The sequence below is a fragment of the Neophocaena asiaeorientalis genome, unplaced genomic scaffold, assembly GCF_003031525.2.
Source record: "Neophocaena asiaeorientalis asiaeorientalis breed wild unplaced genomic scaffold, Neophocaena_asiaeorientalis_V1.1 scaffold155, whole genome shotgun sequence".
NCBI lineage: Eukaryota > Metazoa > Chordata > Mammalia > Artiodactyla > Phocoenidae > Neophocaena > Neophocaena asiaeorientalis.
The window spans coordinates 565,999-710,177 of NW_020173040.1; positions in this window are offsets into that span (position 1 = coordinate 565,999).

The following is a 144,179-nucleotide window of genomic DNA, read 5'->3' on the forward strand; positions in this document are numbered from 1 at the left end:
GTGAACTTATTATGATTTTAGGCAGCCTCTCTGATAATGGGTGGTGTTGTGTTCCCGTCTTGCTAGTTTTTTGGCATGGGGTGTCCAGCACTGGCACTTGCTGGTTGTTGAGTGGAGCTGGGTCTTAGCATTGAGACAGAGATCTCTGGGAGAGCTCTCACCGATTGATATTACTTGGGGCCGGGAGGTCTCTGGTGGTCCAATGTCCTGAACTCAACTCTCCCACCTCAGAGGCTTAGGCCTGACACTCGGCCAGAGTACCAAGACCCTGTCAGCCAGATGGCCAGGTACTTGGGGAGTTTCTTGCCTTTTGGGAAGTCTGAGGTCTTCTGCCAGCATTCAGTAGGTGTTCTGTAGGAGTTGTTCCACATGTAGGTGTATTTTTGATGTATTTGTGGGGAGGAAGGTGATCTTCATGTCTTACTCCTCCTTCATCTTGAAGGTCCTCCTATTAATTTTAATTTAAAGAATTTTGAGAAATCATACAGTGGATAGATATGCAGGCTCTATACGACAATGTTTATTCTACTTCCAATAGTTAGTCACTGAAAAAAAATCCTCCAAAGAGGTTGTAATTTCTAGCCATGGATAGAAATAAAGGGGACTTGACTAATTTTTTTACTCACTTTGGTGACTTTTCAAGAGAAAATATTCAGTGTATTCAGTTGCCACTGGATGCCATATTCAAAATAAAGAGACTCTCTTCTATTATCTGTACTCTAAAATTATAAGTGTGGTAAATAAAAAAGCATATAAAAATTATCAAAGTAAAAGCAAACGAAAAAACGAAACCAGAACAAAAACAAAGCCACATACCAACAATGAGCAGATGTTTACCAGGTTATGAACACCACCAAATAATGCCACTAGAAATATGGACCAAGATATGCATGGTTAGTGAACACAGTATGAGAAAGAACTTCATTTTTTCTACTGGAAATCAACTGCCTCAGATTCCAGACTGCAGTCATCAAATTGTATAATTTTCCCAACAGCACCTGGCCCTGGACCGGCTGATGCAGCCAAAGCGGTGACTCTACAACAGAAACGATTCATAAAAGGATAAAGCAAGCCTCCAAGGGGGGGTGGGCAGAGACTGGCTGTTTTAAAAGATTTTAATAATACTTCTACAGCTCTTAACATAATTGTAGCATTACCATTCATGCTCTATAGTTAAGTAAATGTCACATTTGTACTGGGCTCCTTTTTAAAGCCCAATGGGGCGTTTTATCTTTCCCTAATGTAGCACCACTATAATGCCTATTCTTCATTACTGTTAATACACACAGAAAATGTATGTTGTACCAAATCTGAAGGTGTTATTACCAAGTGAATTATATTAATAATTCCCAGATAAAGTTTTCCCAAATAGCAGGGAACTGCATATTTTATAAATGACACCTCCTAAAATTGAATCATAGACCATGTGTATTCAGACAAATGAAATGTGATAGATAATGTATCCAGAGGAATGGTCAAACCTTTAACACAGGCTTGTTCAGACATGTAGTAAAAGACTATATTTGATGAAGTTGGCATACATTACATAAGAACAGTAACTGAATTTTTAATAATGGAATAATTTCATACAAATCATTGCAAATCTGTCTTGCACCCCTTCTTTCCCTTCAATTCCCTCAGACTGCTGTTAACAGTATTTTAAAATTACAGTATGCATAAGAATACCATGAAAACCATCAAAGAGAATATGGTAGCAACATGGGGAGGAAATGGAGATGCTGAACACAAGTCCAGTGTTGAAACAGGAAGTCATATGCCCCGTCTGAACTGGTCCTGAAAACACAGAATGAAAGCATTCCCAATTTGAGGATTCAGCAGCGCACTAGTACATGGTAAGAAAAGAGTCACCAAAAGTAAAGAATACAGAATAGAGGCACTTTGTGAGACCTCTACCTTCTCCTGTCCTAACACATTTGTGCATTTCACCATTTCATAATGGAAGAAAAATGTCTTCTGGGCACAGTTAATATTTTTTTCAAAAATTGAGAAAGCCTGTCAAGATGGTGTTATGTACTGGGTAAGACTGGAATTCATGAAACAGGAAGGGTGCATTTGATGAGTTGAAATTTCAGCCTCCTTTTACCATACTTAGTTTAGAGCAACCACTTGCGGCAGAACAATCAGAAGAACATTAGGTTTGGAACACAATCATGAAAGAAAGGAAACATCTGTTCTTTAGGGAACTAACATGATGTATCAGTCAAGATGTGTACAGTTAGCTGCATTAAGAAAAATCCCCAAATCTCAATGAATTTTTACAACACAAGTGTATATATGCTCAATGCATGCTTTCCATTGTCAAGCAAGAAAAAGGAATATAGAAAATGCTTCCTAGCTATAACGTGACGCCTAGAAAGTGACATCCTTTGTATTTGTTCACATTTAATTGGTCAAGCAATTCACATGGCTGCACCCAACCTAAAGGGTGACAGGTATCATTGTAAATTTGTGAACAGCCCAGATATGCTTCACACAAGGAACGTCAATACTGCTTCTCAGTGGACTGCAGAGATGCTCCCTCCTCTCCGCTCCTCTCCTTTCTCCCCTCCCCTCTCCTTTCCTCCTCCTTTCCATCACTTACAAAATATGGTAGCTTAACGGTGGAAGGCAGAAGAGTAAATAGAAAAGACAAATCATTTGTAACAAATTCACAGTTTTTCCTGTGACACGAATTCCCCCTGGTTATCTGAGCATCATGAAAATGGTGGCTGACCAGCAGCATTCATTTATTGCTTAACAAACTGTCATTGTAAGACCTGAATTTAAAAAGAAAGAACAATATAGGCATACTTAGCCATCAAAGGTCTCCAAATTGATCTGAGCATGTCTATAAATATCTAGTGCCATTCACTGGACTCTGTAACTCACTTGGTGGGTTGATTTTGTAACCACCGTTCACTTTTGGTAATTCTCCCCCAGGCAATTTCTTGTGGCCACGACTGTCCTGGTGTAGTCATTCTTGCAATGTACAGTGGCCACCTACTGTCCTTTGGGGTTCCCACCTCTGCCCGCCGTGCAGATTCCCAATGAGTCGGGTCCCTCTGAGACTCTAAGCATCCTGGTTAGTCCCACACAGTGCCCTGCCCAGGTCTCCTCAGAACTGGGCTCCCGCTCTTCCTCAAAGCATCCACTTACCATCTAGTAACGGTATAAAACACGTGCTTATGTTTGAATCTGTGATGGCTGCACTAAATGTTTTAACTATATTTAACATATGTGGTTATGGTTCAAAACAATCTAACCTCTGTTAAAGTTCAAGATCATGGGTCATGCTAACCCTTTTATACAGACTCAGACTATTGGAGGTTCATTAGAAATCAACTCACAGCATCCCATGCCTTCACCAGAAAAGCTAGAAAAGTCTCAGAGATTAAGAGCTTGTCTTCTTCTTTTTCAAAATGTTAGAGGAAAGAAATAAAAATAAAATAAAAAACCCTACTCCTGGAAAAGAGAAGACTGCTCAGCAGAAAATAATTTCTGTAAGAGTTAAGAACTGAACCATATGAAATCAAGAGTTGTGTTTCTTAGTAACAGCGACTAGAAATGTTGTGCTGTTGCTGTGTCAACACTGGGACTCTTTTTTCAAAAACAACCAAGAATAAACTGAGCTAGAAACAAGTTAAATTAAATTGAAGAAAATTAAAGGTTACAATAAATTTTTTATTAGTAAAGAATTTGGAGAAGAGAATGGAGAAGAATCTAAGCTAGGAGAAGCATGTGTCCCATCCTTATAAATACTGACTGGAGTTAGTGGTGTGGAGATACCTAAACTCTTCAAACCCTGGAGCCAGGAGTTAGGTAAGATGGAAGGTAAAAAGAAGTAATGGGGTGATGTTAAAAAAATAACATGTAATAAGTAAATGTAGGTAATAGAAAAATAAACCGCATATAGATGGCAAGCTAGGAGGAAATGTTGCCATAGAAACAGAAGTTAAGGAAAGAACGTGTTGATAACTCATCTTGAAAACTCTAGAATGATCAGTGTGAAAAGTGTGGAGGTCACTAACACAGCCATCTTCATCTCACGAATGATATTTCTTACATCTGATATCACCATAGATCTCCTACACAGATGTAACAGGAGTAAGAAGAGACAACAAACTATAAGGAGAGAAGGAAAAGAAAGACTCTGTGACACACTGATAAGTACAAAGAGAGGGAAAAAGAATTTGTTCTGAAATAACTCACTTTACACTTGTACACTTACTTAATAATTGCTGTTTAATTTTAATAGACTAGTAATCTTATTATTTTTGAAAAAAGGACATAAACTCTTTGTAGAGATTCAAGCAAGGCATAATATATAAGAAAGAAATAACAAATTACCCCAAATTCCAGTTTTACAATTTTTATCAAGTAATTATTATTATTTATTTATTTATTTATTTATTTATTTTTACGGTACTCGGGCCTCTCACATGTGTGTGTGTGTGTGTGTGTGTGTGTAAACAGAATCTGGAGGATTGCTGGGTAGTGTTAGAGACACAGGGAGAACAATCCTCCACTAATACATGGAATTGGAGTCTGCATGGTATTTAATACTGTTATTTAATTTTACTTGAAGTCCACATTAGTATAAAAATTAAGTTAAACCGAAAGCATAATTGAACTTCAGGGAAGTGTTTCTTCATAACGAGATATGTCCTAAGTGGCCATTCTAAGGATAAAAAGAAATATAAAGAAAAACATCTTATTTATTTTCTAAGCCATGAATTTTTCAAATACAAAGCACTATATGCTTTTATCATATCCTTGTTTTTCACTATTCTTAATTTCATTAGTGTTTTGTGGAGAAAATGCCTGTTTTGTGCTTTTATTTCAACTCCTTTCTGGGAAATTACTTACTGTATTTTTTCCTGTTTATATATAGTAGTTATTCCTCAATGTTTCTTTTATATAGCCATTATTATTAATATTATTCTCAATGTTTCTTTTATATAGCCATTATCATTATTATATCATTTTGATTTTTTCAAATAAAAATAAGGGTTATGGATTTTAAGTAATTTACTCAAAGACAATAATGAGCTAAGTGAAGGAAAAAAATTCTGGGTTCTATTTTATCATAAAACTTGTGATACTAACCATGACACTAACATTCCCTTTGAAAAAAAATGTTAATGTAGTCATGTGGTGCTTTACATTCAATACAGAAACAACTTATAGTGGATGTGATAACATTATTTACTCCCCTAGGTAATGATGTACAGTGTTAACAAAACATGAATGTTAATAATTATTAATACTATTTATAATAGTAATAATAATATCTCATTTATTTAAAAAATGATTTCTTGTGGCAGAACTTGAATTGAACTTTTTAATATGAATAGTCCTTCGTTTCATGAGTCAAATTTACAAATAAAGACAATGCTTCTTATAGTCATAATGAAGTCCACTGAATACACATTTTAGAATATAAAATTTCACATTGGGACAAGAAATAGATTAAATCTGAGATAAAAATCTGAGATAAAAATTCCATAATAAAGTGAATTTTTCTTACATATTTTTAAATTTCCCTGAAGTTATTTTGAAATCATTAATTTCTGCACTAGCAAAGACAAAGTCTTCCTATTCCATAACTGTGTCTTCACTCTCCATAGCATGTCCAAGTCATAATTTGTATAAATATGAATTTTTCTTTGTTATTTTTCTTTGTTATTGTTTGCTACAAAAAGAATAGATAAGTTTGAGGTTTAATTTACTAGTTAATTGATAATGAAGATGCACAAATTATTAAAAACTAATCCTTTTTAACATTGTGTTTCTGTCTGATAACACTTAAACCTAATAATTACAGAATTCCAAAACATTCAAATGGGGTTCATAATACTCTCCTTTTTCCTGCAAATCATATGAGTGAGACTCTATGAATTCACAAAAAGATGATGATTTTACACAAAATGAGTGAAATTAGTAATCGACATTAAAAATACACTAACTGGGGATCTAATTCTGAAAAGTGCCCTGTTAACTAGACAACAAAACACCCAGATCATGGACTGAGTGCTTGAGATAACTGTGTTGCTGGTGGTTGTAGCTTTTTTTTAGTTTTACTTTTTGAAAAGACTCCATCCTAAGTTAATGTTCAATACACTATAACAGTTTAACTAAAATTTAAGCTAATGGTATTTATGTATGAATAATTTGCATGGAAATATCATTTTCCAGTTAGAATGAAAGATATAAAGATGGGTGAACAATTGGATCTATAATTGCAGAAAGACCAAAGTGAGACACAGCTCTTAGAGAAGATTGCTCAGTTCTGCCTCAAACATTTTGTTCAGGTAAATTGAAAAATCCTTCAGGGTGAAATATTTTCATTGCTTCTTTTAAAATATGTAGAATGATGACCAACATATTATATAGTGATTAATAAGTTGGTCTCCTCTTAAATAAAAAGAAATATACAGATAATGGCTTACAAAATCACTTATAAGTCCCTACAAATCTTGTGTTTCAAGATAGAAAAATTATAACTCACTTGCAATTTTCCACTTATGTATAGACTAACTCAAGAATCAAAGAATGTTCACATTATTATCTATAAATACTTAGAATTCAATGGGTCAGTTTATTTTGGTCTTCTGGGCCAGGCTTGGCTGACCCTGTCTGGGCTCAGTGGTACATCTCTGTCCAGCTGTCTGGTCACTGGGAAGAGTCACCTAGGAGGCCCCAACTGAGATGATCATACCCCATATGGACACTCATTCTCCAGCAGACCATCTGGTTTCCAGATGAAATCAAGAGAACCCTGCAAGTCAGCCAACAGAAGAAAACAAGGCCTGCAGGGACACCCATGCACCATTTTGTCCTCCACACCTGATTCACAGGGTGAGAAAACAGAACCTGCTATGGAATGGAGCAACTACTCATATTGAGAAGGGCATGGAGACCAGAGGCCATTAGTTATGGCCATCAATGCAATCAATCTACCATCACCGGCCCTCTGGCTTCAATTATTCACTTTCTCTCGTGTAAAAATACACTCCTAAGTCCTTCAAAAGTCTCATTCAATCACTGCGTTTGGCTTGAAGTTGAAGACCTTATCATCTTTGTCAGGTTCAGAAGTGGCTCTTCTTCATCCAGGCATGGTAGTGTGCTCATAAATATTTAACAACTAATTCTCTGGGGGAAAACAACCCTGATTTGTAGCATCAGTTGAACTCTTTGATGTAAATACTCCCGCCAAGGCCAATTTCAAGGCACCTATATGAAGTCCCTGCACTGCCAATTTCAAGGCACCCATATGAAGTCCCTGAAGACGAAGTTGAAAAAAAAAATGTGTACCCTGCTGTCTGGAGACAGTACATGGTCTAGAGACCTGGGAACTGAAAAGACAACTTATTTCCCCCACATCCCAAACATACAATGATGAGACAGAACAACCACAGAAACAGGCCCAACTGAAGATTGCTTGAAAGGGGGAAGAAAAAAAAAGAGAAAAAAACACAAAGCAGTCTCTGGTCCTTAGAAATTCTGTAATCCTGCAGGGCAAATGCTGACACTATTCCCTTTCTAGGAGGGTATGTGCCTTGATTGGGTCCTGTTTGCCCTGGAAATGGCCCCCATGGTTCTTAGATTCGGTCTTTGAGAAATCTGTCCTTCTTAGCCATCACCTTAAATGGCTAATTCTGCAGAAACGGTTCATGTTGGCAGCTGAGCAGACTCCTTAGTCCGCTTCCTGCTCAAGGAAAGCTGGGAGCTCAGAGCTCCTTTTGTGTTTCGACAATTTCAGTACCTTTCAGTCCATGTCTGTGGCCCTTGAGCCTGTGAAACTCCCATGAAAAACCTGCAGACTTCTTTGTATCTGATTCAATTTCAATCCATTTGAAAAAAAAGACAAACTCACAATTCTTTTCCAAACAAACTCTTTAGTCTTGATCTGTGCTCTTCTGGACATGTCAGTCTGCTGGGGGTCAGCCCTTTGAAGTCCTTTGTTTAGTTCAAAGTGTCTATTAGGCACTGCCTCAAATCTTCCAGAGATCCTAACAAAGGTTCTTACTGCCACACCATTGATTTGATCTGTGCCCCAGGCTATATATTATTTTGAGAGCCCTTTGCTGGCTGGAGAGAGATGAAAGATGAGAAACAGCTTTATTTTCCAAACCCAAAAGACCAGACCTCTATACACTGCCTCTAAATTTGAATTAAAAATTGGCCAGCTCTTTATTTCACTCATCTTGTGGTTTTCAAACCTTCTAGTATTCATCTGAAATCAAGCTCTTTCAATATTCTGGCTGGAGGTCCTGTTAGCCAACTCTTAACAGTTCATTAGGTATATTTTCCATCTTCCCAGTTACTGCAAATGACAGAATTGCAATTATTTCTCAAACACATAAGATGGCTCACCATTCTGGAGCCTCCAATGACAATTCCGTCAGTACTTTTTCCTCAAAAATTTCCAGTAACTTGCTCACAGTTTTTCTTACATCCCCACCTCCTGTCTAAATGCCAGGTCTGTACATGAAAAATTTTTGTTATGTCAGCACCTTACTCCTCAGAACCAATTTATGTATCAGTTAGTTATCTAAGGCCATGATGATGCTACATAAGCAACCACAAACTCCACAGTGCTACACAACAATCAACATTGACATTTTCTCCCAAATCGAGGAGCTGGCTATATGAGTTTGCTCTTCTGGGCTGGGCACAACTTATATTAAAGCTCAAATTTTTTAAAATTCATTTTTATTGGAGTATGGCTGCTTTACAATGTTGTGTTAGCCTCCACTGCACAACAAAATTCATCAGCCACACACATACAGATATCCCCTCCCTTTTGGACTTCCCTCCCATTTAGGTTGCCACAGTGCATTAGGTAGAGTTCCCTGTGCTATACAGTATGTTCCCATCAGTTGTCTATTTTATACATAGTATCCATAATGTGTATGTGTCAATCCCAGTCTCCCAATTCCTCCTTTCCCCCTTGGTATTCATACATTTGTTCTCTAAGTCTGTGTTTCTATCTCTGCTTTGCAAATAAGATCATCTATACCATTTTTCTAGATAACACATATATGTGTTATTATATGATATTTGGTTTTCTCTTTCTGAGTTACTTCTCTCTGTATGACACTCTCTAGGTCCATCCACGTCTCTACAAATGACCCAGTTTCATTCTTTTTTATGGCTGAGTAATGTTCCATTGTGTGTATATATATATATATATATATATATATATATATATATATATATATATATATATATATATATATATATATATATATATATATCACATCTTCTTTATCCGTTCCTCTGTTGATGGACATTTAGGTTGCTTCCATGTCCTGGCTATTGTAAATAGTGCTGCTATGAACACTGGGGTGCATGTGTCTCTCTGGGTATATGCCTAGTAGTGGGATTGTCGGGTAATATGGTAGTTCTACTTTTAGTTTTTTAAGGAACCTCCATACTGTTTTCCATAGTGGCCGTATCAATTTACATTCCCACAGGGTTCCCTTTTCTCCACACCCTCTCCAGCATTTACTGTTTGTAGATTTTTTGATGATAGCCCTTCTGACCAGTGTGAGGTGATACCTCATTGTAGTTTTGATTTGCATTTCAATTGTAACTTGTGAGACTCAAAGAGCTTGAGAATTTTGCCCTGACTTTCAAGTATTAAATCACCAAGAAATTTCTCAGTATTTAGGGTGTGAGGTCCTCATCTCCTTCCTCTCTCCCCACTGCGAAAGGGGATCTGACTTCAGGGTCAGGTTCTGCAGCTTCCAAGTATAAATCCCTCTCTACTCAGCTTCCATCACCCCACAAACACCCAGCCACCTTGGGTTAAACAGAACAGTTTCAGAAGCACTAAATGCATGGTATGAATAAGTGAGTGATTCGGCATTATCATTAGTTATTTGTTGGTGAATGAGCTGAGACGGATGACTGGTGGGAAGAAAATGACCACCAGATGGATTTGGGATTCTGGGAATCTCCACTGTTATGGGTTTAATTGTGTCCCATCAAAAGTCCTATGTGAAATTCTAACTCCCCAGAGCTTAGAATGTGACTGCATTTGAAGGCAGTCTTTAAAGAGACGATTGAGTTAATAGGAGGTCATTAGGGTGGGGCCCTAATCCCATATCACTGTTGTCCTTATTAGAGGAGATCAGGACACAAACACGCACAGAAGGATGGGCATGGGAGGACACAGAGAGAACACGACGGTCTACACACCAAGGAGAGAGACCTCAGGAGAGATCGACCCTGCTAATGGTTTGGTCTCAGTTTCCAGCTGAGGACGGTGAGACAATAATTTCTGATGTTTAAGGCACCCAGTATGAGGTATGTGTTACAGCAGCCCTAGGAAATGAATCTACCTAATATACTTAAGAAGGATAAAGACTGACGAAGGATACATCCTGTTAGGGAAAATTTATGGTTGAAGTCACCATGGTTTACACATTGAAATAAAATAGATTGCGTTATCTTGATTTTGGTTTTACAGATGAATACAAAACTGATCAAACTGTACAGCTTAAATATGTGCAGTTAAGTGTACTTTAAAATTGCATACAAATTAAAATAAAATAAACTTTATTTCGCACCCAAAACCAGTGAAGTAAAACATAGTAGTAATAATAGTTTGTACTTCTGTCTTTGATACATAAATTAAAAGACAATTACATCCTTGCATGGAATACTCTATTACATTATAAATTTTCCTATTCCTTTATTAAAAAAAATCCTTTTGTAAATTTTTTTGTACTAGGACTTATTCATTATATTTTCTTTTTATCATTTCTTCTGTGTTTTCATTTTTCTTTCTCTTGCTTTGGCTGAGTTGTTAAATATCTCAATAAACAGTTTTTATTTCACTATTGGACTGTTTTGATTTATGAAACATAAGTAAACAAAAATATAATTATCAAAATCAAGAAATATATAATATCCCATCGTGAGACTTTTAGCAAAGTGTTATGCTATGATTCTCTTATACCCATATCCCTATTTTATTAAACCTATCCAGACTTTTAGTGCCAGGTGATTACTCATTTTAATAATATATTTATTATGAAAATGTAATAGCATATTACTAACAATTTCATTATACTTAAAATTACTGTTATCAACTTTTCTAAATTTAACATCAGAAATGTATTCATTTCATTGCTCTTATTCTGTCATGTCAGCCCTTGCCTTTGGCTTTTTTTCCTGATTCAATTTTAATTTGACAGATTTCAGATGCTTATTTCACAAGTGTCTACTGTTCTAAAAGTGTGTCTATTCCATGTTTGTCTGAAATGTCTTTTTCTTCCCCTCTGAAGCCATGAAGAACATTTTTAACCTGTTCTAAAATGCTCAGATCACAATTCTATAATCTCCTGGTAGTACCAAAACTATTTTACTCTGCTATGGCAGTTACCATTTTTTAATAACAATAATAAATACATAACTTACATAGGTTTTGTTTTTGCCAATGAAATAGGATAGTTATATAAATTGAACTTTCACGGTTTCCTGTGAGGTGTTACCATTATCAGAGTTGATAAGACTGATGCTAATTTGATCTTCCCTTTCTACATAATTTATTTTCTCTATTTGGAAGTTTGTTGATTCTTTCTTCATCCTTAAAATTATGCATTTTACTAGAATATGTTTATCTTATTTTCAAATCTCCCTTTTACCTCAGAAAGTGTTTTTTTTTTTTTGCGGTACGCGGGCCTCTCACTGTTGTGGCCCTTCCCATTGCAGAGCACAGGCTCCGGACGCGCAGGCTCAGCGGCCATGGCTCACAGGCCCAGCCGCTCTGCGGCATGTGGGATCTTCCCAGACTGGGGCACGAACCCGTGTCCCCTGCATCGGCAGGCGGATTCTCAACCACTGCGCCACCAGGGAAGCCCCTTACTTTTTTTTTTTTTTTTTCAGAAAAGTGTTTTTTCACTGTGTCTTTGATTACTCCATTTTCATCTGGACTTCTTACAGAGATTTACATTTATTCTTTTCCATGGCTCTCAGGTTTTCTCTCATAACATTCATTTTTCTTAATAATTTTACTCCATGTCATAGAGCAATCTCCCAATATGGTCTCCTAACTCGGCATTTAAAATGTTATCAGGGTCCTTATGTTAATAACTCTCTTGGATGCATTTTTGAATTTATAATTATTTTCACTTCCAATTATTCATTTTTTTTTACAGTTTTCCTTTTTTTTCATAGCTTTCTACAGTAAGATCTTTTTTATCGAATAGAAAATATGTATGACAGGGTTCCCTTCATGGATTTATGGCAGTGGCAGGAGATGGAGTAGTTTGGCCTCACTCCTTCCAGCTGTTTATTCACTTAAATGTCCACTGATTTTTCATCGCGTGCTCAGTATTAACAGCAAAGTTATAGAATGGATGTGTCTGCATGGTGTTAGCAGACAATAGGACAGTCAGACAATAGGACAATAGGACTGTCCTATTGTCTGCTAACACAGACAGATGTTGGCCTGAAGATAACAAGGAGGAAGAAATGCCTATCTTTTGAGTTGCACCAGTAGTAAATGGGCTTGCGAGTCTGCTCTTTTGGTGAAATGAAAAGCCACTAGGTTTACCATCTTCTCCCAGACATGGCAAATGGCTGAAGCCAGGCTCTTCTGAGGGACTTGGTGGGGGTTCTCCTTGCTACTCGGTCTGGTTGCCTGTCAAGGGCTGTGGCTAAGAGAACAAAGCCCTGGCTGCAGAACCAGCCAAGCAGAGGGGACATTCACAGCACTGTTGCTGATTCCTGGGTGCTGGTGGCAGGACTAGATGCATATGCCTCACAGAGCCCTTGGTAATACCATCTCCATGGAGAAGCAAAGCTTCCTGCATACACAGGGGGCCTTGGTAAAGCTGCTTTGTTGCATGAGGTGCCCCAAGGGGCAGAAGGACGGAGTGATGGCCACATGTATGCATCGCCATCCTAGAAGTTCCTGAAGTAGACACTGGAATGTTTTCTCAGTGGCTGCTCTAGGACAGAGAGAATTGCATAAAGGCATCTAGAGGGGATTTGGTGTAGGATGAAAGAGATAAAGAAGTGTATAAGTAGCAATTAATTCTAAAGCAAAAACTCACAATTTTCTGGATGATTCACCTTCTCAATTTGAGTATCCGTGAAAAGGACATAAGCGTGGATTGTGAAGATCTCACAACATTTTTTCGGTGATATTTGTTTCTTCAGTCTGGGTCATAGAAACTTAACCAACATCTGAAATAACCTTTAGCTACTATGACTTTCCAAATCCCAAATTTGAACACCTGGGGTTGCTATCAAGGCCTGAGACCAGGTTTATTCTTCAGTCATTCAGACACTTGGGTCTTTGACATACTAAAATTTTGGCAGGACATAGAGTGAAAAGGTACCCACACTACAGAACCTTAAAGGAGTTTCATGGAAAAGGTTCAGTGGCAGAAATTGGGCATACAGGGAGGGCTCTGGGGAACAAGGGTGAGTTTCTGCTTCTGCTCTTTATGTGCCTTCTCTGAACTTCAGCTACTGCTTGGAAGCTGTTTAGTAATGAAGGAGGGCATTGATTTCAAATCTGTTTGCTGTTGGTTGACATGAATATGTATAATTTTTGGCTTGCATTACTTTGAGTCATTCTTAGATTTTAGCACTAAACAAAGTGCTTTCATCAAGTTATTTCTGTGAGAATTGAAATAGATATCTAAATGTGGCAACTCATTTTCCATACTGTATGAATATATTTCTTATTTAATTTGGCAATTTGATGATATCATAGTTCCTATTTAACTGGTAAGCTCAAAGCCTAGAATTTCCTATGCTTAAAGCATAATGGCAAGAATGGTAAGGGTATGTGTTAGCTCTTACAGCAGGATTCTGTATGTTTTAACCTAATCATGTTTAATTCTTTCTATGCAAAATTATATAGTGCAGGGCATTTGGAGATATCAGAAACCTAGGAGTAAATGTGCTTTAAATATAGATAGTAACATAATTGAGCTAAAAATGAAGAGTTTGGGTCTGTTCTATGTCCAAAAAGAGAAGCACTGAAGCTGGCAGAAACAGCATGATTTCAAAATGTATGCTAAATACTAATTTGTGTCATGGATATTTCATCTCTTCCTCTTCCGCCTCCCCTTAATCTTTTCTCATAGCATGCTCAAGCAGAAGAAGATAATAATTAAGCTCATCTGCATTGTCTTTCACTGTCTTTGGGAATTAATGAAATGAGACAGAAGAATAGGCCCCCTAAACACTTTTGAAAATGTGATATGATACTTATGCCCTGTGAATTTAAATAAAACTGCTGACAGCCCTGCCCCAGTGTGGAACTTTTCATTTGCAATATCAAACTTGTATTTTGATCTTTCCAGGTGGGCAGGATAGAGTTGGGAGGTGATGATGCTCAGTTGTAAGAATTTCACTTACCTGGTTGGTGATGCACACTTTCACACAAGAGAAAAGCATCCCATTTCCGTCTCTGGGTATTTCTAGAAAGAAGGTTAGAAACTTAGAAGTTTTGAATCTCCACAGTATCGCTTGAATAATGCAAATGCTCTAAATTTAAAGTCACCTAATTCTCAGTCTATTTATTTGACTCTGATTGATAGAAATCTGGGCAAAAGAGAATGAAGATCTTTGTCCACATATGGATCAACTCTTTCCCTTCCCCTGGCTAGAAAATACATTCCTAAACCAGAAAAGAGGTCTACATGACCACATGCCTTTGTAAAGACAGCTTCTTTAAGTTTTATGTGTTAGGATTGATTATAAAACCTTGCTTCTGTAATAAACTCATTACCATGGAAGCCCACATGCCTATGCCCTAATTGATAGATTTTTCTTTCTCTATAACAATTCATGGTCTGTTATTGCTTAAATACATAAGGTCTTACTAAGTTCTAATTTATCACTTTATTAATACAATGAAAAGAAAATTCATTAGGCAACTGACATATTAACCTATCATCAGTTTAGTTTCAAATGTCAACAAAAAACCCACAAATATAAAAAAATTAAAATTCATTTTCAATCCTTAGAAAAAGTTAAATCTTTATAATTATATGGAGAAGTGTTTTGTTTAAATTTGAAAAATATAAAAACAAATTAGAATAACATTTAAATACTTATATTTCTATTACTACAATTACTTGTTTCTAGCTTTGAAAAAACAAGAAATATAAGCAAGTAAGTGAAAGATCCGTACACTGAAAATTACAAGACACTGATGAAAGAAGTTGAAAACAACACAAATAAATGGAAAGATATCTCCTGTTCATGGAATGGAAAAATTAATATTGTTAAAATGTCCATACTACCCAAGGCTTTTGATAGATTCAATGCAATCCCTATCAAAATTCCAATAACATTTTTTGCAGAAATAGAAAAAAAATCTGAAATTCCTATGGAACCGTGATAGAGCTAGAATAGCCAAAGCAATCCTTAGAAAGAAGAGCAAAGATGGAGTCAACACAATTCCTGATTTCAATTCTTTTTACAAAGCTATAATAATCAAAACAGTCTGGAACTGGCAAAAAATTAGACACATAGACCAATGGAAGAGAAAGAGAGCCCAGAAATATACCCAAGCATGTAAGATCAACTAATAGTTGACAAGGGAGCCAAGAAGACTCAAAGGGGAAAGGATAGTCTCTTCAATAAGTGGTGTTGGGAAAACTGGACACCACATGCAGAATAATAAAGATGGACAACTATCTCATACACCTCACAAAAATAACTTGAAATTGATTAAAGACTTAAATTTAAGATCCCAAACTGTAAAACTACTAAAAGAAATATAGGGAAAAATCTCTTTGACAGTCTTGGCAAAATATTTTTGAAAAAGACACCAAATGCACACACAGACACACAAAAAAAAAACAAAACAAAAATAAACAAGTGAGACTACATCAAACTTAAAAGCTACTGCACAAGAAAAGAAACAATCAGCAAAATAAAAAGGTAACCTATGGAGTGGGTAAAAATATGTGCAAACCATTTATCTGCTAAGGGGTTAATATCCAAAATACATAAAGAACAGATACAGTGCAATAGAAAAACAAATAGTATGGTTAAAAAATGGGCAAAGAACTTCAATAGACATTTTTCCAAAGACATAAAAACAGCCAACAGGTAAATGAAAAAGTGTTCAACATCACTAATAATCAAGGAAATGCAAATCAAAATTACATTGAGAGATCACCTCACACCTCTCAGAATTGTTATCATTAAAATTATAAGAGATAAATGCTGATGAAGAGGTGGAGAAACAGGAACACTAATACACTGTCGATGGGAATGTAAATTGGTGCAGCCACTAACAGTATAGAGGTTACCCCCCAAATTAAAAATATATCTACTATATGGTCCAGCACCCCGACTTCTGGGTATATATATGAAAGAAATGAAAATATTATTTCAAAGGGATATCTGCGCTCCCATATTCATTACAGAGTTATTCATCATAGCCAAAATATGGAAATAACCCAAATGTCCACTACTGAATGAATGGATAAAGAAATTTTGGTATATATACAATAAAAATATTATTCAGCCCTAAAAAAGAGGAAATCCTGCTATTTGTAACAACATGGATGGATCTTTAGGGCGTTATGCTGAGTGAAGTAAGTCAGACAAAGACAAATGATATATGATGTCATTTATATGTGGAATCAAAAAAAAAATGTAGATACAGAAAGTAGACTGGTGATTGACAGGGGCTGGGGAGATGTTGGTCCAAGGGCACAACTTTCAGTTATAAGAAGAATAAGTTCTGGGGAACTAATGTACAACATGGTGACTATAGTTCATTTAAAACTATATTACATACTTGAAACTTGTTAAGAAAGTAAATCTTAAATGTACTCACTGCAAAAATAAAAGTAATTATGTGATGTGAGGGAGGTGTTAACTAACCTTATTGTGGTAATCATTTCCCAATGTATTGTTGCATCAAGTCATCACACTGCATACCCTAAACTTACATATATTTTATATCAATATCTCAATAAAGCTAAAAAACTTGAGATAAAATTTAAATCTATTTTAACAAATACCCTAATCCCTTTCTCTTCTCATAACATGTGAATCCCAAGAGGCAACAGCACTCATATGTCATTGTGTATTTTTCTGGCCCATTAGAAAACACACACACATGCACACACATGCACACACACCATACATACACACATGTACACATATAGGATCACATTTACAATTTGTAGATATAATTGTTTGGATCATGCTTTAAACATGCACATAAATGTTTTCATGATGTATAATTATTTTGCAACCTGATGTTGTCATACAACTATGTACTTCTGAGGTTTATACTAATATGTTGGGATGTATCTTAATGCTGTTGCCTGGTCTATATTATTTAAAAATCTTATTGGATAAATTACACAGACTCTGTATTTCCTTATTGATAAACATTCAGATTACTTGTTTCCCACTATAAGAAGTGTTCCATGAACATGTTTGTTTACATCTTTTCAGGCACATGTATGAGAATTTCTCCGGTATGTAAATATACATGAATGTGGGTATATGAAACCATGCAACCTGTAGGTAGGCTTGATGCCAAATGTTAGGGGCTAAGCATAGCACTGAATATTTAATAAATCATCTCTCATAAAATGAAGGTTAGAAAGAACTGCTGGTAATTCTGGTAAAAATATGTAATTAATGTTGAGAGTAAGTTGATAGAAAAAATACAGAATATAATCATTGTTGCCATGATAAGCCATAACATTTTTCATCTAATTCTCACTGGCATAAGGCAGTAAACAGACAATGGTGCAAAATAACAATTTATCATACATGTCCAATTCTGATTTTTACCAAATCCAAGTGGAATAAAAATAAAATGTATGAATGGGAATGCATCCACTATAGCTCTAAGAATAGGGGTATGAGCATGGGCAGACTAGATATTTTAGCAAATTTGTGTGAGATAGAAAAAACATGGGACCACGTTAATGGATTAACCAGAGAAAAGAGAATAAGTCTCAAATATGCACAAATACATGAAAATTCAAAGTAAACAGAGATATTTTTAGAGAAGTTCCTAACTTATTGTTTGGTGCACAGAGAGGGTAGAGATGTAATCAGGATGGTTATTAAATATGTAGATTATTTGCAGAAGGGCTGTACAGGTTCTATTTTACACTCATGACTTTCAGTCCTCAAATTCAAGCAGCTCTTGCACACACAAAGAAGGAAGTGTTTAAAATGCTTCAGCTAATCTGCTGTGGAGGGCTCTGTTCCCAGTAGAGATGCTGGCATGCCAGGGCAGATCACACCTTAGTTTGGCACAAGAGAACGGTCTCAGCCAATTTACCAACTGCCAATGCAGCCAACTTGAACAGAAGCTTAGCAATTCACATGGCAACCCCTCTACAGAGAGCTTTCCTACAGCTTCCCTGTTTATTATAAACAACTGATTTACCAGACTGTGGGGAGAAAAGGAAAAAATGTCAGCACTGTATATTAATCAAAACTTTTTTCATGTTAAGGTATGAGCACACATCTATTACCAGAAATTTTAGGGTAATAAGCACCACAAAGATAAATATGAAAACATACAACAACAAAGTACTGAAGTCAGAAAAACTGTCACTAAGGCACCAAGAGAATTCTTAAAAATTTAATATTTCATGGAAAACTTGAGGAAGGTAAACATAAAATAAATAAAAACAGGTTGCTCTAAGAAAGGAACTATGCAGAGATATTAGTAATTAGTGAGAAAGCAAACTGTACACTGTTACATAAAATATTATTAAAATTTAAAAATCAATAGAATGCCTACACAATAAACTTAAAAACAATCATAGAATTAGAACAAATTAAGTGTAGAAAACAGGTGAGAAAAATCTTAGAAAGCAAAACAATTGAAGAATGGCAATATGCATTTTATAGGGGATGCAGAGAGAGAATGGAGAAAATATAAGAGAGAACAAACTATTATAGCTAAACTATTTTTTTAAATAAAAATTACATTTTTAAGTGCTGAAGAAACATGAGATTTCAGTATGCTGAAGGGCATACTCAGCAACAAGCATTATGAATTAATGAGCCACACTCAGAATGTCAATGACAAAGTGATGCTCTTAAGAGCTTCTCAGCTCAGCTTCTTCAGAAAGAAAAAAAGAAAAACTCACCTTCAAAAGAGTAAAAAATAGACTGACAACATTGGCAATATTCATTCTTTAAGGCAAAGGAACATTATCTCAATTTCAGAGGGAGGGTAATTTTCAAGACAGAATTCCATATCAAACCAAATTATCACCCATAAGAAACACAATTTCAGACATAAAAGGCTTCAGAAAATGTATTCATTATGGAAAGTGGGGTATTGAAGTTTCCTACTATTATTGTATTGCTTTCTATTTCTCCTTTCAGTTCTGTCAATGTTTGCTTGATATATTTAGGTGCTCTGATGTTGGATGCATATATTTTTAGAATTATATTTTTCTAGTGGATTGATCCTTTTATCATTATATAATACCCTTCCTTGTCTCTTAATGGATAGAACATCAAAACAGAAGATCAATAAAGAAACAGAAGACAACACTATAACCAAATGGGCCCAACAGACATACACAGAACATTCCACTTAACAGCAGCAGAATATACATTTTTCTCAAATGCACAGGGAAATTTTCCACTATAGATCACGTTAGATCAAAAAACAAATGTTTACAAATTTAAGAAAATTAAAATCGTACCAAGAGTCTCCTCTAACCACAATGGGATGAAAGTAGAAATCAATAGCAAAAGGCAAACTGGAAAATTTACAAATGTGGGAATTAAATAGCAAACTCTTGAAGAGCCAGAAGGTCAAAGGAGAAATCAAAAAGGAAATTAGAAAAAAACCTTAACAAATTGAAAATAATAACACAACATACCAAAATTAATGGGATTCAACAAAAGCAATATTCAGAGGAAAAGTTTCCTGTGATAAAAGCCTACATTAAAAAAGGAAATATATCCAATAAGCAACCTAACTTCACACCTCAAGGAAATAGGAAAAGATGATGAAACGAAGACCAAAGAAACAGAAGGAAGGAAACAGCATAGATCAGAGCAGAAATAAAAGACATAGAAAATAGAAAAGCAGAAGAAAAAAATCAACAAAACTGACTTGTTTTTGGAAAATTAAGCTGGTTTTCAACCCCTTAACTGGACTAAGGAAAAAAGAGAGAAGACTCAAATAAATAAAATTGTAAATGAAAGAAATGACATTACACCTGATGCCAAAGAAAAAGAAAAAAATCCATGAGTCAACTATAAACAACTGTGCAAATCAATAAAGATGATACACTACATTAACAGAATAGAGGATAAAAATCATATGATCATGTCAACAGATGCAGAAAAGGCATTTGACAAAATTCAACATTGTTTCTTGATAAAAACGCTCAACAAATTGGTTAAAGAAGGCAAATATCTCAACATAATAAACACCATATATGACAAGCCCAGAGCTAACATCTTACTCAACAGTGAAAAAAATAAAATCTTTTCTCCAAGTTCAGGAGAAATGAAAGGAAGTACCACTGCATTCAATATATTCACCATTCACCATTTCTATTCAATATAATATGTGGAACTCTATGCAGAGAAATTAGGCAAGAAGAAGAAATAACAATCATCTAAATCAGAAAGGAAGAAATAAAACTGTCCCTGTTTAGAAACAGCATGATATTTTAAGTAGAAAATCCCAAAAACTCCACCAAAAAACTGTTACAATATAAAAATCAGTAAAGTTGCACAATATGAAATTAACTTACAAAACTCAGTTGCATTTCTATATACCTATAAAAATTATCTGAAAAGAAAATTAGGAAAACAAATCCATTTATGACAGCATTAAAAAGAATTAAATACTTAGAAATAAACTTAACTCAGGAGGTAAAAATCTGTATAATAAAAGTTACAAAATATTGATGATCGAAATTAAAGAAGATACAAAATGAAAAGACATCCAGTGTTTATGGATTAGAAGATTTAATAATGTTAAAATGCCCATAGTACCCAAAGCCATCTATAGATTCAAAGCAATCCCTATCAAAGTATCACTGGCAATTTTTATAGAAATAGAAAAAAATTCTAAAATTCATATGGAACCACAAAAGACCTTGGACAGTCAAATGAATCTTGAGAAGAAGAACAAAGCTAGAGGCATCACACTTCATGATTTCAAAATATATTACAAATCCATGGTAAACAAAACAGTAGGCTGGGATAAAGGCAAATATATAGACTAGTGGAACAGAATATAGAGCCCAGAAATAAAACCAGATTATACAGTCAACCAATCTTTGACAAGGGTGTCAGGAATAGACAATGGAGAAAGGACAGTGTCTTCAGTAAATAAATGGTAATGGGAAAAATAAGTATCCACATGCAAGAGAATGAAATTGAGCCTTATATTACAGCATACACAAAAACCAACTCAAAATGGATTAAAGACTTAAACATAAGACCTGAAATTTTAAAATTCCTAGAAGATAACATAGGCGGAAAAACTTCATGACATTGATCCTGAGAATAATTTCATGGACGTGACATCAGAACCACAGGCAATTAAACAAAAAATAGACAAGTGGGATTACATCATAATTTTAAAAGCTCTGCACAGCAAAGGGAGCATTCGATAGAGTGAAAAGGCAACCTATGGAATGAGAGAAAACATCTGCAATAAAACCATATATCTGATAGGGTATTAATCTTCAAAATACATAAGGTACTCCTACAACTCAAGAGAAAAAAAAAAAAACAATTGAAAAAATGCCTAAGGACTTGAATAGGTATTTCTTCAAATAAGACAAAGATATGGTCAATAGGTACATGAAAAAAAATTCACATTCACCAATCATCAGGAAAATGTAAATCGAAATCATGAGATATCACTTTACATCTGTTAGAATGGCTATCATCATAAACACAAGAAATAATAAGTACTGGCAAGTATGTAGAGAAAAGGGGACCATCAGAAACTGTTGGTGGGAATGCAAAATGTTGCAGTCACCATGGAAAGCAGTAGGACGATTCTTCAAAAATTTAAAAATACAATTAACACATGATCCAGCCATCCCATCTCTGGGTATGCATCCAAAAGAACTGCAATCAAGATCTCAGAGATATGCACTCTCGTCCTCATTGCAGCAACATTTACAATAGTCAAGATGTGAAAACTAAAATGTTATTTTTTTTAATCTACAAAAGGAGTGATATGATGAAGTTAAATATAAAGAATAAAGATGTAGATTAACAAGTTAATTATGCAAGTGTTTTATGGATAAAGTGATAACAAAGATAAAACTAAAAATAACAAAAACATTTTAGAAAGGGAACGTGGATCAGAGAAGACATGTGTTGATATAACCCAGATATATTAAAACAATCACAGTTAAGATGCTTATGACTGGGACTTTCCTGGTGGTGCAATGGTTAAGAATCCACCTGCCGATGCAGGGGACACAGGTTTGAGCCCTGGTCTGGGAAGATCCCACATGCTGCAGAGCAACTAAGCCCGGGTGCCACAAATACTGAGCCCATGTGCCACAACTACTGAAGCCCATGCGCCTCGAGCCCATGCTCCGCAACAAGAGAAACCACCGCAATGAGAAGCCTGTGTACCACAACGAAGAGTAGGCCCTGCTTGCCACAACTAGAGAAAGCCTGCATGCAGCAATGAAGACCCAACACAGCCAAAAATAAATAAATTAAAAAAATAAGATTCAATTAAAAAGTAATAAAAGAGAAGTAAATCTAACACATGGCACATATTCTTTAAAAAAAAAATGCTTATGACTGAGGAGTGCCTAAACCAGTGTAAGAACAGGAGTGGAGGGTAACTGTAGGTGTGAAAGGGAGACATTAGCTTATGGGTTCTATTTTTCACTTAGATTCCATTTTTTTATTAATGAAGTTCTATACTCACGTTTGTTTATATTTTACAATTCAAAGAAGCAATTATCACAATGAGAAACAAACCCATGAAGCCCCCCCGGGTCCTTACTATCAGACTCACTGATTTCTAACATCCTCTAATACCTTCTGTCTCTGGAAGTTTTCCAAGATGTAAGTGGGGAAGGAGAGGAGAAAGAGGTGTTTAGAATGGTCTCAAGGGACTTTTCTGAAAGATGATAATACAGAAACACTGCCAACCACTTTTCATAAAAATCAATGGAGATCCATTTTTGCAATGCAGGTTTGGGAACCATGGACCCACTCCCTCAATGAAACAAGTATAACTAGTAAAAACTATTTTTAAAAATGATATAAAGTCTTGGGAAATGTCCTAAGGGAGCCACTGTCTCCACCCCAGCTGAGATCAATGGCTCAGAGGTTTTGCCCAGGAAGAGGCAGACAGTCAGCCTGAAGAACCCACAAAGAAACTGACTTTACTGAGAACAGAGAGTGGAAAACTATCCAGAAATAAAGTTAATTCTCACTGCTTTTCAAACCATATCCTGTGCTAAATGAGTAAACTTATTCCTGTGGGCTACATGTTATTGTCACTCCCACTCCCACTCCCACAAATGCCTTATGGTTAAGCCCTAACACCCTTAGTGATGGTGGTAGGAGATGAGGTCCTTGGGAGGTAAGTAGGATTGGATGAGGTCATGATGGTGGGGCTCTAATGATGAGGTCAGTGATCTTATGAGAAAAGACACCAGAGAGCGCACTTGCTCTCTCTCCTCCCTGGGGGGACAGAGCGAGAAGGGAAGCCAGGAGGGGAGCTCTCACCAGAAGCTGACCATGCTAACACCTTGATATTGGACATCCAGCCTCTAGAGCTGTGAGAAATAAATGTCTGTTATTTAGGGCAACCAATCTGTGGTATTCTGTTGTGGCTGCCCAAGCTGACTATTATGCTTATACAAATCAGGATAAAGCTTAAAATCTAAGAAGAAAATTTTTATAGCATTAGGGAAGTATGGAAAATAAGAGTCCATGATCATTTTGAAATAAACATTAATTTTGTTAACCTTTTTTCCGTTCAAATATGGCAAAACAGAAATATAATGAAGGGAGTCCCCCCAAAAAAGGCTGGGGTATTAAGAGATAATCTATCATAAAAAGCATGATGAAATATATCATTGCGTTGTTCAATATTTACATTAAAAATTTTAGATAGCACTTCTTTTCACTCTTAGGAAGGAAGAACAGTGGGCTCAATGAAACAGGAAAAGACAGGTTAGCTACAATAGCAACAGGCTGAGATGAAGAAAGAGATGATGGTCTTAAAAGAATGAGAGGAAAGGATGCAGCAAAGATCAAAATGGCATCAAAGACGAAAAGAGATTAATCCATGTTGTAGATGCTCAAATCAGTGACAGGAATACCACCATTCATAACTTTTTTTAGACTAGATGAATCAAAAGGAAGAATTTTTAAGAATAAAAAAAATCCATAAAGAAAACTTTCTTGGACTGGAAAACAACCTGAATCTATAAAACAAGACATCTGAAAAAACATACCTCCTTGAACTTTGGAGCATCACTGAATGGGAAAATTGCCCTCTTTCCAAAGCAAATAAACTAGGAAGTAAGTACCTGCATACATACAAATCATAAATTATTTTAAATTATGCAGGTTATACTTTTATAAAGATATTTTAATAAAAAAATGCTTTATAAAAGCTATTGCTTCAATTGTAAAACTGGGGTTAATCCTAGCAAATTTTAGACCCACAAATTCACTTTGTGAAGCAGGAATTTCAATTAAAAACAATTTATAGCTAATGACCTTAAAATACCTATAAACCCTGTCTTTATGTACATCTAGGTTTTGCTCATGTTCAATGTCTTCTATTCTTCTCACTACCAGATCACCAGCACTGTATGTTTTATATTTTCTTAGAAAATTTGAGCCCTTTGTCAGGATAAAGTACAAATCCACTCAAATGTAGCAGCTGTGTTCCATGTACAGAAGCTTTTGTTTCATGGTAATTGGGGCTGGTTCCAGATGGTAGTATTAATTACTGATTTCAATTGCATTTTGACTAATAGCTGTTCACATTATACAAATCTCATTCCCTAATGAATCGACAAATATATTCAGTTCATGTTGTGAAATCGTACTCTCTAAGTAAAGCTGTATTACAAAACCAAGAGAGAAATCCTCTTTTTTCTCTGCTATTTTAAGACTGGATAGTTATCAACACCCTAGAGCCAAAAAAAAACCACAAACAGTTTAGGCTCAGTTTCTTTGTACATTTTTAGATGACAGGATACCATGGAATAAGAGCTATAGAATTATGAGAGAAATAATTGTGACCCCTGAATTATATAAGCAATTTAGTAGCTCATTATATCAATTATAATAATATATACTATGTAAAACTGTATAAAACTATAAACATTTTAATATTTTCATTTTAATTAACTTTTATCTTTATAGTATAAAATATAGTATAAACCATATTTTTAAAACTATGTAAAAACTATTTAAACTATCTTAAATAATACAGACTAGACCAGGCTTCACTCATATGCTATGTCTAAACTCATTCTGGAAAACTTATCTGAAGTTATACTCCAGTTAGCTGAGGGATAAATCAGGAGTTTGTTGTTGTTCTTACTGTTTGTTAATTGATTGGTTGATTTTTAGTGGCATTATGATACTAAGTTACTGAGGGTGAAAAGTGTAAACAAATTCCATATACGCTTAGTAATAATTGTTGTCAATATCTATTGAGTTTCTGCCCCAGGTAAGCTCTAGTTAAAAGTATTTAATGAAGATTAACTCATTTGCTCTTGAAATCAGCTCTATATAACAACATAAATGTTTAAAAATAAGTATATAATGGCACTGTGAACAATTTCACAAATAAAATAGTTGAGGAAAAGTACATTATATATTAGCAGGCAGTAGGCGGGCTACAAGCATTAGTGTGACAGTGTCTCCATATTTTACAGGAATCTAATAATTGCAATTTTATTTCCTATATTGAACTTAGAGTAAAATAAATGTTAATATATATTTATAGTATTTGAATGCCCAAATATTACCCTTTGAAAATTACTGGAGGAAAAAAATACAAAGAATATGTCAGACAAAAAAAGAAGATATTAAAATACAAAATATGAAATAAGTTTTCAAATTACAACCAAATATTTCTTGCATTGCAATAGATGTTAATGGGTTCAACACACTGAAGGAAAATCTCTCTATGATTATTTTTAAAAATCCCCTAAAATGGAATATTGTGTTTCTATGTACTAGCAATGAACAAGTGGGAATCAAATTTAAAAACACGACACAACTACACTCACTCAAAAGAGAATAAAATATTTAAGTGTAAATCTAACAAAACATGTAAAGGATTAATATGAAGAAAAATACAAAATGGTAAGGCAAGAAATCGAAGAATATCTCCATAGAGAGGCTTACTACATTCATGGGTTAGAAGACTCAAAATAGTAAAGACGCTCGTTCTCCCCAAATTGAGGTATAGTTTCAATATATGTAGCTCCTACTAAATTCCAAGCACAATTACTGCAGATATAGATAAAGCTTATTCTGAAGTTCATATGAAAAGACAGAGGGACTAGAATAAACAATTTTGCAAAAGAAGAATAAAATAGGAGATTTCACACCACCCAATTTTAGGACTTACTACCCAGATACACAATCAAGATATTTTTGCATCAGCAGAGGAACTGCAGCATAGACCATAAGAGTATAACAGAGAAATCAAAGACTAACAAACAGTTATGGCCAACAGAGTTTTTAACCAATTGATTGTTGGCAAATATGCAAAAGCATTTCAATGTAGAAAAATATCTTTTTACAAATGGTGCTGGAGCAATTGGACATCCATGAGCAAAAAATGAGCATGAACCCTAAACCTTACACCTTTAAAAAAAAATCTCAAAGTAGATCATAGATTTAAAATAAAACTTTAAGTATAAAACTTTGGGAAGAAAACATAGGGGAAAATCTTAAGGATTTAGAAACAAGTGAAGAGTTCTTAAACGTGGCACCAATAACATAATCCATAAAAGGAAAATCAATAAATAACTTAAGCTCCCAGTCCATGGTATTTTGTTCTAGCAGCCAAAGCTAAGACACTAAGATATCCACACATAAGAATCATATAAATCTTCTTTTGAATTCATTCTGACAATGTGTAATTACTACTCTTTGGGGTTTAAATTGATCATATTACTGTTTTTTTTCTATTAACACCATATGTCTGTTGTTTCCTTTTCTCTCTTTCCTTGTACTTTTCCATTAAATATTGTATTTACTGTAATTTTATTTCCTTTCTCCATTGGCTTGTTTGGTATACTTTCACGTATTTTTTAGTGGACACCTTGGCAAGACATGCATTCTTGCCTTAGGACTAAATCTAATGAAAACTAGAATTCTTAGTACGACCAGAACAATTCAATATCCACAGAACACTCAACTGCAACTCCATTGACCTCACTCCTGAAATTTTAACTATGGTGGTCATGTATTTTACTTTATATGTATACATCCCACAAAATATTAATATTATTGTTTTAAGTTGGCCCAAATCCAATTAGATTTACCCAAATATTTCCCTTTTCAAAGTTTTTTTTAAGCTTTTCCATACGTTCATATACCATCTACCTCTTACCAGGGAAAATTTTAGTTCTCTCTTAATAATACACTTTTGTATATCTTTTTGAGTAGTTCTTCTGTTGACAATCTCTATACAGTTTCACTTGTTTGAAGATGCCGTAACTTAGACTTCATTTTTAAAAGGAATTTCTACTTAGCAAGTATTTTCAGTTAAAATAATTCTGCCTTGACTGACTGATGTTGTTTTACAGCAATATAATGTGCCTAGGGTATGGTTTTCCTTCTATTGTTCTTTCCACTACTAAGAAAGCTATATTTCCCTGACAATTTTGAGTTGGATATCTGTGGAAAGTACAAAATTTTAATTCTTTCCATATTTTCTTTGCAAAATATTCATTTAAAATATTCATATTAAATCTAATACATTTAAAATTAATTTATTTGGTTACAAGCAGAAAATTAATATATCATGTAATAATAAATTAAAAATCATTTCTTTCTCAGAAATATATGTTTATAATTTTTATTTTTAGGCATTTTGGGTGGGTAGGACAATATTGAAAAAGACTGGGTATCTTTGTCTTTTTCTGTATTCTTTCATTTCACAATAGATTGCCAGAGAAATGTGTATTTTATTGCAATAACAACCTCTTAATATGATTAATGATCTCATTCCCAAATTTCTGCTTTTTCTCTTAAATTAATTCCATTCATTTGTTTCTGCTATTGTTTTCTTAATTTCTTATACCAAATACTTTTCTTACTGTTTTGAATATTTCTGGCCCTTCATTTCTAGATTTTATTTCTTTTATTTTTTTTGAGACAGCTTCAAAGCTAATTCTAAATGTTTTATTTTTTAACATCTTTATTGGAGTATAATTTCTTTACAATGGTGTGTTAGTTTCTGCTTTATGACAAAGTGAGTCAGCTATACATATACATATATCCCCATATCTCTTCCCTCTTGCATCTTACTCCCACCCACCCTATGCCACCCCTCTAGACGGTCACAAAGCACCGAGCTGATCTCCCTGTGCTATGCGGCTGCTTCCCACTAGCTATCTATTTTATATTTGGTAGTATATATAAGTCCATGTCACTTTCTCACTTTGTCCCAGCTTACCCTTTCCCTCCCCGTGTCCTCAAGTACATTCTCTATGTCTGAGTCTTTATTCCGGTCCTGCCCCTAGGTTCTTCAGAACCATTTTTTTTTAGATTCCATATATATGTGTTAGCATATGGTATTTGTTTTTCTCTTTGACTTACTTCACTCTGTATGACAGACTCTAGGTCCATCCACTTCACTACCAATAATTCAATTTCGTTTCTTTATATGGCTGAGTAACATTCCATTGTATATATGTGCCACATCTTCTTTATTCATTCATCTGTCGATGGACCCTTAGGTTGCTTCCATGTCCTGGCTATTGTAAATAGAGCTGCAATGAATATTGTGGTACATGACTCTTTTTGAATTGTGGTTTTCTCAGGGTATATGCCCAGTAGTGGGACTGCTGGGTCGTATGGTAGCTCTATTTTTAGTTTTTTAAGGAACCTCCATACTGTTCTCCATAGTGGCTGTATCAATTTACATTCCCATCAACAGTGCAAGAGGGTTCCCTTTTCTCCACACCCTCTCCAGCATTTATTGTTTCTAGATTTTTTGATGATGGCCATTCTGACTGGTGTGAAATGATACCTCATTGAAGTTTTGATTTGCATTTCTCTAATGATTAGTGATGTTGAGCATCCTTTCATGTGTTTGTTGGCAGTCTGTATATCTTCTTTGGAGAAATGTCTATTTAGGTCTTCTGCACATTTTTGGATTGGGTTGTTTGTTTTTTTGATATTGAGCTGCATGAGCTGCTTGTATAGTTTGGAGATTAATCCATTGTCAGTTGCTTCATTTGCAAATATTTTCTCCCATTCTGAGGGTTGTCTTTTCATCTTGTTAATGGTTTCCTTTGCTGTGCAAAAGCTTTGAAGTTTCATTAGGTCCCATTTGTTTCTTTTTGTTTTTATTTCCATTTCTCTAGGAGGTGGGTCTAAAAGGATCTTGCTGCGATTTATGTCATAGAGTGTTCTGCCTATGTTTTCCTCTAAGAGTTTTATAGTGTCTGGCCTTACATTTAGGTCTTTAACCCATTTTCTAGATTTTCTTTATTTTATGTTTACTTCAAGGTTTTTAAAGTGAAATTTATTAGAATAAATTCAACATGTTTTTGGATTTATTATTACATTTTATTCTTTATATGTAGTTACTGTAATTATTATCAAAGTAACAAGTGAATTTATTTTCTACTTTGATTATTTTATATTTTCTTTGCAGCCTAGTATAAAACACCTTTTAAAAGAGTTAAAATTGCCTTTTATTACCATCTAATGTATTTTGACATAAATTCAACATTGTCATTAATCATTATGTTTTAAAACATATAACATCAATACAAAGAAAGGAACATAGGGAAATATTACAAAAATACCTTGAGTTTACAATTTAGAAAATCAATTTGTCTACATATAATGATAACTGTACTTCAACCAGCCCAGTATTTTATTTTACCTTCTATTTGCATTGTCCAGTATTTTCGAACAAAAGTAAAATCAGTGAGATAGAAAGCATTTTGTTTTTGTTTTTTTCCCCCGGATTTTAATGGTAATGCATCTAGTACAGCATTTTCCAAACAGAATTCCTTAAGTCTCTAGTCCCTAGAGATGTTACTCAAGTAAATATTCAGTGACAACCTAGTGTGGATGTTTTCGTAACATCTTGCTCATTCTTTCTTTAATGTTTCCTTCTCTTTCATGATATGTTTTATTTTCCCTAGGGATTAGATGAATATGTGGCCAGGTTTCTGTATCTCAAGTTTCATATCTCAAATCGTGATTCCTTTATCATCCACTTGGATGACTTATCCAATAGGATGGGTTTCCAATTTCTTGATCAACTGACCTCTGAGATTTTCTTTCATCCATTCAGTTAGCTGTTGTAAATTCATAAAAGCAGCTCAGAAGCTGGACAATAACATCTGTAAATGTTTGTAATCCAAGTGGAGGAGCTCAGGAGAGGAAATGGCATCCTTTCTTTGCTTTTTCTACCCTCTGTTTGAGTCCAGACTCTGCCTCTGTTCTGCAGCTTGCGGCTCAGCTGGATTTCAAGCCTGATACAGCTCTCCCCAAGCATTCCAGACAAGCTCTGCCACTTTTCCCAGAATTGCTCAGTTCCTGGTGCCACCACTGATTTACAGCCATGAAACTGAGCCTGGTAACATTCCTTACATTTTCTCCTTTTTCATTTAAATGAATCATTCTCTAGGTTTTCTGAATTCAACATTAAGTTTGAAACTATAAGATGGAAGGAACAAGAACCCTAATACTACAGTATATATTTTATTGGTTTTTATAGTTAATATTTTATAAGTAATTTTCTATGAGTTAGAGTATTTTATCTAAAATATCACAGGCATGCTTATAATATTTTCTTTTCCTTCTTTGAGAAAGTTTTAACTGGGAATTAAAGAACTGCTATTAATTGTACAGGTAGTCAAGCTTTACACTAAAATCTAAATATAAAATATAAATATGAAATACAAAAACATTCTTGTTCATTTTTTTCATTGTGGTTAAACACACATAACATAAACTTTATCATTTTAACCATTTTTAGGTGTAGAGTTTTGTGGCATTAAATACAAGCACACTGCTGTTCAACTAAAATGTTTCCTTTCTTGAACTGGGCATTGAATATAAACAATCAGGTTGAAAATATTAACTATATCACTTAATAAGTTGTTTTTTAAATAACTTGATATTAAATATAATTGACTAAAATTTTTTCCCCAGTGATGACAGTGACAACTCATCCTCACCAAATTACTCTTAATTTACCAAGACCATTAAGCTCTCACCTCGCAGGGGGGAAAAACAAGTAAAGTAAATGGATCACATATCAATCATTAAAATACCTTGATTTTCGTTTTTTATTTACAGAAAAGAACTTTAAAATGTTGAGAGCATTCTGTATGAGATCTACTAATATCAGTCCTTCAACTTACAGGTAAGACCCTTATATCTCTGTGTTTTCTCTCTTGCTGATATTTATTTTTGTCTGGAATGAAGATTTTCATTTGGTTTACTTTAGGTGAAACATAGCAATACTATTCACAAATCAATTTTATTTCAATAGGGAAAACCATCTGTGAAGAAGATAACTGCCATCTTCAGATTAATCATAATTTAATCTCATGACCCATTACCAATCTTAGACCTTCCTTTATCCCCATCACTTAGCTACTATTTTGCTGCTACTTTCCCCCATAGTTTCGGGTTATTTTATAGTTTATGCATCCTCAAAATGGGGTCTCTGGTCACCCCCATTATTATTTTGTTTTTCTTTTTTTAAAGTGCAGATGTATTAACCATACCATCCCTCCCCAAACTCACAGGGAGTAAATATTTACATATCAACAACTCCTGTGGTCATGATTATGTACTAGGTTTAATGAGAACTCATGTATCTAATTAAACATTTGAGACCAAATAAACAATTAAAAATCTTTGGAATCTTACAGTTTACAAAGCATTTTCACTTGCACTAGTTTATGTAGTTTTCAGTAGAGTCCCTTGAGCAATGTGATACCAATAGTCTCAACTAGAGAGACACACTAGGAATGGCTTCTCCAGAGGAGAAAACAAAGGGTCTTATGGATTAGTAAATCTGTCTCAGACCTGTCAGCTACAACACTGTGAAATAAAGGCTCAAATATTTTTCAAACAAGAGTGTTTCCTCTTTCCACTGTGAGACAGTAAAGGAAATTAATGACCAAATACAGTTGAGTGAAAAAAGTAGGTCAAGCCATTCATTTCTGTTGTACAGTTGCCATCAACATCATCATGACTACCATTGCTGGCTGGCAGGTGATGAGTGCTTACCTGTGCCACGCTCTTTGCTAGGGAGTCTGTGTGCATTCTCTTGGTGCAATGGATATGACTGCACTTTAAGGTAAGGAGTGAGGACTAAAGAAGAAAAGGAGATAGTCCAAGAATATATGTGTAGTAAATAAGAGAGTGGGGACTTGAATGAGGATATTTGCTTCCATAATACTTGTTCTTAACCTTTATGTTTAAACTATACAGATTCACACATCAACAGTGATTACAAAATTAAATAACAGTATAATAATTTCATAACCTTGCCTGATCATAAGCTCCAATCAATAGACTATTTGTTTAGAGGTAAAGAGATTGAACCCAAAGGCAATGGGTGGAGGAGGGGAGAGAAAAGCCAGGTGGATTACCAAAATAAATAAATGTATATAAGTCATCAATTGCTTAGGATATCTTAACAAATTCCATCATTTTAATTTTCCCAAGTTTTTTAATCATGCATGTACTTGTGTATATCCTGATTTTACAAGTGTGCAATTATCCATCACTCTTTATAGCATTCCTATTCCTTGGGCAGATATTTTACCCGTCTCATATCTGAAAATACTAAGAGACTAAATGAATTTCCATATCACTCCCTCTACACCATGCAAAAGAGATATTTGCTCCTAAAATCAAAATATGGGAAAACAGAAGGTCAGATAACCAACAGAATACAAGTGTTCCTGAAGTCATGGAAAATCTGAAACAAAGACATTTTGTTTTTTGACATTCTGAAATGGCCCAGCATGACCTAGCATACAACTGAATTTATGCAGAAATAAAATCTAGGACAGAATAAGGGGAGTAAGAGAACACTCTATGGTTATTTGATTGTCTGTAGAGACTTAAACTCTGAAAGGAACCCAGACACTTCTAAAGGTGGGATGTGGTTTGAATCTCAATTCTTCTGTGCCCATAGCAATGTTGTTATGTAATTTAATATTTTTTACTCTCTTTACAGAGAGAATTAGAAATAAAGCCCTTATATAATTCTTCATCAAAATTAATTACAAGAGAACATGTTGTGACTCTAGATGACCATAATTTTCATTATGATTTCATCATGTTGCTCAATGCTCTACTGTGAAATAGTCCTTGTACTATAGCAAATCTTCAAGGTCCAAAAACAAAGATGGAATAGCAGAATTGTGTGTGTGTATGTTTGTATACTGAATAAAGATTTCAGACAAGATCAAAGAATTAATTTTTATACATGTTCAAAGATATTTCTGAGTTCCACCATTAGCCTGTGATGATTTATTTATTGAGAATAGACACACATGCATGTACATCCATAGCTATACCCATATCCATATAATCTTAAATGCTTAAATAGAAGTGTTATGTATATGGCTATGTAATTTAAATGTTCTGGTTGTGGCATCAATAAAGAGGTCTGGGAGAATCTTCTGCAGCTAAATATTGGACAGAAGGCTTCTGAGAAATCCAGGGATTGCTGTCAGAAAGCAATTAAGCTGAAGAAATTACATTAGTGGAGAGCAGATGCCATATTCAACTCAGTCACCTATTTTTCATGCAGTTGGGGCTCACTGGTCTTTTATTTCCCAATAAACAAAAGATTGAAAAACACCTGTCCCTTCCACAGTCAGGTGAAGCTGTTTATTTGAAGAGTAAGTAGAACACCACAGACAATTTCACTCAGCTCTTCCTATTCTAAGTTTGCTTCTGATTAAGGAAGAGAAAATCAAGGAACTTGGAATGTTTATGTCCTTTTAGACTGAGCTTCACTGACATCCTCAAACAATTTTTACATGGTCTTTTTTTTTTTTGTCTGTGTTGGGTCTTCGTTGCTGCTCGTGGCCTTTCTCAAGTTGTGGCGAGTTGGGGCTACTCTTCATTGCTGTGCACAGGCTTCTCATTGCGGTGGCTTCTCTTGTTGCAGAGCACGGGCTATAGGCACACGGGCTTCAGTAGTTGTGGCACCCAGGCTTAGGTGCTCTGCAGCATATGGGATCTTCCTGGACCAGGGCTCGAACCCATGTCCCCTGTATTGGCAGGCGGATTCTTAACCACTGCACCACCAGGGAAGCCCTATATGGTCTTTTTTATCCTAAAATCATTCCAGAGTGGCACATGCTTTGGCAACTAACATTGTTCAATAGTGACAACCAATTTTTCTAGCCCACTTGTACTTCCTGTCAATGAAACAAGCTGTGTTTTCTTTTCTTTGCACTTGGAAGAAATCATAACATGAGCAAAACACTGAAGAGAATCAGACAGAATTATGCTTTAAGTTAGACAGAAATCATATTTTTCTAAAACAAAAAAAATTGGCTGAAGTAATTTTCTTATGTAATAAATCCATGGAGGCCAAATGGGAAGTACATTTTCTTAAATTTTGAATTTTACCATCATCAGTCAGGGTCCTGAATTTTAAATTTTTTTTTACCATGCCATATTTTTACTTTTCAGATTTTTCATTCTTGCACCTTATCTTTAAAAATGCCTTTCTGTTTTTCAATTTAAGGATTCATTTCACCATATGGTTTGTTTAGCCTGATAAACCCTCCTGCACATTATGAAATAAGCATGGCTATGGAAAACCATTCATGCTGCTATAGTGAAGGTTATGCTAGTGTTTTTATGAGTGCTGACCCCTTCTCCAATTCCAGGAATTTATCAATGAGCCATCAATTTGTTTTAAACCTGCAACCTGGCACAGATGAACTCTGCCATTATGCAGAGTTGCCCAAGAGATCATCTTAGGTCACAAATGTGATGGTTTTATTCAAATTCATTCTTTGGGGAAGTTAAAATAAAGCAAACATCAATGTTACTTATTTATGGTGTCACAAGTAAAAACAATGATATTCTCTCAAATTAAAATGAAATTAAGCATAAAGTATTTTCCAAGAACCTCATTAGTTGTGTATAAATTCAGGGCAACAACACAGACAACAGATTCTAAAGTCGATGGGTGGGCAGAGACAACATTGCCTACGAAGAGAAGCAATATTTTGTTTTTGTGTGTATTTAATTTCTAGTGGAATTTTGCTGCCTACTGCATTGCTAAATTTGCAACTCGTTGGATTCTGTATTTACTCATGTTCGTGTGACTTAAGTCATAAACACATACCATCTAAAAATGTAAAATGTTGTACATAGTGAGAAGAAAAGCAATAAAATGCTTTTGAATTACTCTATTCTGCCAGCTACCTCACTCTCAGTATCCAGGTCTCCCTTTGTATTTCTTCTCTTCTCTTTAATACAGAAACACATTCCTTCCAACTTCCACCAAACAATAGATTCTGCCACCTGGAATAGCTCCACCATCCTATGTACCGATTCTACCTGTTTTTTTAGAAGCCAGTATTTTATGAAGATGGATCACCCATGAATTATAATTATCCATTTGTTCTCTAGTCTATTGACCATTATATCACACCTAGCATATGTCAAACCCTATTCTAGGTGATGAGGTCCCTCAAGGATCATATGTTCTGGTGTTGAGGAAAAAGATGCAAAAGTAATAGCTTATCTGAAATATTTTCTATTTTTACTTCACTAAATACAGTGACAAATAAAACATAAGTTAGTATTTCCCAAACTGAAATAAAAATTTGGAAGACTTTTAACCAAAAGTCCTGTTCCAATTTGAGAAGCAGCATTATTCTATCCATATTACAACTATGTTCAGTCATTATTATAATTTCTCTTTATTTGATTTCTTTTTCTTCATGGCATTTTCTGCATTAAGCTGATATAAATCAACAGCTTGGATGAAATTTAACTCAGAAACGAAAAATATACATTCAAGGAAACAAGGCATATTTTGCTGAATATTTAGAATATATATGACTGTACTTTAAAGTAAACAAATGCTTAGAATTCAAAAATTATTATCTCCAATTTTGACTACTTCCAAGTGTCCCACAGGTACATGGTACATGACAGGTAGTTTTTTTGTACATTAAAATGAATATAATTTTTTTATGATTAGCTAACCCCTCTGACCATCTAGCTTTTGCATTCCAATGGGACCTCTCTCCCACTGGCCATTTACATGCGCACATGTCTTCTGGATACACCATACCTCTGTGTGTGAGTGACAAAAAATGGCACAAAGAATCCAACTGCTAGAGATGGTGAAAGAGGCAAAGACAATATCAACTGTGTTAAACAACTGGTGGCCCCTTGCCAGAATACAGAGAATTTCAATAAGTTAAGGAGTAAGATTTCAAATAATTTACTGCTGAATAGGAATTCACCATGTACTTAGTGGGATAATAAAAAATTAGTACACAAAGCTATTACTTTTTTATTACAGAACAAGTCACACGAGAAACAACATACTTATTAAAGTTGAAAAAGCAGTTAAATGTGGGGCGAAAATACATAAAAGAAACACAGAGGAACAGATGGAAATACACTGAGGGCAAATGGGTGGCACACGCAGGATTTTCCTGAAATAAATAGTTTTAAAAAGAGGCACAGGCAGCTGCCAGTTGTTTGGAAATGTTAAGAAACACTTTTCTTTGCATAATGAATGTGTTAAACAATAGAAATAATAATAATAAACAATAACAATGGTAACAGTAATAGTAAAAAGTATAACGACAGGAACACCTTGCATATAGCATTTGTTCTGTGCAAGTTACCTTTCTAGGCACCTTGCAGAGATGAACTCGTAAAATTATTCATGATTACAAAAATACTTATGATTGTTACTTTAGCTCTGAACATCCAGGAAAGTTTATATTTAATATAAGTTCCTACCATTAAAGGTATTACTAGTCACAGCTCTCATTCTGTGTGGCCACTGACACATGCTCCACCTCCAAATCCTGTGACAACAGTATAAAGTACAAACTACAGAGATAATGACGCAAGGCATTAATGAACAATTATAGTAGAGATGTGTACTGAACACCTTATAAATAATGATTACAATTAAGCTTTTAAAGAATAATGAAGGGTGTGCCCATTACAGGGACCCCAGACTAAGTCAGGGCCCCTATTATTAATTTTCAATTAATTTTCAAAGCACCCTTCCCCTCTTCACAGTTCTCATCAGAATTTTCTATAACCTCCAAAAGAAAGGGAACACGTTTGTCTTGTCATCACTGCCTCACCAATATCTAGTGAAGGACCTGACACGTTTTTTTAAACATCTTAACCATTTTTATTTGTAGAGTTCAGTAGCATTGTTAAGTATATTCACATCGTTGGGCAACAGATCTCTAGAACTTCTTCATTTTGCAAAATCTCACTACTATGGTTTTCTGTGATTTTTGACTGGTTTAGATACTTCCTATGAGGGAAGGGAATCATACAATATCTGTGCTTTTGTGACAGGCTTATTTCACTCAGCATAATGTCCTCAAGGTCCATCCATGTTGTCACATATTGCAGACTTGATTCTTTTTAAAGGCTGAATAATATTCCATTGTATGTTTACACCGCATTTTTTTATTCATTCATCCATTCATGGACAGTTGGATTGCTTTCACCTCTTGGCTATAGTAAATAACTCTTCTATGAACATGGGTGTACAAATATCTCTGACATCCCGCTCTGAATTCTTTTGAATATATATCCAGAATTGAGACTGCTGGATCATATGGTAATTTCCTTTTTGAAGAATCTTCATCCCGTTTTATCCACAATGGATGCACCATTTTACATTCTCACCAATGATGCACAAGAGTTCCAATTTCTACACATCCTCACCAGAACCTGCTGTTTCCCACTCTTTTGACAGTGGCCACCCTAATAGGTAGGTATGAGGTGATATCTCCTGTGGTTTTGCTTTACATTTCCCTAATGACTGGTGATACTGAACATCTTTTAATATACCTGTTGGCCATTTGTATATCTTCTTTGTAGAAATGTCTAATCAAGCATTTGTCAATTTTTTAATACAAACATTTATGTTTTTGTTGTTGAGGTGTAGGTGTTCCTTATATTTCATAGATATTACACATTATCAAATATATGACTTAGAAATATTTTCTCCCATTCCATTAGCTGCCTTTTTACTTTATTCATTGTTTCCCTTTATTAACAGAAGTTTTTAGTTTGACATAGTCTCATTTTTCCATTTTTTGCTTTTGCTGCCTGTGTTTTTGGTGTCATATTCAAGAAATCATTGCCAAGACCAATGTCATGAAGGTTTTCCCCTTTATTTTCTTCCAGGAGGTTCATAGTTTTAAGTCTTTAATTCATTTTGAATTATTGTTTTTTTGCATATTATGTAAGGTAAGGGTCCAACTTTTATCCTTTTCCATCTGGATATCCAGCTTTCCTAACACCCCTTTCTGAAAAGACTATCCTTTTCCCAACATGTCATCCTGGCACCTTGTAGAAGATCATCTGGCTGTATATGTGAGAGTTAATTTCTTGACTCTTTATTCTATTCCAATCATTTGTATGTCTTCTTTACGCCAGTACAGCACTGTGACACATATATTTATACATATATAACTGAAGAGATAATTATCCAGTTTTGGCCCTAGGACTATCTCATATTCTCAGTATCACTGTCTTCTTTTATGCCTTAGTTTGAAAAATAACTTTAAACTAAAAACATGAAACTGAAGACTAAAAACTAATAAAGGTGTCAAATGGAATAAACAAATATTAACATTTTGCCACATTTATGAAAGAATTTTAAGAGAAAAAATTTAAATATTAGAGATGAAGCCTCATCTGTCTCATTTCCTTGTCCCCCATTTACATATGTAATTTGGAGGTATATAATTAACCCCAATCCTTAATTTGTTACATATTTAGGCAGATGACTTTTTATATTCTTACAAACAAAATACTGTATACACATATTATTTTTAAACACTGTTAGCAGAATATATGTAATATCTTACAATGTGACTCTTTTATACTTAACATCCCAGGGCTAGTGTCACAAGCACCTATTAGGCAGTCTTATTTGGTCTTTGGCTGCATAATATTCTAATGCATGAGTGGATCAAATTACTCTATTAATGAAAGAGTATCAATGGATTTACTTCTAGATCAGATGTGAGAGAGAAGGGAGAGAAATGAAAAAGAGAAAGTAGGAGTCAGGGTTATCCTGAAGCTTTGGAACTAAGAAACTGAAAGGATGGTGCTGTGAGTAATTGTTGGGAGGCGGGGCTGGGGTATCAACAATTAGTGTAGGAGTTATTGTAGTGAAGATACCAATGAGGAAATTGAGAGACACCGGTGGATATCCAGAGATGATGTCCAGGCTGAAGATACCATTTGGGAACCCATCAGCATTACATGCTTTTTAAAGCTTTGGGGATGGATTAGACCCTGAAAGGAATGAGCATAAAGGAACGTGAGAAGCCCAAGGGTTGGATTTGGGCATACGTCAATGTTATGTGGTCCAGGAGGTGAGGAGGGGTTAACAACTGAGATGGAGAGGAGGCACCAGTGATGTGGGAGAGGAACACTAGGTGTGTGTAGTGTCCTGGAAATAGTCACTTCCCCAGCAATTTGATAAGGCAGACAAGGCTGTGGTTAATTTGCTATTTTCAACGTGTGCCAATATATAGTAAGACCATTTACTACAGTAGATTTGTTAGGTCAAAGAGCAAGTGTTCTTAAGAATGCTCGCCAAAACGCCCAGGAAGGGGCACTGTTTGCAACTCCCATCAATGTTGGATGAGAACACGTTTTCCTACCTCTGGAAAACACAATATAAAATGAAGTGCTTTGACCTGAGCGAACTGGATATTATAAACTGGTAATATGTTCTTTTTTTTTTCCTTTGAGAGACTTTTTTTTCCTCCTTTGAGATTTTAAGCCTGTTGTCCATCCTTCTGTGTTTATTTGGGTGTATGCTCATTCATGTCACTGGGTGAGAATCCTTTATGTGTTAAGAAAATTAACCCTCTTTCTCGAAAGAATATTACAAATATTTCTATGAATTGTCATTGGTTTTTTAACTCTGTTCACGTGCATACACCTATGTGTGCATTTCTATGTTGAAATTCTGATTTTGGATTTAGGTTAAAATTTACCTGTCTTAAGACTCACAGCTTTGGGTTTTTTTTGGTCATATTAATATTATGAAAACGGTTATTCCATTTCTCCATCCACAAAATTTAAAGTTTTATTTTGTGTTTACATCTTTGATCATTCTTAAATCTATTTTGGTATAAACTGTAATTCAGGGATGAAAAGCTTTAATTTCAGCTAGCTACTGAATTCTACCACATATTAACTGAAGTATCTGTCTTGTAACCACTGACATGCAATGTTACCTTTGACAGAGTTTACTAAATTCCTTCCAGTATGAATGTTCTCCTTTCTTTTATGTAATATTGGAAAACATTCTGGATTTTCACTAGGCTCGTGGCTAACAAGAGTCTACACGTCTGAGCTTCCCTGGGACTTCAGTCCTGACCAACAGGATGTGTGCAGAAGTGATACATCAATTTCTGGATAATGTCCCTATAAGAAAGTTGATGTCCTCATCTTCTGTCCAGTGTCCCCCAGAACCATTCATGATGGAGATAAAGCGCACTTTATCCAGAGGACAGAGGCAACTAGATGGCAACGAAGAAGGACAGAAAAACCAGGGCTCTGGACTGTAGGTGCTCTCTGCTCTGAACAGTGTGCTGCCAGACTGAAGAGAAATCAAAGTAAATTTATAATTCTGGGGGGCAAGGGTATTATATATATTAGCCTGTACACCAAGTAATGCAGAAATTGGTATCTGGAAGTGTTATACTGACACTATAAAAACCTAAAATAAATGGCATTGTCTTCATTTTGACAGCAGAAACAGGACAAATCTTTTACTCTAGAAAATTGATTATCCTGGTTATGCCATACAAACATTTTTTTAGAGCATTGCCTGAAATGTATTGGAAAGCTGAATTCTTCTTAAACTATAGTTCTAGGGAAGATGGTAGAAACATCTAAATATGTTTTTGGGTTTGCCCATCATTACTACCTAAGAAAGATACTAGACCAAGATGAAGTAGGGCAAGAATTAGCCTATTTGAAAACACAGATGGAAAGAACTACAGTTTTGCTAAAGGAACTTTTCTCAGCCTGTGGTTAGAAAATAAAAGAGGAGATTCCATATACTTAGGGTCTCTGACGAGACCAGGTACTTCCTGGGGTTACTTTTTACCTCTGCAACAGAAAACCTACCAAGCTTTTAAAGGAATTTATTGCAAAAGAAACTGCAGTAATCCTTTATAAAACAGCTTGTGACAGATTAATTCCTAAAGGCAGTCCGTGGACCCCAAACCTATAGCGTCAGTAAACAGGCTGCTCAAACAGCACAGCCCCAGGTGCAATTGTGATTTGCAACTTGCACTTATGAGGTGCCCATGGAGGCCACGTGGAAGGAAGATCGCTCTGGAAATTCCAGAATGATGGAGTGTGTGGAAGAAGGAGACCCTGAAAAAGGGTGTATGAAGAATTCCTTCCACTCCCCAGGCGGGTGTCTTTGCAGTTCCTGTCCAATACAACCCATCATGAAGCCACATTTCTCAGGGTTCCACTCTGAGGGTGTAGATTTTTATAGAAGTCACCTCCTCGTACTCTACCACTGATACTGGATTGGAGGACTGGCCTGGATGCATAACCAGGTGATACTCTGGATTATCTGCTTACAGGAGAGCCCATTTCTGTGTGTGGGGGGAGAGGCGTCTTCCTGCAAACTTCAGCGGCCAGAGAACAGACTGTAGAGCAGATGCAAACTGTCTACAAACACGCATTCTTTTCTCCTTCCTTTTAGTTTTTGCTGGGCACGTGGGCAAATCCAACACCAGGATGACAGAGCCACACGTGAAAGTAACCGGGGTCCCCTCATGATGTCACAGGACACAGCTGCCTACCATTACTCCACTACTGGACTCGGGACCCCAAGAACCAAGCCGTTTATCTTTATATGAGTCTTTTGAAAAGACCGGTACCTTAATAATGCATCACCTTTATCCTATAAAGAATGTCTATAGGAACTGGGTCTATTTCTGCAAATTAATATTTGTTCCATTGATATGTGTCTTTATGCCTGTACATGTGAAAAAGTTTTTAAACTTGTGATGGCTTTACTTCATATACATTTAAAACGTTTCACATGATTTCTTTCTCTTTTTTCTTCTCTTCTCATAATTCTTTTTCTTTCCCAAGTATATTTTTTTCTCATAAACCTTACTATACTTCTAAGAGAATATTTTAATATATTTTATTAGAATTATTTTATTTTTACAAAAAGATTTGGTATTCGGCTTTTTATCTATGAACGGGGTCTATTTTTCATTTATTCAAACCCCACTTGTTTTGTCTTTCTAGTGATATTAAACATTTTTTTCTTTCATTATATGTTATAATGATAGTTGCACAGATTAAATATATTCTTTTATTTCTTGTCTAAATTTTTCAATATATTGATGTAAAATGTTAATAATTTAATTTTATAATCAGTTGTAACATCTACAATGCTATCTTTTTTTTTTTTTTTTTGCGGTACGCGGGCCTCTCACTGTTGTGGCCTCTCCCGTTGCGGAGCACAGGCTCCAGACGCGCAGGCTCAGCGGCCATGGCTCACGGGCCCAGCCGCTCCGCGGCATGTGGGATCTTCCCGGATCGGGATACGAACCCGTGTCCCCTGCATCGGCAGGTGGACTCTCAATCACTGCGCCACCAGGGAAGCCCTACAATGCTATCTTTAAAAAATGTGGCATTGTTTCCTTTCACTCTTTTAAAATATTAATCCATTTTACTAACACCTCTAGGAAGCCTATAAAATTTCCATATATTTTATTATCTTTTTTGATTTGTTATCCATTCATTTTAATACACTAGTTATGCACATTTCCCGCCAAAAAAAAAAAGTCACTTCTAATCAGGACATCTGCAGATAAAATCTGTTAATATTTTTAGGTGTGAATGTGTTTATGTATATAAAAAGTTTTTATTACAAGTATATTTCCTAAATCTAATTTCAATAGCTACTTAACATTCCATCATACAAGCATAATTTATTTAGTGAATTATTTAATCCAACTTAGAGCAACTGAGTAGTCTGTAATTATTACCAACTTTAAATAATGCCACAATGAACAGGCTCAGAGAAAAATACAAATGAAATTAAAATTATTTTGCCAAATTCCGAGAAAATAAGCCCATTTAGACTTTAACTGAAATGACATGCAAACTATAGTGTAACACTGGAAGGAACTGCTACCATAGAACTAATGAATTTTCCTATCCTGGAACATGGTAACTCTCTTTTTATTAGGAACTTCTTTGATGTATAGCTCTCCAGTCCTTCATGTCAGCAAGTTTCTTTTGTTTCTTTTCTTCTTAGAATTTAGATAAGTTATTTTTTCATTTTACTGGCCAACATCATCAGTGCAATTAATTGTAGACACTGATCAATCTTCTCTCTCTCTCCCTCTCTGTCTCTCTCTCTCTGTTTCTCCCCATCTACTTCCTTCAAAAATTATTCTGAGCTCAGCAATAATTACAAACTATATAATATATAAATTTCTAAAATTTAATGGTATTACATAGTAGATATATTCAGCAACAGTGATGAAAGTGAAGCTAACAAATGTCTTTTAAAATCTATACATTTGACTATGTGTTTCCTCTTTTTAACCTATTAACATTATTAATGTTATAATATTGAACTATCTTTACATGCCTTGTATTCTTGGCCCGAGACACACCCATTCAAGTGTATTATGTTACTTGGCAGGTGCTCTATTATGTAATGATCCAACAGTGTTGCAAGAGTAGGAGAAACTTGGCATGCTGTATGAGAGAAAATTACTAATCGATTGTTCACTGTCTAGTAGAAGAGGGGTGTCTTAAATAATTATATGTATATGTAAGTAATTATATTCTGGTAAGTACTAAAATAAAGAAGTTTACTGAACTCTAGTCAGAGAACCTGATCTCGGCTAGATGCAATTTTTTCTTATTTAATTGTTGGAATTATTTAATAGTTATTTATATTAAGACTATTGTGGCTATACATAATGTCTTTCAACTTTGTTCCTGTCTTTTGTCAATCAATTGTCTAAAATTTTGATCACAATACATTATTACTTCTTTCCTTTATTACTTATTCTTTGGTATCTTTGTATAGAGATCTTTTCACCTCCATGCTATAAATGTATTTCCTGAATTTCCTTTTTTAATATTCTTAAATTTTTGTAATTCTCATTTATGTCTTTAATGTAGCTGGAAAAAATATATGTATTTTAAACTTAGAAGTAAAGATTATTACCTTTCAATATTTCAAGTATTATTTTTCAGATTAAAAGCTAATTGCACTGCATTTACATTCAGTATCCCAACTTTCTCCCACTAGCCTCCACCCTATTCCTACACATGTGAGGGTCTATGGCTGCAATCACTAGGTTGTTCCTTTGATCTATTTTTACTCCTGCAGCATTAATACCAACTTTTTTTTTTTTGCAAAGAGGCTTTATATTGGTATCTGAAGAAAAATTCTCCCTATTATTTTTTTCCTGATTGTCGTGGCTATTCTAGGAACACAATCCATTAGACTAGTGCAACATTCGTCTGTAGGTATCAATGTGATACACAGAGAAATGTCTATCATTCCTTTTCCTGACAATGCAGGTATATCTCTCAATTAATTTAGTTCCTTTTTGTGTAATCCAAGAACTAGCATTTAATTACTTATTTGCTTATTTGCAGTTTTTCTCCACCAAAATCTTCCTAATCTGTGAGACTTCTTCATACTCTATTTTGTTGCTCTATTAAATATTAAATAATTTTATTGGTGCACTTTCTAACCTGTTATTGTTTAAATTAATGCTATTCCATTTTTTGTATATTGATCTTGCATCCAGACAACATAATCTATTGTCATGTTCACCTCAGTGGCTCATCTGTGAATTGTATTTGCCTCCTTGGCTTTCTATAGCATATAAAGCCCTGAACTGATCTACAAACAAACATTACAGTTTTCAATTTATGGAGCTTTGCTACTCAAGCACTGTTGGAGGGACCCAAAAAGCAGCCTTGCAGGGCTTCCCTGGTGGTGCAGTGGTTGAGAGTCCGCCTGCCTCGGCAGGGGATACGGGTTCGTGCCCCGGTCTGGGAAGATCCCACATGCCACGGAGTGGCTAGGCCCGTGAGCCATGGCCGTTGAGCCTGCGCGTCCAGAGCCTGTGCTCCACAACGGGAGAGGCTACAACAGTGAGAGGCCCACGCACCGCAAAAAAAAAAAAAGAAAAAAAAAAACAGCCTTGCAGATCCTTCCATTTCAACTGTCATTTCAGAATTTTTCTCATAGTTATTGTATATCCAGAAAACCTACAGAATCCACTAAAATAATTTAATATCAATTAATGCAAATGTGAACTACCTTTCATGCATTCCCAGTCAGCCTACTCTCTCTGATCCATAAAGTAATCACTATCTTAACTTTGAATTCTCTGGTTTAGTTTTACATGTTTTAAAACCTTATATAAACAACATTCTATAATATTCTTTTCTGGCTGGCTTTGTTAACTCAGCATTTTGCTGTTAGATTTATCCTGTTGTTTTTTTTTTCATTAGCTGTATTTCATTTTCTTTACTATATACTAGTGCCCCTTGTATTAACACACCACAGTTCATTTATCCATTCTACTGTGGATAGACATTTTTATAAATGTCATTTAGTGCATATGTGTAAGCATTTCTATTTGGTGTATTTATACAGTAGAAACATTGGGCTCTATTATATGCCTATGTCCCACTGCATCCCAATAGCAGAGTATAAGAGTTCCCATGGTTCCATGTCCTGGCCAACACTGGGCTCTATAAGCCAGTTTTTACGTCACCTTAGCCTAACTGTGGGAGTGAGAACCATGTCACAGTATGCTGATTGCATCATCCAGCTTAGTGGTTAAGTGTATCTTCTGTCTTACACATTTGGGTGTCCTTTTATGAAGAAACCACCCAAATCTTTTGTTTTGCCCATTTTATTTCTATAGAATTACTTATCTTTACTTAGTGACTTTAGAAGTCCTATATATGTTCTGAATATGAGCCCTTCGTTGGTCAAATATCCTTTTCCACTCTATGGTCTACCTTTATTTCTCCAAATGGTATCTTTTAATAAACAGAAGTTTTTCTTTCTAAGGTGGACTGAATTTATCCATTATTTCTTGTAAGATAAGTGTTTCATGTCCTATGTAATTTTTTTTTTATTTATGTATATTTTAATTATATTTAGTGGCTTTATTGGTTTGCCTTTCACATTTAGATTTAAAATTCACCTCGACTTAATTGTCATATAAGGCATGAGGTAAAGTCAAGTTTTAATTTTTTGTAACTAACTGATCCAACACTATGTATTGAAAAGATCTTTCTTTTTACCACAGCTTCAAAATGCTCCCTTAATGTCCACGTGTGTGAGTCTGTTTCTACATCCTCAATTCTTTCTGTATATATCTCTAGCTCTACGAATACCACAGTGTCAAATTATTGTAGAATTAAGAACTGATATCAAGCGTATAACACCTTTTCCTTGGTCTTTTTCAAAACTTTTGTGGTTATTCCTGTCATTCGATTTTTAGCTTGTTAAATTACACACGTGTGCTCATGCATGTTACAAGCACACTGGGATTTCGATTGAGATTTTACTGAATCTATAGATTAGTGGATAAAATTGAATATTTTTACAAATTTGAGCCTTCCAAACTATGAGCATCATGCATCTTTCCACTTATTTAACATGTCTTTGTTTTCTCTCAGTAATGTTTAATAATCCCTTTCTGCATTACACAAATCTTGTTGGATGTTTCCTTAGTTGTTGGGTACATGTTCATGCTATTCTAAGTGATTTCTTCTCAAATTTTTTTCTTAACCGTTGGTGCTGGCATATAAAAATAAAATTGTCTACCCTGACCTTTTATAATGCAAACTTGATAAACTTTATTATAAATTTGAATACAAATATTTTCAGTTTTTTTATGTTCATATCATGCCCTCACAAATAATGACAAGTTTATTTTTCTTTCCATCTTTACACATTTTATTTCTCCACCTTGCTATATAGTTCACCACCTAGTGAATATCATGGTTTTGCTCCTGCCATCAAAGGCAAAACCTTAAACATTTCACCCATAAATATGTTTAATATTTTGAGGCATTCTTAATCAGATCAAGGAAGTTTCCTGTTCATTCTTAGTTTGCTGGGAGTTATTATTATTTTAAATATTTATTTATTTTTATTTTTCGCTGTGTCAGGTCTTAGTTGCGGCACATGGGATATTTCATTGTGGCACTTGGGCTTCTGTCTAGTTGTGGCACACGGGCTCCAGAGCATGTAGGCTCTATAGTTTGTCACATACGGGCTCCCTAGTTGAGGCGCTTGGGCTCAGTAGTTGTGGCACGTGGGATCAGCAGTTGTGGCACGCAGGCTTAGTTGTCCCGAGGCATGTGGGATCTTAGTTCCCCGACCAGGGATCGAACCCACATCCCCTGCATTGGAAGGTGGATTCTTCACCACTGGACCACCAGGGAAGTCCCATGTGGGGAGTTATTATAAACAAGTGATAAACTTGAATAAATACTCACATGATTTTCCTTACTTTACTCTGTCAATGTGGTGAATTTTATGACTGATTTTCAATTAATTAACCAATATTTCATAAATGATGCAACTTGGTCATGATGAAGTATCTTCTTTATATATGGTTTTATTAAGTTTGTTAATATAGCTTATTTTTTGCATCTTAATCCATGAGCGATCATGAGTGATACTAATTCCCTTTCTCATGCTCTTGAGAGATTTTAGTGTCAGGAAGATGATCACCTCATTAAGTGCTGTCAAGCCCCTCCCACTCTCTCTCTCTCTCTCTTTTTAAGGACATTATTTATTTTTTTTACAGCAGTCTTAGTTTCACAGAACAACTGAGAAGAAAGTAGTTTTCCAACCTAGCTCCCTGCCCCACATGCACAAGCTCTCCCACTATCGACATCCTGCCCCAAGTGGTACACTTGTTAGTCAGTGAACCTACGCTGACACAACATCATCACCCAGAGCCCATGGTTTTAGATGATTAACATTTAAAGAATTAGGAAACAGTATATATACTAGACACTCTAACCATGCTGAACATATCTGCATGATTTATTTTCTCCATATAATTCACTATGATATGAAATTCCAAATGAATAATTATGGATTTGATTAAATCCATAATTTGATTGATATAAAATTCTAATCCAATTCATGATTTCATTCACTGAAATCTCTCACTTATTGTAGAAATATATATCTGAAGAAGAGACTGGGATGTTAAAAATCATCTTTATCTCAGTCCATTTGAAGTTTAAATTTCTAAATCATTTTGATCAAAGTCCAAAAGTCACCTTCCTTAGCTCCCATTTGGGGCCATGCGAGTGGTGTTTTAATGAGAGAGAGAGAGAGAGAGAGAGAGAGAGAGAGAGAGAGAGAGAGAGGGAGTGTGTGTGTGTGTGTAAGAGAGAGAGAGAGAGAGAGAGAGAGAGAGAGAGAGAGTGTGTGTGTGTGTGTGTGTGTGTGTGTGTGTGTGTGATGGATCCAGGCAGCCACCTGCCTCGTGAGGTGGGCCCTAAGATCCTGGGTGGATGTGATGGGGTTGGAGGACACTGTCTTGGGCTCACCTGGACACTGGCCACCCAGCTCAGTTATTACAAGGCAGATGAGCAGACTTCTACGTCTCTTTGCGAGGAGGTGGGTGGCTCCCCAGTGGTCCATTAGGTCCAAAAGCCCACCACCAACAGTGACATCAAGTTCTGCCTATTGCAGGGGAGGGTGGCTGAGGATACTCAGAGGACAAACCAGTGGATGTAAGACCTACAAAGAGCAGTAGTTCTGGAACCCTGCTGGTGAAATGTGGTTGTCCTGGCACAGCTACACCAGGAGGCCAGGGCCCACCCTGAAGATGAGGAACAATGGAGGCAGAATGGAACACCCACCACCAAAGCAAGGCTTGGTCAGGGCAGCAGGCCCCTGCACACATGTCCCAGGGATTAATTATACCAGGTTGTCTGTATCTGTAGATGTAAAATCACCTAATGGCATGTAATGACCGTTTCTCTCTCTCCTCCTTTCAAATGACTATTCATCTGATGTATCTCAATCCACTGAGTGAGTAAAAGCACTGACTTCTCTGTTCGTGCTGTGCAGTGCATTCAAGGTATGCCTTCTTTCTTTCCATCTTCAATCAACTCAACATGGACTCATCCTGTTAGCAATAATTTTATGAACTAAGTCTTGTGTTTATCATTGCTTCAAAACATCACTTGGATTTTATAAATATAAAAGAATTCAATAGCCTTTCAAACACAGGAAATAATCAACTAAAATAAAACACGTACGACAACACATTTACAAAAGAAATAAAATGAATATGTCAGCTAGGAATAATCTTGGTAAGCTATGGCAAGAGCTATGCAAAAATACTACACAATTTGACATAACTGAAATGTATATAATAATACACAAATTAAGTATCATCAATGTTTAAATTCAGAAAGATCAACTATTTTGAAGAAGACAATTCCTCTCTCTCAAATTTTATATATATATATATACATATTTGAAAAAGAAGACCTTATTCTGACAAATATAAAAACAAAGTAAGAAAGTAAGAAAAAAATTAAAATCCTAAAATATTATATTGTTAAAGCAAACATAGCAGAGAGAGAAGTGGAAAAATATGTAATACATATGAAATCTTTTCATTTTTGTTTTCCAATGCCTCATTTTATATATAAACCTTACTTTCAATATGAACTCCATTTTAGATGTAAAATGAGGCAGCACAAAACAGTGCAGGGCTTGAATTATTTAATAAACATGGCTAGAATATTGGCTTTACGGAAAAATAGGTACTCACATTATTCACAGTCTAATTCTAGATGGGTTAAAGAGATAAAGGGAAAATCAAAGCATAAAAGAGAAGGAAATGCTGATTAATATTTATCTGATTTCTACATGGGGAGAGCCCGCTGAGCATAAAGGAAGGAAGCCTGATTTAGGGCAGGATCTGATCGTAGATTATTTCCAGTGAGTGTCAGCCTCTGAGAAAGAGCAGAGCCTGGATGGGGGGAGGCAGACACCTGCAGGCAGAAGGGCTGAGCACTTCACCTGGAACTTTCAGGTGCATATACAGCCCCTCTCCCCAAAGTTCTGATTACTGAACAAAGAAATGCACAATATAACTTCCCTTAGGTATCACTTTTAAGTGGCAAATTAGCAAAGAGTGGTTTTAAAGAATGTATGATGCAAATGATGTTAAGAAGAATTTAGTATAACTGATGGCAAAGGAATTTTGATAAACTTAACCCTAGAAAGCAAAATATTCAAAACTCAGTTTGTCTCTATGTATGATTTAGGGTCATTCTCTTGCACCCAACAAACTATTTGAGCTAAAATATATGTATATTGAGGCAGGCCATTCCCTTTGTATAAGTCTGTAGAGGCTTTAAATAGAATACTTTATTATTTCTGAAAGTGAAAGATTAGAGGTCAGATATCTAGCAGCTGCTTTTTCACCGATGTTGCCAAGGTAACTTTCTACCACAGAAATTTTGGGAAAATATTTTATTTTATTCATTACTGTCCCTAATAAGGAAATACCAAAACAGTGGTGTTTAGCTATTTTTGGGGGGTCAGGGTGGGAGGAGGTAACAAAGAATAAGCATTTCCTTTGTTGATTTTCAAAAAACGATGTGCCCCACACTGGACGTAGGTACAGAAATGCAAAGTCAGAAAGAAACCCACAGAACTTAAGCCATGGATCTCGAATTTGATTTGTGGTGAAAGAGACCAGAGACTAACTTTGTCACAGGATGACCAACAGAGATCTGGACAGTGTGGGTCACATGCTTAATTCAAACCTCATGACACCCAGAATCCTTCTTTTTTTTTTTTTTTTAGGAATTTCATGTAATGTCTGAAACATTTATATTAACATATTTCCATACAAATAACCCAAAGAAAGTTTAGTATTAGTTTTTTTTTAGTTTTTTCATTTAATTTTATTTTTTTATGCAGCAGGTTTTTATTAGTCATCAATTTTATACACATCAGTGTATACATGTCAATCCCAATCGCCCAATTCATCACACCACCATCCCCACCACCCCCCGTGGCTTTCCCACCTTGGTGTCCCTACGTTCATTCTCTACATCTATGTCTCAAATTCTGCCCTGCACACCAGTTCATCTGTACCATTTTTCTAGGTTCCACATACATGTGGTAATATACGATATTTGTTTTTCTCTTCCTGACTTACTTCACTCTGTATGACACTCTCTAGATCTGTCCACGTCTCAACAAATGAGCATATTTCGTTCCTTTTTATGGCTGAGTAATATTCCATTGTATATATATGTACCACATCTTCTTTATCCATTCGTCTATCAATGGGCATTTAGGTTGCTTCCATGACCTGGCTTTTGTAAATGGTGCTGAATGAACATTGGGGTGCATGTATCTTTTTGAATTATGGTTTTCTCTGGGTATATGCCCAGTAGTGGGATTGCTGGATGATATCGTAATTCTATTTTCAGTTTTTTAAGGAAACTCCATACTGTTCTCCATAGTGGCTGTATCAATTTACATTCCCACCAACAGTGCAAGAGGGTTTCCTTTTCTCCACACCCTCTCCAGCATTTGTTGTTTGTAGATTTTCTGATGATGCCCATTCTAATTGGTGTGAGGTGATACCTCATTGTAGCTTTGATTTGCATTTCTCTAATAATTAGTGATGTTGAGCAGCTTTTCATATGCTTCTTGGCCATCTGTATGTCTTCTTTGGAGAAATATCTATTTAGGTCTTCTGCCCATTTTTGGATTGGGTTGTTTCTTTAATATTGAGCTGCATGAGTTGTTTATATATTTTGAAGATTAATCCTTTGTCCATTGATTCATTTGCAAATATTTTCTCCCATTCTGAGGGGTGTCTTTTCATCTTGTTTAAGGTTTCCTTTGCTGTGCAAAAGCTTTTAAGTTTCATTAGGTCCCATTTGTTTATTTTTGTTTTTATTTCCATTACTCTAGGAGGTGGATCAAAAAAGATCTTGCTGTGATTTATGTCAGAGTGTCCTTCTTATGTTTTCCTATAGGAGTTTTATAGTGTCCAGTCTTACATTTAAGTCTCAAATCCATTTTGAGTTTATTATTGTGTTTGGTGTTAGGGAGTGTTCTAATTTCATTCTTTTACATGTAGCTGTCCAGTTTTCCCAGCACCACATATTGAAGAGACTGTCTTTTCTACATTGTATATACTTGTTTACTTTGTCATAGATTAGTTGACCATAGGTGCGTGGGTTTATCTCTGGGCTTTGTATCTTGTTCCATTGATCTATGTTTCTGTTTTTGTGCCAGTACTATATTGCCTTGATTACTGTAGCTTTGTAGTATAGTCTGAAGTCAGGGAGTCTGATTCCTCCAGCTCCATCTTTTTACCTCAAGATGGCTGTGGCTATTTGGGATATTTTGTGTCTCCATATAAATTTTAAGATTTTATGTTCTAGTTCTATAAAAAATGCCACTGGTAATTTGATAGGGACTAGATTGAATCTGTAGATTGCTTTGGGCAGTATAGTCATTTTCACAATATTGATTCTTCCAATCCAAGAGCATGGTATATCACTCCATCTGTTTCTATCATCTTTAATTTCTTTCATCAGGGTCTTATAGTTTTCTGCCTACAGGTCTTTTGTCTCCCTAGGTAGGTTTATTCCTTGGTATTTTATTCTTTTTGTTGCAGTGGTAAATGGGAGTGTTTCCTTAATTTCTCTTTCAGATTTTTCATCATTAGTGTATATGAATGCAAGAGATTTCTGTACATTAATTTTGTATCCTGCAACTTTACCAAATTCATTGATTAGCTCTAGTAGTTTTCTGGTGGCATCTTTAGGATTCTCTATGTATAGTATCATGTCATCTGCAAACAGTGACAGATTTACTTCTTCTTTTCCAATTTGTATTCCTTTTATTTCTTTTTCTTCTCTGATTGCCGTGGCTAGAACTTCCAAAACTATGTTGAATAATAGTGGTGAGAGTGGATATCCTTGTCTTGTCCCTGATCTTAGAGGAAATGCTTTCGGTTTTTCACCATTGAGAATGATGTTTGCTGTGGGTTTGTCATATATGGCCTTTATTACGTTGAGGTAGGTTCCCTCTTTGCCCACTTTCTGGAGAGTTTTTATCATAAATGGGTGTTGAATTTTGTCAAAATCTTTTTCTGCATCCATTGAGATGATCATATGGTTTTTCTTCTTCAATTTGTTAATATGGTGTATCACATTGATTGATTTGCTTATATTGAAGAATCCTTGCATCCCAGGGATAAATCCCAACTGATCATGGTGTATGATCCTTTTAATGTGTTGTTGGATTGTCTTTACTAGTATTTTGTTGAGGAATTTTGCATCTATATTCATCAGTGATATTGGTCTGTAATTTCCTTTTTTTGTAGTATCTTTGTCTGGTTTTGGTATCAGGGTGATGGTGGCCTCATAGAATGAGTTTGGGAGTGTTCCTTCATCCACAAGTTTTTGGAAGAGTTTGAGAAGGATGGGTGTTAGCTTGGGAGTGGAGCACGGAAGAGGTGCCCACCCCAATTATTCCTTATGTTTTTATATTGAGGTATAATTGACAACTAAAAATTGTATGTATTTAAGGTATAGTATTTGATGAGTTGACACACACACACACATTATGAAATAATCACTACAAAGAAGGTAACATGTTCATCATTTCACTTGGTTACTTTTGTGTGTGTGTGTGTGTGTGTGTGTGTGTGTGTGTGTGTGGTGAGAACACTTAACACCAACCTTATCAGCAAACACCTAGGATGGTAACCTCCCTGCTCAGATATGGAAGGAAGACCCGGCAATTATTTTGCTCTAGTGCACAGCTTCCCTGGGACCCAGAGCTTGCAGGTGAGCACAGGCCCCTGTAGGTCCAGAGCCCAGGTCTCCGGCCCTGGTCCTGCCTCTCACCCATGTCACCCCATCACATGCCCTCATTTTCTACTCCTCATAGTTGGGAATCAGTGTCCACCCATTCAATATTGATCCACCTATTTTCTGGCCACTGACCTTTGCTCAGCCAGGCTTGACCCGGCCCACACCACATCAGCCTTCATCTATTCACTTCTCCTGAGGTTGATCCAAGACCCCAGTGGCTTCTCCCTTTTTGTGTAATTGCTTCATCTCCATACCGAGCCTGCCCACTGCTCTAACTCAGACTGCTTTTGCACATGCTATTATTGATCGGGTGGTCTCCTATCATTCCCGAATTATTCCAGGTGCCTTACATTTGTCTCAACTTTGATAAGGAGGCCATGTTACATGCTTATCTGAATTCTTTTCTGTATCTAATAGGATGTTAAGCAAGGGCTCACAGGCTTATATTCAGAGTGGACATCATTTATCTTGTATGACTTTTACTTACATGTTTTCCCCTTCCTCTCCTACCCTGGACGTCTAGCATCCTCTGAGTTCTCAAGACACCATCCCAGCTCAGCCACATGGAGTTCATTTCTGTGAGTCTAACGGTCTTGGTTTTCCGGCTCCCTCAGCAGCTTTTGAGTCAAAACTGCCTCTTTTCTCATTCTCAGCAAAACCTCCTTGTAAATCCTTTCATTTCACTCCTTTTGTAGGTAACACCCCTTCCTTTCCCCCATTCCATGTCACTGTTCTCCAGTTTTATGGGTCTTCATCAATTGCAAGCATTTCCATTTGTGACAAGGAAAGGACTCACAGTGTGAATCAGGTAACGTTTCCCATTTATGTGCCCTTCCTCCCCAAGTTTGTCAGGGTTCAACCCATTCCTGAATTCTACCTGAATAAGCACTTAGGTTCCAAAGCAATCCATTCCCACTCTAAAGTGCTATAAAATGTTAGTGGTATGAATTTAGTAACAATGAAACAGGCAGTATGGTGAGGAATGCTGATGGGTTTTGAGTAAGATTAAATAAGAAAATAAACCTGATGGAACTTCAAAGAACTTAGCATACTGTTGAGTATCTGAATGAATCGCTCAATGAATATCTCTTTTCACTCAGTAATAATAATTAAAATAATTTTGCATGCGTCCTGAAAATACATGCAAATATTTAGCCTATGCATTTGCCTAAGTAACAAATGATTTAAATGCATGACTTTTTTGTTTTTGTGGTACATGGGCCTCTCACTGTTGTGGTCTCTCCCGTTGCGGAGCATAGGCTCTGGACACGCAGGCTCAGCGGCCATGGCTCACGGGCCCAGCCGCTCCGCGGCACGTGGGATCTTCCCAGACCGGGACACGAACCCGTGTCCCCTGCATCGGCAGGCGGAGTCTCAAGCACAAATTCATGACTTTTAAACATATAAATTATGCATATGCTAACCATACATTTGCAGAAAACATTTTTCTGTGATTTTTTTCCAAAAAATAGATTAATATTATAAGCAAATTTATGTAAGCCAAATCAAGCCTTATGATATGTATTAATTTCAAGCTTTAATTTTCCTTCCTTTAGGCAGCAGTGGACTTTTGAATCTATAAATAAAATGCTTATGATGATTTCTCTTATTTTGACTTTCAAAAATCATTGCATGGAAGATAAATCCGAAACTATTAAACGTGAGAGTTAAGACTCAGCATAGGCAGTATCTTTTTTGTTAAAGTAACATAACTCTACAATGAAAATAAATGCCTTAAGATTTACCCAACTTAGAATTTATACGAAATAATATGTTATAGGAATATTTATGCATTAGTGAATCTGCAGTTGCCTTTGGCCTTTGCCATTAATAATAATTATTACAACTTAGAGTACACCCCTAAAGATACTGTGGTAATGGATATTCTATTATATTGAATTTGCTCATTCGCAATCCTAGTGTTTTTTTCCCAAATGTCAAATTAGTGTTATAAAATCTAGGTTTAACATGTATTCTATAAGAGATATACTTGCTCTTATAAGGGTATTTTTTTCATTTTCCATTTTTTGGTATTTTCTAAATATCTTACAACTTACAAAACTATTTGTGTAATTTAAGTAGCTAAATTTTCAAAATTTCTCTAAAGGAATAAAATGTAAAGATAGCTGAATTCTCACTTCATAGACCCAAGAGGGCAGCTATGTGGGTTCCTCCTATTTTATCCTATGTGTCTTTCTTAAACTTTATTTAGGTAAAATGAACAACTAAAATTGTAAGATATTTAAAGTATACATGGTGGTGATTTGCTATGCCTACACATTGTGAAGGAATTCCCCTGATTGAGTTAATGAACACATCCGTCACCTCACACATTTACCTTTTTTTGTGTGAGAAAATTTAAGTTCTACTTTCTAAGCAAATTTTAATTATACAATACAGTGTAATCAACTATAGACAAATATAAAGATAGATATATTCATCCTGTTTTAGATTAGATCCTCAGATCTTAATCACCTTATAACTGAAACTGTGTACCCTTTTACTAATATTTCCCTATTTGCCCCATTCCCCAGCCTCTAGCAACCACTTTTCTACTCTCTGTTTCTTTCAGTTAGACTTTTTCTTTTTTTTTAGATTTCACATATAAGTGATACCATGCAGTATTTATCCTTCTCTGCCTTACTTATTTCACCTAGCATAATGCCCTCAAGGTCCACCCATGTTGTCATAAATGTCAGAATTTCCTTCTTTTTATGGTTGAATATTCCATTGTACATATATACTGCATATTTATTTGCTGATGGACACTTAGGTTGTTCCTATACCTTGACTATTGTGAATTATGCTGCAATGAACATAAGGTGCAGATATCTCTTCAAGTTCTTTGTATATTTTGGATTATAACTTCATATCAAATATGTGGTTTGCAGTTATTTTCTTCCATTTGGTAGGTTGCTTTTGCTTTTTGTTGATGGTTTCCTTTGCTGTGCAGAAATAGCCCCACTTGATTATATTTGCTTGTGTTTCTCTGCCTTTGGGGTCAATTTTTTTAATTTTTTGCCAAGACTAATTACAAGGAGCTTATACCTTGTGTTTTCTTGTAGGAATTTTGTTTTCAAGTCTTACCTTCAAGTCTTTAATCCATTTTGAGTTGATTTTTTATATGATGTAAGATAAGGGTCCAGTTTCATTAATCTGCATGTGGCTGTCTAGTTTTCCCAGTACCATTTATTGAAGACACTGTTCCCCACTGTGTAATCTTGGCCCCTTTGTCATAAAATAATTAACCACATATGTATGGGTTTATTTCTGGGCTCTTTGTTCTGTTTCATTGATCTATGTGTCTGTTTTTAAGCCAAGACTATACTGGTATTTGATTACTATAGCTTGTATATAGTTTGAAATCAGGAAGTGTAAGGCCTCCAGCTTTGTTCTTCTTTCTCAAGACTGCTTTGGCTATTTGGGATCTTTTGTGGTTCCTTAAAAATTTTAGGATTGTTTTTCTCTTCCTGTAAAAAAATGCCATTGAAATTTTAATATCTGTAAATTACTTTGGGTAGATGGACATTTTAACAATATTAATTCTAATACATGAACACGATACATCTTTCCACTTATTTGTATCTTCTTCAATTTCTTTCATGAACATATTCTAGTTTTCAGTTTACAGATCTCTCATCTCCTTGGTTAAATTTCACAGGTTTCTAGAAGGTCTGATTGCCAGATGCTCTGGCTTCTCAGATCAATGCCAAGGTCTGTTGTTTAGAGGCTCAGACCTGCTGCTGGCTGCATCTCAGTTCCTCAAGAGTCCCAATCCTCTTGGCTACTCCTTGCCCTGCAAGTCCATCTTGGTAGATCACAACAACCTGGAAGAGCAATGCCAGAAGAACGCCCCCCCCCCCATCATGATGTCCTAAAGGTATTTTCCTAACCCTTTGCCTTGTAAGACTTATAGGTTATTTTTGAAATCAGAACACTAGACAGATGGTTCTTGTATCTTGCCTGGGTCCTGATATCTTGAGAACGTTGGGTTGGGTGATTTAACTCCTTTGGACTTCACGATACTCACTTTTTCTAGTAAGAAGGACTTTGACAAGGTAACATCCCCAGCCTGTGAATCCATGGGAAAAATGTGAATGGAAGCAAATATTGCTATAAAGGACTCAGGGTGTCTCTTCTCTGATACTAATTTCAAATGATAGTTGACCCCTTTGGGGCCTACCTCTGTCTTCTTCAACTGCATTCACTCATGGAATCAAATTCACTGGACTCCTATTAGATTCTGAAGATGTTGGACAGTACTGGATAATGAGCAGATGGGTGAAGGTTATGCTGAGCATAGACTTGATTATTTCCCTGCACAATATAACATCCTCCAATAATGCTGACCTCCTCAAAATCCCTGCCATGACCACAACTCACTAGTCATAGAATGATTTTTAAGAAAAAATAAAGTTCCTGAACCATTGCTCTGATGGGACTTCTTCCAGCACACTTGGATAGGGCGGTCATCTTACAAGTGTCATGAAGTCTGAGGCTGGCCTTACCAACACTTGGAGAGCTAGCAAGGTGTCTGGCATTTACCTAAACATTTGCTGTGGTACAAAAGGGGACTTCTGTGTAGTAATGAGAGCATCAAGTAATACTGGAAACAGTTAACTGACAAGAAAAGCAAGGGAAACACATTGCTGTATGACATAATTCTATTATATAAGCATTTCAGATCCTGTTTGGAGCCTAAATAAATAATACAATTAACTCCAGTACTTCTATCATTAAGAATTTAATTTGCACTCACTTGCTATTCTAATGTTAAAATTCATCTATGGAAAGAAAAATTATAATAACAGAGTTTACTATGAAGCAATTAAAAGCGTGAATAATTTGAAGTGCTATTCTACTAGAAGAGTTCTAGAGATGGTTATTGTTTTCTCAGTCAATACAGCGGCCTCAAACTGCATGGCACTAACATATTAGCCAAAGTGCATTTATTACAGCTTTTTACCAACCCATGCGACTCTGATTTAAAGTCATGCATTCTAATGTGTTTTGACAAGTAAATTGCTTGCCGTTTTTCCATGATAGCCAACAGCATAAATAATGCATGCATGGTAATAGCTAGAGCAGTAATGTAAAAGTCAAGCATGAAGCACAGGCAGCATATTAATGATCAAGGTGTTTTAGCCTTTGAGGAAGCAAGCCACAACCCATAGAAAGCCGATGCACCTGAAGCCATATAGTTCTTCCCACAAAATGTATGCGACTAAGCTCACAGATTCACTTCATTCTCCCTCCTCTCAGAAAAGGCATACTTTTTTCTTAGGAAATATTAAAATCCACGATATCATTCTGAGTTTCATAAAATACGTGAGTTTGCTTGAAGTTAATTTCTGAATATAACAATATGGAAAAGCATCCTACAAATAATAAGTAATTGTATAGTATAGGAGATAATTTTATCCTAAACTGAGTTATTTTCCCAGCAAATCTACTACAGTGGTCAAGTCTCCTAGACACCAAACCATAAGGTGAAGCAAAAATGAAAATTGTCAAATTATCCTTCTATATCTCCTGCTGTGTAGTTTATGGTACATATTCCTTCTTCCTTATAGTCTCTACCTTTGTCTTCAGTTCTACAATCTGGATCTATTTTAAATCAAGAGAATAATGCACATACTCATGCACAAGACTATGATTTATCACCATCATTACTACCACCACCATCACCATCATCACCATCATTGTCATCAGGACCATCATCACAAAACTAGAAGATATATATTAATAAAGAAAGAGGGTTAGAGAAGGACTAAATGAAGTTAAAATAAAATATTTTTTCTTACTATTGTGTTCAAAATAATAATAATAATGTATTTGATGATTATAGCTTAAGGATAAGTGAAATGAAGGACAGCAATGGTAGAAGGGATGAGAGGGAGGAATCAGAAATACTTTGTTATAAAGTACTTGCACTACTCATGAAGCAATACATTTTTATTTGAAAGTGGACTTGGATTAGTTGTAAATGTATATGTAAATCCTAGTGCAATCATTAATAAAAATAAAAATATAATTGATCGTTATGAATGAGGAGCAAATGGAATCATATAAAATGCTGAATTAAAAGCAAAGAAGGCAGAAAACAAGTGGAAGACAATAAAAGAAAAAACAAGGGCAGCAAATAAAAACTAACAAATATGGTAGATATTACCTAAACTATGTAAATAATTACTTTAAACATCAATGGTCTAAATACACCAACTAAAACACAGAGCCTGTTGGAGAGGATCAAAAAGTATGACCCAACTGTATGTTGTTTACAAGAAACTACTTTAAATTGACACATATAGATTAAAAGTTAAGTGGATGAAGAAAAACACTCCACAATAACACTAATCTAAAGAAACTTATATTAATTTGTGACAGAGCAGACATCAAAGTAAAAAAAAAATTAGCAGGGTAAAGACAGGCATTACATAATGATGAAGAGTCAATTCTCCAAGACAACATAACAATCTTTAACATGTATGTGCCTAAAACAGAGCATTAAAATACATGAGGCAAAAACTAACAGAACTGCAAGGCTAGACAGATGCATCCATTATCACAGCTGGAGATTTTAACACCCCTCTATCAGTAATGGAAAGATCAATTCAGAGGTCAGAAGGTCAGTAAGGACACAGTTGAGCTGAACAGCATGATCAATGAACTAGATATAACTAACATCTATAGAGTATTTCATCCAATGATAGCAGAGCACACATTTTTCTCAAGCTTATATTTAACTTTTACTATGATAGATCATGTTCTGGTTCATAAAACACATTTTAACAAATTAAAAAAACAATACATTTTATGATGATGTATGCTTTCAGATACCAATGGATTAAATAGGAAATCTACTGCAGAAAGTAGTTTAAAAATCCCAATACTTGGAGCTTAAACAATACAATTCTAAATAACACATGGATAAAAGAAGAAATCTCAAGAGAAAATTAAACTAAATGAAATATTTTGAACTAAAAAATTAAAACATAACCTATGAAAATATGTGGGATGCAGCAAAAGCAGTGCTTAGAGGGAAATTAATAGCACTGACTGCATAATTAGAAAAGAGAAAAATCTATAATCAACAATCTAAAATTTTATATTAAGAAACTAAAAATGGAAAATGAAATTAAAACCAAAATAAACAGAAATTAAAAAAATCAGAGCACAAATCAATAAAACTGAAAACAGGAAATCAATTGAGAAAATTAATGAAACCAAAAGCTACCTCTTTGAGAAGTCTTATCATATGATCCAGCAACATCATATGTCAACTCCTTGATATTTACCCAAAGAGTTTAAACCTTATGTCCACACAAAAACCTGCCATTGCAGCTTTATTCATAATTGTCAAATTTGGAAGAGACCAAAATGTCCTTCAGTAGGTGAATGGTTAAATACATTGTGTTACAACCAGACAATGAAGAATTATTTGGAGCTAAAACAAATGAGCTATCAAGCCTTAAAAAGACATGGAGGAATCTTAAATGCATATTACTAAGTAAAAGAAACCAATCTGAAAAGGCTGCGTACTGTATGATTCCAACTCTATGACATCTGGAAAAGGCACAACTATAGAGACAGTAAAAATATCAGTGGTTGCCAGAGATTGGAGGAGGAAGGGATAAATAGGTGGAGCACAGAGGATTTTTAGGGCAGTGAAACTTATCTGTATGATACATGTCATTATACATTCGTCCAAACCCAGAGAATGTACAATTAGTGGATCCTAATGTAAACTATGGATTCTGAGTGATGATGATGCATCAATGTAGGTTCATCAACTATAGCAAAACATCACTCTGATGTGTAGCAGCTGCATGATATGTGAGGAATGGGTATGTGGGAACTATCTATACTTTGTGTTCAAATTTTCTGTGAACCTAAAACTTCTCTAAAAAATAAAGTCTATTATTTTTAAAAAAGGAAAGGTAATGTAGAAAGCTTCAGCAGATCTACCTATTTTTAAGCAATGAACAAAACACTTGTATTTACTCAAAATCAGAATACACTGTTCTGTTAGAAAAGCAATATATTTGATAACAGTTGTGTTTTTCAGAATCTAAAATGCACTTTTCATTAGTAACTTTGATTTGTCTTATTTTTCTAACTTTGGTTATGTCTTATAAAATCTAGCTTACAAGACTGTAGTTTCCATCATTTGCACAGCATGCTTTGCCATGTTATGTAATGATACTGCATTTAAATCTATCTAAAATCTGTTGTCTTAATAACAAAAATGCATTAAGCAAATGGACTAAAATGGAATTACTGCTGCAGATGCTCATTTCCACAGCTTTTTGTTTTGTATTTTTAGTACAAGATCAGGCTGCCAGTGCTCTTGTCTGATCGGCTTTTTCAGCTAGTAATTATAAGTGTGTACTGAGGTGGGGGTGGACAAAATGGGTGAAGGGGGTCAAAAGGTACAAATTTCCAGTTATAAAATAAGTAAGTCATTGGGATGTAATGTACAGCACAGTGACTATAGTTAATACCACTGTATGTACTGTACATTTAAAATTGCTAAAGTAAATTTTAAAAGTATTATCACAAGAAAATAAATTGTAACTATGTATGGTGACAGATGTTAAGGCAACTTATTGTGGTGATCTTTTTGCAGTATGCACAAATATTGAATCATTACATTGTGTACCTGAAACTAATACAATGTTACATGTGAATTATACCTCAATTAAAAATACACAACTGAAAAAGAAAAAAAGTGTGTATTTTGTTATTTTTTTTATAACTGTCACATAACATTGTTAGTTTTAGGCATGCAGCATTATGATTTGATGCATGTACATATTGTGAAATGATCACCACAATAAGTTTAGTTAACATCCATCACCGCACATAGTTACAAATTAATTTACTTGTGCTGAGAACTTTTTTCTTTGTTTTTTTGTTTTTGCAGTACGCGGGCCTCTCACTGTTGTGGCCTCTCCCGTTGCGGAGCACAGGCTCCGGACGCGCAGACTCAGCGGCCATGGCTCATGGGCCCAGCCGCTCCGCGGCATGTGGGATCTTCCTGGACCAGGGCACGAACCCGTGTCCCCTGCATTGGCAGGCAGACTCTCAACCACTGCGCCACCAGGGAAGCCCCTGAGAACTTTTAAGATCTACTCTCTTAACAACTTTCAAATACACGTCACAGTGTTGTTAACTACAGTCACCTTGCTGTACATACATACTTCCATCTTCACCCATTTTGCCCACCCACCTCAACCCCCCACCTCTGGCAACCACCAATCTATTCTCTGTTTCTATGAGTTCAGTTTACTTTTTAAAAGTGTGTATCTTAAATGTTCTTCTTATCTTTCTACAAAGCTGTACATACCTGTCTAAATTTTTCCACGTTGTCCTTTGAAACAATAAGTAAACCAACTCTCTACCTTATCAGTAAAGTTCCCTTTGTGATTGGTACTGTGCTTGATTCTTGCAAAATTAGTCAAGTGCAAATTTACTTTATTTATAATCTACTTTATCCAGCTTAAACACGTGTGCCAGTTATGCTTTCTTCAGACTGATACACTGACGTGTATGGATTTGTCCTTGATAAATGGCATGATTCCAAATAAAGTTTATATGGGTTTTCTAACAACCATCAACCCTATAAAGATATACATGGTGCTCACATTCTGACTCTGGAATGTACTTCTCTGCATCTAGACACTGTGGTAAATAGTAAAAATTGAATATTCGTGCCTTTCTTTTTATTCACACCATTTTTGAGTAAATACCAACAAAGGTGAGATGTCAAGTTTTGTTAAATTAACATTATAAGAGATTTCAAATAATATTGAGCATTATAACTGTATGTAGATGCTTTTATCATGAATTTATTCTTTTGATTAGTCTTACAAAATTTTCTAGTTTGAAAGTAATAAATAGTCATAATAAAAAAGGAAATAAAGATAGAAAAAAATAATTTAGATTATTCTTCTGCTCAGATCATTGTTTGATGTACATCATTTCATCTTTATTTATATGTATGGTAATATTTACACTTTATCAAAAATAAGCTATATTCTTCCATCTTACAATTTGAAACTACCAAAATTTAGTCTATCTGCAGTACTTGGACAAAAGACTGCTTCTAGTTTTGTTCTATAGTAAATAATTATAATATGATTGGCCTTGAATACGTCTCTATGTATCTCTCATTATTTCCTCAGGATGAACGTCTACTCTAGACTGTAGGCAACTGAGCATGCACAGTTTTAATTTTGTACTAGGTCAACCTGTTTCCTAGATTCCCTTTCCCTGTGTGACTCTGGCTTGGGATTAGCAAGCGATGGGAACAAGGCCTCAGATAACAGAATCAAAAGCTGAAGAGCTCTGCTCTCAGGGATTCTCAGGAGATTCCTCTGGGGAAGAGCAGGTGGATTGGCAGCTCAGGCTCAGCTGGGACTCCTCGGGACTCTGGCTGTCTCCCCAGTGGGGGCTGGGTACACGAGTGGCAGACAGCTGCTTGCTTCCTTCACAGGTCTCTGCACCCCAGGACCTGAGGAGGCTGCTGCAGGGGCTCTGCCCACACGCAGACACCATCAGGCATGAGGTCCCCAACCTTGGCACTCAACTTGAAGGTACAATGGCGGAGGACGCTTGTGGAAAGAAGATAAATTGTGATGAACTAAGATGACCCCAAATTCTCTGCCACTTCACCCATCAATAGGTGGTGGCTACTTCTCTCACTAGAATCTAATCTGGTTCATGACCTTGGTGAGAACTGTATGTGTAATTTCAATGCTGGGCCTAAAGATCAGAAACTAGGGGTGAATGGTAAGCACAGGAATGTTTGGGGAAGCAAAACTACTCAGTATGAAACTGCAAAGGTGGACACATGACATTATGCATTTGTCTAAACCCAGGGAATGTATAACACAAAGAGTGACCCTGGTATAAACCATGGACTTTAGTTAACAATAGTGTATTGATATCAGTTCATCAATTTTAACAAATGTACCACACTAATGCAAGATACAAGATATATGCAAGATATATATAACTATTATATAAGAATATTAATACTTAATATACATTATATTTAAATATATTTATAATATAAATATATATTTATATAAATATAATAAATTATATTTATAATATTAATATGCTATAACATATAGATGTTGGTAATAATTATATGTGTGTATGTATGTGTATTCAGTGATGAAGAATGTACAATCCTCACAGATATTATAATTGCAATGTACACTATATGGGAATAACAACTGAGGCAATGACCAGGTATGTCAGAGTATGAAATATTTCTACAACTTAGTTTTGAGAGCCATGAGTTAAAAAAATTTCAATACCAGAAAATCATTTTCTTTAAATATATTATTAAAGTAAGAATATTCATCTAATTATTAGGATCATCAGTATTTGTACATCACCAATTCACAAAATTCTGTTATAAGGCATGATATAAATATCATCAAATATAAAGTTTCTGAAAGAATATCACATATATACTTTTTCTGTGGAAGATACATTTAAACACTGAGCAGATAATAATTAAGGAGGATGAGTTAGAAGATGGTTGAAATGTGCATGATGACAAAATAATAAGGTAAAAAATTGGACAAGATTTACTAAATTTCCCATTAGTAAACATTTCCCTTTAATAATAATTAAATTCTCACATTCTTTTTATCTCTAAAGTCATAAAATAATTCCACTGTACTTGTTTATTTATTTGTTCACTTACTATACAACCCATTATTGATTTCTTACTATCTTCCTGGCTGTGTGCAAGGATCTAAGAATATAAATATATGTATATTTATAATTTTTAGTTATCTGTATATGTAGCACATGTATCTAGACTAAGAGAAAACAGGGATACATAATACTGAAGAATGAAGTGGATTTCAAGTAACTATCAAAACTGACAGAAATTTTGTAGCTCACTTTTAAGAATGCCCTAACTATTTTTGGAATGTATATTCTCTGAGCTTAGGAACATTTATCATCCCTCCTACACATCTGGCATGAACAATTAGTTTGAAATGAGTGGCAGTGTACACTCATATAGAGGGCTTCATGCTTCATTTTTTAAAAGTTCTGCTGTAATTTACAATGACATCGTTTTAATTTTGACATCTTAATACTGTCTCCATAGGTTTGCTTTGACAATATTTTGTTGTGTTTTGACACTGTTTGTAGTTTTATCCCAAAGCCTTAGAATTTTAATTCTTTGTTTCACATCAGAGGCACAATGGAACTCAATGAAGATTTTTCTTGCTTTTGGAATGAAGTACTCAGAGATTTGACTGATGATTTCACTGCCATGTGAGATAAATGTAATTTACAGGTATGATCCTAAAGGCTCTTTTTTTTTCCCCATTTGATGTAACTTAAAATTAAGGATGAAGAAGATCATACTGAAGCATTTGGTTTCATTTCTAGGTTTGGAACTACGAGCTTTCAGCAAGTGGAATTTGGTGAATAATGCGCTTTATTTTTCCAAAGATATATGAATGAAATCCTACAAATGGACAAAGGACATCTTTATATGTGTCCAAAGGCATCATGTGCTTGACACAGAGTATGTGCCATTGAACTACTCTTAGAAGGGTGGTAATGCATGCTGTTCGGTGACCCAAATTGAAACCATTAGCCATAGGATGAGGTTCCCTCTGTATGTGTTTGTATCACTAACTGGTGAAGGTAGATTCTCTCATGATTGAAAGGGACCTTAAGAGTAATGACTAAGTGTTTAAATCCTATCTATAAAGAGCATGCATCCCTGCTAAGTTGGCCAAGGGGTCATGTCTCATCTCTAGACTGTATGTATTAAAAAGCTTTGCTTCATATAAGCTTGTACATGCTGACTATAAATTACCCTCCCCCTGTGGAAAGATGTGAAATAAAATCTATTGCTAGTTTATGACACAGTCTATATGAGATAGCTGTCATAGAACTCAACACCTTCTCTTACGCAAGGAAAATAATCCACACATTTTTCAATTGTTGGTGTGATATGTTTGTGTGCATGGGATGTCTTAAAGTCTCCTACCATCCTTAAAGATCTTCTCTGAACTCTTTGGTTATACCATCACATTTTAATATTTTTAAATATCTAATGTTATAGTGTATTATTTCTATAAAATATTAAACTAAAATTGCATTAAGCTCACTGAACTAGACTGGCAAAACCTTTTTGAACACTTATTCTGCCGTCAGTATGCTTACTAGCTCTTTAAATATAACCTCATCCACAGGTTAAACAATAAGGACCTCTATCCTTCAATTAAATATCTGTAAAATGATAAAGAGGAGAGGACCAAGAATGGTGGCTCTGGAATGGGTCCACTGTGGACGACCCAACTGGACTTCGACTCCACCTGTTGGGTCATTGCTCAGCCTGGCTGCAGAACCATAGTGATAAGCCATCCTACAGCCTGTATTATTTTAAAACATCTCAAATCTTTTCCCACCATTTGTGAATAATTCATATTTTGCTAATCTTGACTTTTATAATATTAAATTATACCTTAATACACAAACACAGGCAAACATCTGAAACTTAAGTAGCCCCTCCATGCAGAAGGAAATGGATGACTTCTAGTGGTAATGGGGTAAAGAAGCTTGATGTGGTGAACAGAGACACCTGGGCATTAAATTACTATCTACCTTTTCTCCTGAAGCCTTATGCATTACAACCATACATTTTACATGTGATAGAAGCAGTCCTAAAGGAATGTGTCTATACCAAAGAAAGGTTTCAAATACATGTGTCCTTGTTTTTCTAAATTACAAAATTATCTGTTCATATAGTCTCACTGGGGAAAAAATCAAACGAATCAAAACAGAGAAAATAATGTGAAAATTGTTCTTCACCCCACAACCCCACACCCCATTCTCTAGAAGTAAGCACTGTTAACTGTTTGATGTGTTTTTTTTAACTTAAAGATGCATTCACACTTATATATAAACATATATAATTGTGTAGTTTTTGTACATAAGTGAAGTATAAGACCTGCTAATGTCATACTTTCTTTTCTTTTTTTTTTTTTTTGCGGTATGCGGGCCTCTCACTGTTGTGGCCTCTCCCGTTGCGGAGCCCAGGCTCCTGACGCGCAGGCTCAGTGGCCATGGCTCACGGGCTCAGCCTTTCCGCGGCATGTGGGATCTTCCCGGACTGGCGCACGAACCTGTGTCCCCGGCATCGGCAGGCGGACTCTCAACCACTGCACCACCAGGGAAGCCCCATACTTTATTACCAGTGTGGTTGACATTTTATGCCTTTAAAAGTAAGATTTTTGATACTTCAAAGGATTTTTGGCAGCCAGGGGGTAGAAGTGTGTGAGTCAACCATTATTATACTATAAATAAGTTGTTTTAAAGGAAATTAACACTAATTAAGAAATTAAATAAATTAAAGCTAAATAAGATGAGTTTATAGTCTTCCCAGGGTATGCATACCAAGAAACAATTTTTGATTTATAATTTTTAAACTATATTTCCATATATTTGATTTTACAAAGCCATATTCCTCATTAGAGATTTTGATATCAAATGCATACTTAGGAATTTTCCTAAGCCTGACTATTGTTTATATGTATATGTGTTTGTAAATTTTCGTACCAGACACTTAAATAATAATCATTGATTTTTCTACCACTCACGTATTCATTCAAAACATTTATTTGGCTTCTAGTCTAAAGTAAACAGAGTGCTAATCATGTATTTTCTAAGGAGAAATACCTCCCAATCCAAAAGAAATATATTATGACAACATAAATTTTTCCTATTTGGAAAACACCAATATGCGAAGGCACCATAAAAATGTTACTTCCTAGATCTCGCTTAATAAAGATTATACACACATATGTTATTCAAGATGGGCCAATTTAAAAAGAAACAACTTCTGAAGCATTTAGACATATCATTTACTTGCTTTTGTTTCAAGAACAAATAATAATATTTAGACTGGCAGACAAATATATTTTTATATAATCCAAGTAATCTGGAAAACATAAGTTATAGCAGTAAAACATATCTCAGTCAGATGATTTAAGGAAATACCCAGAGTAGGGCTCCCAATACTTTGTTCTTTCCCTGCATTCAGGCTGCGAAGCTCTAGACCCATCACAAAGGAGACAGACGGAGGGGAGACTGGCATCCACAGGATGCTAGAGTAGGAAGCCCTGGCCTTGTCCCTACCAGAAACACCAATTTAACAGTGGAACATGGACAAAACCCAAAGATAGCCAAGTGAAGTAATTGGAACCCTTGTGCACTGTTTAACAGACTATAAAATGCTACAGCTGCTATGGAAAATGGTATGAAGATTTCCCCAAATATTAAAAATAAACTACCATATGATCCAGCAATCCTACTTCCAGGCACGTATCTAAAGAATTGAAATAATCATCTCAAAGAGATATCTGCACCCCTTTGTTCACTGATACAAAAACAACCCAAATTCTTAATGGATGGATGAACTGATGAAGAAAATGTGTTAACATACACAGTGGACTACTTTTTTATTGAAGTATAGTTGTTTTACAATGTTGTGTTAGTTTCTGGTGTACAGCAAAGTGACTCAGTTCTCTTTCTCTTGCTCGCTATATATATATATATCTATCTCAGATTCTTTTCATTGTAGTTTTACAAGATACTGAATACAGTTCCCTGTGCTATACAGTAGGACCTTGTTGTTTATATAGTAGTTTGTATCTGATAATCCCAAACTCCTAATTTATCCCTCCCCTTTCACACAATGGACTATTAATCAGCCTCAAAAGAAAGAAGGAAATTCTACCACATGTGAGGACATGGATAAACGTGGAGGACATTATGCTCAGTGAAATAAATAAGCCAGTTACTGAAGGTAAATCCTGCATGATTCCACTTAAACGAGCAAGATAAAATAGTCAAACCCAGAGAAACAGAGAGTAGAATCATTGTTTCCAGGGGCTGGCAGAGGGGGAAATGGGGAGTTGATGTTCAAGGGACACAGTCTCAGTTGTGCCAGATGAGTGAGTTCTGGAAGCCTGCTGTACAACATTCGTTACCTCATAGTACCGTGCACAAGGACAAAAGCCTTCTAAGACTTCTGGCTCCAGCCCTGTTTTCCAGGTGAAATCCCATCACCAAGCATGGAAGACAACTCAAGATATCAAGACAGCTGACTGAAACCTTCCTCCATTCCTGAAGGCTCCGGCCTGTGCAGAAATGTTTAGTAGGCAATTTCACGTCTAAATATTTATACCACAGGATTCTGGGTCACACAGACACACAGACCCACACAGACCCACACACACACACACACACACAGAGTTGGAGAGTCTTCAGTAAGAAAATACTAAAAAGCAAGAAAAAATACACTAGTCTATCTTGACAGTTCACAACAAAGTATTTCTGCATGCACAGCACACTGCTTACATCATTTCTAATAAATATTTTGAACAAATGAAGGAAGTTATTTTTTGAAATGAGCCTGTTCAAATTCAATGAAGTTCAATCTCTTTGGAGTCTATAAAACGCAATTTGCATAGAAACAATACTTTTTGTTTTTGTTTTTTTTTTTGGCGGGCCTCTCACTGTTGTGGCCTCTCCCGTTGCGGAGCACAGGCTCTGGACCCGGAGGCTCAGCGACCATGGCTCATGGGCCCAGCCGCTCCGTGGCATGTGGGATCTTCCCGGACCGGGGCACGAACCCGTGTCCCCTGCATCGGCAGGCGGACTCTCAACCACTGCACCACCAGGGAAGCCCAAAACAATACTTTTTAATGTAAACATGATCTTCAGTTTTCCTTATGTTCTATGTCTGGATATATTTTCCATGTTCTAGAGTGCACTTGACTGTGAGGTTTCAGAGACGTGCATGCCCTGCTTGGTCGGCACCCTGAAGTGTGTCTATCTATGGACACACAAAGTCAGCCTCACCTACAGCAGCACGTAGTGACTCAACGTGTATGGATGACAGCCTGCCTCAGTTCAGGTTCTAAGATGGGCTTATCTTTCTGTGTCTGTGAAGACTTGCAAATAATAACTCAGTGTTTCAATAGTTTAATATGACAATGCAATTATCCAGGGGCACAATTCAACACGTCTGTATTATTATCTATTTTTGTATAATCAATCAGTAAAACTTGACAGTTAGAATTACTGAGGGAGGTTGTGATAACAAAAATAATAATTCTTCAACATTATGCATTTTGGCATTGCCTGTGGTATGCGCACCTGCCAATAATTACTTTTCAGCCCAGAGAAAAGCTTCACTCTAATTACACGATCTGTGGTTTAGAGCGGGCTCTTTGCCATCCCTTCATGCCTTATCAGATCAAACTGTTCCCAAATTCACAGGCAAAGGTCCAGGAATGCATGTTTGGCTATAAGTTTTACTATAATCCACGGTTTGCAGAGCGTCACACATAGCAGGCGCTCTAGAAAGAATCACTGAATTGTTTAATTACACTTTTATCCATTGTGCACAGTTTACTATAATGAGGGAAAAATCATTTCAATACAAAACAACTCAATTTTGTTGCAGAATCCTTGCTTGGGGTTCAGGATTTACTATGTTCTCAGTCTCAGCATCCCTCTTCTGCCTGAGGTGCAGCAAGCTCTCTTCCATCGGGGCACAAATCCTGCCCAGGTCAGGAGGGATAAGCAACTCTCTTACTCATGCCCAGCTAAAACAACGGGATCACATTTTTAGGCATCAGCTGGGGTACTATTTTGTTGTGCCATGGTGGTGGCCTTCTTTCCAGTAAATATGTCTTTCCTTTTTGTAACATTCACATTGCTAATGTCCTGACACTACCTTGGGTGAATTTCCAGCAATGACTTGTTAGACTAAATTGGAAAGGAAAGTCTATCATCAGAAAGCACTAGAACCAGTTCACTGGCTACGATCACCATATCTTGGACTCCTACAGGGGTTTCTAGGGTGGTCAACACTTAGCCGAGAACATTATAGAGGGATATCAGACGTAGGAAATAATTCTTAACAGCCAAAAGCTTAGCTTTTGAGTTTTTTACTTTTCTACTAGTCTAATTTCATCTCTACAGCAAATGTACAATCAGCTTCATAAATCCATGAGCACTTGCTGAATCCATAAATAAACCTGCACCAAAACTGGCTTGAATTCCATTTTCATTAACTGATCTATCCTTTGGGAAGAATGTCAGACTCATCATAGGGACCGTGGATATACAGATGAACAAAATGACTTCCTCTCTTCAGGGAACTCTACAACCCTGGTGGAGAGCCCTGTGTGAAAATAACAACAAACCCTTGCCATGTGTAATAGTACGTTGAGGCAACGAGCCTCAGGAAGGGCGCTTACTTGCTGATTCCAAAACCTGGGCCTCCGCTACATGCCAGATGACCCTCCAGGGGATGCGTGACACAGACTTGCCTGCTGCTGGGGCCCTACATCCTGGTGGGGCACATGGTGAGAGCCAGCCAGCGATTCCCTGGAGGAGGTCACTTAGGAAAGATTCCCTGAACTCTTCCTTGAAGTTAAATATGTTAGGTGGAGAAAGGGGTTACTTACCATGTGCCTAGAACACCCCATGATCATGAAAAAAGAAAAGAAAAAACTTGGTTGATTTTGAATAAGGATTATTTAATATGAATGTATATTAAAGTAAGTATCTGAGACAGGAGGTGGATTTTCCTGGGAACTGATGGTGAGAAGCTAGGTAGGCTGTAGCCTGCAGGAAAGGTGCCTATTAGACAGGCTGAGCCACAGCTTCTGAGTAGAGTATGTGGACTGGGACTCACACACGAGTTTAGAGTGAGCCTCTTCATCAGAAAACCCTCACTTCATATGGATGGGCTCCCCCTACTGAGGGTACCCTAAATGACTGTAAAATCCACAATCCACAGGCAATCTGATTTCATGTTGTAGTAAATTCTATTCCATTTTACAATAAAACATTTTATCAGGCTTTCTAAATAGTGTGGTGTAATAGACACTTGGCTTTCTTTCTCTTTTCACTGTGATCACTCAGTGGATGGCAGACAGGAGGGGGCAGTCCATGAGGGAGGGCAGTGGGCTGAGTGCCTGAAACAAACCCTCAGAAACTGATGTTTAATGGTGGAGTCAGAGGAGATTGAATCCAATTCAACAACTGCTAGAAAGATGCTCCAATCATAGGCTACTGTTCTCCTGAGTTTAAATTGCAGGTGCTATTAAAATAGAATGGAAAACCTTACATAAGTTCCTCAAAAAACTAAAAATAAAACTACCCTATGACCCAGCAATTCCACTCCTGGGTATGTATCTGAAGAAAACAAAAACACTAATTTGAAAACATACATACACCTCACACCCCGGTGTTCATAGCAGCATTTTTACTATAGCCAAGGCATGGAAGCAACCAAAGCATCCATCAACAGATGAATCGATAAAGATGATGTGTCATATATATACAAAAAAAGAATGAAATTTTGCCTTTTGCAACAACATGGATGGACCTTTAGGGTACTATGCTTAGTGAAATGAGACAGAAAGAGAAGAACAAATACTGTATGTAATCACTTATATGTGGGATCTGAAAAATAAAACAAATGAATGAATATAACAAAACAGAAACAGTCTCAGATATAGAGAACACACTAGTGGGTACACTAGTGGTTACAGGGGAAAGGAAAAGGGAGAGGGGCAAGATAGGGGTAAGGGATTAATAGGTACAAACTATTATGTATAAAAAAGATAAGCAACAAGGATATATTGTATGACACAGGGAATATAGCCATTAGTTTCTAATAAATTTAAGTGTAGTATAAGTTATAAAAATTTTGTACACCTGAAGCTAATATTGTAAATCAACTATATTGTAATAAAAAATTAAAAACAGAAGGATAGTATGAACCAGATGCTAAATTGTTAAGCAAACACAGGGTCTCAGAACTTTCTGTGCTCCTCTTACCAGTAGGGATACTTGCCCATGACTCCTTCATAAAATCTCTTATTTTGTGAACTAGAATTCTGTTATTTTACAGCCCACTTTAAGACAGTTACTATTCATGTAACAAATGGCACTTAAACACTTGCAGGCTGCTGTTTCATGCTGGGAATTGATTTTTGAAAATTATCTTACTGCTCTAAAAATATGCCTGATATACAAGTTCTAGAAAGGTATTACTCTGTGGATAAACTGGCGAAAATCATCTTAACTGTTCACAGATCTTTGCAGCAGAACCATCTGAAAGACTTCACCAACTCCTTCAATCAGACACAACAGGAGCAGTTGTCTCCACATGACGATCATGCAGAATAAGCCAAGGGAATATTTTAATCTATTTAAAGTCTCAAGAATTTTAGGGTTGTATCCATTTTGAAGGTCAGATTTTAGCAGTTACATTTTTATATACTAAATTGACATAAGCAAATACTACAAAATGATTTTGTGAAACATTTGCCTTAGTAACTATTATTTATGCATTGTAAAAATTATATACAGCACTTTACATAAAATATGCAACAATAAATATTACGTGCTGGTAAAAACACAACTTAAAAATGTTTTGACATCCTGAAGAACCTTCCTGGCTGGGGAGATTGCCCTCCTGGGATGAACCAGTTCTTAGAGATGGCAAAGCGCCCAGTGGCAGGAGGCTTTGAAACGTAGACCAGCCAACCCAGAGCCAGACCTCCTCTCCCAGCCCCTGCACCCCGGGGTGGCACTTCTCCTCTGCCTGCATCATCCAGGACCAGGGGCCAGAAAACCAGGGACCACGCCTATAGCCCAAAGCCCCCAAATTATTCAAGCTGGCCAGCCCTAAGCTGTTCACCTTCTTTGCCTTCTGTTTCCTGCCAAAACCTCAGGAAAGGCCAAGGCTGCGGCTCTCCCCTCCTTCCTGTCTTCCACCTCCGGACCAGCCCCGTGCTTCCTCATGTGGCCCTGCGTGGCAGCCGTGCCTCCTACTTCTTGTCTTCAGGACCCATGACTATGTAAACTTTGTTTCTTCTTCTGTTCCATTCCCTGCCTGCACCTGACTGACCATCCTACAGACTCCTGCCCCCTCCCCTCCGAGTTTGCAGACCTGTGTATTCCAGAGGTTATGCCAAACCTTGAAAGACAGTGCTCAGACCCTACAAGGGCTGCACCTTTAAAGGCCATTCCAACCTTCTATTAGGCAGAGAGGTCCTGGGTGGTGTAGCACATGGTAGGCGAGTAGAACCTGTGGCTCAATTCCTGCTGTAAATGCATCCCTTGGTCAAAAGGGACGTTATGCCAAACTCTATAATCATAAATGTCATAACCATAACTCTAACAGCCCACAGACAGTGGTGCTGCTTAAGGCACAGTGGACATATCAAGCAAACTCATACCCCTGGTAGATAACTGTTCCCGCCGTGGTGGAGTGGAGTCAACGTAAGCAATAACCATCAGGTGGCTTGTTGGTCACACAGTGGGATTCTACTCATCACAGGAGGGCTCTCAATGTTGGTCTCTGCTCCTGATAGGTTAGAGTTCAATAAAGGCCATAGCACAAATGTGCCTTGGTAAGGGGACCCATGCCCTGGGCCACAGATGGCCTCCACTGCTGTTGCCATGACAACTTCGTCACAGGTCCAGGCACCACCTTGGGGTGGCCATGAATGAGCCTGACTGACCCCCCCACCATGTGGACCATCCATCCACATTTCCTGCGGGGTGGGGATTCATGCAATGACAAAACACCAATGTTTTGGGCTCATTCCCACAGTTCTATCTACATGCTTTTCTTCCAGAACTCACTGTCCTCAATCTTGTAAATTTTATCTGTCCAGACCACTGACCACCTAGCCAGACAATGCCTGGCTGCCCTGGAGCCCACATACATTCTTACTGCAGATGAATTTCCCCCCGACACACAAAGTTGGGGGCCAGAGATACTACTGACAGCTCTGCTCACCGCAAGAACTGCTTCTCACTTGTTTTTCAAGGTCGCCTCTGAGCAAGGCATTTGATCACAGCAGTTCATGCCTGTCTTCTACCAGTACATGTTCGTATTGTGATTTTTAAAAACAAAGAACTCTGGAGGACAACTTGGGAAAGAGGACAAATGTGCAAAGAGAAGTTCAATTCAGAGCTGTGTAAACAGTGAAGAGAAACATGATCCTGCCCAGGATGTGCACTGGTTCCCCTCACAGAGTCCAAGTGAAAAAGTCACGGGTTGCACTGCCATAACTTCTTAATAAAGCATATGATCAGCTGCACTCATCTTGCTGTAACTAACAAAATGATTTAAGTGAGCTAAAATTAAATGTTACCTTACTTCTAATGTTAAAGTCCTCCTGATTATTTTAATAACATGCAAATTGCCTCTTTACAACTCAAAGTACATAATCACCTGAGAGTGCCAGTAAGAATCCAGCTTATTAATTACATTAAAATTTATTCTATTAATTAAAGCCAACTCATTGCAATTATAAACCTGCAAATAAAGCTTCCATTAGAAAAATGAAGGCATGCCTGAAAAGAGGGATACTCTAGTTGCTTTTAAGTTTATTTATTAAGTCGTTAATATACCCAGATTGTTTCATAAGATGTCTCCTGTGACTTATTAGTGTGGACTGATCTCAGTCAATTGGTAATAGAATGACATAAAGGAAGTTGTAGTAACAACTAAGAACTAAAATTTCTGCCCACAATTGTATCTGTGTTGGTCTTCATTTTATTGGGGCAAAGCTGCAAGAGTTGAAAGCTGTCACTCAGGTGTCCAGAGCCAGGTATCTGAATAAATCTGACCTGGAAGGCACAGGTCAAAACCAGAGGAACGGACAGTAGCCCAAGGTCCAAGTAAGTATTTTATGTTTTTTTTCTGTGTATCAACAGCTGTATATGCATCTGCTGGAAAAAAAACATGAAGGTGTTACAAACTAGGAGGAAAACTCATGTACACCAAGAGAATGTACCCGGTTGGTGAAAAAGTAATTATATGCAAATATAATAATTTCCCAACTTATTTTTCACTAACCTCCACTTATATAACCCCAAGTGTAATAATGGAATGGAATGGGAGCCATCTCATTAAGATCATTTATAACTATAAGAAAGACAACAGCAGAAACAGCAGGTAATTATTGTAGGATATTTTTGTTTTGTTTTGTTTTTTTCTTTATTTTATTTTATTTTTATTTTTATTTTATTTTATTTTTTTGTGGTATGTGGGCCTTTCACTGTTGTGGCCTCTCCCGTTGGGGAGCACAGGCTCCGGACACGCAGGCTCAGCGGCCATGGCTCATGGGCCCAGTTGCTCCGTGGCATGTGGGATCTTCCTGGATTGGGGCACGAACCCGTGTCCCTTGCATCGGCAGGCGGACTCTCAACCACTGCGCCACCAGGGAAGCCCTATTGTAGGATATTTTTTAAATTTACAGACTATTTCAATATACATCCCTCATTTAATAACTGAGTATTCAATAGTCAATAATTTATCACTAGTTACATAAATATATTTAATTGAAATAAAACATATGTGTTTTACCTGTCTACATAAATATTCAGGAAGGTTTAAAACTGCACGGATAGGGACTTCCCTGGTGGTCCAGTGGTAAAGAATCTGCCTTCCCAATGCAGAGGACACGGGTTCAATCCCTGGTCAGGGAACTAAGATCCTACATGTCACAGGGCAACTAAGCCCATGTGCTACAACTACTGAGCTCACGCACCTCAACTAGAGAGAGAAAAAACCCGCATGCCGCAACTAGAGAGAAGCCCACGCGCCCACAACTAAGATCCCGCGTGCCGCAACTAAGACCTGATCCAGCCAAAAAAATAAAAAACTGCACAGGTATTCATTCCTTGCAGATCAGCACTAACACACTAATGATAAGGGGAAACCGAGACTGTATAAAGTCTTGTGGAAATAGAGAATATGGCACAGCAATAAAATATACCCTATTTCACAAAACTAAGTAAAAAAGGAAGTATTATCCAAAGAGAGATAACACCAGCTTGAGATCTATTAAAGATCTTTGCTCCTTAGATCCACCTATAGTCGGTTAGGTGTAGTCTCCTTTTTATGACCTGTTTACACATCCCCTTACACCTGCGTTGTAACTGTGGGGAAAGGTATTCACTAGTAATGTCAAGGGAAGGTTAAAGAGGAGGCATGGGCTAAGCGGATTAAAGAGGAGACAGGAACTTCTGATGCTCTAGGGGAGCATCCTTCCTTGCTTCTTCCAGCTTTTGGTGGCTCCTGGCATTCCAGGCTTGTAGCTGCATCACTCTGTTCCCCTCTCTGTGCTCACACAGCCTGTGTGTCTCCCTGTGTCTTCACATGACCTTCTCTTTATGCACGTCTGTTTCTATGTCCAAATATCTCTGCAAAGACCCTATTTCCAATAAGGTCACGTTCTGAGACACTGGAGATTAGGACTTTAACATATATTTTTTGGAGGGGACACGATTTGTATTAGTTTGTCAGAGATGCCGTAACAAAGCACCACAGACTGGGGGCTTAAACAGCAGACATTCATTGCCTTGCAGCCCTGGAGGCTGGAAGTCTGAGATCAAGGTGTCAGCAGGGCTGGTTTCCTCTGAGGCCCCTCTCCTTGGTGTGTAGACACCCGACTTCTCCCTGTGTCCTCACGTGGCATCCCTCCGTGCATGTCTATGTCCTCATCCCCTCTTCTTATAAGGAGATCAGTCAGATTGGATTAGGGACAACCTTAGTGACCTTTAAAACAGAGCCCATGCTGTTGAACACCATTACCCACTCAAACCCGGAGCTGTAATCTGAAACCTATGTTGGTAAAAACATGTAAATCAAGGCTGAATGAAAGACTACTGCTATCCTTGCCTTGAACCTACCACAGCACAGAGATGAAAGCTCATGAAGCAATATAAGGATTTCAATTTTCAAATAAAATTATTAATTTCTTTATTGTATAGACATCTTCAATAGACCTTTTCTAAAATCATTGCTATATATGTTTTCAACAAATAGTTTACTTCAGAAGAGTTGATGTTCTGATATTTTTTTACAAACTGAGAACCATTTTAACTTTTATGCTTTCACACCAGGGAAGGTACTTAAATACTTAGTAAGGATCACATCAGGTGACAACTAACCAAACTATACAATAGGAAGTGCATAAAATACCATGATCATCTATGATACAGTGTAATATAAAATGATAAATCTATATCCATGCCAAATTACTCCTTTTGATTTGCAAATATCCTGCAAGAGTCTGATGCTTTCTCAAGGAAGAAAACGCATTTGTTAATTAGAAATTTACATTCAGATACAACAACTATCTTTTTCAGGGACATTCCTATTTGGATACAAGTTACATCACCATAGTGGTGCTTTCCACTTCATTCTGAAGTCAAAATAATTGCTACTCTCTATTTGAATCAAAACATCAATATTTTAAAATCATATGATCAGAAAACACACTGGTGGTGTGTATTTCAGTACGTTTTTATCCTGTTTCAATCCTACAATAATCTTTTGCTTCCTTAGTCTTCATATGAACAAGCATCTTTTTACTAGATTTTGTTTTCAGATGGAGCTGCTGATCAGAGCATGCTAGCTTCAGCTTTGACTCCAGAACTAAGGATTTGTCATTCTCGAGTTCTGCCTTTTATCAACAACCATCCTGCCCCTCAGTAGTCAGTGTCAATGGCCCATTAAAATCTAGCTTAGTTCTTCTCTAAAGTCTCCCACCTGCAGTGGGATATCTGGTCTACCTGCAGATTTCCCCACCAGCCCCAAACATTCACTTCCCAGCTTCTGGAAATGATGCTAAAACAGCTCCAGATAAGCCCCTCTCTAACTCCTCCTCAGCTGAAGAGAGCCAGCCCCCTTCCCAGGGCAACCCAGACTATTCATCTAAGTGAGGTATAAAGTGCAGGCTCCCTTGTTCTTAGCTTCAGAGCTCCCTGGAGGAACGTCTGGGACCTTTCTTGACTCTGTGTCTCCCTTCAACTTCTCCCTCTGCCCAGCCCTGCTCCTTCCACTTCTCCAAAGATGCCTTCACTCCCCATAAACTGCACACAAAGCCATGTCCCAGGATCTGCTTCTCAGGAAACTAATTTTTGACAATGCCCCTAGATCCAGGGAGATTGGTGGTGAGAGTGGGCATAATGCTGAATTAGCAATCATGTATGGCTTATTTTATAGGTAAGGAAAGGAAGATATTATTTGAAACACATTTCAATCTTATTAGCATTTTTTTTTATCTTTGAAAAAGTTCTTGCTGAAATAACCATGGATGAGAAACTGCTGTATAAGGAGGAAATAAAGATAGCTCTCATAAAATTAAGGATATACTGTTGGAAATAATTATATTAAGATTGATATCACTTAACTGAGAATTATGTTACCTCATCACCTCCCAAAATACCTAATTAATTCTACTGTATATAAAAAACTGTGAGTGTCGAGGTAGCTTTAAATTTCCCACAATCATGCAGTTACAAACATTCAGTTTCCATATTGTCAGAGAGAATGCATTGAACTCTTGCAGACATTAGGCCTTTTACACTGGAACTGAGCTGTCAAAAGTTCATTTGGATTTTCCTGATTTTATTGTTTTGCTATTTGTTTTCTGTTTTGTTTTGTTTGTTTCTTCAAACACTGGGAAAAAGGATGGTTGCTTCCTGTTTTTCATCAAATAATGATCCTTATTAGAAATTTTCATAGCATTTTTTCAAGTTCAGTATTGGTTGCTTTTGATCAAGAACAGGAAAAACAAAACATCATGCAATCTTGCATCTGATTAAAATATGTGGGAAAAGAATTTTGTAGCAACAGTATAGTAGCAAAGCTCTATTTTTAAAATAACACATATTTACCAGTAAAGATTGATATATCAGTAACAGGAGAGATTTAGCTCTGTGAAGTTGGAATGTCTCCATGCTATTAATAGGAAGGGTTAGCTCTCCTCCAGCAGGTATACGAGCATTTGGGTTGTGGGTTGAATATGGGTGGAGATTCACCCCTATACTGACATCCATTATTTATATGGGAACACAGGTATCATTTTGGGCTATAATGCTCAATACTGTAGCCATATAAGTGGCTATTTAAAACTGAATTTATTAAACATAAATTAAGTCAAAAATAGATAAAATTTATTTCCACAGTTGCTACATTTCAAAAGCCACATGTGGCTGGCTAACGACTACTGGGGTGGGCAGTACATACAGAGAACACAACCATCACCACAAAAAGTTCTATGGGACACTGCTGTCCTCAGGGATCAAAGTTGAGACAAGATTAGACTCAGACCCTTTCCCTTGAATCTCAAATTCATTAAAGCATGTTTGGAGAATGAATGTGTCTCCAGCTAATATCAGATACCAGGAAGGTAAATGAAGGTGTTTGGAAAGAGCACTTGTCTTGGGCAGTGAGGCATCTTGGTGAGTGCAACTGTGGCTTGAAGAGTTGTGTCAGTAGGAGATTTGACCCACTTACCATGCCTGAGAAGTGATGAAGCTGGGGCCCTGACCCTTGACAGACATGCTACAACCCCCCCACTCCCGGGGACACCCTTATGAGGCCCCTGGGTGGTACACGAGGTTTCAAATTCCCTGGACTTCAACCTGGCAGTCAGCAACAGGGGGTGGGGACCGCAGAGATCAGTCACCACTGAAGGTCAGAGTTTAAAGCTTAGGCTGAAAAATACAGCAATGTCCTATTAAAATCACTCTCTGCACTCTGGGCCAGAAAGAACTTACCGCTGCTTTGTTTTTTAGGCCCTAATTAAACCCCAGGAAGACGTAGTGCTGGCTCATATAGAAATATGACAGTTATACTTTCTCTAAATGACATCTAGGACAGTAAGTACATTTGTAATTACTTGAACTATTAGGGAGTCCAATTGACCAGGATTACAGGCACACACATTCCCATATGCTAAGTCATAGAATTACTTTAGAAATGACACCTGAAAATATGTTTCTCAGCACTTTATATTTCTAGCATCTCACTTAAAATCAGTATGGAAAAGTAGATTATTCCTTAAGTAACATTGAAACTTTTAAGTTGGGATATTAGAAATACATATAAATTGAAATGTATTAAGATAAGGTAACTACAATAAACCTCAAAATCTCAGGGTTTAGCACAACAAAGTGGAGACAAAAAGGGTGCTCTGTTCCACAGAGTCATTCAGGGATCCAGCCTGTCAGAAGCTCTGCTGTTTTTGCTGCCTGACTTCCAATATGGCCCTGGAAGGATAAACCCAGTCCACAGACTGGGAAGTCAGGACTGTGCAAGAAATGTGGGAGTCGCATCTGAAATTGTGACGCATCATTTCTGCCCACACCCCATTGGAAGAACTCTATCTCATGGCCCAATTTAGCTACAGACACAATGCAAGTGGCTGTTTGTCCCTGTGACTAGACACAAAATGAATTTGGGGAAGTATACACATAATGCCTTTTCTGCTACATGGAGCAACACCCCACACCTGATAGCAAATTAACTCCAGATGGAAGAAATGATTCCTGCAAATACAAAACCATAAATACAACACTGGAGACATACTTGAGATATTAATAATCTAAACATAAAAAAAGACATCTTAAGACTAGCAAAATACTGAAAAGGCAAGAAAGAATACTGATAATCCAGCTATATTAAAAATCCAAAATTTCCATATAGGAAAGAAACCACTTTGAGCAAAGTCAGAAGATGAATGAGAACCTCAGATAAATTATTTGCAACTCATGTTATTGATGTAAGCATGTGTGCATGAATGTGCACTTGTGCACGAGTGTGCACACGTGTGAGTGCAAGTGTGTGGTATGTGCAGATGAAATAACCGAAGGTGACAAGTGAAGAGGCAGAATGGGAGGGAGACCAAGGACCCTAAACAGCACTACCTTGATGTGCCAAGTTTTAGGTCGGAGGTTAGAACATACCTTATAGGACAACTGTTAGCTCAGGTTACAAGACAAATAATCAGATATATACTGTGTGGATTTGCATCTGTACTCTTGCCCTCAGCCTCACAAATATCTGGAATAACAATACAAAATTTCAATAAAATGGACCTTTTTGAAGGTTTGTGGGGAATTACTGAATTAAGGGAAAAGTAAAAAAAAGAAAAAATTTCACATACAGCAACTGTAATTATATACAAGGGCATATAAGCACTCCTAGAAGATAACAGAATGTCCCCACGTAGAGATCCTATGAAGCCACCTTAATAAGTTAGCTTCTTGGATAAGCAGTATGATGTCTATGAATAAGATACTGTTCAAACAGCTTGACGTTTTCACAGAAGTTAAAATAATTGTGTAATTAGTTTGAAAATTCATTTCTTTAAGGGTGGTTTTAAATACTTTCTTAATCTGGAATGAAAAAGGATGAGCCCCATCTCCTCACCTTGACATGTGCTTTATGAAAGCTTTTTTCCTGCCAAAGCCTATGACATTATCATGCAACATTTCCAGGAACAAAAATGACGTCCCCAGCCAGCATTTCCAAGCAGCCTCCAACAACGTGTGAAGTTTGGATTTAAAAATATCACAGAAATATACCCACAATTGACACTCACATCTTGATTTGTCAACATGCATTAATGTTCATTAGGAACGCATATGCTTCCAACCAGTAAACATCACAATTCTGGGAAAAAACTCATATTTGTTCCCAAAGTTAACTTTTTTCTAATTCTATCCAAAGATTGAAAAAGTGAAATCTTTATGTTTACCTAGATCTATATGTCACCTAGAATGAGCAGAATTGGTTTGGATGATTATGTGAAATGAGATATAAAATTAACTTGAACCTGAATATTAAGGCACATGAATTTTTTTTTACTTCTAGTTTCTCTCTATGTCCTATACCTAAATGGTTAACATATACTATTTGCTTATTTTTCTACAATATGCATATTTTGCACACCAATTCCCCCCTCGCAAGTTGAAAACAGAAAAAAACTAAAATCCTTTCAAAGTCAACATTTCAACAAATCTAGATCAAGTTATTATTTTGTTCCATTGTCAAGATTTTTTTAAATAAGTCTTCCTCCCATATCTTTTTAAAAATATTTATTTATTTATTTATTTATTTATGGCTGCGTCGGGTCTTAGCTGCAGCACGTGGGATCCTTCCACTGTGGCACGTGGGCTTCTCTCTAGTTGCGGTGCAAGGGCTTAGTTGCCCCACAACATGTGGGATCTTAGTTGCTCAACCAGGGATTCAACCCATGGCCCCTGCATTGGAAGGCGGATTCTTAACCACTGGCCCACCAGGGAAGTCCCTATTGTTGAGATTTTTAACTTGCATTCTATATAGTATGTTAGGGCCTAGAAAACAAACATCTTTGTAAAAATCCATCCCTGCTTATGGTATTTCATGACCCTAATTAAAAACCTGAGATCAATGTCATATTTCAAGCAGGTGAACGTGATGAATTAGAGGTACTAGATCTCCCCTGATACTCTGTCATCTTTGAGTTTACCTTAAAATCGTGAAGCTGAAGTCCTTAACCCACACAAAATAATCCCTGAAATTTTCAGTACAGTTATATAAATACAGAGGACTTGCTGTGACTTTTATCTATAGCCATAAACGGTTTAGAAATATCCACCTGTCTTCCCTTTATGTCATAATCCTTGTCTTCTATTCTTAGAGATCTATGAAAACAAATCCTTGGCAACCAATTTACGGGAACTCTTTATACAAAATTCACTTCTCGGCAATTGGTGATGCGCTGAAGTTTCTGATAAGCCCTGCTGCAGGGAAATGTGTTTACAATTAACCCAGTGTATCCCAGGCTTATTACAGGACTGACCTATTGTCTAATATTCAATGGATGGACTGTGAGAGGTGTTGGCAAAGGAGGATGACAATCACTCCAGTTTCTAGCAGAATGTTAAAGTGTTTCAGAGTTTGAAAAACAGACACCAATTTCAATCTAACTAGATCAGTTAACAAAAATACTCTCCTGTCTCACAGGACTAGCTGACCCATGTCAGAGCTGTTGTTAACTGCTAAATTTCACAAAAGATGTGAAATGGTAAATGAGTAAAATATTGATCAACAGTTTCCACAGAGAATGCTTAATGATGTCACACAGAGAGTGGCAGAAAAAATCCATGTTTATGCTCATTTAGAGAAGTCACTGAAAGTTTGACACCAACTGGAAAGTGTTGATATAATAACAAGGGACAAAATATAACCTTTCCCAACACTATAGACTATGCAGAAGGCAAAAGGGCAGAATTTCATCACTGGGGCAGCAAACCAGAGAAAATAATTTAGGTCAAAGAGAGACAGCACTGCTACAGAACACCCACTGGGATTTGGACGGAAGATGCCATACTAAAGGTTTAGCGAGAGGCGAACAAAGGGAGATTCAAAATTTGAACCTAAGACCCAATATGCTGAGACTCAAAGTTTGATTGAAAGTTTCCATAGATGAACACGATAATGGCAAGGTGTGTATAAAGATGAATACTGTTCGAAAGGTAATACTATGTTGGTGCCAATTACTGAGTCCTCAGAGCAGCTGAATTGTAATTCAGGGACTAAAAACAGGCATAATGAGCTTTAAGAGCATTTGAATGAGATGGGATGAAGAGGAATCACTATCAACACGTAGGCTCCCTCTTTTCCTTCAACCTATCAAATACTTGCAGTTCCATTTTAATACATTCATTTCCCCATAAGTATCAGTAAAATACAAGAGGAAGTGCTGTTTTTCCTTCCAGCTGCTTCTCACATGGGCACCTATGTGTGGAATATGGTAGAACATACATTAATAAGATATATTAATAAGATATATTAATATATATATTATTAATATAATAAGATATATTAATATATTCTATTAATATATATTATTAATATAAGATATATTCTTTGCTGAAGTTGACTTTACTAAAACTGTACTGTCACAATTATCCAAACTCCAATGATCACCGTAAATTGTTTCTGTTAGATTGTAGTTAACAATGATAAATATTACTCCTAAATAACAGGAGGTGATGTTTAGAGTAAAACTGTATAGATACAGTGCATTCCAAATAATTTCCACACTCAAATAAAATCATAAAGTAATTTCAACTACTTTGGTTTGGAATCCTCAAAACTAAATATTCATTAATCTTTAGAGTTATATTTAAAGGTAACTTTTATGTGTACAAATACTATCTGGAAAACAACCCTACACTTTTAAAGTAAAATGTTCCTGATTTTTTTTTAGAAACAGTGATTCAAATATTTCTCTGTTAAGTGAGAAACATATTTATATCAGAAAGCACACATTCCAGTTAAAATTACATAGATAAAATTCAACTAATAGTGTGTTAAACTTTAACTCAATTATATCTCTCTTGAATATATCACTCAATTAATGCTTAAATACAACAATGAATTTTACAGATCAACAAACCAAACCTTCTCTACTCAAACTTTTCCATGTAATTTAATGAAATGCAGTTCAACCTGTCATAATGAAATGTTTTGTAATTAGCATTAAAAATAAGATATGGCATTCTAAAGCACACTTCATTTACTACATATTTTTTTCTAATATGGCTTATAGTGCCTTTTACCCAGTGTATCCATGATATAAGGGCCAGGCACTAAGGATGAAAATACATTTACATGTTTTAAAAAACTGCATTGGAAGTGCATCAAGAAAGTGTACATATAAAGTATCACTAAAACCCTGGCATGCTTATATCATTTCTTGAGCCTGGTAAATCCTCTGTCCTCATTACATGCTACCTCTTCAAGGTAGCACTAACGAGAAAGGCTACACAGGGTACATCCAGACAACTTACATGGATGCAACTGTGTAATAGTGGAATGTAACAGCCTTAGACTTCCAAAACCTAGCAGACCTCCCTAGGGACAGAAGCTGGACACTCACCCTTCATCCAACTACAGCTTCTGTGAAGATCTGACAAGATTTGAGAAGGTTTCCTGTTCATCCACAGCCTTATATCTCCTGCAATGCTTTTTGATAATATATCCTCTGTGTTGATTGCAATAAAATTTTTCCTCAGTGAGATTTGTATGTAAGCATCCCTATGGAGCATCTGGTCCGGTAAATCACTACTTCAACAGTGTATCACCTTTAGTACATGCTCAATCCATACTGAATGTGTAGAAGAACCCTCAACATTTCTCCTGAGGCTTACCCTGCATTCAAAGTTGAGCTAAGCTTTGTGACAGTTTTAATAGCTTACAATATGATCTCCTCAAGGAGTTAACAATGTATTTACGAAGATGATTATAATGCATGACACAAATGTGACTATAAGACAGCATGTAATTGAGTGCTAAATTGTGTGGGGCATTCTGCCTACACACTGTCACAGTGGGGAGGAGACAAATGAGTGAGAGCAGAAAGAGGTAGGGAAGGCAGTGCAGAGAAGGGACTGAGCTATGTCCTCAAAAACAGGGTTTGGATGGAGTCTGTCAAGGGCAGGGATTCTGGACCGAGGAAGGAAAAGACAAGACAAATCCACTCATCCAACACGCTAAGAGACTATTCTCTGGAAAGTGCTGGTTCAGCCCCAAGGGGAATTCAAAGATAAATGTTAAGTCAAGGTCATAGCTGATCACTCAGGGCAGGACATGCTTCCAGGTGACTCACAAGTAATGACCTCTTTTCCTCACAAACCCCTTGAAGTGGGTGCTATTATCATCCCATGTTAGACACAGGAACTGACACATAGAGACATTAAGTAAATTGTCCAAGATCATTCAGCGAGTAAACTTGGGGTGATGGGATTTGAACTTGTAAAATGCACACAGTACAGAAGGAAGAGGACGAGGAGAGTCAGAACAAAGAGAATAGAAGATGGGCAATAAGGAGGAAAGGCCAGTTAAATCTAATTGGATTTACACAGGGTCTTGTAGGATAATACAAAATTTTACAGATAAAACTGAGGATCACTTAAAAATAGAGGATATATAATAGTGTATAATAGTGTAAATATATCATACCAAGAAAAATACAGGACAAGATAAAAATATGTAATACAATAAAATATAACAAGCTTATATAATATATATTAGATCATATAATATATAAGTATATAAAGATATTAAATAAACGTATATAAATATATATTATATGTAACTTAATATGTATGAATGTTTAATTATATTAAATAATTATGATAACATAAAATTAATATAGAAATGATCCCTTAGCACGAAATGTTCTTTGACTGTCAACATTTGTGCTCATTTACTGCATAACTGCAAGTAACTTAACTTTGCATATTAAGCGAGAAACTTCAAAATTACAAACTTAGTAGCCGTGCACTAATTAGGATCCTAACAGTGGAGGCTAGTAGAGAACACAGCCTCCCTGAGACACTGTCCAGGCAGGGAACCCCCGGGCCCTCTGCATATTGATTGCTCTCAGACCACAGCTCCTCCCTTCTGAAAACAGCCTCTGGCCTGGGAAAACCTCGGATGTGCCCTGTCCCTGGTGCCCGTGGACCAGCACGGATGTCCAGGGGCCTCCTGTGCTCCAACTGAGAAGTATTGGGAGCTTCCCCTGATCCAAGGCTCCTGTGATAGGGTTAGTGTGGACCTCGGCCAAGCCCTCCTCTTCTCCTCCCCAGGCTCTCTTTCTCACACCTGGCAGTAAATCCTTCAGTTTCCCCACCTAGGACGACAGGACCCATAGGTAAGTAAGATACGCTAACAATGAACCTGCACAACACAGGTTACAGATAAAACGTGTCACAGACCACAAACGCTACAGGATTTAGACAAAGGAGAGGACCTGTAGGTGATATCTTTGTCCATAGCAATGACCAAAATTGTGCTTTGAGATGTGTGAAGCATTCATATAAGTGGGGAGAAGACAGAAATTCTTTCCAGGCACTCAGATGAAATAGTAATATTAACATTGCCTAGAGAACTCTGGGGACCCCACCTCCAGGATCCCTCTGCCATCTCATCACACCTTGCTCAGTCCTCTGCAGCCACTGGCCCCATTGTAGATTCTGAAACAACCTTCTTTTTTCCTCAATTCATTTGGACACTTGGTTCCCTCTCTCTGGTACTCTAATCCTAACTCACCCCAATTCAGAAGTGTTTACATATGAGTGTGTGCACGTGTATTCATTTAATATGTGTTTCCTAAGTTCCAAGAAGGAGTGTCATCATCACACATTGCCTACCACGTTGGGGAAGGGATTAAGGAAGTAAAGGGAGGAAGGAAAAAAGGAAGGGAGGGGCTTCCCTGGTGGCGCAGTGGTTCAGGGTCCACCTGCCGATGCAAGGAACACGGGTTCGTGCCCCAGGCCGGGAGGATCCCGCTGGGCCCGTGGGCCATGGCCACTAAGCCTGCGCGTCCGGGGCCTGTGCTCCACAGCAGGAGAGGCCACAGCAGTGAGAGGCCCGCATACGGCAAAAAAAAAAAAAGGACGGGAGGAAGGGAGGGAAGAAGGAAGGGAGGACACCCAATTTATATGGAAGGATAATCAGAAAGCAATATGAAGTAATGATTAGATACACAAGACATTTAAGGAAAGAAGAGGAGACAAAGGCCCACTCTGGAAATTTGGGAGCGATAGCTGATACTAAAACTACATCCAGTGGCCGGTTTGCACCAGTACGAGTCACACGTGATTGGAAACACTGCTAAAAATGTACAGGCCATAAAGAGCTCTCTAGGTGTGAGGAAGGAAAGACCATTTACAAAGGTTTCTGTGTTGTTGTTTGTTTGAGGGCATATAAGCAAAGGGATCCTTTCTTTACTGAGAGAACTCTAATGGTCTCTCAATCAAACAATGGTTGGAAATGTGTGAGAATGTGCTTGGGTTCGTTTTGCTTTGTTTTTTTTTTGCAATTACTGAATGAAGTTAATGGTATTTAAGGCTAGAAACCAGGGGTCTAACCATCTTGTGGTATGTGGTATAGATCCATAAAATGAAGACCCAACCAGCCAAATGCCTGTGGTCTATCTCTGCACCTCAAAAAATATTAAGCTGTATAAGATTATGAGGACATTTCTCTAGAATAAAATGTCATCTCTTCAACAAAAGAATCCATTAAGGAGTGAAACATAGGAAGGTACATTTCTTGAAAAAAATTAAATCCTAAATATTGCATTTCTTTATCGTTGATAGTCCTTAAAATATACTCTGCAAGGTTTGTGACTAGATGAAATGCTTCATTCCATTGTACCAGAAACAAGAATAAGTATTACACTACCACTTATAGCTTAATGAGGATAAAAACTTCTGTTTAGATTTGAAGGTCATGCATCTTATGTAACGGGCAGATGAAGAAGGGATCATTTAAGATATTTTAAATATACCCCTTTAGATTTTTGTTCAGCTGTTCATAGGAACCATTAAAGATAATGAGTGCTAAACAAGCAATGCTGAAATGGAATAATGACGTGTTTCATTTGTTTCTAGAGTTTAGCTGTTTTTCCACTTTTTATAAAGCTATGGCTCATCATGTTCCAACTCTAAGCCATTTTTTAAGTTGTAAATTCTACTGTTTCCCCTGTCCAGCCCCGGAAACTATTCTTGATAAATGATGGCAATCCACATCACGGTCATGACTTTTTGTGGGAGTGAAAATATTACTGATTCCTTTATTATAGATTCGTTCATAAGAAATATTCCATGCATATGAATCAAGTGTCCTATTTTTCTTCATGTTACCATGCTTTCTTATTAAAGACTCACCCATTTACAACCGAGCATATTTAGAAACAGCATTAGTATAAAAACTAGTTTTGAGTATTTCCATTTGGAGTTATCTGTAGCCTCCGAGCTGATTTGGTTGATTGCAAGAAGATATGGCTGCCTTTTATTAAGCATGACCTCATTACACCATGTACACATCTACAAAGAAACACATAATGTATATATTTCTCCTCTACATTTTCTTCTGCCTTGCTTAATAGAGCAAATATGACCCAGTGTGAAGCTCTATAAATAAAATGAAAAATTGACGTGATTTCTAGAAAGTTTATATCCTCAGTTTTCGACTTAATTTTGAATATGAAAATTCAACTTACAAAAGTATTGAATCATATAGTACTAAAGTGAAAAATGGATTTCTTTACACCTCCTCCATGTGATAATCTGTTACTAGTAGTTTTGTCTGGAGAAGAGCAACTAGAGAGAGCTATTAAGAAAAAGCTTTAAATGCACTGATAAGATAAAAATTCCCTTGTGTTATTTTTGAATAGATTCTCCTAGTGTTATTCATGGTGATCACATTTAGATATCTATATGACTTCCTACTTTTAAATTCCTGCTTTATATTCCTACCCAAAGTTAAATTCTTTAAAATAGACATCTTTGAGTACATTTATCAAAAATTTAATTATTATTATGAACTTTCCTTTAGAGTATTCTTATGCTCAAATCTTATGACAACCTAAAATAATTTAGGTCTAGATAATAGGAACATTTTAAAATATACTGTATTCTTTTAAGGTGACTGAAGATGATTCTGTAATTTTTTGAAGGACGTGTTTCCCTAAGTAAAGGAAAGGGTGGAGTCCACAGTAGTATACTCTCTGCTTCTGAGCACACCTAGAATAAAACATGCCAATAAGAGCAGGGTCCTCCACTGACATGGCAGGTTGGGAGGAGACGAACGAGTTAAGTAACGGCATTCCGTCCAGGAAGAGAGGGAAACATAGCTGACACACTCTTCCTGTTGAGATGAGCCAGCAGACACCATCCTGAAGCCTGGGACTCCCACATGAGCTGATTTAGCAGGGATTCCAGGGAGAGAATGCCCAGGAAGGAAAATATCCAGCCCCAGGATCGGGATGAGGGGAACAGAGACAATGAGCCCAGAACCACTCCCCTCTCCATCCACCGCCCCCTCAAAGTGGTTGCCTTTGCCCTCTTTAAATGCTGCGGGTGGAGAGGGTTTAATGAATTCAGTCCCTGAGTGTAGCTAATTGAGGATGGAAATATGCATTAACCATCAGTGACTTGCCAGATTCTCCCTCACAATTTCTTTTCCCAGACTCAAATATCAGTATCTCCCCCTGACGATTTCCCACTTACAAGTCATGAGAATCACATAACTGATTTTGTTCCATTTTTAGCACAGGCCAGCTAGAAACACAGAGGCATGTTTTGGGTTCAAATTCAGTGTCTGTGGACCAAGGAACCATGCAAACAATTAAACAGTCATTTCTTAGTATTAAAATTAAAAAGTAAGGTATTTCAGACATAACCTTACGGAACAGACCTCCTTAGAGAATGACGTAATCCTCCTGCAATCTGCCCTTAGATTTTCAGATATTAGCTTGAGAGCTGAGATGAGGACACTAATTTGTAGGATTTCACTACAGTAACAAACTTAACTCTATCCTCTTATTCCTCTCTGCAGTATTAGATAAAGGAGTTAATTCTTTAAAATTATATCCCCACTTAGCTTCGGATCCTGTCTTTCTTTTTTGCCATGAAAACCTCCTCCTTTTGTTAACAATAATACCAGAAAGCAAGTGCTGATCAATTCCCAGAATCTCAAGTGAGATGAAACTATTTCTACTCGACTTCTGAATTTTGTAATGCTTAACCTCTCTTTCTAGAGAGCCTGCCTTTGGCTTTCTTGGGACAAGAGCAGTTATAGTGCTTGCATTCTGCTGGCTGACTCCTGCCCCATTCTCCCATCCCACTGCTTCCCCTGCATTTTCTAAGGATGCTGTAGCACAAAGGTTAAATACACATTTGCAGCAGACTGACTGGCATCTGAGGTCCAGCTCTGCTCCTTGTCTATTCAGTGCAACCTGAAAAGCTTATTAGTTACCTTCTTTAGAACTCAGTTTCCCCAAATGGTAAAATAAGGATGATAATAATGACAGATACTTAAACATTTCTCAGCCTCAATGAATGTAACTTGTTTGTTCTAGGTTCATTTCCTGTGATTGTTTCCTAAATGTGAATGTTCCTTAAGATTCATGCCTTTACCGCAATCATTCCCCAAACTACCTTTCAGAATCTTCTAGAGAACCACTTGACAATAAAGATTGTGGGGTTTCCAGCCCACACCTTCTGAATCAGTTTCCACATATGGAGTCCAGAGTCATGCCTTCCACTATGTGCCCACCTTCACCCTCCCAGGGAACTCCCCGTCCCAGGCCTTCAACCACCATTTCCATGGTATGATCTTGCACTCTGATTCCCTGCTCTCTCTTCCCCCTTAAGCAAATGCAACTTTGCCTCACACAAACCCTGCCTGTCCTTAGGCTGTCAGCACATATTTTCTTAATTCCAAGCACCATAACCTTCTACTAAATATCCTGAAATAAAATTTGATGTCTCCCATATATATGCTATCTCTGGTGATGAAATTCATAGGAATGATGTGGCTCACTGGTAAAGGTAAATATATAGTCAATCAGATTCTTTAATATTATAATGGTGGTGTTTGAATCATTGCCAACTCTATAGTTTAAAAGTTAAAAAAAATTAAAAGTAATTGTAATTACAAAATTTGTTATTGAAATTCTAGAATTGAAAATTACTATCTGAAATTAGAATTATTTAATATGGTTAGAAACAGATTAGCACTGTAAAAGACAAGATTTGTGAAATGGAAAACAGAAAAAACAAAAATATACAAACTAAAGGTCAGAATAGGAAAGAAGAGGCATGCAGGGGGAAAAAAGGATAACAGAAGTATAAGACATAATAAAAAAAAGTTTTAATATGTATAATTAGCTTCCCAGAAAAAAAAATCAAATGGGTCAGAAGAAATATTTAAAGAGATAATGATCAAAAACTTTCCAAGATAGATGAAAGATATCAATACACAGATTCAAAAACTACTTAGGTTTATTTTTCCTATTTTCCTTGTGAATCTGTGTGTGTGTGTGTGTGTGTGTGTGTGTATTATTATTTCTTGTATTCCTTTTAAGAGTTTCTCTTTCTCTTTGCTTTTCAGCACTCTTCCTATTCCCCTCCTATGTGTGGTTTTCTTTTTAATTTATCCTGTGTGAGATAATCTGAGTTCTCCCCCCCACCCCAGTGAGTTTCTCTGTATAGACTAAGCCTTCTCATTAACTCACACCATGAATCAACTATGCCCCAAAGAAAGAAAATGGCCAGAAATTATCACATTGCTTAGAAATATTTTTTTCTGTCTGTGGAATTTCAATATATCTATTTCTCACTTCCCTAGCTCTCAAACAGCTGTAAAATAGGAGTTTTATAATTTATTCTACTTGTTGCAGTAGGTATGTTAGCTTACTTAGTCTACTACACTCTTTTCTGATGTTTCTGCTCAAACCTTCCATAAGGGAAAGAGAACATGTCTATCTGTTTCATCATCCTCTAAGTCATGTTGGAACTGGGAAGTATAATCTTATGATGTGGTGGTGGTGTTGCTCTGAGATTTGGGAGCTTTGGTTTCAGTGAACACTTTGATTCCTGCTCCCTGGAAACTAGGGCTTAAGCAAAAGGTTTCATTTTAGGTGTGCTTAAAACAATCTAGTTTTTTGTTTTTGGCTGTGGCACATCATGGCTTATGGGATTTTAGTTCCCCAACCAGGGATTGAACCTGGGCCACAACAGTGAAAGCACTAAGTCCTAACCACTGGACCATCAGGGGATTCCCAAAAACAATCTAGTTTTTTGTTTTTGGCTGTGGCACATCATGGCTTATGGGATTTTAGTTCCCCAACCAGGGATTGAACCTGGGCCACAACAGTGAAAGCACTAAGTCCTAACCACTGGACCACCAGGGGATTCCCAAAAACAATCTAGTTTTGATCTCTACCTGGAGCATGGAAATTTAGAAAGAATGAGTAGCAAAGTGCGCAGAATACGAAAAAGGAGCACAGTAGGATTGGGAAGCTGACTATATATACAAGAAAATTTTAAATATGAGAAAAAATGCCATGAAGTGCACCCTTGCTCTGCACTCTCCCAATATGCCTAAAAACAACATCCTTATTATTCATTCATATAAGAACCCATTTATGGGCGCGATCTTTATGGATCAGACACTCTTCTAGGAACATGGAGTCAATCAATGAAGAAAAACATATCAAGCAGAGACTGATAATCAGAGCAAACCCAGAAGGTGGAGACAGCCAGACACACTGGCTTTCAAGGAAGCGAGATAAGGAGGGTGGGGAAAGAGGTCCAAGGTGAACAGTATCTTTGTGTTTGGGGGACAGATCATGGTAGGTTATTGTCAAGATATTGGGTTGACTGAGTGAAATGGAGATTCACTGCAAGGTTTTAATCAAAGGAGTAACTTAATGTTCTTCTATGTTTGAAATAGGTGAAGGCAGTAGAAGTAGGAAGAGGTGTCCAAGCTAATGCAGAAACTCATGAGACAGAATGTTGGTGTGGATCAAAGTGCTTACCAGTGGCTTACCAGAAGCCTCAGATTCATACAATTTGAAGACAAAGCCAGTGTAATGCCTGGACAGACTGAGAATATTATTAGCATGAGTATAGAAAAAGATAGCTATACACTTAGACAAATGACTAAGCAGGAAAAAAAGTGTTGTTGGTCTTTGGAAAGCAGTAATTTTTAACAATATGTTATTCCCAAATTATTCATCCCTCAGGTTTAAAAGAACAAGTTTTTCGGTATTTGGATGTTTTTACAGGGATACTGGCAGTGGCAGCTTTTTCCTACTCACACATACCCACATACACAAAATTTAACAGATTGCACAGAGCCGTGAGTTCAATTGGCATTAGTGTTATTTCATTGGCTGGGTTGAGCATATTTTGCAAAATAATTTTCTTGGCATGCCAGGTAATTGTGGTCTCTCAGCCTCACTATTTAGAGCCATTACTTTTTCCACTGAAAAAGCAAAATTCATGACTCTGGTTCTAAAGACACTGAAGATATCATTTAAATATGCCATCATGGGTTTAGTTTGTTTTACTTGTCAGTGTTCTTATAAATATGACTATAACCAAGAATGTGCAAAATGCACAATATTATAATTGCATTTTCTTTCCTTAACAACTTATTTTCTTCCCTGGAGTTAAGCATTCTTTTGGGGGGTATTAGTATGGTAAGCTCATTGCTTAATTTTTTATAATGCATCTAGCACTAATTTAGCTCCAGACTCTCCATAAGTAATCTCCATAAGAAACCTAATACAATCAAATGCTTGAGGTAATCTTTTTTTTTTTTTTCTCAAAAACATTCCTGCTGGAGGAATCTACCACAACGGCATCCTGGTTGCTATCAAGATTTGTTGCAAAGCCTCATCTGGGGATCTCCTTTCACAACCAAGAAAATGTGCTCTGCTCATATGTGTTGAATCTCCTGCTTCCTGGATCTCATATATTTCTCTATCTTTAGTTACTCTCTTGTTTGGTGAAACATCCTGAGAAATTATATATGAAAGTTAACTATTTTAGGCCTGAAATATCTGAAAATCTCTATCTTTATGCATCGTGGTGGTTTGGCACGATGTGGAATTCTTGTTGAAGACATGCTCCCTCCAAATTGTGAAGAGGTCAGAGCTTCCACCTTCCAGAGCTGCCACAGAGAAGCTGGACTCCACTGTGGCCCACACTCTCTGGATGTGCCCGAGTTACCATTATTGTTACACATTATCCCAAACTTAGTAGAACAGTAACATATTACTCTGCTTAGAAGACACACTAGAGGCAGGAAGTAGAGAGAGCTCCCCTCAGGGCCATGCTCTCCAGGGCCGCAGCGGGGAAGACCTGAAAGGCTGGCAAGTTTCCGTGACTAGGGACTGTCATCACCTGGAGACGGCATCACACAGGTGCCTGGCTCCTGGGCAGGGACTGGTGACCAAAGCATTGACACGAGGTCTAGGTTGCCTCATCGTGTGGCAGCACAAGAGTGTTATACTTCTTTTTTCCTCCAGGTTTATTAAGGTTATGAGTGACAAAAACTGTACATATTTAGTTGCACAGTGTGCATTTTTAAAGGTGTAAAACATGCTCTAATATCTGCATTCATCGTGAAATGATCACCACAATCAAGTTAGTTAATACATCCACCACCTCACATAGTCACCTTTTTTTGAGTGTGTGATGAGAACATTTAAGATCTACTACTCTCTTGGCAAATTTCAAATATACCATACAGCATTATTAACTACAGTCACCATACTGTACATTACATTCCCAGAACTTATTAGTCTTATAACAGGAAGTTCTTACCCTTTGGTCAACATCTTCCCATCTGCCCCCACCCCCGGTCCCTGGCAACTACAATTCTACTCTTTGTTTTTATGAGTACAGTATTTTAGATTTCACATGTAAGTGAGATTATACAGTATTTGTCTGACTTACCTTACTTCGCTCAATGCCCTTAAGGTTCATCTCTGTTGTTGCAAATGGCAGGATTTCCTTCTTTGTTTATGGCTGAATAACAGTACATTGTGAATGAGTGTATATATATATACGCATGTATATGTATGTGTGTGTGTATGTATGTGTGTGTGTATATATATATATATATATATATATATATATATAATCTCACATTTTCTGTATCTGTTCATTCATCAAAGGACACAGGTTACTTCCATGTCTTGATTATTGTGAATAAAGTTGCAATGAACATGGGAATGCAGATCTCTCTTCAAAATACTGATTTTATTTCCTTTGGATACATACCCAGTAGTGGGATTGCTGGATCACATGGTAGTTCTATTTTTAATTCTTTGAGGAAGCACATACTGTTTTCCATAGTGGCTGCACCAATCTTCATTCCCATCAACAGTGCACAAGGGTTCTCTTTTCTCCACATCCTCACCAGCATTTGTTATCTCTTGTCTTTTTGATAACAGCCATCCTAACAAGTGTGAGGTGATATTTCATGGTGTAGTTATACTTCTTTTATGGTGGCTTAGGGATTCAAAAAAGTGTCCCAGGAAGCAAAGCAGAAGCCACATCACTTTGATAACCTATCCTCATAAGGTATTCAGTGTCTTTCCAGTCTTCTGTTTGTTACCAGTGAGTAACTAAGGGTAACCCAGATTCAAAGAGCAGATGTGGGCCCTAAAACCTATTTTTTGATGGAACAAGTGTCTGAAATTTTTCAGGCATGCTTTTAAATTCCCACCTTTGTTCTGTGGCCACATATTGATTACGTTCTTCTCACTTAGAAATTACACCCCCTTGCTCCTAGGACACGGGTGAGTGACTTCGGTAGCAGCTCCAAGTCTACACACTTACCATCTAAATCAGATCCAGGTACAGATGAGGATCCTTGGGTCTGAGTTATCTTCACCTGAAGACTCTGCACACGGCCATAATCCAATGGTCGGACAGGTGCAGTATAACTGCTATAGTTACTTCCTTCCAGAATGGAGGGACATGGGAGGCACAGAGCTAGCACTGACTCAGCAGCTCTGAAACCCACCTGGGCCATGCTGTTAGTCCCCTGATTACAGAATTGTTCTCTATACTGTTGGAGTCTACCATAAGCCATCCTTCCTTGTTCACAGGAAGAATCCATATTTGCAAATGAGCAACCTTCTCAACCTACTTTCTGCATTAAAATCTTGGCACCCCAAAAGTTCTTTTGTCATTTCCTTTTTACCATCTCTATCCCTTTCAGTCCAAGTTGATTCAATTCTTTTAAAACTGTATGGACTTCTTGGGTATTAATTTGTAATGCACTCCATCATACAAAGCCACACCCACAAATCTCTTCAAGATCAGCCTTGTCTACCATGGGCTCACCGAAGGGCTCCTGTGGAAAACACCTGATTTTCTTCAACTCCCTAATAGTAAACACAGATGATCTGTAAGGCATGCCTTAAGATCTTTAAAGACTACATGTTTATCTGAAATGCATGGTCTATGGACACCCCTAAACCTCTGAAAGACCTCCACAAGGGGTCTCAGTCCTCTCCTACTCTATCTATAAAGACAGCATGTAGGCTTTTCAGAATATGGACTTCACTCAACATCCACTGGGCTGTGCCTGGTGTCCACAGTCCTTTGAGTCAAACCTCATCAGAGAGGGAACTTCTAGTCACTTGCCAGGGTGTGAGTGAGCTGTTCCTCACTTGTGTAAGGATGGAGGAGGGAGTCTGGAGCTCTAAATTCTTCTCCTTTAGACCTGTAACTGCTCCTCCTGCTTTCAGATCATCTCACCCTCACTCTGTGAGGCACCTGGGGCACCCACTTCTGGAGTTCTCAGAGTCGTGCAACACGAATGGGCTTGTTTAGGTGCCAGCTCCCCTGTGTGTGCAAAGTCAATTGTCACTCTCCTGTTTTCTAAAGTCCAGATTTGAACACCTCTTACCTCCTATCCGACTCCATTTATCCGTATAGGCTTCTGCATATTTTAAACTCCTTTAGTTTCATTTTAGTAGGTTTGGGGAGAGGGAGCAAGGTAAATGTTTGAATCAGGCATTTTAAACATCTACTGTCTTCTTCCGGTACAACTTCCTTCTTCTTTCTTCTGAGACTCCATACCTTCTATCTCTTTTTTATGGTGATTATGAGGCACTTTAAATGAACTCTTTTTAAGATATGGAAGTAAAACATAATTGTTATATGATAGCACAGAGTGATAATCTTTCATTTGTATTCCAGTATTACAACAGATGACTTCCTATATTTTAATAATTTTTTTTAGTGATCCTTCATTGTTAATCTAAATCTCTGTGATACAGTTTTGGTGGAGTCCTCTATTAGTGTATTTTGTTTGTTTCTCCTTCAAGATGTAAGAATTCTCCCTTAGAGATGGCAGCTGAAATCTGGAATGAATTTTATATTAGGAAACAATAACTTTGGGTTTTCATCTTCAATATTCCTTATTCTGTTTTCATGGATACATGTGTGAACTCTGGGTAAACATCACTCAAACATGCTTCAGGTAGGCAGTTGGTTTTGTTCCAAGTTTCCTTCCATGTAAAGTGTAGGCAGTGCCATTACTGTCTCTCACAGATATTGTAAATACTGTTATCCAGCCTTTCCCCAAACACACGGATTCCTTATCTTTTCAACATCTCAGAATTATGTCAAGTTTTCCTCATTCTTTTCAGGTTGCTAGGCCACAAATATTTTAGCAGGAGTCTGTACACCATGGAGGTAAAAAGGGATCACCCCACCTGTTTTCCACACTGCCCTGCTGTGTGTTCGTGAAGATTGTGCTTAACTTCTGATTACATTTCATGCACATATGCACCGCAAGATACTCAACCCCCAGATCCTCCTGACTGTAAAATCCAGGAGGGAAACGTAAGAAATAAGCTTTCCATAATCTTATGAAGGGTTTTGTGGAGAGTATACAGCAACATATGTGAAACAGACTATGTTTTCAAAAGCACTAAGAAAATACGAATAATCATTTTACAGTTTTTTCTTCTTAATAACTTCTACACTTCTATTACTTCTTAATAACTTCTTAATAACTTCTACACCACAGTGTTTCTACATTAATTTAGGAGACCACAGCTTTACCATGAATGGACTCTTGAGAGCTCTGGAGCCTCTTTTGTCCACATCTTCTACTGTAATATTACTGAGAAAAATAGCAAGTTCATTGACTGGATTATCATTTAAATATGTCTCATTTGATTTCTATAACAATTTCATGATGTGTTACTTAAAAAACTAGACTCAGACATTTTGATCAAGTTCTCCAGCTTCTATGTCTGGTGAGGGACAAAGCAGAGACTTGAGTACAACTGAGGTAATCAGAATTCTCAGGGTTATTTCCATGGATCTCTATTGAAAACATAAGATGGTAAATACAAAAAATTTTTCATAGATTTTTTTATTACAAAGAAGCATTTCTATGAATGTATTATTATTAATAAAACCAGGGGAACATTAGTAAGACTCCTTATTTTTTTTCAGTACATTAAAAATTACCAGCAAACACACTGGAAGCACCATCAGTCTCAAAAAAGGTATTCACCATCAGTTGACTCCAAATTTGATTTTGACGCCTGCTTCTCCAAACACAGCTAAACTTCATTTGAGAATAGCTTACTGGTTGGAATCATTGACTGATAATAAAAATAGAATGCTTTTTAAAAATGGACACTAAAATAGGATATAAAAAAATCAACTGACTTGATATTTCCAGCCTATAAGTTTCTGACTTCACTCTTCTGTAACTATCTGCTGGATAGCAATCCCCCAAATTAATTACAATCTTAGGTAAGAAAAAACATTGAAAATAAGTATTTACGCTAAGAATAGAATCATAAATTGGAGATTTGGTAAAGTGTCTCCTAAAAAGATAAATATTTTACTTTAAGAAAATATAATTTATGAAATTTCCCTTCTTTATAAAAGAAATTTAATTTTACAGTATTTATTAGTAATTGGTTAATAATAAAATAATTATTATGATGATGATAATAGTTTATGCTCCTAAAGATGACCATGAGGGTTTGGGAAGTGTTTGAAGCACATTTGGAATCATAAATAATTACACTGAGTTTTCTGTAGAGAGGCAGATGACCTGAAAGATTAATTTAAAGACTTGTGTTCAAATTTTTATTTTTCTACTTAACTGGATGTATGAATTCTCAAAAATTATTTATCTTCCATAAGCATATGTTCTCATCTGTAAAACCAGAATATTATGCAAGGCTTTGTGAAAATGAAATACTTTAATAACTGTAGTGTGCACAATGTTTGGGCATGCACTTAAAACCCAGCACTTGCTGAAAATTAAATATTTATGAATATGAAGCATATACTTCTTCCTGTATTTGCTCACACTTCCCTTTTCCATTTGAATAGGCTAGAAAATCAATTTCCAGAAGTATGCTTTTGTTATTATTTCCTTAAAACAAACATATTTCATTAAAAAATAATTATTTGATGCTGATGGGTAAAGTGACAGCTAACTGAATGATTGATTTCTATTTTTAGCCAAATGTATTGATGTTGTGTGGAGATACACTCACAATTTACCTGCCCACAATGCACTCAATCAAAACCCAAGGCAATGAAGTACACCTCATTCTTAAACAGACAACAAAATCGGTGTTCTTAAAGTGTGTGGATTTCTAGCCTCCAAAGAAACTTCTAAAATTCTAAAGTAGGAAATGCACACATTTCAACTATTAACCAGAATGCACTTTGTTGTCTAATTTCACATTTCTCTTATTAGTATAGATGAACAGTTAAGGATCACCAGACAGTGTAGGAAAGTTTCTGACCAGAAAGACAGAGATCCAAATAAATAAAAGAAAATTACAAAACTCAAAATAAATAAAAGAAAATTACAAAACTCAGAGTAAAAAGTTAGTGTAGACTGCAGAAGAACATTTCACAAACCTATGATATTCTCAGAACTAAAGCACAGTTCTATGATAAAGAACATTTGGAGAACAAACAAAAGCTCTTGGAGGTTAAAAATGTGTTGGCAGGAATTTAATGAAATAAAGAGAAGATTTGGAAGGCAAAGTTAAGGGAAACTTCCCAACATAAGACAAGACATTAATGAAATAGCAAGCCATTGTTAAAACAATTTCTAAAGATTTTTTTAAAGATCTATTCGATTACTCTGGAAATTCTAACCAATAATAGTTGAAGAATGAAAAAACAGAGACAAGAAAGACATGGGAGTCATCACCAAAATGAGGGGAAAATAATTTTAAAAGGGAATATATGGATTTTAAGATTAAATTTATTGAGAGGAACGAATTTAAAATTACTTACATGGAGGACATTAGTATTAAATCCAAACACTAGGAATGAAGGTAGCAGAGAGAGAAAGAAAAAGAAAAGTTCACATGCTCACATGCAAAATAATTTGAATAAGAATGACATCCAACTTCTTACCAAGCGTTTGGTCTAGAAGGAAAATGCAGAAATGCCTTGAAAATTTGGAGGACACATTACTCTTAAGCTAGACTCTTATACTCAGCAAACTAGAAACAGACCATGAAGTTAATATCTGTAATCTGATTAGGGCCTGGCATAAAATAAGTGCTCCATCAGTGTCTCATAAATGATGAAAAATCTGAAAGTGAAATCAAGAAAACACTCCCATTTACCACTGCAACAAAAAGAATAAAATATCTCGGAATAAACCTACCTAAGGAGACAAAAGATAAAAATAAAAAAAATAAATGAGTAAACGGAATTACGTTGAAGAAAGATGTTTCTCATACATACAAGGTATCAGTTATGCCCCATTTATTTTTCCTTAGGAAGCAAATGTGGATCACAAATCAGGGGAGTAAATCAGTAAGAAGGAGGACACTGGATCCTGCCAGTGTCGGATACCACACGAGACAGTAAAAAACTCCCAAGATGAGGGGTGTTCTATGTGGCAGGACCAGGGAGCAACCGATGTTGCTTGAGGGCATCTCCAAGACAAAAAACTCAGATTACCAACGTTTTCACCTTACTGAAAATCCTTTTCCGTAAATTTATTCATCTAAAGTTTTGAAAACTGTGATAAGTACATAAAACATGAGACAAAAAAAACCAAAATAAAGCAATCAATATATGCCTGAAAAAATAACCAATACATCACACGGAATGGCTATTTTTGACATTTGCATGGTCAAACCATTGTAAATACAAAAATTATTTCACCTAAATTTGAGACAGAACTAATTTAAGAATATGGGAAAAGAAGAATTAGGACTTCCCTGGTGGCACAGTGGTTGGGAGTCCGCCTGCCGATGCAGGGGACACGGGTTTGTGCCCCGGTCCAGGAGGATCCCACATGCCGCGGAGCGGCTGGGCCTGTGAGCCATGGTCTCTGGGCCTGCGCGTCCGGAGCCTGTGCTCCGCAAGGGGAGAGGCCACAGCAGTGAGAGGCCCGCGTACCGCAAAAAAAAAAAAAAAAAAAAGAATTAAAGTGTGTATGTTTATGGGGTACGAGAGGTTGTGAGACCATAAATCTTCTTCCATAGCATGGATTCAATATCTATTGATCTAATGGCTAAGATGGATACATCAGTACAAGACAATACAAGCAGATTCTTAGACATCTGGAGGCAAGTACCAAAACTCTTCAAAGAATTTTACCCTAAAGATCAGTGCACAATGTAGAAAAGACAAAGATGATGTTGGCATGAAACAGCTTATATTTGTAGTAAAATTCAATTTTTTAAACTATATTAAGTTAAAAACTATATCATTTTTAAAAACATTTAAATGTTTAAAATCTGTACGTGTAAAACTGGGTACAATTTTCAAAGCTGTGATATACGTTATTTCCATGTTATTCTCCTAAACATTCAATAAAATAGGTATTTTAGTCACTACTTCATGGATGAGAACACAGAGTCCTTATTTATTAAGTAATTTTCCCTGGATCATCTAGTTAAGTTAGTAAATGGTAAATGTGGGACTTATATCGAGGTTTTAAATCTCTAAGCCTCTACTATCTACAGATGGTAAACAAAAGTTAATGTATTTTTTAAAAAGAAGAATGTTAATTTTGTAGCGGTTTGAGTCTCCAACTTCTCTACATACCATAATAGTTACGCCTCCTGTGGTTGATCTCTCAGAACCTATCACCATGTCACTAAAGTTAAGATAATAAAGGCAGGGTAAAGTGGCCACCTGCCACAGAAGGATACTGTCAGTATCAAATGAGACATCTATTTCTAAGCAAATGCAAAAACTAGAAATACTGTTATTGTGTCCTTGCATTTGTGGGCAGACTGACTACTCATCAGAAAAGAGGGGGGCAGGAAACTCCACTGTGGTATGGTTTTAAAATCACAGACAAGTGTGAGGATCCCTACTTTTACTCATTCCCTCGATGCCATAAGAGGCACCTGTCACATATTTGAAGGCTGCACTGTGACCTTCCCTCTTCTTGTGGAATCTCTTTGGTGTCAGCAAAAACAACCTCCACCAAGATCCCTAATGACCACCGCAATCCCAGGCGGTGTGGAGACGTTTCTTCACCAGGTAGAATCCAGGAACTGCGAAACTGGGCATTTCCCAACTATCGAAATCTGCAGCATTAAGAGTGGAAATTTCCTCACAGCACCCAAAGCTATCTCTGCATGTAAATATCCCCTGGCAAAAGGCAGAGGCAGCTCAGAAAGCCACCTGCTTCTGCAGGTGAGGGAATGTGGCCCCCGCCTGCCACCCTAGTCTCTTCTCACAGTGCACCTCCTCGTTCATCTGTGTCTAATATCCTAAGGAAGGGTTTCCCCATATCTTGAGGCATACTAGTGATTACAGGTCATTCCTGTTAATATTTCACTGTGCCAACCACTGTTCTAAGCATTTTACATGCATTAACTCATGTATCACCACAGTAATGCTCTAAGTTAAATATTATACCATTACAAAGGTGAGGAAAGTAAAACAAAAAACAGATTGAGTAACAAGCCCAAGGCTGACTAACTAGCAAGTGGGGGAGTTGAGATTCAATCCCAAGTTCTGTGGCTCCAGACTCTGTGTTTCTTGATCTTCTGCCTTAGAAATAAAGAACTGTTAAAAGTGAAAAGGGCTGAAATAGCTTGTAAATATAAAATAATTCTGCCAGTTCTCTATTGCTGTGTAATAAATTACCACAAACTTGTGGCTTAAGACAACACACATCTATTATATAAGCTTCTGTGGGTCAGAAATCTAGGCGTGGCTGAGCTGGGCCCTTTGCTCCAAGGTCTCTCATCAGCTGCAACAGTAATGACTGGGACCAAGTCTCATCTGAAGGCTTGAGCAGAATGGTTCTGTTTACAACACTTCAGATGTTGGCAGGATTCAGTTCCTCGCAGACTGTTCGACTGAGGGCCTCAGTCCCCAGCTGGCTCATGACCAGAGGTCATCCAGTGATTCTTTACCATGTGGACTTTTCCAACATGACTGGTTACTCTATCAAAGGATGTAAGCTGAGGAGGCAACAGAGAGACTTGCTAGAAACTGGGAAGTTGGAATTTGATGTAACCATTCACGGCAGTGACAGCCCATCACCTCTAACACATTCTATTGGCTGGAAGCAAGTCAAGTCTCACTAAGGGGAGGCCGTTCCCCAGGGCATGACTATCAGGGAGGGGCTCATCAGGACCATCTGAAAGTCCGTCTGCCACAATGAACAAGCTTCTCCTTTTGTGGACGAGTACACTGAGGACTGTAAGTGAAGCCCATGAACATCTAGTTAATCCCAAATAGTAGACCAAGAACCCATGTCTCCTCTCTATTTCGATTTTTTCTTGACAAATAGCTTTATGGGTTACTCTGTCCAGCCCAGCAAACCCTTGTTAGATATCAAACTTTTATCACAAAGTAGAAATGATTGTAGAAATGTGAGTTATCTGGGCAGAGAGTATGCTTTAAAGCATTAAGGGGGGGCTTCCCTGGTGGCGCAGGGGTTGAGAGTCCGCCTGCCGATGCAGGGGATGCGGGTTCGTGCCCCGGTCCGGGAAGATCCCACATGCCACGGAGCGGCTGGGCCCGTGAGCCATGGCCGCTGAGCCTGCGCGTCCAGAGCCTGTGCTCCGCAGCGGGAGAGGCCACAACAGTGAGAGGCCCGCGTACCACAAAAAAGAAAAGAAAAAAAAAAGCATTAAGGGGTCTCTCACACTCAAGAACTTAGACAGCACAGACACTGGATCTTCCATCACAGAGTGGGTCTATTTCCCACTGCAAGTAGTTTTCATAGGTGATCATCCTCAAAGGGCATCTTTCTGTCCCGACATGGCCATTCAAAATAATGTCAGTTAACGTGAGGTACACTTTACTCTGTGTACCTTACCCCAAACAGATGACCACTTAGTTTTATAGATTCCATCTAAATATGAGCAGGTATAAATGCACTCGTAATAGCACTGCCCAACTTTTAGCTCCAAACAAATTCAACCGTGACTTCAGGGAAAAGGTAATTCTGTGTGCATTGGCTCCTCACAATAAAATACTTCAGTATTTTATCAGCATCACTGTTTCAATTCCATACATGGAAATGTCCATACAAAGAATTAGGTTTACTCCAACATTAAAAACTTCAATATTACAAACAATTCATCACAGATGTGTTAGTTGAGCAGTACTCCAAAATATCTGACCTGAGAAGGTGTGCATGACTTTGCCAGGAAGATGGACAATAGCTAACAGGAGAGCCTCTCACAGCTGATATGTCAATCACCCTCCTGCACCAAAGGATCATGCTCATTTTTATTAATGACCTTGTTATTCGGAATGGAAAAAAAATTCACAATTACACAGACTTTCTAGGCTTAAAATAGGGCTGTGGAGAGGGGAGTACTTATGGATTAATGTGTCCTTCTGATTATAAGAGCGCAATGACCAATCCAGTTAAAATGAGCAGTAATAGCAACTGTCCTCTGCTTGTGATAAACAAATCTGCTTCTTTTAATCTCATCCACTGGGGCTCAGATTAAAAGAAAAATGACCCAATAGGCTTAGTCCAATTTATTTTCAGATTATAAGAATAGCTCCACCTGTTATGTATCTGCCAGAAAAATCCTGCTGATGCTTTTAAACCACAATCTACATTAAGCATTACAGGGCATATGGCACAAAGATGAAAATGTTTAAAGAGAAAGAGAATATTTAGAAGCACACTGAGGGAAGGAAAGACGAGGGGCCTATTAAAATGATTTCTACATAGTTCAGATACTTTTCTCACTGTTGGGTAAGTGGTGGGATATTGAACTGTTTTCTAGAGAGCAAATTCCACTGCAGGCTTACTTCTCTTTGACTCTGCATTCATATTTACAAAAAGGCTGAGAGCACCAGGGAGCACTGAAGCATTACTGAAAAGTTGAACCTGATACCTCCCCATATCATGGCTTAATAAAGCGATAAACTGATTGCTGAATTCAGTTCCTTTATGTGAGAAGAAACTTGAGGAAGTGAGCATGTCAAATGCGGTTTGATTTTAGTATAAACACATACTTAGAAATATCCAAAATAATGACATCTGAACTGCATCATTAGCAAGTCACTCAATAATTTTTCTTCTAAAATTTAATTTACTAATATACAAGTAATCAGATGACATGTGGTCACTTGGACCACAAAAACATAAAACACTTTAATATACTGGCACAAAAACAGAAATATAGATCAATGGAACAGGATAGAAAGCCCAGAGATAAACACATGCACATATGGTCACCTTGTCTTTGATAAAGGAGGCAAGAATATACAACATATTAATTGCATATATAATTAATTATTCAGTCATTTATCTATTTATAATATTTAATGGCTGCCTATTATTTGCCAAATCACTGGTTTGTGGACAGGCTTAAAAATCAACAAGAGAAATCTAGTCTCTGATGGACAATAAAAAAATTAAGCAGTAAGAATATAAACTCTATAACAAGGACTCTCTGTGTGTGTAAAGTGGAATTAATATGATGCATACATGTGTGCAGACACACATTAATATGCATACATGTGTGCACACACACATACAGTCACACAGACAAGGAGAAACAGGCTCTTCCATGTGTACAAAAACAAGCTTAAAAAACATGAAAACACTTCTGTATCTGAGTGTATTTCACTCAGTGTCTTAGAAAAAGCATCCCCTCTCAGACCCTGCCTATCTCCCCCATGCATCTTTCTTACTTCCTGGAGTCCACAGAGATCTTTTCTTGGTCCCCACGCCCACCCTCTTCCAGGTTGTCACCACCTACTCAATCTTAGGTGTCCATCTCCTGAAGAACCACTGTGCTTCTACTTCTTTTCTCTCCATAAAGACAAGCACTCAAATGGGATGACACAACAATTACAACAACAAACAACCACAAAAACAAATAATTTGGTGACCGTTTAAAGCATTTTTACATGTTTTAAACACACCACACATCTTTCTCCCAAAGCATCTTAACTGTGTTGTTGCCAAGACACTGGTTCATGTTTAAATATCAATCCTCTCCATCTGACATTTGAACCTTAAGTTCTTCTAAGAATGTGTTATAATACAATAATTATAGATATGTGCAATGATTTTTAAATGTGTATGAGTCTTACAAGCTACAATCTCAAGGGGGCAAAGCATGATATTTTATCATGAATGAAATAGGCATCTTAACTTCCAGTTCTCCTATTCTTGTGTATTTTAATCTTAATTAATTCAGAAATGCCAAAATCAATTTGTGGTTAACATAGTTTGGAATTACCACCCCACTTCACTTTTTCTCAACTGTACTACTTTTCCCTCTGAAATGTCTCTAACCAGCTCCTAATTACTTTATTCAATCCCTGGGTGGAAAATTTGATGGTTAGCATTATTAGACATTTGGCCCATTTTAAAAATAATTTTATTTATTTTATTTATTTATTTTTGGCTGCTTTGGGTCTTCGTTGCTGCACTTGGGCTTTCTCTAGTTGCGGCAAGTAGGGGTTACTCTTCGTTGTGGTGCACAGGCTTCTCATTGCGGTGGCTTCTCTTGTTGTGGAGCACAGGCTCTAGGTGCTCGGGCTTCAGGAGTTGTGGCATGCAGGCTCAGTAGTTGTGGTTTGTGGGCTCCAGAGTGCAGGCTCAGTAGTCATGGAGCACGGGCTTAGTTGCTGCACAGCATGTGGGCTCTTTCCGGACCAGGGCTTGAACCCGTGTCCCCTGCATTGGCAGCTGGATTCTTAACTACTGTGGTACCAGAGAAGCCTGACCCTTTTTTTTTTTTGCGGTACGCGGGCCTCTCACTGTTGTGGCCTCTCCTGTTGCGGGGCACAGGCTCTGGACGTGCAGGCTCAGAGTCCATGGCGCACAGGCCCAGCCGCTCCACGTCATGTGGGATCTTCCCGGACCAGGGCACGAACCCGTGTCCCCTGCATCGGCAGGCGGACTCTCAACCACTGTGCCACCAGGGAAGCCCAGCCTGACCCATTTTTATTTGTTTATGACAAAGCTTTGACATTGAGAATTAAAACTCAGGATTCTGAAATTTTAAGAATCAAGTCCTTTTCTTTCCCATCTATTATCTCTCCTGGGAATTTCAAATTCAACTCTGAAACTCAAAAGATTAACATGATCCTTCTCGCTTTGTTTGTTCTGCTGTGCCTTCCCTTCCTACATCTATAGACTTAAGTAGGGTTGAGGCAACAGAACCAACAAAACTACAATGATTAACATAAATGTACTGGTTACTATCCAGATATTGCCCTCTCACCAATTTTATTTAAAACAGTCGCATACAAATCCCAAAGAAGGGGAAAAGCTGAGTGAATTATGGCACAAACTAAAAAGGGAAAACTTTTTAGTTTGTGTAAAAAAAAAGCTGCGGAAGTCAATTTTGTGAGCTCAGAAAAACTCATTCCAATTCACTAATTAAAAAGTATTTGTAAAACGGAATGATCCGATGTCTTATAACAATTGAAGTACACTAACTCTGATAGCATTTATATATGGGTTTTGCTATACTGATTATTTGGAATTTCCTCTTTGAACATTTTCATTTTTTCCAAGTTATTGTAGTTATTTTATAATACATAGTCATTAAATACACCAAACATCATTTCTGCCTTGTCATCTTATCCTACAGAACATAACGTTATCTAGTGTTCTATTGCAATGGCTGGGCTACTTTTCCAGGAAGCTGGGAAGAATTCTTAGCTGATACATAGAATTTGCAACAAAAGAGACAGGGTGGAAAACAATTACATTCTTCACCATGACCCTTTTCCATTAAAAAAATAAAATTAGCACTGTTCATGGATAATCTAAGAAAGCAAAATCAAGAGGAAAGCATAATGATAAAGGTTTCATAATTATATAAAAGTGAGTTTACCTTCTATCTTATGTATTTTGGATCCACCTTTATGTTTTTCAGCTAAACATTTCTGTACACCATCGGTTCCACATTTAGCTAACCATGTAATTATATAATATATTTTGGTACAGAAAGCATTCACTCTGATTTGCCATGCTTTGTAATATGGTACACTTTAAATCCCATCTCTCCAATGTTAGAGTTTTTTTTTTTCTTTGCTTTATCTGGAGCTAGGCTTATGATTAGCCAAAACAGAGTAGCATACTACTCAGTTGCATACCTTGCTGAAAATAATCTCACCAATGATTGCATATTTGATTTAAATTAATTCCCAAGGTAAATGAAAGCATAGCTAATATGGAAGATCTGACTAGGCCAATGACCAGCCTGCCGAACACTCCGGGTCTTTACACTTGCCTTCTCACACGAGACGGCAGTTACTTTCTCACTCAGCAGAGGGTCAGAAGTATGAGAAAACAAATTTAGAAAAAAACAGGGGGGCAACTCACTGAATCACCAATTTTACCTGATAATCTGAGGTCAATTTTATTTTAATAATAAATACAGGAAATAAAATGCATATTCTTGAGTACAGATTGTATGTGTGTGATTTTTTTAAACTTTTTTTGGAGTATAGTTGCTTTACAATGTTGTGTTAGTTTCTACTGTACAGCAAAGTGAATCAGCTATCCATATACATATATACTCTCTTTTTTTGGATTTCCTTCCCATTTAGGTCACCACAGAGCATTGAGTAGAGTTCCCTGTGCTAGTAGATTCTCATTAGTTATCTATTTTATACGTAATATTAATAGTGTATGTATGTCAATCCCAATCTCCCAATTCATCCCAACCCCCTTTCCCCTTGGTATCCATGTTTGTTCTTTACGTCTGCGTCTCTATTTCTGCTTTGTAAGTAAGATCGTCTATACCAATTATTTCAGATTCCACATATATGCATTAACATACAATATTTGTTTTTCTCTTTCTGACTTACTTCACTCTGTATGAGAGTCTCTAGGTCCATCCACGTCTCTACAAATGACACAATTATGTTCATTTTTATGGCTGAGTAATATTCCATTGTATATATATATGTACCAAATCTTCTTTATCCATTCCTCTGTTGACGGACATTTGTTTCCATGTCCTGGCTATTGTAAATAGCGCTGCAATGAACACTGGGGGTGCATGTGCCTTTTTGAATTATGGTTTTCTCTGGGGATATGACCAGTAGTGGGATTGCTGGGTCATATGGTAGTTCTATTTTTAGTTTTTTAAGGAACCTCCATACTGTTCTCTGTAGTGGCTGTATCAGTTTACATTCCCACCAACAGTGCAGGAGGGTTCCCTTTTCTCCACAACCAGCATTTATTGTTTGTAGATTTTGTGATGACGGTCATTCTGACCAGTGTGAGGTGATATCTCATTGTAGTTTTGATTTGCATTTCTCTAATAATTAGTGATGTTGAGCATCTTTTCATATGTTTTTTGTCCATCTGTATGTCTTCTTTGGAGAAATGTCGATTTAGGTCTTCCGCCCATTTTTTTGATTGGGTTGTGTTTTTGATATTGAGCTGCATGAGCTCTCCGTATATTTTGGAGATTAATCCTTTGTGATTTTCTTTTTACTTGATTCCTTCATCCTAGATACACTACTATGACTTTTTGAGTTTTTCTATGTAGGCACATCTTCCTTGTTCTTTTTTGGTAACTGCAGAGCATTCCATTGCAATGAATGGACATTTATTTTTGTCCCCTATTGGAGGATATTCTGTGGTTTCCACACCACAGTGAACGTCTTTGTTTCTGAGGCCATTCTGTCTTAGATCCTTTTTAACTGGCTATTGTTTCCCCTTCTGGAGTCTCTTCCGAGATCTCACACCTGGAATTTTTCCTCAGCTCTCACACTTGACTTCTTTTTCTTGGCATCAGGTCACCTTGATCTGATCTCAAAAGCTGTATTCTCAGATAGGTCTGCATTGAACACCAAGTGGCTCAATTTCCAATTCTTTTTTGTATTTTTTTATAGCAATTTTCATTATCAGAGATTATCCATGTTTATGTATGTACAATCTGTTTCTGCAACTAGAATGTCAGCTTTATGATTCCTTTATTCATTGCTCAACAAATATTATCTGAATTTACAAAAAAAACCTATGTGAGTTGGGTTTAGAGGCAAAGGGCTCTGTTCTGGAAATGTTGTCCAGAGGGTGGGTGAAGGCATCTAGCACAGCCAGTTGCTGCCTTTCTTCTAGGCTCCCAGAGCAATGCAAACACTATACATTACAACATAGTATGCATTTATTCTCAGTTCCAAGAAGGGGCAAAAACAGGCAGTAACAATAGTCACAGCCAGTAGCTACTGAGTACTCACTAAGCTCCGGTGCTGGCTACAAAACCCTCCCAATAACCCTTTGGCATTTCCCCCCATGACAGACTATATTTTCCAAATACAAAGAAATGATTCTCCCAGTCGAAACGCTCTTTCCATACCCCATCAAGAGGAGGAGTTCATTTCTTTATCTCCTTTCATCTGGGTGAGTCCTAACCTGGTCTGATGGTGAGAACATAGTAGAAGCAACTCCACACTTAACTTTCCTGGAATCTTCTGCCTTCTGCCTCCTAGAAAGCTTGGTCTTAGGATCACCCTGGAATCCAGGGGTCACCAAGTGAGAAGGCCAGGCCATCCTGAGAAGCTGACCTTTGGCTGACAAGTCAGATCACTTGCCAGAGAGGAGTACATCCAACTGTCTTGGATGTATGACCAGTTAAGCCTTCAGAGTCCTCTTGCCCCAGCGACTGTCTGACTGCAACCATGAGAGCCCCAGATAAAAGCCACCCAGCTGATCCCAGTCAACCCAAGGAACCATGTGTGGTAACAGTAAATGACCATTTTAAGCCACCAAGATGTGAGAAGGCCTGTGTGTTGCAATAGATAACTGAAAAATAATTTGGTACTTTGAAATGCGGTACTATGAACAATATGTCCCTATTTAACAGATGAAGAAACTGAGGCTTGGGGGCATTAAGAAATGTGTCTGTGACCATGTATGCAAGAAGAAAGTAGCACAACTAGGATTCATGCACCCAAGTCCATGGAGTCAACCTGGTCTCACTGAATCCAAAACTGATATTGGGATGAACTGCTGGGGAATCAGGAACTAAAGCCAGAACCTCTTATTTCTGGATTTTGCTCTAGCCATTGGACTACTTTTCCTTCAAATGCCAACTAGAAGGCTTTATGTACCTCTTCATTTTGGTGGACGAGCATATACACTATGATGGACAATGTAGTTCCTTGGCCACAAATGTCAAACTGCATCTCAGTTCAGAAATGCCAACAAAAACCATCACAGCCATGCACTCCGTGATCACGGGCAAAATGTGTGCAAGGCTTCCTACACACGCAGTGTGTTTCACCCATGGAGCTAAGACCCTTGGAGAGGGGGAGGAACTTTAATTTTTCTGTTAGTTTCTTTTCACAGAAAAGAGGAGTATCTTGCACTTGTGAATACCCTTGAACCTCTTATTCTACCAAAGAAGCAACTTGACTACCTGTTTCATTAGATGAGGGTGCTTCCTGGCTAAGATGAACAATATGGTGATCTGGGAGGTATTACTATCCATGTCAGAGGGGGAAAGGTAACTGGAGGTAATAACAGATCACAGCAGATCCACATGACTAGCTCAGTCAATGAGGTCAATGTGTAGTTGAGATGTGAGATGTGCAGAATGAGAAACCACGGTCCTTAAAGAAGAGAGTCACTGGAGAAAACTGAAGTAAGCGCTTCGTTCCTTCGTTATGCTCACTCATTCATTCAGCAAATATGTCTTGAGCATTCATCTATTCAAAAGATATTTATGGAGTGTATGCTATGTGGCATGATTTTTTCTAAGTTACATTTGTTACAACTGATGAACCTACATTGACTCATCATTATCACTGGAGTCTATGGTTTACATCAGGGTTCACTCTTGGTGTTGTACATTCTATGGGTTTGCACAAATGTATGATGACATGTAGACACCATTATATTATCATACAGAGTAGTTTCACTGCCCTAAAAATCCCCTATGTTGTACCTGTTCATCCCTCCCTACTCCTAGCCCCTGGCAACCACTGATCTTTTTACTGTTGCCATAATTTTGCCTTTTCCAGAGTGTCATAAAGTTGGAATCTTACACGACACAGCCTTTTCAGATTGGCTTCTTTTACTTAGTAATATGCATTTAAGCTTCCTTTATGTCTTTTCATGGCTTGATGGCTCATTTCTTTTTAGTGCTGAATAGTATTCCATTGTCTGGCTATATCTTTTTTCAATCTTTGCTTTTATATAGGGAAGCAAAAGTCACGAGTATAACTTGTACAAATGAAGAATGCTAGAATTCTTGTTTTAAGTAACCTTTCATAGTACATATTATCTACGACACACTGGAAAAAGTATATATAAACTGAGCTCAGACTACCACCAGATAGCATTCTTGAAATCTTCCACAGAGGACTGTAAACTGCTTGAGAAAAAATATGATGCTTATAAGATCGCTTCTGTGAGTCATATCCTTAATCTGCCTCTAAACAATTAGGTAACCTTGATCATATGTAGATTATACAGAGCCAAGTGTCCCTGTGAGAGTTAGAAATCTGACTCCACTATTCTCTTTCAACCTTTATGCCCTTATATCATCAAGATGTCTTTAACAGTAAGAATAAAAAATGTGCATCAAAAGACTGATTTATGTGACTTTCCATAGGCATTGTCTATATCTTATAAACAGCTACCACTCCAGTAGAAGGGCTCACACCAATTTCAACTGAATTTCAGGAAATTGGCAGAAATATAAAAGTGATGGAGCATCATTAGGGTTATTTCATCAATCAGCTGGCAATAAATGAGACATGGTTTAAATGTGATGAGGAAAGTATATTGTTTCTGCAATAGCTGAAACTGTGCTGTCCTGGGGACCATGTGCAGAGTGAATGCCAACTGGGAAAATCATTGTGGGTCAAGATTTTAGTCTACCAATTGCATTGAAAGAAATTACCACTTAGCTATTGAATCATGGTTTTATAATCACAAGTCTTTCTAAAATGAGGCTTACCTACAGAGGTTAATGTATGGGGAGCAAGGGGCAAGTAGGAATCAGCAAGTCTTCAAAACTTGTCTCCTGGAAGAAAACTAATGTGCCAACCCTGCCCTGAATCACTGCCGCATGAATGAACACAGAAAATGAAAACTGGGATGTTCCCTTGTCTAAAGTAGACATTTAAATAATTTGCTACAATATAAGAAATTTACTAAATTCTGAAAATCAGAGGTTACTTCTCAGCACTAAAATAAAATCAATTATATATATTTATATATTTTATGTATATTTATACATACATATTTTTATTTTGATGTTAATAAATAACTTATGGTTTTCAGAATTTAATAAATATATAAAATTTATAATACATAATATATTTGTATATGTACACATATAGCCTTTTTAAAAATTTATTTATTATTTCTGGCTGCCTTGGGTCTTCGTTGCTGTGCACAGGCTTTCTCTAGTTGTGGCGACAGGGGCTACTCTTCATTGCGGTGCGCAGGCTTCTCACTGCAGTGGCTTCTCTTGTTGCACGGCATGGGCTCTAGGTGCATGGATTTCAGTAGTTGTGGCTCATAGGCTCAGTAGTTGTGGCTCGTGGGCTCTAGAGCACAGGCAGGCTCAGTAGTTGTAGTGCATGGGCTTAGTTGCTCCGTGGCATGTGTGATCTTCCCAGACCAGGGATCGAATCCATGTCCCCTGCATTGGCAGGCGGATTCTTAACCACTGCGCCACCAGGGATGTCCTATCCTTTGTATTAAGAGTAAACCACACAGCTAGTGAAAAATGCTAGTGACCCTAATAAAACGGAGCATCCAACTCAGTTGTAATAGAGATCGGAAGTTACTTTTCGTCTCCACCTTACTGGCTTCCAGGCTCCCCTAGTGCCTGAGTTTGTCCAGCAAAGCTGAAACACTCTGCATTCTCCACTCAGCCCTGTAATGAAATACAAATTTCAGCACAGAAGATTCTCATCTGAAACTACCCTTGTGACTGTGAGTTTTGGGCTATGAGAACGTGATATACTGCTGTTCAGGGAGCAATGTGGACAGAGAGAGAAAAAGTAGATTCAGAAGATTGAGGTCCGAGTCTCAAGATTGTGCCATGTCTTGGGCAAGTCACTGTTTGGACATCAGCAGCCTTGCTCCCAAGTTGGGAGAGTTGGGACAGATGATTCCTAGGTTCGTTTGTAGCTCAACAATGTGAGTCCCTGGGAATCCTTCCCCAATTTTGATACTAGCCTTTGGGTGTCTGATTTTTCCAGAGGACCATATTTTAAACAGCAATCATTATTTTCAGGGATGAGGGAATCCTAAAGGAAGCATTGCTCTAGTCATGGTCCTGACAGAGGGAACTGCAATACTAAGGAATTAATCTGTGTTGTGGGCCAGGTTCTCCGGAGCAGAGATCCAGGAGAAACCAGGAAGAGAGTAGAGAAGAAGGGCAGAAGAGGGAAGGAATCCAGGCTCACGTGCAATCTGAGACAAAGTCCCCAGAGAGAATGGCTTTTGTCTGATCTTGCAGGATACTCTAGATATAAACTATGTCTCAGAAGGTATCTCAACGAAGGTAAAAGATCTGGGTTTTCATGGTTCTAACCAGCCACTGGCTGCAGGCTGTCCCAGGGAGATGAGCTTGCAGACACTCCCTGTGCTCTGCAGACAAAGCAGCTCCAGGGGAGCAGGTGATGTTCTACCAGAAGCTGCAGCACACAGAGGATGGATGGTGTCCGCAAATAGTAAAGCAGGGCCTGGAGGATCTGAGCTGAGCTCCCACAGTAACTGTTGCATGCTCTCTGCCCAAAGTAATTTGCTCAAAGTAATTCGACACTAGAAGTGGAGCAGGAGAGAAGAGTCAGCTCCAGGACTTTCTCAGCCCAGGGTTCACTCAGCACATCTTTTTCATGGGACTTGGGTAGCAAAAGTCTCTACTAAGAAAAAAATTAAGAATGTTGTGTCCAAACTTTTTAATAGGATACATCATTTGAGCATCCCAGCCAAAGTGATGCACAAAGCCGGAGGCTTCATTGATGCTGCATTCTCCGTGTGTTACTGTCTTTCCATTTTCCCTTTTTTTCCATTGTAATAACATTAAATCCACTATCCCATTTTACATCATTGCTTGAAAATAATCTGAATTCTCAAGATATAAAAGTTAGTTTTCAAACAAAAGGCAGAAATCTTAACGAAGGTTGTATGAGTTATATAATCCTTTTACACTACAGAAGGTGTTGTGGAACAGAAATTAATCTGAAGAAAATCTACAGCTTGCATTGCTTAGATTTTCATGTAAAAACCTGAAGAACAATTATGTCACTGATAAATCTACTACTTTTAGATACAGAAATTAAAACACCCAGTGGAAGTAGGATGGCATCTATTAGGTTTGATTTCACCTAATCATGACTTCAAACTCGAACGGGTATTTATTCAGTAGGATTGACAACACAGGGAGAATTACTCACCTGTTATCTTCCTTACAAATTTGACCTACTGCCATTTTCGAAGTATAATGAGATGGGGTGACACTGAGCCAGCTCTGTGTGGTTTTCTCCCAAGTGTGATTGAAGAAGTGATTACATGCCAAACAGGAAGGCTTCTTAGTGAGCCAGCTAATACTGGGAGATGTGTTCAATTATTATTATCTGCTGCCATCACTAGCTCTCAGGAAGTAAAAAGGACTTTGGGGATTATTCATGGCACTGTTTTAATAACTCTCTTGTAGCTTGGCTGATGTATGGTCATTAAAATTATTATAGGGAGTGATTAAAGTGGAAGTGGATTTTTTGAATAGATATGAGACTTATAAAATGTTGTCTTTTCTTAAAAGATACTTTGGAAATCTTTTCAAAATAATAATTTGATCCACAGGACACAGAAAAACTGCCAAAGCTCCATCTATAAAGCCACAAAAAGGGATGATAAAGTGAGAAGGAGCAGGTACAGGGGATTCATGTGAGAAGTTAAGATAAATTCCTTTCTGTATGGCTCCAATATCCTTGGGGGAAAGCCAATGTCACGTGAGGAAACAGAACTTTCAAAAGAAATAATATAAGCAGAAAATTATGGACAACAAGTCCAATGAGTATGCAAGTAAACACTGGAGATTGGGTTGAGAAATGTTCAATTATTTATTACTCGTAGGGCTTTCAGAATTCGGGCTGGGAATTATTTAGCTGAGCTTAGACACGATACAAACAGGTGTGGGGCATAGAGTAACTTTGCCTGTCTTCGCTTAACTTTAAAACAGCTATTTGACCTTGGGCAAGTCATTCTACATTTCTGGGCGCACGCAGTAATGTGCAGAGAGGCAGCATATTGCAGGGGTATGAACTTCAGCCTAGGACCCCACCTGTCTGTGTTTGTATTCTGGCCCAGGGCCTCTCCAAGCTTGCAAACTTGGAAAATGACTAACCTCTTGGTGTTTTCTTTTCCTCATTTACACAATGAAAGAAATAACAATACCTGCTTCATAGGGTCATTTTAAGGACTGAATGAATTAAAATATTTAATATCAGAAAATTTACTGTAAAATAGTAAATGCTCTATAAAAGTGCCCCCTTTGTATTGATATTAATTGTTATAGACACAATTATTTGTCTATAAAAGGGGAGAGAGGCTAAATGGTCTCTGACATAATACTGAGCCATCCATAGATGTTACATAGCGAATTTTCTGGAAATGTCAAGTTATGAGAGAAATGGTGTACACTGTTCCTCATGGTAGAGTAACTATTCACTAAACAACAACTTCACTCTCTTGAGATAAACTGTTATTCTGTTTCAACATGGAACCTCAAGACTGATTGTGAACTTTGTACATTCTTTGGTGTCCAATAAGGAAGCTATTTCCTTCTTCAGAACATCACTGAAAACTGCAACACATTATTTGATTTTCAACAACATGCTTATATAGTCTTACTAGTTCATCTGTGCCTTGCCTAAATTTTGACTAGGCCATAACACAAAGTTCAGTCTAAACCAGCTTAATGGAAAATTTGCAATAAACTAAATATTCCCATGGATGAAATAAATTTTGAATTGTTTAGAGTACACAACTTTTTGTATTTTGTTGCCCAATAAATCTGATACTATTCTCGTATATGCTTCTAATCTTTAGTAAACAATTTGAAGGACTTTTGGGGTACCCAGTTCTCAGAGTCAACAGTACAGAAGTAAAATATGATGTTTCCTGTAACTACAGCATTGATAAAATTAATTCCACATAGAATCACTCTTTGAAATCCTATGCTCAATGTAGCTGCACATGCTCAATTGTACCTTTTCATCTCCTCCAAGAATACCCATCTCTTCTGAAATTGTGGACGTGGACTTCTTCTCTCATGCTGTTGCCGTTAATATTTAATTATGAACTCATAAAAATTAATATTGCAAAATATAGCTATATGACTGACTAAATATTTAAAGCAGGTGGAGTTCATGTACAGTATTAAGAGAGGAGCATATTTTAACGGATTCCCACTGCCATTCCATTTCAGGAGGATTGTGTGCATTAGTCACGTAAAAAGCACATTCTACATGCCCCAAAGACAAAGTTGAGAACAATCACTTAGAGATCAGGGCACAATGAGCTTTTAGATAAAATAAGCTTATAGAGTTAAAACACTGGGTTCTGACAGATCTCCTTAGGATATGTTTAATCCCAAAGTAGAAGTAACAGGCTAGTGCCAGAAAACTACTTGGGATAATAGGAAAGTTTTAAAAATAAAAACATGAGGTCATGTAGGGTAACAACCAGAATTAAAGATAGTCTAGTTTATAAGTACTGGATGTTCTTATGCTAGTGCAGCGAGAGGTAACACTGATTTACCATGCACTCAGTCCCTCTCTCTTAACTCAGCAGAATCTCTGGTCACTCTCAGATTGAATAAAAACACATCTTTATCTAAAAATGAAACAAATGCTTTAAAACTAAAACTTGTTCAGACAAGTTATGATATGTGTATTTTCCCTCAATTCTCTCTGTAGCAGAAGAGTTTTTGTAACTTTACTTTCAAATATACCTTTCCTGTATGAACTTTTTAAAATAAAATTGTATTTATTTCATTACAAATACAATTATAAATATGGTATATAGAATATTTATTTCACTTAATTTTTATTTATTTTTGGCTACATTGGGTCTTTGTTCCTGCACGTGGGCTTTCTCTAGTTGCAGCAAGCAGGGGCTACTCTTCATTGCGGTGCGCTGGCTTCTCTTGTTGCGGAGCACAGGTTCTAGACACGTGGGCTTCAGTAGTTTCAGCACACGGGCTCAGGAGTTGTGGCACGTGGGCCCTAGAGCATGTGGGCTTCAGTAGTTGCGGCACAAGGGCTCTAGGGCGCGCGGGCTTCAGTAGCTGTGGCTCGCAGGCTCTAGAGTTCAGTCTCAGTAGTTGTGGTGCACAGGCTTTAGTTGTTCCATAGATATGGGACTTTCCTGGACCAGGGATCGTGTCCCCTGCATCGGCAGGCAGATTATTAACCACTGCACCCCTAGGGAAGTCCCCACTTAATTTTTACTGCTTTGGGTTTTTTAATAAAAATAAAGTTATTATTTTAGAATAATTTTATAGTGAATAACCTGAATAGTTTATTTCAGACAAGCTGCTAAAACGATACATAGAGTTCCCATGTATTTTTCATCCAGCTTCCCCTAATTTTAACATCTTACATGACCATGGAACATTTGTCAAAATTAAGATATCAACAATGGGACAAAACTCTTACCAAACTCTAAACTTTATTCCAGTTTTCCCATGAGTGTCCTTTTGCTATTCCAGGATCCAATCCAGACTACCCCATTGCGTTTAGGCAGCAATTTTTAAAATAATACTTTCTCCTTTTCTCTACCACATTTAAGGAAATAAATAAACGTAAGATTTATGGAAGAGTTGTAAAGACAGAACAGACAGTACCATGAACCCTCCACACAGCTTCCCCTAATATGAACATCTTGCATAACTACAGTGCGTTTGTCCAAAACTAATAGACCAACGAGGCCACCATGTTTTTATACCATCATGGGGACACCTCTCTGAACATTTTTTTTCAAAACAAGCTTTCCTTAACAGACAATTTCACTGTTTCTATCCTTCCTTGTTTTCCTACTCATGTCTTTGAATATTTTTCCATTTTGTCAAATTATTTGCAGATTGTCCAAAGTTCACAACTCCTGTGCTTTCATAGAGACTCTGCTCTCTGATGTGCACAGATTGTGTCTCATTGACACAGGTGTTTCCTTACACCTTCATTCCTGAACAGTTAGATGGCACAGTGGAGATGGGGAGGGAAAGCTTAACTTCCGTGGTTCTTCTAACCTGCTTTCAACAGTTCTTACTGTTCTTTTCTGTTCCATTCATTAAGTTATGATAATGAACTGACCGTTCTTCTCATTATTATACCTGGGGCTAGAAGAATCAAAAAAATCTCTTAAATTCTTTTTCTCTATCAAAGCTAGTTACTTTGCATTTCAATCTCTTAGGCATTTGATTCTCACAATATGACAACAAAGTAGAATAAACTTTGAAAAATTTTCTCAATAAAATGCAAAGAAAAACAACTGAGCTTTAACTCATTTCACTTCAAGCCCTTGTCCATTCTTTAAGTAAGCTGCATCACCTCTCGTGTTGACTTGGAAGTGACTTCTTTATGCTCTCACAGCATCTCATCCACCCCCCAGAGCACCACCAGCACCAGGAGCCCTGACTGCCAGCAGGGGGAGAGTCTACACCCACCATCCAGGCACCTCTGACCTGTTTTGCTGAGGACCTGATACAACTCAGACATCACAAACCCTCAGATAGTAAGAGTTGAATTTCTTCCCACACACCAACATCCTAGGCTTATCTCTGGAGAATTATCACCAAAACTTATTGAGATTCTGCCAAGAAGCATTCAAACTGAGCCCTGTCTCTTTGACAGTGCCCAAATTTAGCAAATCTAAAGTCTTTCTTGAAACTTGAGATCAGAGAATTATTCCAAGCCATGTTCACTACACGCCCCCGTATGTACACACACGTGCACACAGATATGCCTGCACACACACTCACAAAGGTTAACTTAAAAGTTAACCTTCACTGACCCCTGGAATCTCTTGCTTTGAGTTTCTTCTTCCTGGAGTCTTCCTTCCTCTATTATACTAGCTTTGGAGATCCTAAATATCCCTGCAACTTTAATTTTTAACAAAAAATTTTCCCCCAGAATACTTCTTCCCCCAAAGTCCACATATGGGGTGAACACTTACTCTCTCAAGCCTATATAAACCCCAGACCTTAGGGAAGAAGGACATTCTCTTAGCTCCCCATTTGACCTCCAAACCCCTTCACAAATCCTCCACTGAGATATTCTCCTTCTAGCTTAAATAACCCCACTGCTCCTCATTGTGTATCTAAGAAAGCTCACTGAAAATCTGGTCCCTGACATACATTTTCCCTTTAATGGGTACCCTGCTCATCCTTCAAGGATCTTGGATTTTGCTACATTTCAGACATCCAGACCTATGGCCAACTGTGGTTCTGCCAACACCTACAGCTTTTCTGCAGAAATATCATCTTCCAATAGCCCAGTTCTGACAGCAACCACCCAAGTGGTCAGATTTGTCTCTAATATTATTCCATTTCAACCATTAATACATTGCTTCCATAGTTATTTACTTAGAATACCCATTGGCAATGCTATTCCCATGATTCGCATGAATCCCATGCAGAGTGAAGCCTAATCTCCTTAGGATGTCATGAGTCCTTTTCCCTCCACTCCTCTTTTTCTGACACTTCCTATGTCTCCAGTTCTCACCGTATTGATACCAAATTAATTTGCATTTTCAAAACTCACCCAACTTTTCTCTGTGCCAATCCCTATCTTTGAGCTACATCTGCTAAATAAATAAAAAGGAGGTATTCGCACATATTCCAAAAACCACTGAAGAATACAAAAAGATGAAAAAAAATAAGGAGACTACTCTACTGGAGTTTTACTTACATTACTATGAAAAGAGACAGTTCAATAAAACTGATTTCACATAAATATTTTTAAGAGAAGAGATAATATAATTATTTTCAAATATCTGCCAATATTGTTACATAAAAATGTAATAATATTGTATTTCAATTTACCATTTTTTAACATTTTTATTGGAGTATAATTGCTTTACAATGGTGTGTTAGTTTCTGCTTTATAACAAAGTGAATCAGTTATACATATACATATATCCTCATATCTCTTCCCTCTTGTGTCTCCCTCCCTTCCACCCTCACTATCCCACCCTTCTAGCTAGTCACAAAGCACTGAGCTGCAATTTACCATTTTTGATTGTTAGTGAGGTTGTATATATTTTCACAAGTTTAAAGATCATTTCTACCTGTTCTATGTGAATTATTGTTTTATGTGTTATCCCTATTTCCATGAAATAAATTAGAAGCTTTTATGTAATTTTATATGTTCCTAAATAACTTATAATTGTCAGACGCTAACACCAATCAAAAGAAAGCTGGAAGAGCTTCACTAATTTCAGACAAAGCAGACTTCAGAGTAAGGGAAGTTATCAGAGATAAAGATGGGAGTTACATGAAAATAAAGGAGTCAATTCTCCAAGAAGATATAACAATCTTTAACATGTATGCCTCTAACAACAAAGCACGAGGTAAAAACTGAGGTACATGAGGTAAAAATTGACAGAAGTGTAAGGAGAAAGGAGAGTATTATTGTCAATAATAACACAGTGACCTGAACAGCACTGTCAATCAACTTGATATAACAGATAGTTAAAGAATACTCCATTTAGAAGCACAAGAAAATACATTTTTCTTAAGGTCACATGGAACATTCACCAAGACTGACCACATTCTGGGTCATGAAATACACCTCAACAAATTCAAAGTAAAAGAAAATATAAAATGTGTTCTCAAACCACAATGGAAGTAAACTGGAAATCAATAACGAAAAGATAGTTGGAAAATCTCCATGTATTTGAAAATTAAACTCATGCTTCTCAACAACAGACGAGTCACAGAAGTCCCAAGAGAACTTTTAAAAATTATTTTGAACTAAATGAAAATGAAAACATAACTTTTCTATCAAAATCTGTGTGATGAGGTGAAGCAGTATTTATAGAGAATACTGATCATACATTTGTCCAATCTTTAGAAGGTACAACACCGACAGTAAACCCTAATGTAAACTATGGACTTTGAGTGATAATGGTGTGTCAATGTAGGTCCATCAATTGTAACAAATGTACCATCAGGTAAGGGATGTTGATAGTAAACGAGGCTATGCATGTGTATGTATGTATGTAACATATAATATGTACTCGGTTGATGCTACCATCAATCAAACCAAACCATCTATTGAGGTTTTCTGGGGTGGAAGGGGGCACATCTTAGGATTATTTCAGATATCACTGTTTCAAATACACTTTTGTAATTTAAATAAAGCATATGTAAGTTAAAAAATAAAAATAAAGATTAGAACACACTCTAGTTAAGGAATTCTACCTAACCAAAGTGAGGGCCAAGAGCAAAGAAAACCTAGAAATGGAACACCTAGAAAACCTAGAAATGGAAAACCTAGTCATGGAACAAATACCGAGTTCAGCAGACACAGACTGTAACAGACTTGCATACTTTCTCCTTGTGTGTTATGTATCTGTTTTACATATTTAATAATTCTTTCTTTTATTCCACACCTTTCCCACTCTATTTTATTTAAGGATCATTGATGACTATTATGTTTGTAATTTAATCCCCACTGTATATATGGATGGGATTGTAACTGACCTAGAATAGTAATTAACACCACCCAGAGTTGAACAGGGTTACTGATAGATATTTCTGTCTTTCTTTATTATGGAAAGAGTGAGATCTTTGTTTTACATGAGACATACTTGCATTATGTTAGGCAGTAGCAAGATTTTTCATTATTTTACAGAAATTAAATACAGAGAAATGGATATTGAGAAACCAAGGATGTAAAATATATTTGTCTACTGATTCTCATGTTCTAATCCTGACATGCATTGTTCTCCTCCATAAATTGTTGAGAAATGGCTTGGGCTAGAGCTTGCACAATGCCCTCCCACAACCCCTTAACCTCCGTTCAGGTTCTGCCAGCAGGAGGCACTAGGACAGACGCAACTGCAGCAGGGAGAGAAAAGCCATTTCCTTTTCTTATGGCCCTGCTCAGAGTGTAGCAGCAAGAGTGGAAATAGACTGGCAGCTCCCAGTGACTATACAGGAAACGTAGACCGAAAGTAGCAGCATGCTGGGCTCTTAGACTCTGGTCCGGCAGCCACAGCAACATTATGAAGGGACTTCAATCCCCTTGGTTCTTGCAGGGCCGGAGGGATTTTTTGCTTTTGACTCCTGCACAGAAGTGGCCCCTCAATACCATGGGCTCTGGGAAGCACCATTTATCTTTTCACTTCCTGGCCCTAGCAATACGGCATCTTCCAATAGTTACTAATCTCTGAGTACCACATCACCCTCTGCATTAAACTTCCTCTGTCCACAATACCTAAAGTGGTGCTTTCTGTGTCACTGACTAATCACTGACTGATGCTATATGGGAAGTGTAAAGTTGAGCTCCTGCACCAAGCCAGAGTTGGCCCAACGTTATGAAATTCTGTGATAGACATCCCTTGAAGAACGTCTTCCTGGTGAATGCTATCTTGGTAGAATGCCTATTTGTTAGTTTCAAAACTTTATAGATTATTTTTCCTCTTAATACATCTTTTTGGCTGATTTTACAGAAAAAAAATTATGTTTGCATTTCCTAAACTCAGTACATTATTAACATGATGAAATGTGAGAAATATCTTGAGTTATATTAAAAATAAAATTGGTTGAATGTCACAACCACGTGTAGACATTTTAAAAAGCTACTGAATATTCACACAGGAATGTGCTGCTTGAACTTTTCTGAAGCTGAGACCATGTTACGTTCCTACCCAACAAGCAACTGTTTGTTAACAAATATTCTTTAAATGATTGGGGAAAATGTTTTAGGCATTTTACCTCCTAACGTAATTTCTGTTTATGTGTTTACTGAATTTATGATGAGTTTAGTGATACTTTAAGACAATGGTTAGGGGTTTGGGTTCTCATGTGATGTGTTTTAATTTTACACTTAATGTAATAGGAAAAAAGGCTCTCAGTATTTTCATGCAGAATGGCTGGTTTTCAAAAATAAATACGGGCTCTAAAATAACAGGAAACAGACTTTGAGAGAATACAGCATGATTTATTATTATTATTATTAATTTTGACCCCGATCCAAAAGTGACTACATATTTCTTCACAGGTGCCTCTTGTTGGCAGGGTGATTTTTCCAGCTTACTCTCACTCAAGACATGGAGTATTTCAAGTGTCTCGGCGTGAAGGGACAGTCTCAGACTCATTCCCCCCTCTTCCCCCAGTCTAAGTTGAGTCCAAGGCTTGAATTTGATTCTTCCTCATATTAGATACCATCAAATGCCTATCTGTTATGAATATTTATCCTTAAGGCAGTGCCCGCTTCTGATTTTACTTACTTCTCTGATTTTAGCTGACATTTATTTTGTTGTGATATATACTGAAGTGAGTGATTGCAGCAGGTATTATTTTCAGAATACTTACTCTACCCTATTGCTAGAAATGGAAATCTTTTCTAATTAAGTTTTAAAACCAATATAGCAGTTTTATTACCTTCATTTTAATTTTCACCCCTCAACACTCTGTATCAAACAATAAATGTCCTCTTCTTCTTATTCTTCAGTAAGATTCTAATTCAAAGCCGTTGGTTAACATTTCCAATCTATGTGGCTACAGCTAGGACTATCAAGTGTAGGTTATCTCCCATCATCATCATACCTAGTGCTGGCATTGCTTGTCTCACTCCTTCAGGCTGAAGTTACTCCAGCACCTCTTGAAGGATTATTTCTTTGGTTTCAGCAGCTCTCAAATGCCAGCAACTCAGCTCCCCATCCCCCCAGTAGTCATCATTACTAGTCTACAATTTGTTTTTAATAGCTCACCAGAGTACAAACTTCATTGTGCAAAAGTATGATTGTCAGGTGATGTTTCTTTCAGGATAGTAAGTGATAAGATTCAACAAATATGTATTAAGTATCTATTTGCTAGCCAATGCTCTGCTAATTGCTCTGAATGCTAGAAAATAATTTCAGGGCAAGTTTTGCCCTTGGAGAAATAACAGATTTAAAGAAATATTTTACTGCATCATTTATATTCAGTCCATAGAACATAAAAACCATTTGAAGCCTGTAATTTTCAAAGATGGCCACTGGGATGATTGAGATAACATATGGGTTCAGGTCTTGTTCTTAAAATTCTTTTTCTCAAATATTTTTACAGAATTTTACTTCAGGAATGTGTTTTCTTTTTTTTTTTTTTTTTTTCTTTTTGTTCTTTGTATCCTATTGCTCAAGAAACACGTTACCTGAGGCCACTTTATCGAATTTCTGTAAATAGAATTCTGTGTTAAGCAACACCAGTGCTGAGGATGTTGGTGCCAAATTAGCAGTGAATATATAATGCAAATTCAACTTTCTATTAGTCTTTAGTCTCTGCCGAAAAGCATTCCACAACTTCTAAATACCAACAAAAATGCACTACCAAGCGACAGCCTGAGCCTCTAGGTTCATGTAGAAGATCAAGATGGAGCAAACAAAACTCACAACAAATCTGCCTCTTTGATAAAGCTGGAAATCCTGATCAACACTCGAAAGGCTGAAGTTTCTCCCTCTAAGGAACAGTTCTTTAACAGGCCCAAAATACTATCTTCATAAGATTATCTAGTGTTATTTATTTACTGCAAAACTCCCACTCTTCACGGGAAGCGCTTCCTCTTCAGTCTAGACTGAGAATATGCGTGAGGGGGAACACCTACCTGATGCAGAGGAATACATGTAGGCACGTGTGTTGATATTAGGGCATTTAGCAAAGTAGCAGGGTAGTGCTTACAGCAAGAAAATTTTAAATTCTCAAAAAGCCCATCTTCTTAAACATTGAGTTATTCCTTCACCACCATTAGCTGTTGACCTTGCTTCTTACTTGACTGAGCATATTGAGTCAATCAAAACGAAATTTCATAGACTCCCAACACTTGTTCTACCAGTCACCACACACTCTCTCCTCCTGTCTATACCATAGATGAACACTGTCTTTCCACCCAAGTCACTTTCCCTTCATATATCAGTGTCTTAGCTGGTCTTGCCTACCCAAGAACACTGCCCCAGCGGTGCTCCATTTTCTCCTACAGCCTCGCTTTCCCCTTTCTACTACTCATTCACACCAGTATAAAATATGATATTATCTCTCCACTGTTAAAAAATAAAGTCTTGAACTCACTTCATTCACCAGCTGTGACCCCATTTCTTTGTTCTGTCTTGCAAAAACTGCTCAGAGCAGCCTACACCAGCTGTTTATAATTTGTCTCCTCTCTTAAGCCCACTTCTGTCTGTCTTCCAAAAGCATCACTTCAGTGAAACAGATCTCCAGGTCACTGATGATGCCCTACTACAGTGTCCCATGGTAAATGTTCATCCATAATCTTATCCGTCATTTTAGCAGCATTTTATAGAGATCATTATTATATCCTCCTTAATGCATTTCTTCACTCATCTTCCAATATACCATATAAGACCACAACCACTCATTCTCTAAGAATGTATCCTGCTTTGTGCCCACGCCTCTTAATGTTGCCACACCCATGCTCATCCCTCCATCCCCTTCTTTCTCCTGCAGACGTTCACTACTTGGTATCTTACCCAGTCTCATGGCCGTAGCACAATCTCATCCAGAACTGAGCTGAGCTCCAGAGCTGAGCTGCCAGGTGCTCCTGGAAGAGCAGATTAAGGAAACTAGTAAGAGGGAAGCCTTCACTCACTCACTGGACAGTATCAGCAAGAGGTTAAACTAGAGAAGGCTCCTTCCCCCCGACCCCACTCCATTTTCCCCAAAGGATGGCACAAGGTGAGGGTCAGCTGCATCAGCACAGAAGGCTCCTGCAGTTTTGTGGGGCTGGGAGCTGAGTGGAAAGCAGGGGGAGAGCTAGCACTGAGGCAGCACTGAGTCGTGAGTGAGAGTAGAGAAAGTGTCTTCGAGGGTCCCACTCCCCTCCTCCTGGGTCTTGGCAGAGGCAGCTGAGGAAGGCCTCTAAGGTCCCCATACGGAGGTCCCCAAATAGAGAAGCTGGGCCAGGAATGCAGACATGGAAGAGTGCGGCTGGCTGGGCCTGAGTCCTTGACTATAGCTCTCCTCCCTCTATGGGATGCAGCGCCTTGTCTGGGCACCAGTCTGTTTGGGGAGGTAGCTTCCCTACACCGTGAGCCCTGCCAGGTAGGGCCTTTGAAACTGCCCATGTTCAGGCCTGAAGAATCGTAGATAGTCAGGAGCTGCACTCCTCAACTCTATGCCAGGTGCCCAAATCTACAATTCCAGTAGTAAAATTCTCCCCAGATCAGCCTTGTATATCTGACTACTTATGTGATTCCTCATTTTGATGTGCTATAGATGGATATCCGAGAAGCTTCTTATGTCTGAGCGTGAACATATCCTCCCCTTTTCAGTTGTTGGCAACTCCCTTCTTCCAATTCTTCAAGCCAACAATTTGGTGGCATTCACAAATTTTCTCTTTCACTCCCACCCATACCCAACCCATCAGGCGATTCTATTTTCTTTACATTTAAATTGTTCCCATGATCTGTCCAGTTCTCGCAAACCCTATTGCCACCCAGGTGGAAGCCATCATAATCTCCAACTGGATTCATTAAGTCGTACTCTCCCCATTCTGGAATCCCTTCTACTCCAGCACCATCAGGGCTGTTCTCAACACAGGAGCCAGTTATCCTGTAAAATGGAAGAGAAATTCATCTGACTGCCTCTGCTCAAAATTCTCCAGTGACTCTCTATCAGACGGAGAGTTCAGATGGACCAAAAAGTCAGAATTACTTAAAGGCCCTACTATGAACTATCCCTACTGGGAGACTAAGGTTTCTGAACATATTTCAAATTGCAACAAATACATCAGCCTGGATCTCACCCTATTTTAGATCACTCCCTTCTATGAACAGACTATCTTTTTAACCCTGCAGTTTAAAAAAAAATCGTTATTAGCCATTCCCTCATTTGCTCCACACTTACTCTAAGCCAGCCCCTCGGCTAGTGCTAGAAGACATGCTATGGTTATCCCTCCTTCCAGGACTCAAGAGTCAAGGCTGGTGGAAGTCATGAAAGCGTAACTGAAATGCAATAAATTATATGATGCAATAAGGCTATGGACAAAGTCTATGGGGTACCCCATCCTCTGAGAAGTGAGTCAAGATAAAGAGCTTGTAAGACTGAGACCAGAGAAAGAAAATGAGATTTCAGACATAAAGACCTTAATCAGCAAAATCACAGACATTAACGGGGCTGGCATATGAGAAATCTACAAACAGTGGGTTTGGCTCACCCAGACCTAACCTCTGTCTCAGAAATCCCTGACACATTTCTCATTCTAGTGTCAGGGCTTTCTCTCGATTCACGTCACTAAATCAATTTTCTCATTGCTGTGCCACAAGATGCTATCAACTTCCAGCCGTACCTCCATCTGACATCCTTTCAATCCATCGTCTTTAGTAAATGTTTTTTAGTTTGATCCAAATGTTGGAAATAATGATGAAATAGTAGGCATTGACTAACTTCTGTAAAATGATAATAAAAACTGCCAATTGAAAATAATTATACTGAAAAATTTGCAAATTGAAAATTGAAAAGTTTGACATGAAGTTAAGGGAGACTACTCAAGCGGCCATAACAACAAAAAATCATGTAAAAATTCTTCATAAATATAAAATAAATTTATATGTTTAGAGATCTCTGGTTGGCATGGGACAGATTCTATAATTATGCAATCGTTTGACATTTTTTGCTATCCAGTTTTTGAAGCATCATATAGATCACAAACATTCCATATCCAAGGTGTGTGTAGGGGCTTTTTAAATATTGCACATACATTCTAATTCTTTTCCTTCTTGAAAAGCTCACTGCAATGGCTAACCGACTCATCAAGGTTAACCATTCTTCTTGCCACCTTTAAAAATTATATTCTCAAAGGAATTGTGCAACCAAGTCAGATACTGTGGGCACATTTAATTAACTAAATGTCAGAGACCATAGTTGTTACAAATGACACAGAGAGGAAAAACAGGAATAGGGCATAACCTTGAGATACTTGTTACTACGTGTTTTTAAAGGACTATTCAATTGGACATCACACTTGTGGCCCAAAGATCAGTTAAGAAATTCATGAATATTTCTATAAATGACTTACTTCAATTCTCCTATAATTATCTTATTTAGGGACAATATAAAATACAGTTAAAAAAATGAAGAGGGAGATTGTTATTCTTTTTTCTGCCCCTGTTTTTCTCTCAAATGTAAAGTTGTATATTTAGCTGATCCTACCTTCAGAAAAATTGCTGGATAAATCAGCTGCTGGGGAATCAACAACCACATACTCAGATTCTACAAACAGGGTGGTCTGTTCTTGAAACACTTACAAACTTCCTTCACCTCCCTAACCCAATATGGCCATGTAGAACTGGGCTGCTTTGTGAGCTAGGAGGGTAGAAATATTTTCAGTATCTTCTTCAAACTAAATATCTCCATTTCTTCCTACCCTGCTTCTTTTTTCTCTTGCCCACTCCACTTACTTCTGAACAGCCCATGTATTCTAGGAAACATGATTCATTTAATAAAGCACATGCCTCATATTCATTTGTCTTCCCAAGCTCTGATGGAGAATATCTGTTGGTAGGTGGGACAACTCTAATTCTGCTCCAACTCTGACATATTGAATTATACCAGTGGCATGAGACTTCCTCATGGCTTTCTAAAATCTTCACCTCTTCCTGACATCTAGAGCCTTCTGCTACCTTCAATGCTGTAGAAAAATGTAGCCATAGCCAGGACCAGAGATCATGGCATAAATAATTTCACATAATTCCATCTGAACTCCCTTCCTTATGAGTAGAAATTAAGTATCATAAACTCAACCCTATCCATATTTCTTGCTTGTTACTCTATTGTTTCAAATCTGTTCCTACTAGAATAAAATCCCTTTTGTTCAGATGAATTTATTAATCCTTTATCAAGTAAGACACATAAAAATCTAGAAATAGCAGGATGTTTCTATCTGCTAAAAGCTAATATAACTCATTAATAGCAAATAATAATATCTAGCACTTTTACAGTATTGTTTTCAAGTGATAAGTGTGTATCCTTATTAAATTGTTGCAAAAACCTCACTAATACATATAGTTTCAGCCTCATTGTCTGATAAGAAAACTGAGCCAGGAGGTTGAGTAACTCGCCCAAAGTCACACATATCCATTAAATGGGTTGGACTTCATTGCAGCTCAGTCCACTTGGCTGCAAGTCATGATCCTATTCCCTACAAGAGGTCATCCTTCTAGATCACAACTGAGGGCAGCCACAGAGGTCAACAAAGGCACCAGTGTACAATGAAACAACACTCTGCTTCCTGTGTCTGTATCATTTAGTTGGTCATATCCAACAACCCAATGCACTTTGCAAATGTCCATGAATTGCGTCATCTGCAAATGCCAGGGAACAATCATGACAGCCTACTTGAGCAATAATCTTGTATCTTCTTCATACTAAAAGAACAAATAGTTCAATTCAATTATGTGGGGAATTTGGATACTTAAGGACTAGCATTTACCTAAAATTTAATCACAGGGAAAGCAAAAATAATACATTGCTTGGATTGCCAAACATCAGAAAGCAAAGCTTCTCTAATTGTAACAATATTTATCTTTAATATTAATTGAAAAATCAGAATTAACTGTGCTGAGCTAAACATTTGACACGGGCTATTTAAAGGGCCATCACTTTTTAAAACTCACAACAACATGTCATATTTTCTCTTTTGTAACATTAAAAACAATTTACAGGGCTTCCCTGGTGGCGCAGTGGTTGCAAGTCCGCCTGCCAATGCAGGGGACGCGGGTTCATGCCCCGGTCCGGGAAGATCCCACATGCCACAGAGCTGCTGGGCCCGTGAGCCATGGCCGCTGAGCCTGCGCATCCGGAGCCTGCGCATCCGGAGCCTGTGCTCCGCAACGGGAGAGGCCACAACAGTGAGAGGCCCGCATACCGCAAAAAACAAACAAACAATTTACAAATACCCCGAAGCTCTGTTTGCATGTAGTACACAGTTTAGTGAAAACTTTTTTTTTTTACAAGTCCCAAAAGGAACTTGTCTATTCCAATTTCAAAATCTGTGAGCTCTTATTCTACCTCTTCAACTTTGTCCTAAGAAACTAAAGAGCTTTCTACTGAAAAAATAAATCAAAAATTTTATTCCCTAATGTAAAATATTCCAATATAAAATTTCTAAGCCATTGCTTAAAAAATACCAATGAAAACTATCATAACAATATCTTCAGTAAACAGTACCTTAATTGAAGAAAAGAAAGAAGGAAGAAAGGAATGAATGAAGGAACAAAGGAATGAAAGAAAAGAAAATAATACGAAGTAATTAAATTTATTTTCAACTTGACTTTGGGGAAAAGACAATTTATGAAAAAATGACATAATAATAAATAACCAAACAACATTGTCTATGGATAGTGTAAATTAGCCCAATATTTTAAATTACTTTATAAACTACAATTTATATCTATTAGTATAAAACTGTGTAGTAAAAATTGCTTTACAGAATTTTAAATACAGTACCATTTAAATATAACTCTTAAAATATGCTTTATTTGGAATGTGAATGGATAAATACCTTCTGAATAATTTGCCCAAATACTGTATGGAATAAAACAGGTTTGCTGCTCAATTAATAAGAAAACATTAGTCAAAACCTATTTTTCACCTAGCAGTCTTTTTAACAGAGCTTTTCTTGCAGAGAAGCTATTCCATTTCTTCTATTTTACCATGTGTCATATGTTGAATTATGCCCCTCCAAAAATGACATGATGGAGTTCTAGCCCCCAGTAACTGAGAATGTGACCTTATTTGGAAATGAGATCATTATAGACGTAATTAGGAACTTAAAAGGAGGTCATACTGGAGAAGGGTGGGCCCCTAATTCAATATGGCTGACGTCCTTAAAAGAAGACACCAAAGGAAGGCAGATATTTGGGGAGAGCGCCATGTGACAATGACTGCAGGGCTATAAGGAAAGGAGCCTCAAAGATCCACAGAAAACCACCAGAAGCTCAGGAGAGGGAAAGGGAAGCAGAGATTACCCTACAGGTTTCAGAGGGAACACAGCCCTGCTGACAACTTGAGTTCAGGCTTTCATGCTACAGAACTATGAGAATAAATTTCCACAATTTTAAGCTGCCCTTTCTGTGATACTTTGTTACAGCAGTCCTAGGAAACTAATATACCTTCCAAGTGAAGAAAATGAGTGAAAGGGGTTGATATACATTGAAGTAACTCTGGAATGGACTAGATTTCCCTACTGTTGGAAAATCAATCAATCCGAAGATACTGCTTCCTATTCTCGTTTCCAGTAGGATTTCCAACTGTTCAAAACATGAAACTTCACTTCTTTATAATTCATTCCACTTAATTATATATCTCTCTAGAAAATAGAGAAGACTGAACAAAAATATTCACCCTCTATATTGTGCCTCATTATCAATCTCATTTGCCTCTAACTCTTCATTCAACCTGCCTAGGATAAGGTCACTATGCAGAATTTCATGTGCTTTAGTTGTGTCAACATAAAAACTTATTAAGGAAGACACTTTCGGTGAGACTTATTTTCTTTTATTGACACAGAGAATCCATCCACCCTTTTAAATCCTGAGATCTAGTTTGTTCTTTCCATGTGTCTTCCCCATCCTCCTTTTCTTGTCAAACCATGGCCAATATTATGGCTATTCTGACGGAACTCTACTCTCTTGTCAGGTGGATTTCCCTGTTTCTCTGATCATATGCCTTGGGATATGAGAGCATAATTCCTATCCAGTCAGTAATGCATCTGCTAATAGAAGTCTGTCCCAGAAAGATGAAGCCACAATGAAGGGAATTTGGAGAGAACATCAAACATGATTAAGGTTGCTACGATATTGATTTATGAGAGAATCATAGAGCAAACTAAACACTCACAGAAATGTACCTGCTTATGTTGATATACAACAATAAGTAAATAGAACTATGCTTTTATTATTTTGGTGTGAAGGCTGTCTTAGTTCAGGTTCCCATGGAAGTGAATTCTCAGACAAAGATTTGAGGGCATGCATTGATTTGGGAAGCAGCCCTGACAAAAGGCCAGGGAAGTGACATAAGGAAGTGGAGGCAGCCAATATGAGGGACATCCTCAAGGAGTCACCCTAGGGGTAAGTGAGGCTCAATTCACCTGGAGAACAACAAAAGTCAGTCTAGACCACTTGGTTCAGAGTTATCCACTCAGAGAGGGGTGCAAGGGAGGTGGGAGAGCCACGAACCAACTCCCTTCCATTATTAATACTCTGGGGCTTCTGGCTGCTTTTCCAGTGGGGAGAACGGGTCCTGTGCCCTTGGAGATCACGCCACCATGCACTGTAACCACAACTCTGAGGCCCAGGGACATGGGTGGGAGTCCCCAGTGCCTCCTCCAATGGCTTTCATTAAGTCCTTTATTGATCAGAATTCTTAGATGAAGCTTAATTGTAAGCATAATTGTCAGAACCACAGTTTAAAAATAAGCCAATGTGGGCCAAAGCCCTTAACAGAAACCTCATGAAAAAAGACAGTCATATGGCAAACAAGCATATGAAAAGGTGCTCCACATCATATGTCATTAGAGAAATGCAAATTAAAACAATGAGATCCACACCTATTAGCGTGGCCAAAATCCAGAGCACTGACAACACCAAATGCTGGTAAGGATGTGCAGCAACAGGAACGCTCAGTCATTGGTGGTGGGAATGCAAAATGGTGAGGCCACTCTGGAAGACAATGTGGTAGTTTCTTACAAAACAAAACATGATCTTATTACATGATACAGCAATCGTGCTCCTTGGTAATTACCGAAAGGAGCTGAAAACTTATGTCCACACAAAAACCTGCACATGGATGTTTATAGTATGAAGCTTTATCATAAATGCCAAAACCTGGAAGCAACCAAGATGTCCTTCAGTAGTTGATGAATAAATAAACTGTGGTACAAACAGACAATGAAATATTATTCAGCACTAATAAGAAATGAGCTGAGCTGTCCAACCAAGAAAAGACATGGAGAAACCCTAAATGAATTTTATAAGTAAAAGAAGCCAATCTGAAAAGGCTACATACTATATAATTTTAACTCTATGACATTCTGAAAAAGGCAAAACTACAGAGACAGTAAAAAGATCAGTGGTTGCCAAGCGTTGGGAGGGGATAAGGGATGAAGAGGTAGAACATGGAGGATTTTAGGGCAGTGGAACTACTCCATATGACACTACAGTGGTGAATATGTGTCATTATATATTTTTCCAAACCCACAGATGTACAAGACCAAGAGTGAAACCTAATGTCAACTATGGCCTCTGGGTGATGATGATGTGTCCATGCAGGTTCATCATTTGTAACAAAAGTCCCATTTCAAGGGGATGTTGTTAGTGGGGGAGGTGTGCATGTGTGGGGTAAGGGAGTACATGGGAAATCAATGTTACTTTCCCCTCAATTTTGTTGTAAACCTAAAACTACTCTAAAAAATATTTTTAAAAATTAAAAAGTTTAAAATGCATTAACACATTACTAGTTTTAAAAAGCAGCTTAATTGAAACGTGTGGAAATCCTTAAAGAGGCAAGTCAGGGTAACGGCTAGCAGGGAATGTGTGAAAACACTCTGTAGTCTGAAATGTATGTAAATTTGAAGCCTTACCTCGTTTTTTATTTACTCTTAGAAAGGTAACACAACCTTGAGTTTTGTTTTCTACACCTTCCAAATCCTTCTGCCATCCTCATTTTGTAAATTAATTCTATTAGATTTTAAAAAGTAAAAGTTTGCACACACATTTGACGTTCTAGAATATACTTTGCAGTAATATTTGATTTGTATCCCTTTCATACCAGTGATAAGTACTGACAGTTATTTAGCAAGTTCCCACTTACTTTTGTAACTTTGAAACCTGGTCCCCACACTCCACCTGCCTCGGTTTCTGTAACTGACAGTCACCTGAGCAGTTCTGTGACCCTGGGTAATCCTGGGTGCTCTGGGCATGCCTGCAGTTAGAGTCTTGTTTGGCCCGATTGATCCCCTGACATCTAAAGTTTCCCAGTTTCATTTAGAGCTTAGAGCAAAGCAGACTGCTCAGAGTCTCTGCTCCTTCTGGACTAAGCACAACCCTTCATACCCATCCTCCAGCACCAGCACTCAGGTTTCTCTGGATTAACCAAAAATAGAGAAGCATCCCCTAAATGTATGTCCAAAGTTTAGAACCAGTAAGTCAAAGGGGCCATATCTCACTCGAAAATTCCTGCACGAGTAGATTTGAGAAAAGTTTACTATATTGGACCCATGCCCAGAAAACACACTGTCATCCATCTACATATTATGCTCTCCTCCCTTTACAGGTGTGGATGCTGAGTCTGCTCCCTTAGCACAGTGGCTGATGTGGAAAAGGTGACCAATAAGTACTTACTGACGGACTGATGGACAAATGAAGGAATGAATAATGAATTCTCAACCAGTCAGTAGGAAAATTTAAAAAGTAAAATAAAAAGGAGAGGTTAAATTTATCCAGTTTTACTACTTTTAAACAGTGGTAAATGTGCAGCCAGTGTATTAATGTTCCAAGAAAGAGGGAATAAAGAGTGACAGAAAATTTTCAATATAGAAATGAATGTGCTGGATGATGCATTGTATTGTACTGTAGAAAGAGGATGAGGAAAGAAGCACTGGATGGGTAAGGACAGTTATGGACAACATTGGTGAAGAAATGAATGGCCTTGATTCATTTCTTCATGGAGAACTGACTGGTACTAAGATACAGAGTTGTAAGCAGAATGGTGGGGGGACTTCTGGATCAGAGTAGGGAACTGCTGGAAACGAACAGTAGGAAACGAAACAGAACAGGCTTTATGACTAAAAAACACTAAAGCTGAAACTGATCCAGTGCTTAGGAGAAAGTTGGCTATAGTGATCCTTTCATGGAGGACACAGACAGTCATGGCCACTCCGGTTGGGTTCTTGAACTAATCCATGGACATGACTGGGATTTCTACCTCTCCACGTGTGGACGCACTGATCACAAGACCCAGCCTAATCCTCAGAGAGACCACTGTGATTATCACCAAGTATAGTGGAAAAGTGGTAGGACACTTACCTAACAGAAAAGAAAAACCTAGAGTAAGGAAAAACAATGTCATTTGATTAATTCTGAAAAAAAAAGTCTTACCACTTGAAAGCATAAACATTTTCCCCATAAATTATGAATATCATATACTCACTTAACCCCAAATTGGTGAACATTTTATAGCTATGTTAAAATGCATTTGGATTTCTCAGGAAAAAGTATTATTATTTACTTTTTCTAGCCTAACAATGTCTTCAATTTGTCAGTAGCTTGTAGGAACAGCTTAGAAGAGGCACTTAAGCATGTCAACAAGCACAGTACATTTATACCCATTTAAAAATGGTTCAAGATATTAGCTAGTGAAACAAAAGCAGCGGCAGCAGGATTAAAGAATTAATTAAAGTTTACAAATAGAGCTACAAGTAGACACGGAGTTGCTGTAAGCATGAAAAACAGTATCTTCAGGACTCACTTGTTTCTAACAAAAAAACTGAATTATCTCCTTAAAGCAAAGTAGAAATAATATCAAGGAATGGGAAGGGAACAAAGAACCATGAGATCTCATAAGAATGAGTAACAGGTACCGTGTAATACATACATGTACAGATATAAACAACAAATTACTGCATACAGTCAACACTTAGAATAATTTGGCAAAATGAAGGCAGTTTAGCTAGAAACATTGATATTTGAAATTTTAATAAGAAATGTGTTCACGTAATTGAGATGTATATGACCTAAATCCACAATTTGTCAAACACAAACCAAAAAACGAATGGATATTTTGTATAGTTTCAATAAAGTTATGGAATAAAACTGCAATAACAGATCTCTCTTAAAATGTGCCTTAAGGCAATAGTATATTGGTATATAGCCCTGCGCTTAAAAATAATCATGGAAGAAGGGTGCCGAACCTGCACTTGCTATCATTACTAGAATTTCCTTGAACATAGAGGGTAGTGGAATTTATTTACTGCTTCATCTGTGGCTTGAATAGTGCATCCTGATAAAGCATTTCAGGAGCCAACATCCTTCCATCACTCTCGGGAAGTGTTTTGATTACTCTGCTTTATATATCTGTTAACTGGGACATAATAAAAACACTCCTGCCTCATCTCCTCCCTGGAGATGTAAGCAGAGCTGACTCTGCAGACCCTGGGAGCTGTAATTTGGGTCAGCAAGTTGGAGGCATGAGACAGAACTTGGTACTAGGAGAAGACTCAAACAAGGTGATGTAATGACCACTTACGAAGAGAAAAGGAAAACAACAACAACATTCCCTAATTCCCACCATCAGAGCTGACTAACATTACTTAACGTTCTCTAATTATCTGAAGTAACTTATGCAATATAAAGTAATCAATTATCTGATATTGCTACCTGACATAGTCTACTAAACATATCGACAACAAAATGTTTCTCAATATTTTCTCCTGGACACAATGCTAATGAACAGTTGCCACTGGGTTGTTCAAAGATGAGCTCATGGAGGCACGTCCACTTGCAGCCAGAACAGGGCTCTCTGGGGTACAGCTTGTTCTTGGAGCCCCACAAGAGAGTCCTGAGCTGTGGATGACTCAATTCATACACCCCCTTCACTCTATTTGAATGACTTTGAAACCTTTATTCAAAGTTTGTCATGACACGCTTTGGTTTTTTTCTTGGACAGAAGAGTCTTTTACATGTTGACTTCCCCTCTGTTCTTTTCTCATCTTCCCATGACAATTAAGTTACCACTGCTCTGTACTAAGTCCCTTTTTTTATTATATTGAATCAAAGTCCTGGATAACACTGACAGGCAATGCATTACCTTTCAACAGCACTGCAAAAGACATGTGCTGCACATTTATAACAGTAAGGAAAGAAAAACTCAACATTACATGTAATGTATGATGAATACATAATACATAATAAGAGATGTTGCTGATGCATTATAATGTTGGGGTTCATTCTCCTCTGCATCTGGCTTGGGGTTTCGATGAGGACCAAGGCATCGCCCAAGCCCCTGCCCACATACCTAACTACATACAGTAACTTGCATAGGGATCAAGGAATTCTCACCACAAAATAAAAGTAGAATTGAGATTTTGACCGTAATTGATGGTCAGAACTATAAATGCATGTCCAATGGTCAGGGCTGGACTCCTCTCAAGTATAGCATGTCTTAAAGGACAGCTCACAATAACGGTCATGAGCAAAGAGAAGTCTAGCCTGATTGTGATGCAAACCATGCCCTACAGGTTTCAGGGGAGCGGGTGATTCCATGTACAATACATAACTGACAGCAGAGGTGAGTCCACAGTCTGCCCTGTCAAAGTGAGTGTAAGTTGAAATGTATGTGTGAACTCATTTTACTTATTTTTTTAACCTTTTGGAGTTAGGAAACCCAGCTCTAGGTTTCTCTTTTAATGAGTATAAACAGAAGAAGAAACTGTTTTTCTCCTTACTTAAAAAGTGACTTCCGATTGCCACAGTGAAAGAGAGATAAAGAGAAATCTTGGCGTGGGAGTTCCTTGGTGGTCTAGTGGTTAGGATTCGGTACTCTCACTGCAGTGGCCCGTTCAATCCCTGGTCAGGGAACATCCCGCAAGCTGCGTGGCATGGCCAAAGAAATTGAAAAAAGAGAAATCTTGGCATTAAGGCAACAATGATGTGGCAGGAAATCTTGTGTCCAGTGTCAGGACCCACCACAGAATCTGAAATGGTAGACTTCAGGCTTTCCCTACGGATGGTGGACACAACCAATTCACTGGCTGATGGGACACCCTATTTACATCCCAAATACTCTTTAGCTAATCCTTGATGTCACCTTGCAGCTAGCACAAAATGAGACCTAGAAAGAATGGATATAAGTTCTAGAACATTTACTGGAGCTGGAGCATATCCATTTTCTTGAGTGTTTCTTTCCATTTTTCTGCATATGATACTAATCTCCCTATTTGTTAAATCTGGGAAAGTTCAATGATACCAGTTGTACACATTTCCCTGAGGCAGGGATTTTATCATTTGTTATTCTTGGTGCTAAAAAGGACACATTAACTGCATGTATCGAAATACCATCAGGCAGTGGGCAGAAGACTATTAACACCTCACTGGGATTCAGTGCTGTACAAAGCAAGTAAATAAATATTTAATAAGAGACCCTTTTTCAGAACTATAAATGCATGTCCGATGGTCAGGGCTGGACTCCTCTCAAGTATAGCATGTCTTCACATTTAAAAATAATAGATTTGCTGAACTCTAAAGATCAACTTGAATTAGTTAAGCAAAGGCCATAATCATTAGTCACAAGAGAAATTAATTACCAAGTCCCTTTAGTTGCATAATAAACTCAGTGTTTGGAGATTAATTTCTTCTTAACCTGGACTCTGCTCATCTCTTATGAGTCTGAGAGCTCAGCGAAAATCAAATTATTTCTGTGATACCTACCTAGTTCAGAGGGTCCCCTGTGCCAGTGAAAACCCTGAAAATCAAGGCGACTCTACAGTGATCTTGGTTGTGGGCTTCAGCAGATGGTGTTGGAATCATTTTAACCACACCTATGTCAGTTGTTTATCACATCTGATTAAATAAAATTAACATGCTCCTGCGTCCTATTTTGCCACAAGCATAGGTACAAGGTAAAGCTAAACTGATAAGGAACATAACTAGTTTAAGATGCCTAGGCACACTGCTAACTGCCCTCTGGTTGTGTATTCTTTGCAGCCAAGGAAATTCTGAAGACACACAGAACATAAGACCTGGGTCTGATTGGATCTCCTAAATTTGAGGATTATAACTTTACGCTAATTATACCCAACATTAATGATCTACATAGGTGTCTTTTGTAGACATGATGTTGGGGAAATCATCATGCTTCATTAGACATGGCTATCTGATCTCTGGCAGTGAAGAGATGTATCCTCTAAGGGGCTCTGAACTGTCATCCTTCCCTTGCTTAATCATTAATATTACAAAGAAAATGTTTACTGCTGCCTGAAAGGAACCTATGTAAGCAATAAAGTTACGGATCCCTAATGTCGAGAAATTATGACTGGACAGGAAAAAAAAGGTTGTCCTGCCTTTATTCAGTGCTAAAGTCCTGATAATAAAGATTGCCATTTCACTTTTAATCTTCATTTTGCCTCTGCATTGTCCCTGTTTTCTCTGCATAAATGCAGTTATTTCAGAATTAGGGGAGGAGAGTAGAGCACAGTGGAACTGAAGCTGGTTAAAGAAACAAAAACAAAGAGCTGGATTAGTCTTTTTACTAATTACTTCTGGTTCTTTTATTCCTTCTTCAAATGCCAGTTAACTTTCTGCTCTTTTCAGAAGTGACCATTTCATACACTTCAGATTTTCCAGTTCCTCTTACAGACAGGTATTTTTTAATTTGTTTGTTATTGGTTCTTTTATTATGTGTTAGCTCTACAAAGGTTTCTGGCCTTTGGAAGAGAAGAATGTTATACCCCGGTGTTAGTCACTGCTATGACGGCCTTTATCAAGCAGTCAGAAGGTGCTAGCGCTAATATTTTTAAGACACTGCTTGAAGGTATGTTTCCCAATCACTCCCTCGGGGAGGTAAAAGAGCCTGAGAGTAAATGTCACGATGCATCGTACGCTCAATATTCTATACGGTAAAGTAAAATGAGACAGGAAGCTCATTATTTAGCAACAAAATGTGGGAAGTATGAAACTAATTAAGATTCAAATTCATACTTTCAGGCCTATTCTAATTTTTACAGTTTTTAATCAAATGTTTGAATTTTTGTCACACACTTACAAATAAGACATTTATCAGTGCAGAAGGCATCAGCTGGAAGACTGCAATGGTGCTTCCAGTTCTCTGGAATTATGAGTAAACTTGTGATTCAAACACTGACAGTAGCATTTGATTTGG